General features: G+C 41.4%; 1 protein-coding gene across 2 annotated transcripts; it reads right to left on the bottom strand.

Annotated features, from left to right (window-relative positions):
* Positions 1-15,058: 15,058 nt before the first annotated feature.
* On the bottom strand, positions 15,059-110,204 carry usp10 (ubiquitin specific peptidase 10). Of its 2 annotated transcripts, none has more exons than XM_067998118.1 (14): positions 110,117-110,204; positions 84,945-85,013; positions 82,315-82,360; positions 80,493-81,602; positions 69,095-69,186; positions 66,507-66,616; positions 66,167-66,222; positions 65,804-65,907; positions 62,338-62,437; positions 59,826-60,003; positions 51,463-51,628; positions 46,232-46,376; positions 33,011-33,076; positions 15,059-16,970 (listed from the first exon to the last, which is right to left on the bottom strand). In XM_067998118.1, the coding sequence occupies exons 1-14, from the start codon at positions 110,135-110,137 to the stop codon at positions 16,783-16,785; spliced, it is 2,451 nt and encodes an 816-aa protein (XP_067854219.1). In that variant the 5' UTR covers positions 110,138-110,204; the 3' UTR covers positions 15,059-16,782. The 2 variants fall into 2 exon arrangements, with proteins under 2 accessions (XP_067854219.1, XP_067854218.1); XM_067998117.1 differs by lacking the exon at positions 110,117-110,204 and adding an exon at positions 109,545-109,625.
* Positions 110,205-123,020: the final 12,816 nt, after the last annotated feature.

Genomic DNA, 123,020 nt, shown 5'->3' with positions numbered 1-123,020 from the left:
CGGCAATGCCACTGGTCGGACGCCAAGGCAAACACTTTTATCCCGATTAATCTGAACGTGCGTTTTTTGGGGAGAAAAGTCAGGCAGAATTCCTTCCCTTCCATAATAAACGTTGGATATTGCAGGACCATCGCCAAAGTTAAACACGTCAAAGTTAATTATTCAAAAAAAAACTAACAATGCCTTTCCACAACTAATCAGATGTCTTATTCTAACATCATTCTGATCCAAACATGCAGTTTCAGTGCAGAAATCCATTCGCATTACACAGTATGCCTCATTCGCTTATAACTATTGTCCCAATTATTAGTGTTTCCGGGCTCAATACACTGAAAATTGTCGGCCACTTTCATACATCGACTTGTCGTTACATTTCGTCATTAATATCTTAAGGGATTTCAAATGCATAATTGTTTTTTCCCAATGCAGGGGCTAACATGTTTTATAGGAAATGCATCATCGGCATGAAGGGACTAGAGAAAGGTCATTGAACTGATCGAATTAGATGATGACACTGCTTGTGTAGAGGTAATTTACAGCAATCCTTATCCCAACATAATATTTGGCAGACTGGTGTCAGTTTATCACTATACTTTATAACAGCAAACGGTTGGCTAACGAAAAATACCGCTGCTCGATTGCACTTAAAATGTGTAATTACTCTTCTATTGTTCTTTCAAACTTTCTATCGATAACATATAAAAAGAACCATTTTATAAATCTTCCCGTCACTCTCCATTTAATCATACGTGCAGTGATGAATAAAGCGTAAAATATGATGTTTTATGCAAACATAAGTCAAAATTCTGAAATAACCCGCTGTCCTCGGTACATTTTGGCTGAACATTAATCGCCGGATATTTGAAGAACGTTTTATGCTTGGATAAAGATTATGTTTGGATTAAGAATTCCGTACAATAGGACTGACCAGTAGTTTGGTTCGCTGGGAGGTTATGTTTCGATCTGAATTTTGCTTGGATGGGTTTATTTGGAGTCAATAAATGGTTTTAATTAAATCTCTCTGCAAGCTTCTAGTGCAACTGCCCTCTAGCGGTGGTATAAAAAGCAAAATACTGAACTAAAACAGAAAGTACTCAACAAGTCGAGCAGCATCTGCGGAAAAAGAAACAGAGCTAACGTTTCAGGTCGCTGACCTCTGGTCAGAACTGGAAGAAGTTAACGATTTAACAGTTTTTAAGCAAGTACAGAGCCAGGAAAAGGTGTTGGGGAGGGGAGGAAAGAATAAAAGGGAAGGTCTGTGATAGGGTAGAGGGCAGGAGTGATTAAATGACAAAAGGGATGATGGTGCAAGGCAAGGAGGGTGGTAATGGGACAAGTAAAGAAACAAAAGATGGGTCTAGAGGAGCTGTAAATGACAACAGCAGAGCCACCTGCTGTCTGAAAAAAATGGGAACGGTGGTTCTGATCTGAAGTTATTGAAATCAATGTTGAGTCTGGAAGATTGTAAAGTGCCTAATCAAAAGATGAGGTGCTGTTCATCGCACTTCCATTGAGCTTCATTAGAACAATGTAGGAGGCCAAGGACAGAGAGGTCAGAGTGGAAGTGGGATGGAGAATTAAAATGACAAGCGACCGGCAGGTCAGGGTCACGCTGGCAGACTGAAGAGAGGTGTTCAGCAAAGTGATCACCCAATAAGCGTTTGGTCTCCCCAATGTAGAGGAGACCGTATCGTGAGCAACAAATACAGTATACTAAATTGAAAGAACTACAAGTAAACCGCTGTTTCACCTGGAAGAAATGTTTGGGGCCCTGGACAATGGGAAGGGAGGAGGTGAAAGGGCAGGTGTTGCATCTCCTGCGCTCGCACGGGAAGCTGCAGTGGGAAGGAGAGCAGGTGTTGGGGGTGATGGAAGAGTGGACCAGGGTGTTGCAGAGGGAGCGGTCCCTTCGGAATGCTGAAAGGGGCAGGGAGGGGAGGATGTGTTTGGTGGTGGCATTGCGCTGTTGGTGGCAGAAATGGTGGAGGATGATATGTTGAATGTGGAGGCTGGTGGGGGGAGAGGTGAGAACAAGGTGGACCCTATCTTGGTTCTGGGTGGGAGGGGGAAAGGGTGAGGGCAGAAGTGCGGGAAATGGACACGGTCAAAGGCCCTATCAACTACAGTGGAAGGGAATCCTCGGTCGTCGGCCTCCTAAATTGTTCCAATGAAGCTCAGGAAAGCTCGAGGAACCTCATCTTTCGACTGGGCACTTTATAACCTTCTGGACTCAATTGATTTCAATGACTTCAGATCATAACCACTGCTCCCCTTTTTTTTCGGACTGCAGGTGTTGGTAAAGGTTCTGCTGTTGCCATTTACAGATTCTCCAAACCTATCTTTTGTTTCTTTACTTGTCCCATTACCACCCCCTTTTGCTCCTGCCCTCCACCCTAACACAGACGTTCCCTTTTGTTCTTTCCTCCAGCCCACAACCCCCCCAACCCCACTTTAATCTTTAACTTCACCCAGTTCTGACGAAAGGTCATCAACCTGAAATGTTAACTCTGTTTCTTTCTCCACAGATGCTGCCTGGCTTGCTGAGTATTTCCAGCACAGACTAATTGCATGTCTACTGTAACCTTAGCTCCACTATAAAGAAAGACTTGCATTTATATAGCGCTTTTCACGACTTCAGGAAGTCCCAAAGCGCTTTACCGCCAATTAATTACTTTTTGAAGTCTAGTCACTGTTGTAATGTAGGAAACACAGCAGCCAATTTGCGCACAGCAAGGTCCCACAAACAGTAATGTGATGACCAGATAACTTGTGTTAGTGATGTTGGTTGAGGGATGAATATTGCCAGAACTCTGAGAAGAACTCCCCTGCTCTTCTTCAAAATAATACCATGGGATCTTTTATGTCCACCTGAGAGAGCAGACGGGGCCTCGGTTTAAACATCTCATCCGAAAGACGGCACCTCCAACAGTGCAGCACTCCCTCAGTAGTGCACAGGGGTGTCAATCTAGATTTTGTGCTCAAGTCGCTGGAGTTGGAATTAAACCCATAACCTTCTGACTCAGACGATTTTGCTACCAACTGAGCCACAGCTGAAACTATAAGGTCAGGTCAGTGAAGTACTCTTCAAATACGATATTTATAGCCAACTTAAACAATATTTTTTTTAAATCAAAGCTTTTCTGGTTGTTGACCAACATTTTCTTACAAACTCAAGAGAGACCAGTAAATAATTCACATTGAGGATTCATGTTAAAGGACTGATTTTCTCTCCCAAATACAAAATAACTTCTATTAGAATGAGGGGGAAATGGTATACAGATTGTTGCCACAAGATTTGACTGTGCCTTATTTTGTAATGCAAGAAGAAAATAAACTTTTATATACATATATATATATATATATTACATAAAATAATATTTTTCTTATTCCCCATTAGGTTGAGTTATTGGGAAACAGTGGGGGAGTGGGACTAATTGGGTAGCTCTTTCAAAGAGCCGGCGCAGGCACAATGGGCCAAATGGCTTCCTTCTGTGCGAAAATATTCTATGATTCTATGATTTGAATGAATCTCTGGGCAATTTGTTTCTCTGTCCTACTGTCACTGATTGTCCCCTGTTCTCCCTCACTATAGGTATATGCCCAATGATACATTCATTATGGGGCCATTCATTTAAATCTGTACTTTAACTAGGTTTTTCCCATTATTTACCTTTCATTAGGTTGCAATAATACATCTAGTAAAAGCTATAAATTATTCACATAAATTATGCCCATAAATAGGGCTGTTTCTCATTTCACACAGGCCACATTCGATCAGTTCATGCTAATACATATTAATTAAAATTCCTTTTTTATTAACTACTTCCAGTTTGGTATCATTTATCACTTAATTCCTCAGATCTAAATTTACAAAACAAAGCTAGTAAAACAATTGGGATTAATCTTGAGACATTTGGCAGAGTTGAGAAATCCCACAATTTATAAATCTACCTATGTGGATACCATGACTGAATCAGGTAGTCTTAGTACATAGATCTTTAAAAAGGTCCTTGTTTTTAATAAGTTTTTAAAATGTTTGACATTTATCTTTAGAATGGGCCTGTTTTATAAATCACTTAGTTATATTAAGATTTAGCCATCAAAAAGAATTATGAATATTACACATTTTTCTACTGGATTTTGATTATATCAAAATTAAAATACAGAAACAGGCCAGTCCACCCAGCCATTCTGTGTTAGTGAATATCCTCCACATGAGCAGTACTCTTAATATCATGTTCCCATATCCCTTTACCTTCATCCATCTGTCTAACCTATTCTTCACTGTTGACATGGTCTCTGTGTCAATTATGAACTCCAGTAGTGCATTCCACAGCATCACAACCCTCGCTGTAGTAGTTTCTCCCGTTCCCTGTCCTAAATCTTTTACATTTAAGCTTATATCTACATCCTGTTATTCTAGACTTCTCAATCACTGGAATAGTCTGTTTTCTATCCACTCTGTCCCATCCCTCCTTATTTTAAACATCTCTATCAAATCACCCCATAATCTCCTCTGTTCTAATAAACACTGTTTTTGGAAGAGCCATTCATAGATTTACTGCAAAGCCCAGAATCAAGACAGTGGTAAATTCAAACTATGTAGCATACAACCCAATGTCCTGCACTGATCAAAGATCAGCAGCGGCACACTTCAGCCACAAGACCTGACTGTTCATTAATGCTATGACTGGAAGATTTTACTGGAACCCATGGGGAGAAAATAAAAAATAAATCTCAAACTATTCAACAACGTACAACTTCCAAACAATGCAGAGCACATGAACACCTGTAATTACTGTAATGTCACACCACATAGACATAAATTTAGGGAGTCTGACGATTTCACAAATACATCAAGTTCCATCACAAATCTTTAGATTCATCTTCAACCACACCTTCAGTTACCTCTCCTAACTCCTGTTCAGTGTCCATTCCCATCCCACCATTTTGTGAATTGCTTTGGAATGTTTTACTACACTGAAGGTGCAGTATAAGTGCAAATTGTTGATGAAATATTCTGCGCTGCCATGAGTTGAAAAGATAACAGGAAGTGCAGCTGAGATTCTGTGCTCAGCACCTTCAGTAAAGTAGTGTACTGCGAATTGGAGGGAGAAAAATGAATTTGACAACATTGAAAGTTTATGATTCATTATGTGTAAAATAATTAGCATGTAAACAAAAGAGGAAATTAGTGTTAAATGGAACAATCATATAGCAGATCAGGAAAAAGATTAAGAGATTATTGTGGATAAATCTACAAAACCAATGCTTGGCTAATGAAAAGATAAATAAGCTACCGGTTTGCATTAGCAGAGGGATAGAAGACAAATCAAACAAGATTATATTGTAGATAGCAAGCAGTTTGAATGAGCCTTGTCTCAGCATTAGCATTCCCGCCTGAGTTGGAAGGTTATAGGTTCAAGCCCCACTCCAGACAGTCATGGCGAGTGGAAACAAGTGTTCCGGACTCTGAATACTGGGTTGGCATCCAGCAGGGTACTCACATCCAATGGGAGTAGAGTGGCGACCCTTCCCTCCCACTCCTCCATTGTATATAGCTAGCTCCCCCAGTTGTGAATCAGGCTAGCAACCCATCCACATAAAAAGGGTCTTTTTTATGGAACCAAAGAGGTACAGAGAAAAACAAACAAAGTAGCCCCACCTATTAAGACCATGAGTTATCAGGAAAAATTAAAGAAGTTGTATTTGCTTTCTTTATTAAGAAACTTTGAGGTGTCCTAATTAAGAGATAATGAAGAGAATTGACAAAGTTGATCCAGGCAAATTGTTCATTATGGCAAGACTTCAAATATAAGGACATAAGTTGAAAATGAAGAAGTTAGGAGTAAGAATGGACGATAGGTGGAGACTTTTTGCACAAAGGGCAATAGTGTTGTGGAATAAATTACCAGGGAAGGCCATTGAAGCAAACCGTATAAATGAATTCAATATGGAAATAGATTTGTTTCTGAAGAGGGATGTGACAGAGGGATGTCGTGAGAAGGCGAGTAAGTAGGGTTGAGATCAATCCAGGGATGGGGCTTGTTGGACAGAAATGGCTTTTTCTATTACTTGAAGTGCCTGTTTTTATGAGCTGCTAAGTGTACATGACCTCACTTGTTCGCTAAGTGCTGATGTCCACCATCTGGAACTAGTTTTTCTTGTTTACAAAAGTAGAAACTATTAGCACAAACACATCCTTCCAGTACTGATGCACATACCTCTAATCGGTTGCATGCTTCCTTTGTAGTCAACTGTTGAGAACAAAAAATTTAGAATACTCTATTGAGCAATTTTGTTTAATTCTTTTCCTATGTTCATTTGGCCAGACTTGTAACCAATAGCAAGTCAGGAATCAAAATATCTGCATTCCAGCAAAAGACCAGCACAAATGGTTAGCCTAGTTTTGACTTCCTCATCCTGTGTTGCCGGCCTTCAGGGTCAAATGAAAGAACATAAGAAATAGGAGCAGGACTAGAAGTAGGACATATGGCCCCTCGAGCTTGCTCCGCCATTCAAAAAGATCATGGCTGATCTTCGACTCAACTCCACTTTCCCGCCCGATCCCCATATCCCTTGGTTCCCTTGAGAGTCCAAAAATCTATTGATCTCAGTCTTGAATATACTCAACGACTGAACATCCACAGTCCTCAGGAATAGAGAATTCCAAATATTCATAATCCTCTGAGTGAAGAAATTCCTCATCTCAGTCCTAAATGTATCCTGAGACTATGTCCCTTAGTTCTAGACTCTCCAGCCAGGAGAAGTAGCCTCTCAGCATCTACCATGTCAAGCCCTCTAAGAATCTTATATGTTTCAATGAGATCACCTCTCATTCATCTAAACTCCAGAGAGTATAGGCCCATTCTACTCAATCTCTCCTCATAGGACAACCCTTTCATCCCAGGAATCAATCTAGTGGACCTTCATTGCACCGCCTATAAGGCAAGTATATCCCTCCTTAGGTAAGGAGACCAAAACTGCACACAGTACTCTGGGTGTGGTCTCGCCAAAGCCCTGTACAATTGCAGCAAAACTTCCTTACTCTTGTACTCCAATCCCCTTGCAATAACATACCAAGAATAAGATTTAACCTGCTGCTGTGACATCAAAGCCTGAATGTACAGGATGCATCTAGCAATAGGGAAAGCCCATTTATGCAGCAGATTGGAGCCTCTACTGTTTTTTTTTCACAGAATCATACAGCACAGGAGGCCATTTGGTCCCTCGTGCCTGTATCGGCTCTCTGAAAGAGCTACCAATTAGTCCCACAGCCCGACAAATGTTTCCTTTTTAAATATATATCCAATTCCCTTCTGAAAGTTACGAGTGAATCTACTCCCACCACCCTTTCAGGCAATGCATTCCAGATTATAACTTGCTGAATAAAAAAAATTATCATCTCCCCCCTGGCTTTTTTGCCAATTATCTTAAATGTGTCCTCTGGTTACCGACCCTCCTGCCAGTGGAAAGTTTCTCCCTACCTACACCATCAAAACCCCTCATAGTTTTGCATACCTATTAAATCGCCCCATAACCTTCTCTGTTCTAAGAAGAACAATCCCAGCTTCTCTAATCTCTCCATATAACTGAATTTCCTTATCCCTGGTACCATTCTGGTAAATCTCTTCTGCACCCTCAAAGGCCTTGACATCCTTTCTAAAGTGTAGTGCCCAGAATTGAACCCAATACTCTAGCTAAGGTCAAAACAGTGATTTATAAAGGGTTAGCATAACTTTCTTGCTTTTGTACTTTTTGCCTCTAATTATAAAGCCTAGGATCCTGTATGCTTTTTTTTTTAAACAGCCTTATCAACTTGCCTTGTCACCTACAAAGGTTTGTGTATGTGAACCCCCAGGTCTCTCTGCTCCTGCACCCCCTTTAACAATTTTGCCATTTAGTTTATATTGCCTCTCCTCATTTTTCCTTCCAAAATGCATCACTTCACACTTCTTTGCTTTAAATGTCATCAGCCATGTGTCTGTCCATTTCATCAGTTTGTCTATGTCCTCCTGAAGTCTGCTACTATCCTCCTCACTATTTACTACATTTCCAAACTTTGTATCATCCACAAACTTTAAAATTATGCCCCCTATACCCAAGTCCAGGCCATTAATATATCAAAATGAGCAGCGGTCCTAATACCAACCCCTGGGGGGGGGGGGGGGGGGGCACCACTGTTTATTTCCCTCCAGTCTGAAAAATAACAGTTCACTGCTGCTCTCTGTGTCTCAGCCAAATTCATATCCCCGCTGACATTGCCCCTTTAATCGCATAGGCTTCATGGGATTTTTTTTAAGGTGTAAAGTACAGAGATCAACAATGCAACTCTTTGTATCTCAAGGGAAAATTAAAGCCAAATGATACATGGGTTATCCGCCCAAAAGACTCTCCAGAGATATATGGCTTATTAAGCACATTGGCTAATGATTCTTGGTAAGCAAACTACCCAAAATTGGCATAGCGTCAACTTAACTCAATCCCTTACTTGTAGATTCAATCCAATACACTACGTAGTTTCAATTTTGCTGTCTGTTCAATCAGCCAAAGACACTATAGATACAGAGACTAGGACGAGAGATGGCGCGGGAGGTTATCTTGTACAGATTTGCCTGGTTGAGAATTTCAAACTTCACACCTAATCTTGAGAAGTAGGAAAGCTGTTTGGTGAACATACTGAAGTCACTTTATATAGCAACAATAAAATAAAGAGCCCTACACTTAGCATAATGGCAGAGCCCAGTCCAGAATAAGACAAAAGGTACATGTAAAATGATAATGCACTCATTATATGGGAGTGTTATTCAAGTAGTCAGTGTTCAGATATGACAGAAAAGAGGTGGTATGCAAAAGCCCAATGCAAAGTTTCTCTCAGCAGTGCCAGCAGCTCCAATGTTGTAATTTATTTTGGGATGGGGGGGGGGGGGGGGGAGTGAAAGAGAACTGCATCAATCAATCCACAACCACCTTGAAGTTGTTAGTGAGATATACAGAGAAACTGTGAGAAGGCATCACACCTACACTTCATAAAATCTAATCCCTAAACTCAGAGGAGAGAAATTAAATCAGCTGGGATTTGAACTGATTTCTCAGCAACTGTATGTCAGAACTGCATTTCAATTCAATTGATTTGTGATCCTATTGAAAATACTGGCCCTCATTTACCTTCTGCATACCATGATAAAAGTTCAATGTTTATGTACAAGTTGCATTTATATAGCACCTTTAATGTAGAAAAATGTCCCACAGTGCTTCATGGAGGTGGAAAAAAACTGAAATAATGCACTTTAGGGAAGGAAACCTGCCGTCCTTACCCGGTCTGGCCTATATGTGACACCAGACCCACAGCAATGTGGTTGATTCGTAATCACCCTCTGAAATGGCCTAGCAAGCCACTCAGTTGTACAATCTCACTACAGAAAGTCACAATAAGAATAAAACCGGACGGACCACTAGGTTCCGGACATGACAAAGGCAAACCAAGCCCAGTAGACCCTGCAAAGTCCTCCTCACTGACATCTGGGGACTTGTGCCAAAATTGGGAGAGCTGTCCCACAGACTAGTCAAGCAACAGCCTGACATAGCCATACTCTCAGAATCATACCTTTCAGCCAACAGCTCAGACTCTTCCATCATCCCTGGGTATGTCCTGTACCACCGGCAGGACAGACCAACCAGAGGTGGCGGTACAGAGCTATACAGGCAGGAGGGAGTGGCCCTGGGAGTCCTCAACAATGACGTCGGACCCCATGAAATCTCATGGTATCAGGTCAAACATGGACATGGAAACCTCCTGCTGATTACCACTTACCGCCCTCCCTCAGCTGATGAATCAGTCCTCCTCGCTGTTGAGCACCACTTGGAGGAAGCACTGAGGGTAGTAAGGGCACAGAATGTACTCTGGGTGGGGGACTTCAATGTCCATCACCAAGAGTGGCTCGGTAGCACCACTACTGACCCAGCTGGCCGAGTGCTGAAGGACATAGCTGCCAGACTGGGCCTGCGGCAAGTGGTGAGTGAACCAACACGAGGGAAAAACCAACTTGACCTCGTCCTCACCAATCTGTCGCAGATGCATCTGTCCATGACACTATTGGTAGGAGTGACCACCGCACAGTTCTGGTGGAGACGAAATCTCGTCTTCACACTGAGGACACTGTCCAACGTGTTGTGTGGCACTACCACCGTGCTAAATGCGAGAGGTTCAGAACAGATCCAGCAGCTCAAAACTGGACATCCATGATGAGCTGTGGGCCATCAGCAGCAGAATTGTATTCCAGCACAATCTGTAACTTCATGGCCTGGCATATTCCTCACTCTACCATTACCAACAAGCCAGGGGATCAACCCTGGTTCAATGAGTGGAAGAGCATGCCAGGAGCAGCACCAGACATACCTAAAAATGAGGTGCCAACCTGGTGAAGCTACAACACAGGACTACATGCATGCTAAACAGTGGAAGCAATGTGTTATAGACAGAGCTAAGTGATTCCACAACCAACAGATCAGATCAAAGCTCTGCAGTCCTGCCACATCCAGTCGTGAACGGTGGTGGACAACTAAACTAATGGGAGGAGGAGGCTCTGCAAACATCCCCATTCTCAATGATGGCAGAGCCCAGCTGGTGAGTGCAAAAGACAAGGCTGAAGCGTTTGCAACCATCTTCGGCCAGAAGTGCCGAGTGGATGATCCATCTCGGCCTCCTCCTGATATCCCCACCATCACAGAAGCCAGTCTTCAGCCAATTGGATTCACTCCATGTGATATCAAGAAACGGCTGAGTGCACGGCTGGATACACCAAAGGCTATGGGCCCCGACAACATCCCAGCTATAGTGCTGAAAACCTGTGCTCCAGAACCAGCCGTGCCTCTAGCCAAGCTGATCCAGTACAGCCTCAACACTGGCATCTACCCGACAATGTGGAAAATTGCCCAGGTATGTCCTGTCCACAAAAAGCAGGACAAATCCAATCCAGCCAATTACTGCCCCATCAGTCCACTCTCAATCATCAGCAAAGTGATGGAAAGTGTTGTCGACAGTGCTATCAAGCGGCACTTACTCAGCAATAACCTGCTCACCAATGCTCAGTTTGGATTCCGCCAGGACCACTCGGCTCCAAACCTCATCACAGCCTTGGTCCAAACATGGACAAAAGAGCTGAATTCCAGAGGTGAGGTGAGAGTGACTGTCCTTGACATCAAGGCAGCATTTGACCCAGTATGTCACCAAGGAGCTCTAGTAAAATTGAAGTCAATGTGAATCCAGGGGAAATCTCTCCAGTGGGTGGAGTCATACCTAGTACAAAGGAAGATGATAGTGGTTGTTGGAGCCAATCATCTCAGCCCCAGGACATTACTGCAGGAGTTCCTCAGGGCAGTGTCTTAGGCCCGACCATCTTCAGCTGCTTCATCAATGACCTTCCCTCCATCATAAGGTGAGAAATGGGGATGTTCGCTGATGATTGCACAGTGTTCCGTTTCATTCGCAACCCCTCAAATAACAAAGCAGCCCGTGCCCGCATACAAGACCTGAACAACATCCAGGCTTGGGCTGATAAGTGACAAGTAACATTCACGTCAGACAAGTGCCAGGCAATGACCACCTCCCCTTGACATTTAACGGCATTACCATCAATATCCTGGGGGTCACCATTAACCAAAAACTTAACTAGACCAGTCACATAAGGGCAGATCAGAAGTTGGGTATTCTGCAGCGAGTGACTCACCTCCTGACTCCCCAAAGCCTGTCCACCATCTACAAGGCACAAGTCAGGAGTGTGATGGAATACTCTCCACTTGCCTGGATGAGTGCAGCTCCAACACTCAAGAAGCTCACACCATCCAGAACAAAGCAGCCAGCTTGATTGGCACCCCATCCACCCCCTTAAACCAAGCGGCACTTACTCAGCAATAACCCGCTCACCAATGCTCAGTTTGGGTTCCGCCAGGACCACTCCGCTCCAGACTTCATCACAGCCTTGGTCCAAACCGGGACAAAAGAGCTGAATTCCAGAGGTGAGGTGAGAGTGACTGCCCTTGATATCAAGGCAGCATTTGACTGGCGCACCATGGCTGCAGTGTGTACCATCTACAGGTTGCAATGCAGCACCTCCCAAATCCACGACCTCTGCCACCTAGGACAGGGGCAGCAGGCACATGGGAACAACACCACCTGCACGTTCCCCTCCAAGTCAAGCACCTTTCCAACTTAGAAATATATCGCCGTTCCTTCATCGTTGCTGGGTCAAAATCCTGGAACTCCCTACCTAACAGCACTGTGGGAGAACCTTCACCACAAGGACTGCAGCGGTTCAAGGCGGCGGCTCATCACCGCCTTCTCAAGGGCAATTAGGGATGGGCAATAAATGCTGGCCTTGCCAGTGACGTCCATATCCCATGAACGAAAAAAAAACACTGAACCAAAGGAGGAGATATTAGAGTGACCATAAACTTGGTCAAAGAGGTACGTTTTGAGGGTCTTCAAGGAGGAGAGGGAAGAGGCAGGTGGGTTTAGGGTGGCTGAAACCATTACTGTCAATGGTGTGGCAAAGCACAAGGAACCAGAGTCAGAGGAATGGAGAGGGGGTTTGCAAGGCTGGAAGAAGGTAGAGAGATTGGGTGCAATAAGGCCATTAAAGGATTTAAACACAAGGATGATTGTGAAATTTGAGGCATTGGGGGACTAGCAGTCAATATAGATTACTAAGGATGTGCGAGCAGTACTTGGTGTAGAATAGGATACGGACAGAGTTTTGGTTGAGCTGAAATTTACGGAGGGTGGAAGATTGAAAGCCTGTCAGAAAAGCATTGGAATAGTCGAGTCTGGAAGTGACAAATATGGATGAGGGTTTCAGCACCAGATAGGCTGAGGGAGGTGGAAACCGGTGATGTTACAGAGGTGGAAGTAGGCAGTCTATGTGAGGCAGAGGGTATGGGGTTGGAAGTTTGGCTTGGGGCAAATGTTGCTGCCAAGGGGTAGTATATGGATGAGGAAGAGGAGGGGCCCAAGGATTGATCCTTGGCGTACTCCCAATGTGATGGTGCTAGGGCAGAAATAAAAACTACTGGTAGAGATCCTCTGGCTACAATCGGTCAGGATGAGCGGAACCAAGCACGGGCAGTACCACTCAGCTGAGCAGAGAGGCACTGGAGAAACTAAGTGTGGTTGACGGTATCAAAGGGTCCATAGAGGTCAAGAGGGATAATGCATCACTGTCAGTCATGTCTTCGGTTAGTGCCTCTTTGGTGTTATGGGAGGGGCAAAAACCTGATTAGGGAAATTCAACGGGGAGCTCTGGGAAAGATAGGCATGAATCTGGGAGGCAATATGTTCAAGGACTTTGGAAAGGAAATGGAGGTTGCAGATGGAGCAATAGTTTGCAAAGATAAAGGGGGTTGAGGGTGCTTCACTTACCAAGGGGCACAATTTGAGGCTTTGGTGGGGAAGAGGAAGTATCTGGCTGATACCAGTTTTTCATCCAGAGATAAAAAGCCAAGTTACCACGCTGTTCCACACTTCAGCAGTGCTCAACTAATTACTTCCTTTTTTCTGGCAAGTAATACCATAAGGATGTAATTCAAAATGAGAAGTAGGAAGAACAGCTTTAAATATCTTGCCTGCAACTACTAAAAAATACACAATTTATGCTTAGGGATTCCAGCATTCACTATTTTCACTAACTACATGTTTTATCAGTATTTTCAGTTGTCTGACCTTTTGAAAAAGGAAAATACTTAAAAATTGGGACTTATACAATAAATGTCTTTACAGTGATTGCATCACACTGCACAACAACTGGGAACCAGGGGGATTTACTAACCAGTACAGGAGCAGGAGAAAAAACTTGCAATAATTTAAAGATGGGGATAACTAAGAAACTGAAATATTCCCAACTGTAACACTGACTGATACTTAGGATCTCATACTTTGAGTATTTCGGGGGAGTTTTATTAACGTTACTGAAGTAGATACAGATTCCATATTATTCTGCCCAGTGAAGTTTTATTCGGCTTTTTTGGTTAAGACCGAAAAATGAGAAACCAGCGATAAATTCTAATCTGCTTCATCTTCTGGCATATCTTTAAACTCAAGACTAAATGAAAACCATGAGGGAACTAGACATAATTACAAAAGTAGACTACTGGAAAAACACGTGCACTTCTATAACCAGTTTAATTCAGAGTAACTTGTTGCTTGCTCGGAGGACTGGCTCCTGGGCTGTACAGCCAAACCAAATATTGTACCGAGAACTGAAGGCCAATTATGTCAGTTTTATGAATGAAGTTCATATAGTGCCACCAAATAATTACACCATGCACAAACTGGCAGCTGGCTATGAGACAGTGTGTTTAACTTCACTTCAATCTGCCAAACTAAAGCAAGCAAAGCATAAAAATAAACAAGTTTTTTTTCAAGTGACCCATCTGTTGCATGTCACTGGGCTGCTAAAATTATTTAAGTAAACCATCACTGTGATGTAGTTGGTTTTGTGGTAGAGAGCTGGGCTCTAATTGGAGATTTCAAGCTTTATCGGCTGTCTCCCCAAGTGGGAAAGTTTCACAAATTCCTTGCCTGTGTCAATAGGTAAAGTGGGTCTGGTACCATAGTGCTCCATTTTGAGCAAGGTGATAAAAACCAGTTCCAATTCATAACTGATCTATTTTCTTTTAGTAATTGGTCAGCAGCCTGACCATTCTGCCCACGTCAGAAACTGAAGTTGGCAATAGTAGCAAGTTAATGGGGAAAGGAGAGAAGAGTGTCGATGGCATCCACATTTTAAACTTATCTTGGGACGGATCAACAATTTTAATACTAGTCAATCTTCAGGTTTGATATTAACCACACACTTTAACCAAGAGATGGTTAAAAAAAGTTGTAACTGAATTTATTGTAACATTTGCAGGATTAAATGTTCAAATAGCAAGCAACAGAAACTGTGCAAATATGTAACTATTTTTGCCATTATTCTGATAAATAAGCACATTACATAAATGAGGACTCAAGCGTAGAATATCGGGACAAACTCCTTGGTAAAATAGATTACACATTGCGATGTTCCATAGTAATAGACTTTTATTCAAGGTAGTTTCTTCTGCAAGACAACAAATTAACTCATAAGATCAAGTTCACAGAATCTAAAAGCAAATCATTTGGTTACCACGTATGTATAGTTCTTAAAAAGCTCTGTAAATATCTCACATTAAAATGTCAGCCATGTTTGGTCATTTAAGAAAGGATTTCAAGGTACTGGGGAAAGTTTTTATTAGGGAATGCACAAGTTAGAGAATCCAATGTCTCAAATACATAAAAAGGTTGGGAAAATAAATCTTTGAATATATGAACTAAACAGATCTTTAAGCAAAAATTGCAGATACTTGTCTATCAATCCCTGGCAACCAAATATGAAAAGAGGTTTTAAAAACAGACCAATCCCCAGCACCAGCTACCCTCCAACCCAACAGAAAACCTGTATCCTCAAAACCAATAACTAAAAGTATTTGCCATAGCCTAATGGCTCACAAGTGAAATTGCTTACGGCAGTAAAATGAGTCCAGTCCATTAAAAATGCAGCTGCACTTTATTTCAAACTGTTAGCTCATGGAAAGTATGGCAATAATGAGGACTTTTTTTGATGCGACGATTAGTAGCTTATTGGACAGGTGGTAACATTTCATTGACCCAAACAAGCAACCAATTCCACTGTCATGTGAATAAGTTGGTGAGATCTATATAATGGTTGTGTGGCAATCAATAGTGGAATGAGTTGCCAGTTAACTGCAAATTTGTAAGAATGTTACAATAAGCAAAAAAAAACGCATTTCTTAAGTATAGGAACATTTCACAGGGAAGTGTTTCTTTTTGTTACAGCCCTGCAGAAGTTGTACAAATAAAAACCAAAAGGTGGCGTGTCTGAATGAGTAACTATCTTGGAATTCTAGAACTACAGAGGGTTTTAAAGTTTACCACTTTCTGGCATCAATACAGGACAAGTTGAAACGGACTGTTCTCAAATCAATGTTTCTTGCACTATTGTGATTGTGCATCCAATTCAGGCCCCAAACAGTTATTTAAAGAGCTTGTGATGAATTTATTAACTGATGGGTGACACTCAATTTTCTATAAATATCACTAAATTGTGTACAGTTCCATTTCAACAATTAAAGAGCAAAACCACAGAAAGTAAACAAAGCCAGACTGAACTGTTAATGGAATTATATCAATCATCTTTTTTTTTATCAAGTTTCAATTGTGTACACAGAAGCATAATTGCAATCAGAAGTCTTAGTAACTGCAGTAAGGTTACAATCACCCATCTACGCAGACTCAACATTTCAACCTCAAATGTGGATTTGCATGTTATTTTGTAACGTGCAGTTTTAAGCTTTTTCATTAAGCATTTTTTTTTAAAACTGTCAGCATCCTACTGCTACTCAACACCCAGTAATCACACACGCAAGTTTTTCTCATCAAAACACCAAAGCATTCAGCACAATGGAACACTTTTCCCTCCCCCAAAAACATGGGCTCAAGTGTTACCTATTATCAAAAGCGAAAACATTAGCGACTGATTTGTATGAAGTTAAATGTTATGAAAGATGTCACATAGACATAAATCTACAAGATTTGCTGCTGGTGCACATCTCCAGGTTTTTCCCATTTAAACTATAATCTGAAGTTACCGACAGTGGATTTGGAAAGTTGCAATGAGGGAGGGAAGGGTTTATCTGACAGTTGGTGCTCTGGGAAGCAAGATGCTGGCGCAACACAGCAGTGACAGTTCACAGCAAATCAACTCGGCGATAGTACAGGAGGTAGGCTGTACGTTCAGCAGAGGGCTTCACAACCTGGTACTGATTTATCACTTTCACTGCCTGGTCATCAATGCGCAGCCAGCCGTTAAGACCAATGTGGAAGACATCTGTAGTGTAATGTCCGCCAGTTGCACTGTTTCCATGGTGATAGACAACTGAAAGAGAAAGAAAAACACTGGAGCACTGAAAACAAATACGACAAATTTTTAAATAACATTCTGCAACCAATAACAGTCAATATTCTTTGGTGACATTTTCCAACTTTTACAAATACATACATGATTTATATATTTTAATGTAAATTGGTTTAGCATTCTTGAATCTTGATCTTTTGCAATGATAAGATCACAAAGATAAGTAAAGACAAGGGAGGCCATTCAGCCCATCTAGCTAGTGCTTCCATAAAAGCACCTGTGGTCCACTTGCAATTTTTGATCATTTTGTTTCATTAACGTCAAAGTAATTTACAGGTTTGCCATATGTAACGCTTTTCACAAACATCTAGTAGCAGATTCAGGAACTTGCGTTTACAATTCCACATTATGGGGTATTTATCATCAGGTATTTCATAGCAATACAGTGACAAAGAAACTGCACTTATGGCACTTGTGTGGTCAAAATAATGTGTTATCTTTGACCAAGCAACTTGCCTCATTGCAAGCTTAGCTGATTCTCTTCAATTACACTATTTACAATCAGTGTCTCACTCCCTCTCAACCTTGTCTCTGGATATGTAAATTACACAAGACTGCCCTAAAGTTTTCTTTCCTGCCTCCTCCAAACCCAGAAAAAGCACACAAAGAGATAGCCTGCAGTTTGCAAACCCTAGAAGGGAAGGCGATCTAAATTTACCATCTAAAGTTGCCCTGGCCGAAGTAGAATGCTTCACTGTTATTGGGCCAAGGAATTCTGATGAGACTTTAAGTAAAGACCATATTAGCTAGTACAACAGCCCAGGTACTGATAACCTTTGCAATTATCTAAACATAATATACAGTAACAATCTTGAATGACTACATGTATTCAGATTCTATTCATCTCTGCAGCTGAACTGCCCAAGCATGCAAACATTTCATTCGGTTTGCAGTCTACCAGAAAAAAAAACTTGCCTAGTGAGAAATATATGAATAAAATAACATTTCCATGATGGAACAGTGTTAGTTGTACCTCAGACAGTCCAAATACTTTATTTAGACTAGAATCATAGATTGTACAAGTAGTAATGGGAAAAATAAATTTAAATTAAGTATATTGTTAAAGCTAAAAAAAGGAGAAAATCTCTACCAATTTCTAGTCAGACATCTTAGGATTTTGGATCAGAAGGTCTTATAGAAGGTAAAATTGAGCAAACTATTTGAAAGTAAATTCTGTTTAGAATTAAAGTCACATGATCACCACAGTTTTTGACACAAGCCAAATTATTCTTTGTGGTTTCTAACCAAACAGTCGAACAGATGCAAGATAAGCTGTGCAAATCATATGGACTCTAAGCTCTCACAGCAGGCTATGTCGACTTTGGGCCTGACCTACTTTTGTCACCATATACCATATTATAACCTTCTGTTAGCTTTCCAAGCCCTAAACATACTTTACTCAAGTAAAAACAAACTGCATTTTAAAACTGGTGTAAACAGGTTAATTATGTGATAATAATTAATAAAACTACATTAAAGTTTATAAAGAATGATCATTTACTGTACAATGTTATTTGTTTACCAGCATCTCAGATTTTTGCATGATGAGTTGCATACACTTTACATGCATGTGCTCAGTTGGCTTAAAGCCAATTGCAATCACGGTACGCCAGTGGTGAAGGGGGCTGGATGTTAATAGTTTTGTACCCAATGCGCACACCCCCCCACAACAAAGATAGGCATCCACTTCACGTTATTCATTTTAGAAAGCAGAAATGCCAAGGACATGACTTATACATACATCACTGATATTTCCATCTTGAAAGAGCAGCGTCCTCAGTATACTGGTTTGTGACTAGGATTACAATGTTATTACACTCTGGCTAAAAATGTTTCTTGTTCTTTACATCTTTTTGTAATTTTGAAGCACATCGGATATCAATTAAACAGCTATAATACTGTACAAGGGGCTGCCTTAAAGTTTTTTTTCTCTCCCAGCAGGCGTTTGGTTACTATGCACTTAAAAAAAAACTTTGTGAACATCTGTTACACAGAAACATCCGAACTGAGAGGGTTCAAAGTTAATCAAATGCTCAGACATCCTCTGAAAGAATTATTTTTCGGGAACAGGAGGACTAACACAGGTATTTTTTTAAATGGAAACTGCAGTTTTAGTATGGATTTAGTAATACAAATCAATGAAAAACTTCAGGATTGAATTTTTATATCTCTTGGTCTGATGACATTTGCACCTAGAAAGTTACCTGAAAGTCCACTGAGCTTAAAGAAAAGGACAAACATGCATTTGTATAGCACCTTACTACATCTTCAGGACGTCCCAAAACGCTTCACATACAGTGAATTACTTTTTATGAAGGGAAGTCATGTAGGCAAACGTGGTAGCCAAATCATGTATGGCAATGTTCCATAAAAAGCGAATGTGATGAATGATCTATTAAACTGTTTTTGTTCTGTGTCTACAATGTGAACTAAAAGCAAAATGTGCAAGGGTTTTTTTAAAAAGTAATTACCTCACAATTTAAACTAACTGAGAAATAATAAGATATCTCAATGTCTGTACATTTGCTTGGGGTTGACCTTGACTGGCAGTCAAGCTTTGCCTAAGTTACACTAAGTTGCACTGCCAGTCTGCCTACATGTTTCCTTTTTAAGTTGGTATAAACAATTAAACTTTTCACAGAATTTAACAGCAGCCAATGTGCTGATATTACCCATGTCCAAACCACTGTGCAGACAGTATATTTGTGACAGATTACCAGGTTTAAAGTCAGACATGCAAACACTTCAAAATTATGTACTAACTTTCCCACAAAGTTTGATTAAGTATTTTTTTATATAAATGCAAGATTTTAAATAATTTGAAGACCTGCCATAAACAGTTACCCACATTTCTAATACCACTTCTATATTAAACTGAAAACAGTTTCAACTAGGAAGAGGAGGCTGGGCACAGAAAAAGGTAAAGAAACTAATAATCATCATTTGGCAGATATATTTAAAACAAAAACTTTTGAGGGTTAAGAGGAAAGAGTAGTTTAATAAAATGACTATGGAGTGTGATCAAATTTCAACAAGTTGCAGTGGCAGCTGTAGCATGGTTACACATTGGCTTGCTTATGTCAGCATTTTACTTTCATGAACACCAACGACTAAAAATGTTATCCAGCGAATGAAATCACTGCAAAGACCAAACAGACCACTGACTCACCCCAGAAGCCAACACTCCCATTTACAAAGGCATGGCAATTCCATAGCAACCAGTGGCTAAGATGACGCACAAGGGAGATAGAAAGTACTGTACTAAAGCAGAGTACTGTTTCTTCTGTGGTTTGGAGAGTTTACAGGACACTTTATCCCTCCTTATAGAACTGCAAAAACATTCCACCAACCCTCAAAATGACATTCAATCATTTGAAAAAAGATGAAAATGCCAATATCGACAACACTTATCTTTTGTGCAAGGAAAAGCCAATAATTAGAAACAAATAGATTTTTAAATAAAATGTACATCAGCATTACTGATAAATTATACAAGTGGAAGTTGCACTTTTACTTAAATATATTCAACCAAATGTGCATTTTAATGTTAAACGGGTGAGGTCTTGTTTGCAGATTCCATTGAGCCACAACATGAATAGACTACTTTGAAAATACTAAAATCACAATGAACTGTGAATCCTTTCTCCCAATAGTAATGCTAGAGCTAAAAATGTTATGAGACACAGTAACCTTTATTCACTACCTAAATTCTAAATGCTTAATTTAACAATCCAATTCAAATTTCATGGAGCAGTCATCTTACAAAGTAATACTGGGACAGACAAACAAGGTAAAGTGCCTGGATTGATCCCTGATCTATGCTCAGTTAGCTGATTTAAGCCCAAGCAAGGGTGCTAATGTTGGCCTCATCGCCTCTGGACAAAGAGTAGAGCAAAATGACCCCATTCTGGGTCACTATCCAGTCACTCCTGCTCAAATGGTATATGTATGCTTGATGGGCAGTGCAGAATCAGGCATGGTTGTAATGTCTGCCATGATCAAACAGCTTTCTGGCACTCGTTGTCTGGACTCTCACATACAGAATGTTGACATGGGCAACTTGGAGGGTTGCTAGTACTTAGGAAACTACCCTAGCAAAACTCACCAGCTATAGGACAAAGCAGGCAAAGGGGCATCTGGTAAGTGGGAGGCTTTCAAAAGTGTGTTAACCAGGGATCAGGGTAAGCACATTCCTTATAAAGTGAAGGGCAAGGCTGGTAGAAGTAGGGAACCTTGGATGACTCGGGAGATTGAGGCCCTAGTCAAAAAGAAGAAGGAGGCATATGACATGCATAGGCAGCTGGGATCAAGTGGATCCCTTGAAGAGTATAGAGATTGCCGGAGTAGAGTTAAGAGAGAAATCAGGAGGGCAAAAAGGGGACATGAGATTGTTTTGGCAGATAAGGCAAAGGAGAATCCAAAGAACTTCTACAAATACATAAAGGGCAAAAGAGTAACTAGGGAGAGAGTAGGGCCTCTTAAGGATCAACAAGGTCATCTATGTGCGGAACCACAAGAGATGGGTGAGATCCTGAATGAATATTTCACATCGGTATTTACGGTTGAGAAAGGCATGGATGTTAGGGAACTTGGGGAAATAAATAGTGATGTCTTGAGGAGTGTACATATTACAGAGAGGGAGGTGCTGGAAGTCTTAACGCGCATCAAGGTAGATAAATCTCCGGGACCTGATGAAATGTATCCCAGGACGTTATGGGAGGTTAGGGAGGAAATTGCGGGTCCCCTAGCAGAGATATTTGAATCATCCACCGCTACAGGTGAGGTGCCTGAAGATTGGAGGGTAGCAAATGTTGTGCCTTTGTTTAAGAAGGGCGGCAGGGAAAAGCCTGGGAACTACTGACCGGTGAGCCTGACATCTGTAGTGGGTAAGTTGTTAGAGGGTATTCTGAGAGACAGGATCTACAGGCATTTGGAGAGGCAGGGACTGATTAGGAACAGTCAGCATGGTTTTGTGAGAGGAAAATCATGTCTCACGAATTTGATTGAGTTTTTTGAAGGGGTAACCAAGAAGATAGATGAGGGCTGTGCAGTGGATGTGGTCTACATGGACTTCAGCAAAGCCTTTGACAAGGTACCGCATGGTAGGTTGTTACATAAGGTTAAATCTCACGGAATCCAAGGTGAGGTAGCCAATTGGATACAAAATTGGATTGACGACAGAAGACAGAGGGTGGTTGTAGAGGGTTGTTTTTCAAACTGGAGGCCTGTGACCAGCGGTGTGCCTCAGGGATCGGTGCTGGGTCCGCTGTTATTTGTTATTTATATTAATGATTTGGATGAGAATTTAGGAGGCATGGTTAGTAAGTTTGCAGATGACACCAAGATTGGTGGCATTGTCGACAGTGAAGAAGGTTATCTAGGATTGCAACGGGATCTTGATAAATTGGGCCAGTGGGCCGATGAATGGCAGTTGGAGTTTAATTTAGATAAATGTGAGGTGATGCATTTTGGTAGATCGAATCGGGCCAGGACCTACTCCGTTAATGGTAGGGCGTTGGCGAGAGTTATAGAACAAAGATCTAGGAGTACAGGTTCATAGCTCCTTGAAAGTGGAGTCACAGGTGGATAGGGTGGTGAAGAAGGCATTCAGCATGCTTGGTTTCATTGGTCAGAACATTGAATACAGGAGTTAGGATGTCTTGTTGAAGTTGTACAAAACATTAGTGAGGCCACACTTGGAATACTGTGTACAGTTCTGGTCACTCTATTATAGAAAGGATATTATTAAACTAGAAAGAGTGCAGAAAAGATTTACTAGGATGCTACCGAGACTTGATGGTTTGACTTATAGGGAGAGGTTAGATAGACTGGGACTTTTTTCCCTGGAGAGCAGGAGGTTAAGGGGTGATCTTATAGAAGTCTATAAAATAATGAGGGGCATTGATAAGGTAGATAGTCAAAATCTTTTCCCAAAGGTAGGGGAGTCTATAACAAGGGGGCATAGATTTAAGGTGAGAGGGGAGAGATACAAAAGGGTCCAGAGGGGCAATTTTTTCACTCAAAGGGTGGTGAGTGTCTGGAACGAGCTGCCAGAGGCAGTAGTAGAGGCGGGTACAATTTTGTCTTTTAAAAAGCATTTGGACAGTTACATGGGTAAGATGGGTATAGAGGGATATGGGCCAAGTGCAGGCAATTGGAACTAGCTTAGTGGTATAAACTGGGCGACATGGACATGTTGGGCCGAAGGGCCTGTTTCCATGTTGTAACTTCTATGATTCTAAGATAATTAAATTAATTACATGTGAACAGTCTCCAGAAGCATTGGAGATTTAATATTGTTACTGTGTAAAATTAGGTTGGGTTTTAATTTGTTTTACAGTATGATAAAGTTACATGATAGGCAAGAGCACCCAGGTCTAGAGGCTGTTTTTAAAATGTAATTTTTTTTTGATGTCAGATTTTTTTTTATTATTCGTTCATGGGATGTGGGCATCACTGGCAAGGCCAGCATTTATTGCCCATCCCTAATTGCCCTCGAGGTGGTGGTGATGAGCCACCTTCTTGAACAACTGAGTGGCTTGCCAGGCCATTTCAGAGGACAGTTAAGAATCAACCACATTGCTGTGGGTCTGGAGTCACATATAGGCCAGACCGGGTAAGGACGGCAGGCCTCCTTCCCTAAAATTAGTGAACCAGGTGGGTTTTTACGACAGTCTGGTAGTTTCATGGCCACCATTACTGATACTAGTTTTTTTTATGCCAGATTTTATTTAATTAATTGAATTTAAATTCCCCCAGCTGCCATGGCGGGATTTGAACTCATGACTCATGAACTTATTACTTTACTTACCATTTTACTGTAAGTAAAGTAATAAGAAAGGGAAGATCTGCAGGTTTTATAGCAGATAGTGTTTTTTTTTAGTGAACCTAGGTCCCTAGTATAGTTAACATTTTCTAATTTCAACGTAATTTAAAAGGGGTAACTAAGCTAAGGCAAGTCATGGCAGCAGACCTCGCACCCGAGATATGCTCCTCCTGCAAGATGTGGGAAGTCATGGACACTACCAGTGTCCCTGCCGACCATGTGTGCGGGAAGTGTGTCCACCTGCAGCTACTGACCGATCGTATCTCGGAGCTGGAGCTGCGGGTGGACTCACTGTGGAGCATCCGCGATGCAGAGAAACTCGTGGATAGCACGTTTAGCGAGTTGGTCACACCGCAGGTAAAGGGTATACAGGCAGGAAGTGAATGGGTGACCACCAGGAAGAGTAAGAGATGCAGGCAGGTAGTGCAGGGGTCCCCTGTGGCCATCCCCCTCTCAAACAGATATGCCACTTTGGATGCTGTTGGGGGGGATGACTTATCAGGGGAAGGCAGCAGCAGCCAACTTCCTGGCACCACGGGTAGCTCTGCTGCACAGGCTGGGAGGAAAAAGAGTGGCAGAGCTATAGTGATAGGGGACTCAATTGTAAGGGGAATAGACAGGCGTTTCTGCGGCCGCAACCGAGACTCCAGGATGGTGTGTTGCCTCCCTGGTGCAAGGATCAAGGATGTCTCGGAGCGGCTACAGAACATTTTGGAGGGGGAGGGCGAACAGCCAGCTGTCGTGGTGCACATAGGCACCAACGATATAGGTAAAAAAGGGGATGAGGTCCTAAAAGCAGAATATAGGGAGTTAGGAGGTAAATTAAAAAATAGGACCTCAAAGGTAGTAATCTCAGGATTGCTGCCAGTGCCACGTGCTAGTCAGAGTAGAAATAGGAGGATATTTCAAATGAATACGTGGCTAGAGGAATGGTGCAAGGGGGAGGGATTCAAATTCCTGGGACACTGGAAACGGTTCTGGGGGAGGTGGGACCAGTACAAACCGGATGGTCTGCACCTGGGCAGGGCCGGGACCGCTGTCCTAGGAGGAGTGTTTGCTAGTGCTGTTGGGGAGGGTTTAAACTAAAGTGGCAGGGGGTTGGGAACCTGAGCAGGGAGAGAGAGGAAAGCGTAACAGGAAGGGACAGAAGGTATGGAGTAATAGGTAAAGTGTTAAAAAAGGAAAAAGCAGGAACTAAGCGTCACAAAACAGATTTGAAAGTTCTTTATCTGAATGCACGTAGCATTCGTAATAAAATGGACGAGTTAACGGCACAAATAACTATGTATGGGTATGATCTTGTGGCCATTACAGAAACATGGCTGCAGGGTGACAACGACTGGGAATTAAATATGCCAGGGTATTTAACAATCAGGAAGGACAGGCAGGAAGGAAGGGGAGGTGGGGTGGCTATGTTAATAAAGGAAGGAATCACTGTAATACAGAGAAATGATATTGGGACAAAGCATCAAGATAATGAAACAGTTTGGGTGGAGATAAGGAATAATAAGGGAAAAAAAACATTAGTGGGCGTAGTATATAGGCCTCCTAATAGTTGCAACTCTGCTGGAAGAAGTATTAATCAGGAGATAGTCGGGGCATGTAATAAGGGAACAGCCATAATTATGGGGGATTTTAATTATCATATTAACTGGACAAATCAAATTGGGCAGAGCAGCCTTGAGGACGAGTTCATTGAGTGCATCAGGGATGGATTTCTTGAGCAGTATGTAACTGATCCTACAAGGGGGCAGGCAACCTTGGACCTGGTCCTGTGGAATGAGTCAGGATTAATTAATAATGTCCTAGTTAAGGATCCCCTTGGAACGAGCGACCACAACATGGTTGAATTCCATATCCAATTAGAGGGTGAGAAGGTTGATTCTCAAACAAGCGTACTGAGCTTGAATAAAGGAGACTATGATGGTATGAGAGCGGAATTGATTAAAGTGGACTGGGAAAATAGATTAAAGGGTAAGACGGTACATGAGCAGTGGTGTTCATTTAGGGAGTTATTTTACAACTTTCAAAATAAATATATTCCACTGAGGAAAAAAGGGTGTAAAAGAAATGACAGCCATCCGTGGCTAAGTAAAGAAATCAAGGATAGTATCCGACTAAAAACAAGGACATATAAGGTAGCCAAACTTAGTGGGAGGATAGAAGATTGGGAATTCTTCAAAAGACAGCAAAAAGTAACTAAAGGATTGATTAAGAAAGGGAAGTTAGATTATGAAAAGAAATTAGCAAAAAATATAAAAACAGATAGCAAGAGTTTCTATAGTTATATAAAAAGAAAAAGGGTGGCTAAGGCAAACATAGGTCCCTTAGAGGATGAGACCGGGAAATTAATGGTGGGAAACATGGAGATGGCAAAAATGCTGAACAAATATTTTGTTTCAGTCTTTACAGTAGAGGACACTAAGAATATCCCAACACTGGACAAACAGGGGACTCTCGGGGGGGAGGAGCTAAATACGATTAAAATCACTCAGGAGATGGTACTCAGTAAAATAATGGGACTCAAGGCGGATAAATCCCCTGGACCTGATGGCTTCCATCCTAGGGTCTTGAGGGAAGTGGCAGTAGGGATTGTGGATGCTTTGGTGATAGTTTTCCAAAATTCCCTGGACTCAGGAGAGGTCCCGGCAGATTGGAAAACTGCTAATGTAACACCGTTATTTAAAAAGGGTAGTAGGCAGAAGGCTGGAAATTATAGGCCAGTTAGCTTAACATCTGTGGTGGGTAAAATTTTGGAGTCTATTATTAAGGAGACAGTAACGGAACATTTAGATAAGCATAATTTAATAGGACAAAGTCAGCATGGCTTTATGAAGGGGAAGTCATGTCTGACAAATTTGCTTGAGTTCTTCGAGGATATAACGTATAGGGTGGATAAAGGGGAACCAGTGGACGTAGTGTATTTAGACTTCCAGAAGGCATTCGACAAGGTGCCACATAAAAGATTATTACTTAAGATAAAAAATCACGGGATTGGGGGTAATATTCTGGCATGGGTGGAGGATTGGTTATCGAACAGGAAGCAGAGAGTTGGGATAAATGGTTCATTTTCGGACTGGCAACCAGTAACCAGTGGTGTTCCGCAGGGGTCGGTGCTGGGTCCCCAACTCTTTACAATCTATATTAACGATTTGGAGGAGGGGACCGAGTGCAACATATCAAAATTTGCAGATGATACAAAGATGGGAGGGAAAGTAGAGAGTGAGGAGGACATAAAAAACCTGCAAGGGGATATAGACAGGCTGGGTGAGTGGGCGGAGATTTGGCAGATGCAATATAATATTGGAAAATGTGAGGTTATGCACTTTGGCAGGAAAAATCAGAGAGCAAGTTATTTTCTTAATGGCGAGAGACTGGAAAGTACTGCAGTACAAAGGGATCTGGGGGTCCTAGTGCAAGAAAATCAAAAAGTTGGTATGCAGGTGCAGCAGGTGATCAAGAAAGCCAACGGAATGTTGGCTTTTATTGCTAGGGGGATAGAATATAAAAACAAGGAGGTATTGCTGCAGTTATATAAGGTATTGGTGAGACCGCACCTGGAATACTGCATACAGTTTTGGTCTCCATACTTAAGAAAAGACATACTTGCTCTCGAGGCAGTACAAAGAAGGTTCACTCGGTTAATCCCGGGGATGAGGGGGCGGACATATGAGGAGAGGTTGAGTAGATTGGGACTCTACTCATTGGAGTTCAGAAGAATGAGAGGCGATCTTATTGAAACATATAAGATTGTGAAGGGTCTTGATCGGGTGGATGCAGTAAGGATGTTCCCAAAGATGGGTGAAGCTAGAACTAGGGGGCATAATCTTAGAATAAGGGGCTGCTCTTTCAAAACTGAGATGAGGAGAAACTTCTTCACTCAGAGGGTGGTAGGTCTGTGGAATTTGCTGCCCCAGGAAGCTGTGGAAGCTACATCATTAGATAAATTTAAAACAGAAATAGACAGTTTCCTAGAAGTAAAGGGAATTAGGGGTTATGGGGAGCGGGCAGGAAATTGGACATGAAGCTGAGTTCGGATCGGTCAATGCCCTGTGGGTGGCGGAGAGGGCCCAGGGGCTATGTGGCCGGGTCCTGCTCCGACTTCTTGTGTTCTTTAGATTTGTGGTTGGGATCAGATCAGCCATGATCTTATTGAATGGCGGAGCAGGCTCGAGGGGCCGATTGGCCTACTCCTGCTCCAATTTCTTATGTTCTTATGTTCTTATTAGTCCAGGCCTCTGGATTACTAGTCCAGTAACATAACCACTATGCTACCGTACCCTCATCAAATCATACTTAACTTCATGTAATTTTATACAATATAGTCCATTTGTTTAAAGCAATAAAAAGTTATTCATATCAAAATAAATTAACCTTCGAGTGTGCGCCCAGTTTTTTTTGTGAACTTAGTGTGGTAGAGTTAAGCATTAAGAATGGTGCTTCCAATATTTTTTAAGTTACATAAATCTTTGCATAAGAACACTTGGAAATTATATGTGGATACCAACATCTGTTTCATTGGTTGCCCAGAATAAAAAAGCCCACCTTTTAATCTTACAATCTAAATGAATAAAATGCTCCAAATAGCTCAGTTGGAATCAATTAGCCAGAAGGTGAGGGATCTACAGAGCCAAGGCTCCATCTAGAACAGAAAGAAAACTTCAAAAATGGAAGCAATGCTGACCAAACATTTTGCAGGCTCCACACCGTCATAATTAGATTTCAAGTTCCTGGTCACCACTGACTATTTTACACGTGTAAAGACTTGTTATCAGCTCTGCTTATGGCTTTTCATTTAATCTGTAATAGGTTCCACATGTACAGTGACGACATTCAGCTCTACCTTACCACCACCTCTCTCGACTCCTCCACTGTCTCCAATTTGTCACATTGTTTGTCTGACATCCAGTACTGGATGGAGCAGAAACTTCCTCCAACTAAATATTGGGAAGACTGAAGCCACTGTCTTCGGTCCCCGCCACTTCCATTCTCTACCCACCCACTCCATCCCTCTCCCTGGCCACTATCTGAGACTGAACCAGACCATTTGCAACCGTGACATCCTATCTGACCAAGATGAGTTTCCAACCACATCACCAAGACCACCTAATTCCACCTCTGTACATCGCCTGTCGTCATCAATGCCTCAGCTCATATGCTACTGAAACCCTCATCCATGCCTTTGTTATCTCTAGACCTGACTTCTAAAGCTCTCCTGGCCGGCCTCCCATCTTCCACCCTCCATAAACTTGAGCTCATCCAAAACTCTGCTGCCCATTTCCTAACTCGCACCAAGTCCCATTTACTCTTCATCCTGCCCGCTGACCTACAATGGCCCCCGGTCCAGCAACGCCTTGATGTTAAAATTCTCATCCTTGTGTTCAAATCCCTCCATGGCCTCGCCCCACCCTATCTCTATGACCTCCTCCAGCCCAACAACCCTTATGCGGCTCGGTGTCAAATTTTGTTTGATAATGCTCCTATCAAGCATCCTGGGACGTTTCACTACGTTAAAGGCACTATATAAATGCAATTTGTTGTGTGTTAACATATGTCAGGCTCAATAATATATTTTTTTCAAAAATCATCTAGCACATGGCTTTGAACATCCAATTGCATCCCAACTAACAATGTACTCCTTGTTATCTTAATTTAGTATAAAGTTTTCATTCCTCTAGTGAATTTTGTTTTTCTGTGCACCATATAAACTGGGGTGCCTAGACCATAGGGGTCCACAAGGGAATTCCAGGGGATCTCAGATGTCAGTTCTATATTTTTCTGTATTTGTTAGGTTTACTAGCTCATTAGTGTACATTGACTAGAAATGTATTTTTGACCAATTGGCATTGTCTTTCAGAAATGAGGACAGGAGATCCCAGGAGTGTGTCTATTATTGAAGAACGGTCCCAGAGTGTCAATGTTTCCACATGGCCCAGTCACACAGAAAAGTTTGAAGTCCTTTGCTGTATGAAGCCAAATGGTACAGAGGGGAAAAACTTGCTTGAATTCATGACAATACAAGTTCTAAATTATGTTTGCTTACAAAATTGTGCAAAATCCTGGAGACATGTCTCTCTGGTGCTTGATCATATTATATTAGTACTTCCTCCTCCTGCAGGAGATAATGAAACATTACAGCACATTAAGCTCCCAGCATTCAGACTCTTGCCGTTTTTAACGGTAAATACCATCTGCGTGTCATCTTGTCTCTTGGTAAACAGATCTTCTCCTGACTACGGATGAAGGAGCCATGACCACCTGTTGCTTATTTAGCCTCAGGTGAAACTCAAAGTCCATTGTAGAAACAATCTGGGAATAAGTTAATAAAACTTCATCCTGTTCATCAAAAGCCTGACCATTATAATGATCATTCCTTACAAGTTCACAATGTAATTAAAAGTTTATACACTACCATATGTTGCAGATTTAGAAATCTCATCAAAAATATACTTCTGCACAACAAGCGCCCTTCTGTAATGCAATGTTTACAACTGTAAAACTTTACAAATTGTTTCTGATAATAGAGGAAATTGTTAAGAACCCCAGTACACTAAATTGCTCAGGTTGTGAAAACTCAATGATCACTTAAATCTAAGGTAAGAATAACAAATCCAATAGTTTAAATATGTTTAAAAGTCATGTTATATGAGAAAAAACAGAAAAGGAAAAAAAGATATGAGCTAGAGCTGTTTATTTTTCTTAAATTCAATACAGTAGGGTTATTATAATGAAATCTTCATTTGAGTAGATACAATGACATTCATTTCAGCATCCGCGCAGCAGCCAAAATGAAGCAGTGTCAATGCTAGAAAGATTCCAAAGTAAGAACTAAAGGAAATATTCAGCAATGGGACAAAATCACAAAGGATAAGAAGCTACAAATGCTTCATACTAGTAACTAATTTGGCAACATATTTTACATGCAAAAGTTTGCACTTTAGAATTAATTACATCCAAACTAGATGCCAGAGCGTACGATTTTCCAAGGGTTCTTGTGACGAGGAAAGTCTTCATTTTCACACTAGTTATTGGTATTAACGTCTGGTCAACTTAAACTATCATTGGTATTTTGAGAACATTCCTCAAATATATACCTGCTACTACACCTATTACAAGGTGTCAACTTTTATTGGTTGTTTTAATATAATGCCAGCATTTTAACAATTCAATACTCATTCAAATCCGAATGGTATGTCAGCCATTTCCTGAGCTCATTATAACCAGAGTACCTTCCAGATTCAGCTGTTTGCAATTAGCTTTGTATGTCAGTACAAGATCCATACAGAATATGAGAAGCTTCAAAAACATCTTGCACATTAATCATTTATCCCAAATAAATATTAATGTTAAATTGACACTGGTCAAACAGACTTAAGAAATGGAACCCAACAGATGGAATAAATGAAGGCTTAATCCCTTTAAACTTTGATATGTACACAGAATCTTTTTGGAATGGTCTAATTTTCTAAGATATACAAATCTCTTCCTCCACCATAAACATTTTTCTTTGAATGCACAAAAACATATTCCTCTTACCTACTCAGCCATACTACTATAGTTCTGTATTAAACTATATCTAAAACAGTCTTTTAAAAAAAATTGACAACTGACAGCTAAAACGTGGATCACAAGGAGACTAAATGATACTCAGTGTGGAAACATTGCTTTCACGTACAAGCCCTGTTTAAAACTATCTAGACTAATGGGGTGCAGATGGCCTCTGAGAACTGTTAAGTGAATTAAGTTTCAACACAGGATCCAGTAGGGGTGAGTCAAATCACAAATCTCTATCATATAATCTTCAAAGGAGCTTGATTAGGGAATTGGAAACACCACATTAGTTCAGCTAGGAGAGTATTTCAGAGCTTATGGTTAGGAAGCTTCTCATCAAACTCATGCTATACATCAGTTGAATGTCCTTGATACTGATACAAGTTACAAAAAAAATGGAAAAATTCAAATTCCTAGTATAGACATCCTTCGCTTCGGTGAGAAAAAAGTAGCCATGAAACAGGACCTTAGCTTTTACTTTGACTCAAAGGCAGTCAATATTCTGGTTTAGGAATTAAACATGCACAAGACATTATTACAATTCCTATAAACTGCCTATCCCTTTGGAGAATACTCAGAAATTCTTTTTCTGGAAAGCTAATATAAACAGTTATAATTGTAAAGACTGAACCAACTGAACATACACAAAAGCAGGATAGAATATAGCAGCAACACAAGATAGAAGTCAGCTGTTCAATGTGAAAACTATAAAAGCGTAAACTTAACCATATCAATTCTCCCTGCAAATGTACTCTCAACTTCTTGGAAACAAAAATACAAATGGGTGCAGCTGTGATGATTTGAATCTTCTATTGTAGAACCAGCTGACAATCAAGAAACACTATAATTTTGGCACCTGACAACATTTTCAGCATGAGTCCCTAAATGAAGACTGCTGGTACAGGAATAAAACATCAACATTCAGTTTCTTTAAAACCATGCGAGCAGACAGAAATCTGCACGATAGGCGACAAAGTTAACATTAAACATCAAGTATTCATTGCCCCCGGAACTAACCCAGATTTCTATGTAGCTGTTCATTACATGTACGTTGTAGGGTTGTACTTATTTTTAAAAAAACTTTACAGTATGTTGAGCTCCAGTCTGCTAGTCCAGGCTTACACTATGGTGCTTAGGATCTTCTCAACAGGGCTCCTATGAAAACGGGTTTCCCATCACAAAATAAGTATTACCATTTAAGATTTATCAAATAAACATCCTTAATTCTTATCACAAAAAGTAGTCTGAACCCGGTTTTTCCCGAGGGGAGGAGGAGAAGGGGAAAAGTCCGTCATACTTACTATCTGTGTACATTGCATTCTCAAATCTTCTTCCAGAATTATAAATTAGAACTAAATGTACTCTAGAGGAATCATCAGGCCATTGAAATGCACATGCTCCTTTGGAAAAACTCAAAGCCATTATAACTTTGATCTAAACAGTAACAGCAACATTTCCCACTTGCATGCAGTTAATTTGACACCAAGACAACAAGCAACATTGCAAATTCTGCACTAATTTAACTCCCAAAAGATTAAAGATTTTTTTAATATTGTAGTTCCTTCTGTATTGATTGTTACAAATATAAACATCAAGCAATTAGCATTTTTAATAATTTACATACCTGCAAAGAGCCTATAGGTTCTTTGGACTTTGAAAATCTTACTCTTCACACCAGGAGAAAGAAGATCTAAAAGAAAAGTATTAATTTTAGTAAAATGGTAACTCATTAGACTGGCCAGGTTTGTCATAGCCAAGTTTTAACACTTTCAAAGTACAAGGACAATGGGGGGAAAGATTCAGCTGAATACACATTAAAACCCAATGTATGCACAGTTTTCAGTCTTGAAAGCTCTCAGTATCCTGCATTAAGGTAATGCTGTGAAGTCAAAATAACCATTTGGCACCATCCCCTTCCCAAAGAAGTGTCAACAATAATTATGTGTTTTACCTCAATGAGGACTCTTTTAGCAATTTGCTGTGGGCCAAAACTAAAAACTTCTCATTACTCTCGAAGTAAAAAAATGAAAATGAGAAAAACTCAAAATGTATAAGCATAAAAGTAGACATGATGTGGAGATGTATAAGCACAAAAGTAGACATGATGTGGAGCTCCTGAACATTTACCTGACGAAGGAGGAAGCCTCCGAAAGCTTGTAGATTTCAAATAAAAATTGTTGGACTATAACTTGGTGTTGTAAAATTGTTTACATAAAAGTAGAGACATTTGAAAACAGCTAGAACCAGGGCCACAAGTCTCCTTTAGTTTACAAGGACAGATTACAAAAGCATATTCAATGCACAATGGTAAAGTTTTATAAATGTGAACTTGTGTGTCGCACGTTTGATTTGAAATCAGACCTGCCGTAGAAAATTAAAACGGAAGCTGAAGGGCTCCTTTAGAAGAGCCCAGGAGACATATCCGAGTGAAGCTGACATGTTTTGCCAAAAGGAAGCAAGGGATCCTCACATAGCCTATCCACTAGCTAGGATAGAGTTTCCTTTCAAGTATTTTATACACATGCATACAAAATGGCTATAGAACGCAATGTCCCTCGCCTAACACGACTGCTTCACATCTGCTTTGTGCAAATGACTGTCCCTTGGGTTGTATCGCGAAGCCTTTCAGACAACGTTTCAATGGTATGTTTGTTTCCAACCTAACAGTGAGATGTAGATTTCTTTAATATATCTAAATCTCACTCCCCTCGCACCCCAACTACCACTCTAGCTATCATCTTTAAAATAGGATTCCACAGCAATATATTGGAGGTATATATGTAGGTCCCTCACAGTCAGAAACAGGAGAATTTATAATGGGGAACAAGGAAATGGCAGAACATTTAAACAAATACTTCGGTTCTGTTTTCATGGAAGAGGACACAAATAACGTCCCAGAAATGCCAGGGAACCAAGGGTCCAGTGAGAAGGAGGAATTAAAGAAAATTAGTATTATTAAAAAAAGTGCTGGAGAAATTAATGGGGCTGAAAGCCGTTAAATCCCCAGGGGCTGATAATCTGCATCCCATAGTACTAAAAGAAGCAGCCATGGAAATAATGGATGCATTGGTTGTCATCTTCCAAAATTCTATACATTATGGAACAGTTCCTGCAGATTGGAGGGTGGCAAATGTAACCCCACTATTTAAAAAAGGGAGAGAAAACAGGGAACTACAGCCCAACATCAGTAGTAGGGAAAATGATAGTCTATTATAAAGGATGTGAAAACAAGACACAGAAAATATCAACGAGATTAGATAAAGTCAACATGAATTTATGAAAGGGAAATAGTGTTTGACAAACATACTGAAGTTTTTTTTTGAGGATGTAACTGGTAGAAGATCAGGGAGAACCAGTGGATGTGGTGTATTTGGACTTTCAGAAGGCCTTTGATAAAGTCCCACATAAGAGGTTAGTGTGCAAAATTAAAGCACATGGGATTAGGGGCAATATACTGGCACGGATTGAAAATTGAAGACAGGAAACAGAGAGTAGGAATAAATGGGTCTTTTTTCAGGGTGGCAGGCAGTGACTAGTGGGGTACCGCAGGGATCAGTTCTTGGGCCCCAGCTATTCACAATATATATCAATGATCTGGATGAAGGAACCAAATATACTATTTCCAAGTTTGCGGACGACACAAAACTAGGTGGGATTGTGAGTTGCGAGGAGGATGCAAAGAGGCTTTAAGGCAATTTAGACAAGTTGAGTGAGTGGGCAAATAGAAACATAGAAAATAGGAGCAAGAGTAGGCCATTATGCCTGCTCTGCCATTCAAAATGATCATGGCTGATCGTCTAACTCAGTACCCTGTTCCCGCTTTTTCCCCATATCCCTTGATCCCTTTAGCATTAAGAAATATATCGATCTCCTTCTTTAATACATCTAATGACTTGGCCTCCACTGCCTTCTGTGGTAGAGAATTCCACAGGTTCACCACCGAGTGAAGAAGTTTCTCCTCATCTCGGTTCTAAATGGCGTACCCCGTATCCTGAGACTGTGACCCCTGGTTCTGGAATCCCCAGCCATCGGGAACATCCTCCCTGCAGCTAGTCTGTCTAGTCTTGTTAGAATTTTATATGTTTCGATGAGATTGTTGACCGGAGGTCACCGGTTACGGTTATTGGCTTAGTACAAAAGAGGAGAAGAGTCAATTCTCTCTTAACTCTCAATTCGCTTTATTCACGTCGTTAGAACATATACATATAGCTTATACGTCTGGTTAGATATAGACATGCAGTTTGCACCAGGTTATACAGTTTTATACCCAAACTAGGATCTAAACGCACACCCACTAGATTTCTCTGACACTCCCTGAGTGGTCACAGAATATAAAGGCTAATACCCGAAAAGGAGAGCTGACGCTGGCCAGGCGTTCCGTTCTCTCTCTCTCTCTCTCTCTTTCGACGTCGTCTCTACGTCCCTGACGTAGGTTCTTCCACTTCCGCGATGGTTGGTCTCCGGAGTCTTCGCTCTGGCTCCACGCCTGAGATTCTTCATTCTTATTCCGAATCTTATCTCTTCAAGCTGTGCTGTCTCTCTCTCCCGTTGGTTTAGGCTTGCTCGCCGAGTCCGTGTCTTCTCCTCATTGGCTCTGTCCCAAGGACTGAGGTAGCATTACCTCATTACTCCTTTTCGAAATAAGGACTTGTGTCTGATCACATCTCATAGAGTCATAGAGTTATACAGCACGGATAGAGGCCCTTCGGCCCATCGTGTCCGCGCCGGCCATCAAGCCCTGTCTAATCTAATCCCATATTCCAGCATTTGGTCCGTAGCTTTGTATGCTATGGCATTTCAAGTGCTCATCCAAATGCTTCTTGAATGTTGTGAGGGTTTCTGCCTCCACAACCCTTTCAGGCAGTGAGTTCCAGACTCCAACCACCCTCTGGGTGAAAAAGTTCTTTCTCAAATCCCCTCTAAACCTCCCGCCTTTTACCTTGAATCTATGCCCCCTTGTTATAGAACCCTCAACGAAGGGAAAAAGCTCCTTAGTATCCATCCTATCTGTGCCCCTCATAATTTTGTACACCTCAATCATGTCCCCACTCAGCCTCCTCTGCTCCAAGGAAAACAAACCCAATCTTCCCAGTCTCTCTTCATAGCTGAAGCGCTCCAGCCCTGGTAACATCCTGGTGAATCTCCTCTGCACCCTCTCCAAAGCGATCACATCCTTCCTGTAGTGTGGCGACCAGAACTGCACACAGTACTCCAGCTGTGGCCTAACCAGTGTTTTATACAGCTCCATCATAACCTCCTTGCTCTTATATTCTATGCCTCGGCTAATAAAGGCAAGTATCCCATATGCCTTCTTTACCACCTTATCTACCTGTTCCGCCGCCTTCAGGGATCTGTGAACTTGCACACCAAGATCCCTCTGACCCTCTGTCTTGCCTAGGGTCCTCCCATTCATTGTGTATTCCCTTGCCTTGTTAGTCCCTCCAAAGTGCATCACCTCGCACTTTTCCGGGTTAAATTCCATTTGCCACTGTTCCGCCCATCTGACCATCCCATCTATATCGTCCTGCAGACTGAGGCTATCCTCCTCGCTATTTACCACCCTACCAATTTTTGTATCATCAGCGAACTTACTGATCATACCTTTTACATTCATATCCAAGTCATTAATGTAGACCACAAACAGCAAGGGACCCAGCACCGATCCCTGTGGTACCCCACTGGCCACAGGCTTCCAGTCACAAAAACAACCTTCGACCATCACCCTCTGCCTTCTGCCACTAAGCCAGTTTTGTATCCAAAGTGCCAAGGCACCCTGGATTCCATGGGCTCGTACCTTCTTGACCAGTCTCCTGTGCGGGACTTTATCGAAGGCCTTACTGAAATCCATGTATACCACATCCACTGCGTTATCCTCATCCACACGCCTAGTCACCCCCTCAAAAAATTCAATCAAATTAGTCAGACATGATCTTCCCTTGACAAAGCCATGTTGACTATCCCTGATTAATCCTTGCTTCTCCAATGGAGACTAATTTTGTCCTTCAGAATTTTTTCCAATAATTTTCCTACCACTGATGTTAGGCTCATTGGCCTGTAGTTCCCCGGTTTTTCCCTACTCCCCTTCTTGAATAATGGTACTACATTAGCGGTTCTCCAGTCCTCTGGCACATCCCCTGTGGCCAGAGAGGTTCTGAATATATGTGTTAGAGCCCCCGCAATCTCCTCCTTTGCCTCACACAGTAGCCTGGGATACATTTCGTCCAGGCCTGGGGATTTATCCATTTTTAGGCCTGCTAAAACCGCCAATACCTCCTCCCGCTCGATGTTAATATGTTCGAGTATATCACAGTCCCCCTGCCGTATTTCTATGTCGACATCGTCCTTCTCCATAGTGAAAACAGATGCAAAAAATTCATTTAGAACCCCTCCTACATCTGCCGGCTCCACACACAGATTGCCATTTTTGTCCCTAATGGGCCCTATTTTTTCCCTAGTTATCCTCTTACCCTTAATATACTTATAAAACATCTCAGGATTTTCCTTTATTTTGCTCGCGAGTGTTATTTCATGGCCCCTCCTTGATCTCCTAATTTCTTTTTTAAGTATCCCCCTGCACTTTTTGTACTCCTCTAGGGCTTCCTCCGTCTTTAGCCTTTTGTATCTGCCAAAAGCCCTCCTTTTTTTCCTAATCCATTCTCGTATATCCCGTGACATCCAAGGTTCCCTGGAGTTCTTGGAACCACCCTTGACCTTTACGGGAACATGTTGCCATTGTATGGTCTCAATCTCCCTTCTGAAAGACTCCCATTGCTCCGATGCGGATTTTCCTACAAGCTTACGTCAGTCTGAGAATACCTACGAGGTGCCCCTCTAATGAAATGCATATGTAGTAACCTTTCAGTAGTTCAATAAGATGCCTCCATAGCAAGATGGCAGTGTGGTAAACCAGGGGTTAATATAAGTGGCCCATTTTGCTAGCTAGAATTAGAACAATGAGCTTTTCAATGAGCTTTTCTTTGATCATTCGTTTATGTTATTAATTTTCTGTATGAAAATGTATGCTTTATGATTAATCAAGTAAAGAGATATGATAGAGCTGAATTCTGGGGTAAGGAGGTGTAGGGAGTGTTGTTTTGCAGCTACCTAATGAATGGATCCTTATTTCGGACAAGGTCGAAAAACATCCCAGGCCAGAGATAAGCAAGACTCCCTTTCCTTTGACCTACGCACGAACAGGTATCACCTGTGAGTGGTCGGTCATTATGTCAGTTAGTATGGCTTGCCCAGACTCAGCTTATGATTGGTTTTAACCCCTTGCTAATCATGTCCCTCCCCACTCTGAAAATGTATAACTGTGTGAACTCTGACTATGTAATTTGCCTGTTCTATGAGATTGACCAGACTCTGTCAAGAGTTGAAATCAATTCTATAGATAAGGTCAGCTGCAGCTAATAAAATTGTGTTAAACTTTCAAGTGTATTCGTTTTCAGTTTTTGCTGAACCAGACTAAGAGTAAAGAAATCCGGTATCGTCAAGTCCTGCCATCCCAGGAATCAGTCTGGTAAACCTTCGCTGCACTCCCTCCATGGCAAGGACATCCTTCCTCAGATAAGGAGACCAAAACGGCACACAATACTCCAGATGTGGTCTCACCAAGGCCCTGTATAACTGCAGTAAGACATCCCTGCTCCTGTACTCAAATCCTCTTGCAATGAAGGCCAACATACTATTCGCCTTCCTAACTGCTTGCTGCACCTGAATGCTCGCTTTCAGCAACTGGTGTACAAGGACATTCAGGTCTCATTGCACCTCCCCTTTTCCCAATTTATCACCATTCAGATAATAATCTGCCTTTCTGTTTTTACAACCAAAGTGGATAACCTCACATTTATCCATGTTATACTACATCTGCCATGTTCTTGCCCACTCACCCAACTTGTCTAAATCACATTGGAGCCTCTTTGCATCCTCCTCACAGCTCACATTCCACCCCAGCTTTGTGTCGTCTGCAAACTTGAAAATGTTACATTTAGTTCCCTCATCCAAATCATTGATATATATTGTGAATAGCTGGGGCCCAAGGACTGATCCCTGCGGTACCCCACTGGTCACTGCCTGCCACCCGGAAAAAGACCCGTTTATTCCTACTCTCTGTTTCCTGTCTGTCAACCAATTCTCAATCCATGCCAATATATTCCCCCCAATCCCACGTGCTTTAACTTTGCACACTAACCTCTTGTATGGGACCTTATCAAAAGCCTTCTGAAAATCCAAGTACACCACATCCACTGGTTCTCCCCTTTCTATTCTACTAGTTACACCCTCAAAAAACTCCAGTAGATTTGTTAAGTATGATTTCCCTTTCATAAACCCATGCTGACTTTGTCCAATCCTGTTAATGCCTACCAAGTGTTCTGTTATCACATCTTTGATAATAGACTCTAGCATTTTCCCCACTACTCATGTTAGGCTAACTGGTCTGTAATTCCCTGTTTTTTCTCTCTCTCCTTTTTTAAAATAGTGGGGTTACATTTGCCACCCTCCAATCTGTAGGAACTGTTTCAGAGTCTATAGAATTTTGGAAGATAATCACCAATGCATCCACTATTTCCAGGGCAACTTCCTTTAGTACTCTGGGATGTAGATTATCAGGCCCTGGGGATTTGTCAGCCTTTAGCCCCATTAATTTCCCTAGCACTATTTTTTTTTCTACTAATACTGGTTTCCTTCAGTTCCTCCCTCTCACTGGACCCTTGGTTCCCTAACATTTCTGGGAGGTTATTTGTGTCCTCCTTTGTGAAGACAGATCCAAAGTATGTGTTTAATTGTTCTGCCATTTCTTTGTTCCCCATTATAATTTCCCCCATTTCTGACTGTAAGGGACCTACATTTGTCTTCACTAATCTTTTTCTCTTGACATATTTATAGAAGCTTTTACAGTCAGTTTTTATGTTCCCTGCTAGTTCACTCTCATGCTCTATTTTTCCCCTCTTAATCAATCTCTTTGTCCTCCTTTGCTGAATTCTAAACTGTTCCCAATCCTCGGGCTTGCCGCTTTTTCTGGTAATTTTATATGTCTCCTCTTTGGATCTAATACTATCCCTAATTTCTTTTGTAAGCCACGGTGAGCCACCTTTCCTGTTTTATTTTTGTGCCAGACAGGAATGAAGAATTGTTATAATTCCTGCACACGTTCTTTAAATATTAGCCATTGCCTATGCACTGTCATCTATTTTAGTAAAGTTCCCCAATCTATCATAGCCAACTCTCACCTCATACTTTCTAAATTTCCTTTATTTAGATTCAGGACCCTAGTTTTGGATGCAACTACTTCACTCTCCATCTTAATGAGGAATTCTATCATGTTATGGTCGCTCTTCCCTAAGGGACCCCGCACAACAAGATTGTTGCACAATACCCACAATAGTTGGTTCCTCAACGTATTGATCTAGAAAACCATCACATACGCACTCCAGGAATTCCTCCCCCAAATACATGGCAGATTCCACTTCGGAAGGAAAAACAGAAAGGCAGAGTATTATTTAAATGGTGATAGATTGGGAAATGTTGATGTACAAAGGGACCTGGGTGTCCTTGTACACCAGTCACTGAAAGCAAACATGCAGGTGCAGCAAGCAGTTCAGAAGGCAAATGGTACGTTGGCCTTCATTGCAAGAGGATTTGAGTACAGGAGCAAGGATGACCTACTGCAGTTATACAGGGTCTTGGTGAGACCACACCTGGAGTATTGTGTGCAATTTTCATCTCCTTACCCAAGAAAGGATGTACTTGCCATAGAGGGAGTGCAGCAAAGGTTCACCAGACTGATTCCTGGGATGGCAGGACTGTCGTATGAGGAGAGATTGGGTCGACTAGGTCTGTATTCACTAGAGTTTAGAAGAATGAGAGAGGATCTCATTGAAACGTATAAAATTTTGACAGGGCTAGACAGACTGGATGGAGGATATTTCCCCAGGCTGGGCGGTCCAGAACAAGGGGTCACAGTCTCTGGATACGGGGTAGGACATTTAGGACTGAGATGAGGAGAAATTTCTTCATTCAGAGGGTGGTGAACCTGTGGAATTCTCTACCACGGAAGGCTGTGGAGGGCAAGTCACTGAATATATTTAAGAAGGAGATAGATAGATTTCTAGACACAAAAGGCATCAAGGGGTATGGGGAGAGAGCAGGAATATGGTATTGAGATAGAGGATCAACCATGATGATACTGAATGACGCAGCAGGCTCGAAGGGCCGAATGGCTCCTATTTCCATGTTATTATGGAGCATTCAGTGGGGGAGAAGGAAGGAGAAAGAGTCCTACGTCTGTTCAGTGAAAAAGAGAGACTGCAGATTTTTCAATCAAATAGATAGCCCAACACAAAGCTCCTAATTAATTTGGTCTCAGAAAAGCTGATCAGGAAATTGGTTCGGAAAATACTTTCTAATCCAGTGAGTGTGTCAAAATTCTTAGTAGCTGTAATGCAATTTTCATATTCAATACTAATATCAAATATCAATTTTCACCTGACAAATGTTCATCTCCTGAACATTTAGTACTACCAGACGGCAGGAAAATCTAAACCTGAATATGCTTAAATGAGATATCAATTCAAATGTAACCATTTCACAGCAAAAAGGGGATAGTGTTAGAGCCCCTATTTTGTATTAAACTTTATACCTTAAATCTTGACAAATATGGTGTGGCTTTTAAATTATGCAAACATTTGCATGCCTCCATTTTCTTATGTTAAGGAGCAGATTTGTTTTTAAAAAAAACAAATTCATCTTGCAAAAGAGGAAATCTAATATACATACAATTTGATAGTTCCATGGAAAATCAAAATTTTCTTATAATTTTTCACCCCATCAGACTATCAAAGAATCTAATAATCGCTTACAACAGACTCCACACTTGTTTCAGTCTCAGTCCTATCTTACAGACCATTTTGAATCGTTGCAAGATGTACCAAGGAGCATATTGTTCTCCAAACTTCACAAATGAAAACAGCAAGAGAAGCTACCCAATGGGCTGGGCAAGTTCCTCCGCTAAGGCAGGTTACCCAAAGCATCTGGTTGTACGAAAAGAGATGTCAAAAATAATCTCTTCAAACACACTACCAATAATAACCTGATTAAATTTGAATTATCCAATAATGTGAATTAAGCAATCTAAATGACAGTGCAAAGTGGAAATGTAGAGCTGAATAATTTGAATTAAGTAACTTTAAAAAGACTGCATCATAAATCTGCAAAATTGTCTAATTGCTGTGTGCAAATGCCATATCCTTCCTTAGATAATGAGTAGAGCATCCATTTATTTGTTTTTAAAAATAAACACCACTATCCTCCTGTATAAAAAGGCCACTACATGAGTGGGGTGACAACACAATTGTGACTTAGTTGTATTATCCAGTCGTGCTCAGTTGCTATTTAAATCTGATACCAAATGGGTCCACAGCCATGGTAAATTCAATTTACACTGTACGACATTTTGGGCTTCTGGTTGGTCAGGACTGAGTCTTGTTGGCTCCAACAGAAAACTCTGATCCTTGCTCCCCAAAATGCTGCAGTGTATTAACCCAAATCAGTTTATTTTACGTTAAAAGTAAAGAATAAATGCTCTATTTAGTATTTTGAAATTAACTATAGAAGATAGTAGCCTAAAATCCTGATATGATAAAATTTTATCTATTGTAACTTACCACATTGATAATACCAGAACAAAAATTTGAGCAATTACAGAAAACCCATAAAAGTACTTTTATATCAGAACAAACTATTCTTGCATTCCATCACCCTGGGAGTTAAAACTTACTCATCTAATATTTTACGCTACAAGCAATTTTGCTTACTCTGATTAATACAAGCTTGCTCAGTAGATCATTAATGATAGATTCACAAGCCAGAACGACTGGATCTAGAATTTGCCTACCTTATTCAATTGAGAAGGATTGATCAAATACTTCAGATACTTCCTGATCTATATTTCTTTTATTCATTCATGGGATGTGGGCATCACTGGCAAAGCCAGCATTTACTGCCCATCCCGAATTGCCCTTGCAAAGATGCCGGTGAGCTGCGTTCTTGAACAGCTGCAGTCCGTGTGCTGAAGGTACTCCCACAGTGCTGTTAGGTAGGGATTTCCAGGATTTTGATCCTGATCACAGTATCAGCTGTGGCTCAGTGGTAGCAATCTCACCAGTCAGAAAGTTGTGGGTTCAAGTCCCACTCTAGAGATTCAAGCACAAAATCACGGCTGACACTTCAGTGCAGTACTGAGGGAATGCTGCACTGTTGGAGGTGCCGTCTCTCGGATGAGATGTTAAACTGAGGCCCCATTAGCCCCCTCAGCTAGGAGTAAAAGATCCCACGGCACTTTTCGAAGAAGTGCAGGGGAATTCTCCCGGTATCCTGGCCAACATTTATCCCTCAACTAACTCCTAAAACAGTTGATCTGGTAATTTATTTTACAGCTGTTTGTGGGAGCTGGCTGCGCACAAATTGGCTGCCATGTCTCCTATATTACAAAAGTGACTACACTTCAAAAGTACTTCAATTGGCTGTAAAGCAATCAAGGTTGTGGAAGGCACTACAAAAATGCCAGTCTGTCTTCCTTTATATTTCTACCCCACTTACCCTTAAAAGAGTTGGTTGATCTACAATCTGCTATCCTTTTTACATAGTAAAATAAAAATAAAAATCTACTTTTCTGCTCCTAACTTACCTCTAACATTCATTTTAGTTTATTTCAACTGACTGCCAGTACTTACCAACACTTGTTTGTATCTTAAAATATTTCCACTTGATAGTTAGTTTATCTTTCACCTAATTTCCCCACTGAAGTGAATGGCGCTATATAAATGCGGGTTCTTTCACTGTGGTCGGTCATGCCACTTTTCATCCCCTCCTAAGAGGGATATAGTTCCTTTCCTATCCCTTTGGCCGGGGTGTAAAAGAAAGAAATCAGCCACAGATCCCATTTCTGATATCCAGTGACTCCGGCTGACTGCCAGATGAGGATTGGATCTTAGCATGATGCCCCCTGCATGAAATAGCTGCCGCCACTCAGTGTCAAGGTTCACATATGAATAATATGCACTTACTTCAATGAGGCTCAATAAGCAATCGTCACAAATGGTACCACACCCAGAAAGGCCTTCAAGAGGAGGAGGATAAATACAGAAAATTGGCCTCAAAGTTTACTTTCTCAACTTTATAAGATACCACTGGACAAAATATTTTTCATCTACCTTATACTGCCCTGAATTAAGAGATCCTTCAAGAGCCCATTTCCAATATTTTCCCAGCTTTTCAGATAATTTAAAAAAAGTTTTAGTCTAATTTCTTCAAGGAATCTATAAGGATCAGCTTGCTCTTGCAGCAGGACATTTGTTTTCAGCAGCATTACTTAACCGTACTCTGCTTCACTGTTTACAGAAGAGAATATGGGGATGAGGTACAGATATGGCGGAGGGGAAAATGCAGTAGATGCGATGTAAATGAACTTTCAGAAAGCGTTTGTCAAGATATCATGTAGGAAACTACTGGAGAAGGTTAAGGGGTATGGAGTTAAGGGGAAATTAGCAAACTGGATTAAAAACTCATCAGAAAGGAGGAAAGACATTAAGAGGTAAGGGCAGTTTCTTGGTGGTTGGAAGTGGGTAGCGGTGTCCCATAGGGATCTGTTCTGAGACGGCTTCTGTTCATTAATGCTTTGGATATAGGGCTAGAGGGAGTGGTGTCCAAACTGCAGATGATACTAAAATAGGAGACACAGCAAATAATTCTCAGGACCAAAAGAATTTGCATGGGGATATTAAAAAGATGATGGAATGGTTAATAAAGTGACAGAAGGAATCCAATGTCAGTAAATGTGTGGTGGTGTATTATGGTAAAAAAAAATTAAACTAACATTGAATGGGGGGAAAGCTAAGTGAGGTGGAACAGCAAAGGGTTTTGGTGGTTCAGGTTCACAAGACATTAAAAGCAACACCTCAAGTAGATAAGGCAATAAAGAAAGCTAATGGAATATGGGGATTTATAGCAAGAGGCATGGAATATAGAAGTTGAGATGTAATGGTTAATCGACATAAACCCTTAGTAAGACCACAGTTATGAGTACCGTGTGCAGTTGTGGGCACCACACTATAGGAAGGATGTTGAGGCAATAGAGAGGGCACAGCGCAGATTCACTAGGATGCTGTCTGGTTGAGAAAATACAAGCACAAAAACTAGAAAAATGGGAGCTGTTTTCATTAGATCAGATTACAGGTAATTTGATAATGGTGTTTAAAATTATGATAGGGTGAGCGGATGATGAATGTGCAGAATGGAATACCAAGTGAGGTAGATTGTGTGGAAAAATTTACAGGAGAATTGGAGAGAGATACAAGTGAGTGGGGCGATTGAAAGGCATTGATTTTTTGGTTTGACCCAGATGGAATGCATATTCTTTTCTGGTTCTGTATTTTCCCATGCTTATTTTGGTTCACTACATGTAGTATTCAAATAAATGCAATTAAGTTTAAGGAGTGTACACTGAACTGAACTCTGCCAGAGGTATGTGCCAAATAGAAATCAAGCACTTCAACCAAGAGAAAGAAAAAATAAATTAGATAGGGGTCACCTCAGGCCACAATCACATACCACTGGCTCAGAGTAGCATTGACAGAGCCGTAGATCTATTTGCCCTCTCTCCCACAAAATTGTGTGGCTTTGGGGAATCAAGACAGGAAAAAGGCAGAGGTCAGGGGATCCTGCTGTGTATGTTAAATGGGTCCATTGACATCATATTTCAGTGTGCAAAGAAAAAGGCAAGACTAAAAAGGTACGACTTTCAGCGGCAATCAATTCACCACCATTATGGACAATTTATGCTTACCTTTACTTATTTCAAGGTCAATGGGATAATCAATATTCTTGATCAGTTTCTGGCATCCTCCAGTCTTTTCATAAACAAAGCGTTTAAGATGCAAGACAAGAACGGGAGGCAATTCTTCTAAGGTAACACGACGACAAATCTCAACCTGAAACAGCAAATGGAAATTAGTTTCAAGGTTTGCAGTAGTTGAGAATATTTAATGGCTTCATAAGTAAATTAGGGATCGTTGTGACTTATTAAAAAAAAATCCACATAAAGTATTAAATTAAACACTACTTTTTATTAGGAAACTGAATCAATTTATTTTCCTTACTATGGAGTTTATTGAATTTTTTTGAAATCTAGACAACCTATAAAATTTGCGATTCTGCAAAAATTGCCAACATATTTTTACTTAATTAGTCCAAAACATTGAAAGTAGTTAGTGTGTAGAGGACGATTTGCCACAAATTGTGCACAGTTCCAAGTCATTTACATCTTCACTCATCTACTCACTGCTCAGTGCTTTTCCAATTACACCTGGATAACTGAGGGAGATGCAGCACTTTTCCCAAAGGAACAAAAATGAGAACCTGAAGGCAAATCAAGCAAGGCTGCTCTTACGCACTTCCCAGCATTCAGTTTCAAATGGCATTGTTAGAAACCTGACACCAGAATGGCACCCTTTGGGAAAGGATAGTGTTGCAATTTTACACGTCTGGACTGCTGGCGTAAAGCTTTGGCTGCTGGCAGTGCAAATTGAAAACTCAGTTGCAAACAGCCCGGGATTTTCTGAGCATTCATTTCAACGGTCAGAAAATCATGGTCAATATAGGCCCAAATTCCAAGGTTCCTTGCATGGACTAATTGCCTCTATTGTGTGCAGCATTGGGGGATGGGTGGGGGGAAAGACAGCCATTAAACCAGGATAGAGAAGAAAATTACAAGAATGGAACCCAGCTTCCACTGAAAATTATACTTGGTCTTGACTTATACTATGCAACACTGCGGGAGATCAACTAGTAATTTATTAAAACTTTTATGTCGGCATGCACTTCCTGTCTACACGACCTTGTCACAATTTTGTGTCAACTTTTCGCCATTTTAAATTCTTTCGTCCACATTTATAACTGTAATTGGCTACGTAAACACGACGTGCTGTAATTACACCCCACCACCAGTGGTGGAATTGTAGTTCCTCAGCTTGTACCAGTGAAACTCAAGCTTCAACCAACTTGACGTCTCTGCTTCCCAAATTATCATAAATGTTGCTCTTTAACAATAAATAATATAAAATCAAAGTATGAATGTAAGATGCAGAATTGGAAACTCAAGTCCACAGATCTCTAAGCTCATCTCTGAGGGAGGAATATTTTGTCCAAATCTGAAGACAAACTTTCATCATTCTTTAAGCAGAACTACTACCAGAAAAAGTTAAAACTGCAGTATTCAAATAGGAAGTAGCTAATAATTTTTCAAAAGGCTCTTCCATGATTGCAAGCTAAATTATAATTTTGAATTTTCAAAGATACTTAAAAAGATAAATGAGTTTTTAGCAAGCCAAACTTTGGCTGAAAACACCAGATGCCTCGCACATGATCCAGCAAAACCTGTGTTCAAAACATTATATTTTTTTATTCGTTCATGGGATGTGGGCGTCGCTGGCAAGGCCAGCATTAATCACCCATCCCTAATTGCCCTTGAGAAGGTGGTGATGACCCACCTTCCTGAACCGCTGCAGTCCATGTGGTGATGGTTCTCCCACAGAGTTCCAGGATTTTGACCCAGCGACGATGAAGGAACAGCGATATATTTCCAAGTCGGGATGGTGTGTGACTAGGAGGGGAACATGCAGGTGGTGGTGTTGCCATGTACCTGCTGCTCTTGTCCTTCCAGATGGTTGAGGTCGCGGGTTTGGGAGGTGCTGACGAAGAAGCCTTGGCGAGTTGCTGCAGTGCATTCTGTGGATGGTACACACTACAGCCACTGTGCACCGGTGGTGAATGAAGTGAATGTTTAGGGTGGTGAATGGGGTGCCAATCAAGTGGGCTGCTTTGTCCTGGATGGTGTCGAGCTTCTTGAGTGTTGTTGGAGCTGCACTCATCCAGCTAAGTGGAGAGTGTTCCATCACACTCCTGGCTTGTGCCTTGTAGATGGTGGAAAGGCTTTGAGGTGTCAGAAGGTGAGTCACTCGCTGCAGAATACCCAGCCTCTGACCTGCTCTCGTAGCCACAGTATTTATGTGGCTGGTCCAGTTAAGCTTCTGGTCAATGGTGACCCCCAGGATGTTGATGGTGGGGGATCTGGCGATGGTAATGCCGTTGAATGTCAAGGGGAGGTGGTTAGACTCTCTCTTGTTGGAGATGGTCATTGCCTGGCACTTGTCTGGCGAGAATGTTACTTGCCACTTATCAGCCCAAACCTGGATGTTGTCCAGGTCTTGCTGCATGTGGGAACGGACTGCTTCATTATTTGAGGGATTACGAATGGAACCGAACACTGTACAATCATCAGCAAACATCCCCATTTCTGACCTTATGATGGAGGGAAGGTCATTGATGAAGCAGCTGAAGATGGTTGGGCCTAGGACACTGCCCTGAGGAACTCCTGCAGCAATGTCCTGGGGCTGAGATGATTGGCCTCCAACAACCACTACCATCTTCCTTTGTGCTAGGTATGACTCCAGCCACTGGATAGTTTTCCCCCTAATTCCCATTGACTTCAATTTTACTAGAGCTCCTTGGTGCCACACTCGGTCAAATGCTGCCTTGATGTCAAGGGCAGTCACTCTCACCTCACCTCTGGAATTCAGCTCTTTTGTCCATGTTTGGACCAAGGCTGTAATGAGGTCTGGAGTCGAGTGGTCCTGGCGGAACCCAAACTGAGCATTGGTGAGCAGGTTATTGGTGAGTTAGTGCCGCTTGATGACACTGTCGACGACACCTTCCATCACTTTGCTGATGATTGAGAGTAGACTGATTGGGCGGTAATTGGCCGGATTGGATTTGTCCTGCTTTTTGTGGACAAGACATACCTGGGCAATTTTCCACATTGTCGTGTAGATGCCAGTGTTGCAGCTGTACTGGAACAGTTTAGCTGGAGGTGCGGTTAGTTCTGGAGCAGAAGTCTTCAGCACTACAGCTGGGATGCTGTCGGGGCCCATAGCCTTTGCTGTGTCCAGCCGTGCACTCAGCCGTTTCTTGATATCACGTGGAGTGAATCCAATTGGCTGAAGACTGGCTTCTGTGATGGTGAGGATATCGGGGGGAGGCCGAGATGGATCATCCACTCGGCACTTCTGGCTGAAGATGGTTGCAAACGCTTCAGCCTTGTCTTTTGCACTCACGTGCTGAACTCCACCATCATTGAGGATGGGGATGTTTGCAGAGCCTCCTCCTCCCGTTAGTTGTTTAATTGTCCACCACCATTCACGACTGGATGTGGCAGAACTGCAGAGCTTTGATCTGATCTGTTGACTGTGGAATCACTTAGCTCTGTCTATAGCATATTGCTTCCGCTGTTTAGCATGCATGTAGTCCTGAGTTGTAGCTTCACCAGGTTGGCACCTCATTTTTAGGTACGCCTGGTGCTGCTCCTGGCATTGCTCTTCCACACTCCTCATTGAACCAGGGTTGATCCCCTGGCTTGTTGGTAATGGTAGAGTGAGGAATATGCTGGGTCATGAGGTTACAGATTGTGCTGGAATACAATTCTGCTGCTGCTGATGGCCCACAGCGCCTCACGGATGCCCATTTTTGAGCTGCTGGATCTGTTCTGAATCTATCCCATTTAGCACGGTGATAGTGCCACTCAACACGTTGGATGGTGTCCTCAGTGCGAAGACGGGACTTCATCTCCACGAGGACTGTGCGGTGGTCACTCCTACCAATACTGTCATGGACAGATGCATCTGCAACAGGTAGATTGGTGAAGACGAGGTCAAGTAAATTTTTCCCTCGTGTTGTTTCACTCATCACCTGCCGCAAGCCCAGTCTGGCAGCTATGCCCTTCAGGGCTCGGCCAGCTCGGTCAGTTGTGGTGCTACCGAGCCACTCTTGGTGATGGACATTGAAGTCCCCCACCCAGAGTACATTCTGTGCCCTTGCTACCCTCAGCGCTTCCTCCAAGTGGTGCTCAACATGGAGGAGGACTGATTCGTCAGCTGAGGGAGGACGGTAGGTGGTAATCAGCAGGAGGTTTCCTTGCCCATGTTTGACCTGATGCCATGAGGTTTCATGGGGTCCGGAATCAATGTTGAGGACTCCAAGGGCCACCCCCTCCTGACTGTATATCACTGAACCGCCACCTCTGGTGGGTCTGTCCTGCCGGTGGGAAAGGACATACCCAGGGATGGTGATGGAAGAGTCTGGGACGTTGGCTGAAAGGTATGATTCTGAGAGTATGGCTATGTCAGGCTGTTGCTTGACTAGTCTGTGGGACAGCACTCCCAATTTTGGCACAAGTCCCCAGGTGTTCGTGAGGAGGACTTTGCAGGGTCGACTGGGCTTGGTTTGCCTTTGTCGTGTCCAGTGCCTAGTGGTCGGATGCCGGGTTGTCTGTCCGGTTTTATTCTTATTTTGACTTTTTTTAGCGAGATTTTACAACTCAGTGGCTTGCTAGGCCATTTCAGAGGGCAATTAAGAATCAACCACATTGCTGTGGGTCTGGAGTCACATATAGGCTGGACCGGATAAGGACGGCAGGTTTCCTTCCCTAAAAGGACATTCGTGAACCAGATGGGTTTTTACAACTGATACTAGTTTTTTTTAATTCCAGATTTTATTTTAATTAATTGAATTTAAATTCCCCAGCTGCTGTGGTGGGATTTGAACTCATGACTCCAGATTATTAGTCCAGGCCTCTGGATTACTAGTCCAGTAACATAACCACTATGCTCCTGTACCCAGGCTACATCTGTGGCAACATAAACCCAAATATCATGGCTTCATATTAAATTGGCCAAAACTGTAGGAGTATGTACTCGTTGAGCATTTTTAAATGCCATCAATTTGTTGCCATATGGAGCACAGAAAGCACGCACACTTTTGTTCATTAATTATGAATGTGAAACAAATGCTTGTATTCTAATTCTTACAGACTGGTGTTAAAATGTAAAATGTTTGTCTAAAATACTCCTAGTAACAGAACACATAAGTAGAACTCATTAAAAACATGCCGTTTGAAATTTAAGTAGATTTGACTTGAGTGATTCCGATCTATATTTGGAATCAAATTTAATTAGAAGCACGTACCTCCTGCTTGGTTTTAGTGGTGTATCCCTGAACAGACTCCCTGGCCACCAAGCTTTCCAGAGCATCCTGCACTGTACGAATCTTTTCAGATTGTATATCAAGCTGCAGTGAGAAGAATAGCTGGAGGGTCGCAGATTCCTTGGAACTTTGCTGGTAAACCACAGACCTGTAGGAAATGTAAAAAGTGAGCAGATTTTGAAAGCTTTAGATATTAGTGTAATGTACATAAGCATTTGGGATAATGCGAAATCTCCATTTATTTGATAGAGGAAAAGGGAATACATAATTTGTGGAACCATGTTCCAAACATCCTGGTTGATTGTGATCTACACAAAATATTTTTTTTAAACTGCCACCTAACCTAACAATCTCTTCTGTGGGATACATTTGATGCACCACATAGAATCATAGAGCACAGAAGTGTCTGTGCCAGCCCTTTGAAGAGCTATTCAATTAGTCCCACTCCCCTGTTTCCCCTGAGCCCTGTAAATTTCTCGATCTGACCATATACGGGCATGTGGGTTCACTGGTGGGTCCCAGAGCTCAAAAACAGAATATGCAGTTCACTACCCATATAGCCTATCCAACTCCTCTTAAAATGACTGATGTTAATGCCTCCCTGGGCAGTCTACTCGAAACATTCACCACTGTGTGTGAGAAATACTTCAATCTTAGAAGAACATAAGAAATAGGAGCAGGAGTAGGCCATATGGCCCCTCGAGCCCACTCCGCCATTCAATAAGATCATGGCTAATCTTTGGCCTCAACTCCACTTTCCCGCCCGATCCCCATATCCCTTGATTTCCCTACTTAATCTCTCCTCATAGCACAACCCTCTCATCCCAGGAATCAATCTAGTGAACCTTTGTCACACCGCCTCCAAAGCAAGTATATCCTTCCTTAGATAAGGAGACCAAAACTGTACACAGTACTCCAGGTGTGGTCTCGCCTAGCCCTGTACAATTGTTGCAAGACTTCCTTACTCTTGTACTCCAACCCTCTTGCAATAAAGGCCAACATGCCATTTGCCTTCCTAATGGCTTGCTGTACCTGCATGTTAACTTACTGTGTCTCTTGCATGAGGACACCCAGATCTCTCTGAACACCAACATTTAATAGTTTCTCACCATTTAAAAAATATTTGGCTTTTCTATTCTTCCTACCAAAGTGACTATCTCACATCTTCCCACATTATACTCCATCTGCCACCTTCTTGACAACTCACTTAACCTGTCTCTATCCCTTTGCAGACTCTATGTCTTCCTCACAGCTTATTTTCCCACTTAGCTTTGTATCTTCGGCAAATGTGGATAAATTACTCGGTCCCTTTATCGAAGTCATTAATATAGATTGTAAATAGCTGAGGCCCCAGTCATGATCCTTGCGGTACCCCACTTGTTACAGCTTGCCAACCTGAAAATGACCCGTTTATCCCTAATCTGCTTTCTGTCTGTTAACCAATCCTCTATCCATGTTAATATATTACCCCCAACCCCACGAGCCCTTCCTTATCTTGCGTAGCAACTTTTTGTGTGGCACCTTATCGAATGCCTTCTGGAAATCCAACTATACTACATCCACTGGTTCCCCTTTATCTACCCTGTTAGTTCTTTGAGGATATAACTCTTAATAAATTTGTTAAACATGATTTCCCTTTCATAAAATCATGCTGACTCTGTCTAATCATATTATGATTTTCTAAGTGCCCTGTTACTACTTCCTTAATAATGGATTCCATCTTTTCCCAATGACTGATGTCAGGCTAACTGGCCTGTAGTTCCCTGTTTTCTCTCTCCCTCTTGAATAGCAGGGTTACAATTGCTACCTTCCAATCCGCCGGGACTGTTCTCGAATCTAGGGAATTTTGGAAGATCACAACCAATGCATCCACCATCTCTGCAGCCACCTCTTTTAGAGCCCGAGGATGTAGGCCATTAGGTCCAGAGGATTTGTCAGCTTTTAGTCCCATTAGTCTGTCTAGTACTTTTTCTCTTATATTAATTGTTTTAAGTTCCTCACTCTCATTTGCCCCTTGGTTCCCCACTATTTTGGTATTTTTTTGTGTCTTCTATTGTGAAGACAGATACAAAATATTTGTTTCACGTCACTGCCATTTCCTTATTCCCCATTATAATTTCTCCTGTCTCAGCTTCAAAGGGACCAATGTTTACTTTTACTACTCTTCCTTTTTACATACTTGTAGAAGCTCTTACAATCTATTTTCATATTTCTTGCTAGTTTACTCTCATATTCTATTTTCTCCCTTTTTATCAGTCTCTTACACCTTCCTTCTAGGGTTCGTCTCAAGGGAGGCTAAAAAAATGCTTTACACAGAGGATGGTTAGGATTTAGAATTTGTTGAAGCACAGTCAATGAATTATTTTATAATGTCATTCGATACTTTCTGTAAAAACAGGAATATTAAAATGTATGGGGAGTGAAGAGAGCACAATTAGATTTAGTGGCTAAATTGAAGAAAAACTCCAGCACTGACTTGATGGCAAAATGGTTCAATGGGAAGAAAGTTTTCTCAGTGTCCTGGCTTATATTGGACATATACTTGAAAAGGAAAAATTCACAGGGCTATGGGAAAAGAGCAGGGGAGTGGGACTAATTGGATAGCTCATTCAAAGAGTCGGCACAGGCACAATGGGCTGAATGACCGCCTTCTGTGCTGTATGATTATGATTCCTTTCCCAACCAATGTCACCAAAAAATTAATAAATGGCCACTTATTGTTTGTGACATTTTACGGTGTACAAAATGGCCGTTGACACATTTGAAATTAATGCATTCTGTGCAAAGTGCTCTGAAATGTTTGAGATGTAACGAGATGTTGCATAAATACAAGTAATTCTTTTTTCATTTGTTAGTTTATTTTATTTAAACAGACTGACATTTGTATATTAGAAATCTTACATCAACATGCAATTCCTCTCTGCAAAACTTGATTTCCCGTTGTCATACTTTTTGTGTTCGCTTCCTCTCATTATAAATTCTTATGTACACATTTATTATGGGTTTGCCTATGTAAACTCAACTCTGGAAACTTTTTCATTTGTCATTTTCCCCTCAGCATTTGAAATTTCTAACATCCAAAATAAGGGTTCAGACATTTTTAAAACATGTTTAAATGCCAGAGGACTGGGGGATTGCAAATGTCACATCCCTGTTCAAAAAAGGGGAGAGGGATAAACCCGGCAATTACAGGCCAGTCAGCCTAAGTCGGTGATGGGGAAACTTTTAGTGATAATAATCCTGGACAAAATTAATTGGCACCTGGAAAAGTATGGGCTAGTAAATGGAAGTCAGCATGGATTTGTTAAAGGAAAATCGAGTTTGACTAACTTGATTGAGTTCTTTGATGAAGTAACAGAGAGGGTTGATGAGGGTAGTCCGGTTGACGATGTGTAGATGGACTCTCAAAACACATTTGATAAAGTACCACATACTAGACTTGTTAGCAAGATTAAAGCCCATGGAATTAAAGTAACAGTGCCAGCATGGATACAAAATTGGCTAAGGGAACAGAAAGCAGAGAGTAGTGGTGAATGGTTGTTTTTCAGACTGGAGGGAAGTATACAGTAGTGTTCCCCGGGGGTCAATGTTAGCACCACTGCACTTTTTGATATATATTAGTGACCTGAACTTGGGTATAGAGGGTATCATATCAAAGTTTGCAGATGACATGAAACTCCAAAATGAAGTAAACAATGTGGAGGATAGTAACAGACTCCAGGAGGACATAGACAGACTGGTGAAATGGGCAGGCACATGGCAGATAAAATTCAACGCAAAGTGTAAAGTGATACATTTAGGTAGGAAGAATGAGGAGGGGCAATATAAACTAAATGGTACAATTTTACAGGAAGTGCAGGAACAGAGAGGACTGTGGGGGGGGGGGGGGGGGTGCACATACACAAATCTTTGAAGGTGGCAGGACAAGTTGAGAAGGCTGTTAAAAAAGCATATGGGATCCTGGGCTTTATTGATAGAGGCAGAGAGTACAACAGCAAAGAAATTATGCTAAACTTTTATAAAACACTGGTTAGGCCTCGGCCGGAGTAGCGTGTTCAATTCTGGGAACCACACTTTAGGAAGGATGTCAAGGCCTTAGAGAGGGTGCAGAAAAGATTTACTAGAATGATACCAGGAATGAGGGACTTCAGTTATGTGCAGAGATTGGAGAAGCTGGGGTTGTTCTCCTTAGAACAGGAAGGCTAAGGGGAGTGATAGGGGTGCTCAAAATCATGAACGGTTTTGATAGAGTAAATAAGGAGAAACTGTTTCCAGTGACAGAAAGGTCAGTAACCAGAGGACACAGATTTAAGCTGATCGGCACCGAGTTGTAGTGATCTGAAATGCACTGCCTGAAAGGGTGGTGGTGGAAGCAGATTCAATAGTAACTTTTAGAAGGGATTTAGATAAATACTTGAAAGGAAAAAATTTACACGGCTATGGAGAAAGAGCAGGGGAATGGGACTAATTGGATAGCTCTTTCAAAGAGCCAGCACAGGCACCGTGGGCCGAATGGCCTCCTCCAACACTGTACCGACTGATAGTTCGCAATAACACGATTACATTTATTCACTGAATTGTCTTTTAATGCCTTCATTGAAGTCTTTACTTGAAGGCCGTAGCCTCTCCCAAAAGCCTGGGCTTCGACTTCGTGTTTTCGCCCAGAGTTTTGACTCTGAGCTGAAATGGATTGTGCAGTCAGAACATTTATGGTGCAATCAGAAAATTTATGGTGCACTTCACATCCCAGGATGCATCAATACCAGTCAGCAGTACTGATGGAATATTCCACAAGTTCTAATTAAAGTTTTTAAAAATTATCCGATAAAAACCTGGGCGGAGGTCGGGGGGCGCGCACGGCCGAGAAGGGGGGGTTGGATTGCGTGGCCACGGGGGGTCGGATCGAAGGAAAGCGAGAGGGCAGAGAAGGAGATGGCAGTTACGAGGCAGAGAAACAGAGACAGACGTACAGGAACTCATCACAAACGGCAAATTCGTTAGATATATCTATCTCTTTAAAAAGTGATAAATCAGCGCTGCCAGACAAGGGATTGCCCCCCCTCCCCCAATCAATGCTATCAGTCCCATGCCATGCCCTGCCCTCCCCTTAATGCTGACAGACATCAAGGATTCCTCAGTAGGCCAAACCTCACATTCAACCCCAAGTTGTGCCAAGCTTCAGGTTCACCTTCAATAGTTCTGCCAAATCTTGGTTTCCTCTCCACAGTGATGCCAGATCGCAGGGTTCCCCATGCTGCCAAACTCCAGCAGCCCCGCTGCTGTACTGTCATATTCCAGGTCCCTCACTCCAGTCCTGCCAAATCCCAGGACCATTCTCCAGTGCAATGAGGTCTGCCAAGTGCAGTCATTCCTGCACGCCAGCACTGCTAACTAATAGATATCTAGCTCCAATTATGTTCTTGTAAATCATCTTGCTTTGTATCCTCAGCTTTAAAAATGGTAAGTGATAAAAAAAAGCCACTCACTTACAGTTTTCACAGAATAATGGACAGAATTGTGAAATTCAATCCCCAATGTAGCATTAAAATTCTCCAACTCCATTTCAAAAACTGAATTTGACTTATTCTGCCACTGTAAATCAGTGGCCCTGATGTTATCACCTACATGGCACAAACGTCCCTATTGTTAGAAATCAGCAAATCCTGACTCACCACAGACGCCACAGGAGATCTATTAGCAATATATGGAATCATAGAAAATTTACGGCACAGAAAGCGGCCATTCAGCCAATCGTGTCCGCGCCGGCTGAAAAACAAGGCATCCAGCCTAATCCCACTTACCCGCATTTGGTCCGTAGCCCTGCAGGTCAGGGCTCTTCTGGTGCACATCCAGGTATTTTTTTGAATGAGTTGAGGGTTTCTGCCTCTACCACCCTCTCAAGCAGTGAGTTCCAGACCCCCACCACCCTCTGGGTTAAAACATTTCTCCTCATTGCTCTAATCCTTCTACAAATCACTTCAAATCTATGCCCCCTGGTTATTGAGCCCTCCGCTAAGGGAAATAGGTCCTTCCTATCCACTCTATCTAGGCCCCTCATAATTTTGTACACCTCAATCAAATCACCCCTCAAGCCTCCTCTGTTCCAAGGAAAACCCCAGCCTATCCAATCTGTCATCATAGCTAAAATTCTCCAGTCCTGGTAACAGCCCCATAAATCTTCTCTGCACGCTCTCTAGTGCAATTACATCCTTCCTGTAATGTGGTGTCCAGAATTGTACACAGTACCAAAGCTGTGGCCTAACTAATGTTTTATACAGTTCCAGCATAACACCCCTGCTTTTATAGTCTATGCCTCGGCTAATAAAGGAAAGCATTCCATATACCTTCTTAACCACCTTATCTATCTGTCCTGCTATCTTCAGGGATCTGTGGACATGCACTCCAAGGTCCCTCACTTCCTCTACACCTCTCAGTATCCTCCCATTTATTGTGTATTCCCTTGCCTTGTTTGCTCTCCCCAAATGCTTCTCTGGATTGAACTCCATTTGCCACTTTTCTGTCCATCTGACCAGTCCATTGATATCTTCCTGCAGTCTACAGCTTTCCTCCTCACTATCAACCACACGGCCTATCTTTGTGTTATCCGCAAATTTCTTAATCATGCCCCCTACGTTTAAGTCCAAATCGCTAATGTATACCACAAAAAGCAAAGGACCTAGAACCGAGCCCAGCGGCACCCCATTGGAAACAGCCTTCCAGTCATAAAAGCATCCATCAACCATTACCCTTTGCTTTCTGCCACTGAGCCAATTTTGGATCCAATTTGCCACATTCCCTTGGATCCCATGGGCCTTTACTTTTTTGACCAATCTGCCATGTGGGACCTTGTCAAAAGCCTTGCTAAAATCCATGTGAACTACATCAATTGCACTACCCTCATCAATCCTCCTTATCACCTCCTTGAAAAATTCAATCAAGTTAGTCAGACACGACCTCCCCCTTAACAAATCCGTGCTGACTGTCCTTGATCGGTCCAGTAGATGCTGGTATAAGATAATATTAATAATCTTATACCAGCATCCACTTCCTATCAACTTTTTCCATTATAAATTCCTATGTCCAGATTTACAATGGAAATATATGGACAGAATGTATAACTTTTATATTGGGACTGAACTACACCAGCACTCCCTGGTCCAATTATCTTCTGCCCTCTAACTGCAGGATTACACTTGGCCTTGACTCCCATATACAAAAATAAAATTATACTCATCTACTGACTGTGAGCAATACCATGAGAAATTTACTGGGCATAGACTATGTAACTGAATAAAGTTGAAACCAAATTTAAAAGCAAACAGTGCTTGAGAATATCAATTTAAAATAGTGAGATGGGGGGTTTGGAGAAATTTATTTACAGACAAGTTGTTGGAACATGGAATGCTTTGTCATAGACAGTGGTTGAGGCAGAGACAATTGCATCTTTTGAGGAAAAGTTGGACAAATATTTGAATTAGAGGATGATATAAGGCTATGGGGGAGAGCAGGGCAGTTTAATTTTCCAGCACAGACCTGATGGGCCAAATGGCCTCCTTCTCTACTGTAAACATCTACGGTTCCAAAAGGTATATTTCTTCAGCATCTTTTCAGCTAAAGGGCTACATTCTGGGTTTTATTCAGGTTGTTTTCTTCAAATGATCCCCTTTTTAAATAATTCCCAATGGCGAAGATAGAAATTTTAATAAGTAAAGTCTCTTTATTTACAATCGTTTTTGAAAGAACTTGGGCTATCTTTTCTATCAGCTTCAACTTAAACCAACAAAAGGAATGGTCGCTATGAATGGCTCTACATCATGTAGATCCCTGCAAAATCTGGTCATTCAGCTTTTCTGTTTATATACTGGAGCATTTTAAATACATGGTCATTTTTCATAGCGTTATTTCTGGAACCACAGTGCTGACCAATGTACTGCCTTCCTCTTTATTTTGGCAAACACCTAATCGAAGAAAAATAAACTCCTAACTTTACATACTAGCTCTTTTATTCAAAAGCTGGCATTGCCATACTAGATCAGCTTAGTTCCCGCCATTTCATATGGTGACAAGAAGCAGTAAGTCAGCCCCATCTACAAGTTAAATATTATTGATTTAAAATAACACTTTTCAAATTCTCCAAGTAAACCAAATCAAGTGTCAGATAACAAAAAAAACCCACAACGTTACTAATGCTTAATCAAGTGTTTGAATACTATAGAGTTACTGTGAATGCAGAAGTCATACAAAAACATTAAAATGTTCCATAAATGCAGTAAGAGGGGTTTCCATAACACAATCACTTACATAGGTTATTCAATACTGAAAAATACACAGGGATCATTAACTACCTTATGTGCCCACCAAATACATCAGTGATGGGGGTTCGAATGAAGTCAGCTTGGCGAGTAACAGACGTTTTATTGCGGGGGCCTACTTGCTCCCATTCATCCTCACTACCTTCACCTTGCTCCTCCAGATCATCTTCAGCTCCTTGTTGCAATTCAGGTCCATTCGAAACAGCATTTCCTGTAACAAACATAACACACAATTACTTCAAGATACGCCTTACCAGCTTTCCATTTATTACAATCTATAGTGAAATACATTTTATGACAGCATGCCCAGAACTCCCTGGGAACAAACAGCAAAACTTCTCACCATGGTCATAAAGACATTCACGTGCATACTTGCTTTCTCTCAGTATTCACTTGTAAAGTACAGACTATTTAGCTACACTAAGTCAACAAATTTTTTATCAATCTTTAATAAAAGTTAGCTACTCAGAGATGTGCAGAAATATCTTCTGTAATGCATTGGCACTATCCTTGCCTTTGCTTCCACATAAAGAAGGACCCAGAGAGAAGAAAAAATTTGACAAGCCACTAAGTTTAAGCATTTGGTTGAATGCTTAGTCATAACTTGCACTGAATACAAATTTTTAAGTCTTTTGCCCAGTGATTTCATGACAGAACTTTAATCTGCAGCCATGTGTACAATTTGCTTGTAGTCACAAACTTGTTTTCTACCTCAGTCTCAGTCAAGTATTGATTCAAGATTTTAAAAAGCTATACAACAGACCAATGGCAATGACCTTTTTGCCCTATGCCTCTTCAGTGCTCTTTATGAAATGTTTCAGCACTTAATGGAAAAGTCCTACAACAAGAATTACTATCCTGATGAATTCTAAAATCTGATCAGCTATCTAGGGGTAAGTTCTGGTAATTACAACCACCGCAGCTCCCTTTTGACTAAATTGGAAGATCTGTTGCCTGGGTCCGAAGGATTTGCCTTCAAAACCCACTCCTAGAGTTAAGCCCATAATCTAGGTTAACACTTCAGTACAGCACGAATGAAATGCTGCATTGTCAGAAGCAAAGTCTTTTGGCTGAGATGTTAGACGAGGCACTGCCTGCCTATCTGGGTGCATATAAAAGATTTGAAGACACTTTCTGAAAAGTCCTAACTAACAGGAGCACAGTGAAACCTGTAAATTAAGGACATCTTAGGGACTGGAATCAGCTGTCCTTTCTTTGCAGGTGTCCTTATTTTCAAAATGGTCATTGTATGTACTGTAAAAATCTTCCCAACAATCTTCAGGAACCAGCTGAGATTATGATCAGCACCTGATCAGCAGCAACAATGCTAAGAATCCCCCTCCCACACACCAGCTTTCAGCTGCTCACCTACCAGTTATGCAGTCTAAATGCCTGTTTCATTTCAAACTGTTTTCACTTGGAGCAGAGTGTAACTTCAGTAATGAACAGCATTTCTCAGTTCTACTTACGAGCATTAGGGCAGTCACAGGACAAAAAAGGGGGGAAATGTGATGACAGGTAGTACCAGTACACTGAAGCTTCCAAAGGCAAGTCTTAGAACAGATTGAGAATATTTGGAAGGGAAAACACAACAGATCAAATTATCTCTAAGAGTGAAACTGCAGTTTTCTGGTTGAGAGTGAGTCTGCAGAAAGACAGACCGATAGCTGGAACTCATACGCCTGTCCGTCATTCTATAGAGCAGCAGAGACAGAGACCCCCAGGACGGCCATCCAGCTTCACTCCCCAAAGCCAAAGTTCCTCAAAGAAGCAGATCCACCATTCAGGAGCCGAGGGAAAGACGGTGGCAGGGTCAGGGGGAGAGGAGCTGCCAGCAGCCACTGAAAGAATGTATGGACGCGGCGCTGGGGCAGGAAAGGATGGCCCTCTCATTATTCACATGCGCTTTCCTTGATTTGGGAGGCTGGTGAGGTCTGTGCATGCAAGTCAGCACGAGGTGGCAGCGGGTTTTGTGAAAAACAGTTTTTGTCAAATGGGAAGTTCTGATGAAGCTCTCTACAGCAGATGTCAGTTTTAAGTCGATACATACTGATGCAGATTAAAAAAAACCTCGAACATCCTCATTTGGCAAGTCACTGATACAAACGTAGAGGATTAGTTTGACTGATTCTATATGATACAAAGCATACAAATATTGCACTTCACAAATCAAATATTTCATTAAGTAACTATATTTAATTTTGGAATCATCTCCACTTTTATAGGTTGCCCTACATCTCTCGTTAGTCTCAACACTATTCTAGGATCTAGAGGACTAGCATTACCACAAATATTGTACACCATGCCTTAAAATGGGATCACTTAGGATTAAGCTTGCAACTGAAAAGAAAATTACAGAGGTTTTAACTAACCTTTGTTGTAACATGCACTAAATATATAGTAATCAGATTATAAAATACTTACACATTTAGGGGTTTTCTGCTTGATAGTGTAATACTGTAAACAACTAATCATATTTTAGCAAACACTATACTTGAAAAATTCTGGCGGGGGTGGGAGTGAGAGAAAACTAAAGGTCACTTACTTTCTTCCTGAGGTGTGATCAGTTTCTTCAGCGTCAACATTTCCTCATGAAGACCATTTAGACTGAAGCCCAGATATTCTTCTGCATCCTCTTGCCGGCCCTGAACAAGAAAATGTGACCCATTAATTAAAATATATGCATAAAACCAGCTGAAGAAGAAACCAGTGATAGAAAGTTTCAGCAGGAAAAAAACACTTGCCTGTATATAGAATCTTATACCGTCTTTCAGGACACCCCAAAGTTTTTCACATCCAATGAATTATTTTGTTTTCTGAAGTAGTCACATGTGGATAAATGCAGCAGCCAATTTGCACACAGTAAGGTCCCACAAACAGTAAGTGAGATGAAAGACCGGTTGAGTTTGTTTTTGTGCGCTGTTGGTTGAGCAAGGAATGTTGGCAGAACCCTAGAACTCCCTGCTCTTCAAGTTTGTGGCATAGGATCTTTAGCATACACACGCACCACTGGAACACGGATGGAGCCTCAATTTAACCTCTCATCACTTCTCATGCAGCACCCTCTCACTATGACAATGAACTGTTATCTTCAATTAAGTCCTCGAGTCCTGAACGACTTTCTAACTCAGAGGTAAGAGTACCAATTACCAATTGAGGTAATACATTTTTTTTAAAGCCAGACTTTAGTGACAGAATATAATGATGAGCATAAAGGAAAATTTAACTGGGTTTTCAGGTCATCTGCCATGTGCATAAAAGCAATAATAGGTAGTAACAGTTTCACCAAGGAAAAGTCTTTGAAACCTATTTGCTTTGGTGTCAACTTGTTAAAGTAGCAAAATTGAGGAACAGGCCTGACCTGAATACAATCAACCATCTCCCTCCCAAACAGAAAAAGACATGATCCCCAGAGTGTGGTGCAATGCATGTTGCAGTTAGTACAGCCACTTCTGAAACTGCCTTCTTGATTATGACCTGTCCAGCACAGCTACGATTATAACAGTTGGAGAACATATGCAGAGGATGCAACTACATCTCCTTTTCTAACAGAAAGTCACTATTTCACTAACAAAGATTATCCGTTTTGGTTTTCAGTTAAAACAGACTATACTACCCAAGCAGAGAATATGTTTTGTGTGAGGGGCACTCTTGTTACGGGACATCTTAAAAGTGTCTTCTTTGGGGGATGGATGGGTTTACTTGAGCTCGGATCAAAGTACCGTCAAAACGTTTGTATAAAAAAAAGTTCCAAATTGAAACCCCTATATAAAAAGTGTCAGGCTTGGCTCAGAGGCAGTACTCTCGCTCCTGAGTCAGAAGGTCAAGCCCCTCGCCAGAGACTTGAGCACATAATCTAGGCTGACATTTGGCAGAGTGCTGCATTGTCAGGGATGCCGTCTTTCAGATGAGATGTTAAACTGAGACCCCATCTGACCCTTCAGGTGGACGTAAAAGATCCCATGGCACTAATCAAAAAGGAGCAGGGGAATTCTCCCCATGTCCTAGCCAACATTTATTCCTCAATCAACATCACTAAAACAGATCAGAGCATTTATCTTGTTGCTGTTTGTGGAACCTTGTGTGCAAATTTGATGCTGCGTTTCCCTATATTACAACAGTGGCTACACTTCAGAAGTATTTAACTGGCTGTGAAGCATTTTGGAACATCCCAAGGACATGAAAGGTGCCATATAAATGCAAGTTCTTTCTTTCTATACGGCTTGCAATGCAGGAGTCATGAAGGATCTGAAGTAATAACAACTGGCGTAGATACCAAATCCATTCCACCATGTTGTAAATGAATTTTGTGGAAAGAGAATGAGAACAAGTAATGACAAATGGGAAATTCCCACTAAAGTATGAAAGGTATTCTTTCTGATGAGTTGTGTTCCTTACGCAGAATGATTAGGTCTGAAGATACAATTTTGGCTCCTGACACTATGCAACGAACTGCTGAAATTATAGCTAGTCTTGCATCAGAAACTGGAGCCTGAAATATCTATAAAAGGGATAAATAAGATAAAAATGCCTTGGTGGTGCATTAAAAGAAACTAGCCAGAAGGATGCTCACGTCAACTTTGCTGCTAGATTTAAAGGAGATAATACAAAGGTAAATTTATCCTGTTGAACCTACATCAAGAGTTTATAGGAAATCAACTACAAGTCATCAAATAGAAGAGGCTTGATGGCCAACACTAGTTAGCTACCACAAGCCCAGCTAGAGTCACAATGGAGGAAGCCATTTTTTTTATTTGCAAAACTCTATCGAGAAATGTTCTGACCACAGACATCAAGCTGGAAAGTTGTTGGGTGGGTTTAACATAAATAAGCCTGCACTCCATAGAAAGGTATCTCGTAAGTGATGTGCAGGATTGATCTGCTGTCCAATCACAAATTTAATCCATTTGCACACCAGGTTTTTACCGTTTTTCTTCAGATTTTCTCTTCCATGTAATCTGTTCAATCATTGACAGCAGACTACTTATGGCAAAGGAAGTGAAATGAAAAACTCCCATTTAACATTTCTGTAAAAGCTACAAATGCGATTGTAATTTTAGGCAAAGTATTTGTGGATGGACTAAGATTCCACAAGACATTTGCTTCTTGCAATGCAAGGGAATTAAGAAGTCAATTGCACATGGTAGCACAGTGATGTATAATGTTGGAGTTCCAACAACTGCATTGTGAAGACGATACAGGATGTCCACGATTCCCAGTGGGGTTGGGGGGGCGGGGGGGTAGGGGAGGGGAAGAATCGCCAATCTTAACTATGACAATATGGGTGGAGTCACTAAACAATTTCTCTAGAAAGGGGGAAGCTTAGAGGGCCATCACTCTCATTCATCTAACAGCTGACTATGTACCAGCAATACCAGAGTGATTGGGAGCAGGTCTCCAGCACTCCTCAATCAGGAAAAGCGATTGATATGTAGAGACTTGGGGTGGGAAAAATTAAAAATTCAGTTGCAGACAGAGACAGTCGAAAACAACTAATGATTATTAAAAAATACCTTTCATCAAAGGAAGAGCATGGCTCGGTGACAACTCTCCTCTGTGAGGAAGGGCACGGCCTCTCTTCAGCACCTCCCACTTTGGTACGAGAGAGATCGGAACAACTCAGAGGTGTGGGGGGAGGAGAGAGAAGAGGAGAAGTCACGGGCATAAACTCACATCCCAATCCATGGCACCATGCACTGCGCCACCAATAACTTTTCCATTTTAAATTCCACTTTGACATACTGGTTTACATACAGGATTTTACCATTATGAATTATAAAAATGATAAAGCCAATCTGGATTGTTAATGAGCACAAGGGCCTTACATCATTCAATTTAACTTTTGTTTAAACAGTTTCACTGCAGCATTGCAAATTCAAACTGCAACAGAACAATAGCAGTGGTACTAAAAGGACTTGATAACAGTCAATACTACTGAAACTCCAAAACACCATTTGGGATTAAGCAAAAAATTACAATATATTCAAGTGCAAACAATACCCTAAACTTACCTTTTCAGATAAACTTGACTTGATAACCGTCAGCAGTCTATAAATGTAGGTTGGTTCGAAGGGAATTCCAGTGCGAATATCTTTAACAGTTTTATCACCAGTACCTTACAATAATTATGAAAGATTGTGATCACAAGAAATTCTAGTAAAAATGCAGAAAAAATAAAGCATTTACACAGCAACATATATCACTTTTAACCATGTTTAAGATTTTTTGCTTTCCATTTTGAAACATGAATATAAATTAAAAATGACTCAAACTACATGGCATTTTACTGAAATGTTTAATAGAGTTCAGTGACATTTATTAGCTCACAGCCACACAGACACACCAGTTAATGTGTTATTTCAGAAATTACATACCTGGTTTTGTCTTGGAGGGTATTGGCATTGTACTGAACTCATTCATCAGTCGAACACTATTTAAGCAACAAAAACAAAACAATTTGCAGTTTAGATAATATTTTAATCAAAGCTGTTATGGTGTTTAAGTCTTCTAATAAAATGACAACCATAATCTTGGCTAAAAATTCTTAAAAAGCAATTGTACCAGACATACTACAATTTGATCATTCACAAATTCTATGTCTGTCTGTCAAGTATTACTTTTAAGTTTATATAAGTGACCAGACCTGATCACATCAACTACTCAAGCATTTTTCAAAACATTTCAAGTATACGTATAAATATATATAATACATACAAGCTGTCAATCATTGGTGTAGAACTGCGAGGTCTCTGTGTCTCATTATATATCGGAATAGACTTCATCAGGTGGTACATGGGTGGGCATGCAACCAAAGCTTGCAGAGTCTAAGTCACATTAGTTAAGGGGATAACTAGTTGAGTTTCATGGGTCTACAACACACAGTGCTTACTTAAAGCTAAGCATGTCAAAAGTTGGAAGGTGGAGGCAATAGAAACATTTTTTCCTAATGTACAGCAAGCTGCATCAAAATATTTATTTTTAAAATTTCTGATGGATTTTGAAGACCATATAAAATAAGGATCATGTCTGTTAGTGTGACTGGTTTGTCTATTTTATTCACTGTATTTTATGCTTAATTTTGGTTACCATTAAATGCATTAATGTCCTTATAAGCAATTTTAAGATAGTGTGTTCCACACGTTCTATCAATTTTGTACCGTATGATTAAAATCCTGACATTTGAAGAAAGCATTAAAACAATTTGCAGTAAAACGTAATTTAATTCTTTAGAATGTACCTTGACATTGGTACTTCCCAGCAATCAACTGCTTATCACAATCTGATTAACTTCATAGAAGGCACCAGCTGGCACTTTCTGTAGCTGTCCTTACTGGTTTAAAAAGGTACAGAAAAAAAAGAATGTTCTGAAGATTGCCACAGTTGGTATTTTAAAAATAGGCTATGTTGGATTAGGATGGGTGGGGAAAGGAACAGAGAAAGTTACACTGATGCAATTTATAATCCAAAATGTACAGTCATCTCATTAAAAAGGGCTTCTACATCTCTTCCCAACTCGCCTTCACAGAAATTATTTCAATGCAATTTGGAAACTTATCCAACTTGATTAAACCTGTGTGAAAATTCATAGGCTAACATCAAAAATGATTGATGTAGAAAACAGTCAAATAAATTTGATTGGGGGAGGCTGTGGAGAGGGTGGTATACCCTTTGTTTCATTAAATAAACAGAACTACAATTAAGTGTTTCAAATTTTTGAAATGTAAAAATTTTGCTAACAAACACATTAGAAAAGGGACACTACCAGGCCATAAATGCTAATGTTATGCATTTTATTCAGCTGAAGTGCATTCAAAGTTGCAGTCTAATTCAAGGATTCAGATGATTTTTCTAAACCATTTGAGCTCCATGTCTGACATCATTTAATGAGATTAAAAGATGATAATGATTCCAAGTTTTGTCAGTTCAAATATTATTTTACAGTGATAGGTGATTGCATTCTTTTGAGAAGGATCAAATAATTATTACATCTTTTTCAGTTATAATTACTTATTAATGGTGTACTTCAATTTTATTGAATTCCAAACGTAATTTCTGGTGTTATACATCAATCTGCTTGTTTTAAATAACTTGCAAGTTCCGTATTTTGCTTGTGAAGATAATTTTCAAAATAAGTAATTGCTTATTGCTATAAACTGAAGGAATACTCAACAACTTGCATTTATATCGCACCTTTAATGTAGTATAACATCCCAAGGCACTTCACAGGAGCGTTATCAAACAAAATTTGACACCGAGCCACATAAGAAGATATTAAGACAGGTGAGGTAGGTTTTAAGGAGCTTCTTAAAGGAGGGGAGAGAAGTAGAGAGGCAGAGAGGTTTAGGGAGGCAACTCCAGGGATTAGGGCCTAGGTCGCTAAAGGCACAGCCGCCAATGGTGGAGCGATTAAAATCAGGGATGCGCAAAAGGCCAGAATTGGAGGAGGGCAGAGATCTTGGAGGGTTGTAGGGCTGGAAGAGGTGACAGAGATAGGGAGGGGCGAGGCCATGAAACGATTTGAAAACAAGATTGAGAATTTGAAAATCGAGGTGTTCCCAGACCATGAGCCAATGTAGGTCAGCAAGCACAGGGGTGATGGGTGAACATAAATTGGTGCGAGTTAGGATACTGCATAAGGTCTTATAACAGTCTTAACCCTGAAGTATTCATTTGAAAATTATCTTTCGCTCAACATTATGTTTTCCTCATGTCTCTGTGAAATGCCTTAGGACACTTCTCCATTTTAAAAGGAGTTATATAAATGCAAACTGTTGTTGTCGACAACAACGTAAGCTTTGCAGATAGTTTGGGGAAACTTACCATGCCCACCTGCATAACTGGTTGGGTGCAAGAGGCACATGAGAATCTTAATGGAGATCAGCTTAAAAAAAGTTTGAGAATTCTTGCTTAGAATTGTTTCCAGATATTTCCAGCACTGCTTTTTGCTAATTCCAATACCTTAGCTGATGCTGATAGGGTTAGATGAAGTAGGGTGGGAGGAGGCTCGTGTGAAGCATAAACACCAGCATGGACCTATTGGGTCAAATGGCCTGTTTCTGTGCTGTACATTAGCAGTGGCACATGAATACATTACTTATTACAAATTTACTTTATCACCTACCAGCACATTGAGAACTATAAAATTCTCGAGAACGGCTATAAAATACATGCTCAAATACTCCATGTCATAGCAAAATATAACAGTTTTGTTTTGACACCAGAGCTTTCATTTCCAGTCTTTTAGCTGTACAAATGGATTGTTGGATGTTAGATACCATGTTATTTTCAGATTTTAAGGATACAGCATTGATGTAGCACCAATTGCCTTTGTTGATCAGACCTCGGGGTTGCAAAGACACTGGTTTATGTACCAGTTTCACAGTTTCCAGCAGTTCTGTAGATATGGGGAGAAAAAAAAAGTTACATTATAAGATTCATCTCTTGAACTTGGATCTACCCATTGAAATCAATTTCCATGTGGTCCTTGAAATGTCCTGTGTACAAATCTTAATGTAATATATCAATAAATTGAAACAGAATATTTTGCTCAACAGTTAACTACGAGATGGCATACTAATTAAGATTATGTCTGCATACTCCCCTACCCTATAACCTATACGTACCTCGCTGCACAAAACTATTTTCTTCCTGTTTGGCCTCTGCATCATTATCTAATTCAGGCAGCTAGTAAATATGACAACAGCACAACAAATATACTGACTGTCTCAGTTTACCCAGGCAGCGCAGGTATTAGGAACTCCCTATTCTTGGGACATCCTAGGCACAAATCTGTACCTCAACACCCTGTGGCATAGCAGGAAGGGACAGAGCATGCAAACTTAAGAGTGCGTCAGCAGATAAGGCTAGAGGTTGCAAAAATAGTAAAAAGACAGCACTAAAAGCTTTGTATCTGAATGCACGTAGCACTCGTAACAAAATGGATGAATTGACAGCTCAAATAGAAATAAATACGTACCATCTGATTGCCATCTTGCAGCCATGTCTCTGTAATGGCTAAGGCTGGAACCTGAATATTCAAGGGTACTTAACATTTCGGAAGGACAGGAAGCTAGGAAAAGGTGGTGAGGTAGCTCTGTTAATTAAGGATGGCATGAGTATAATAGAGAAATGACCTTAGTTCTAAAGACCAAGATGTAGAATCAGTTTGGGTAGAGATAAGAAATAGTAAAGGCAAGAAGTCACTTGTGGGAGTAGTTTATAGGCCCCCAACAGTATAACTACACTGGAGGACAGGGTACACAGGAAGAAATAATGGGGGCTTGTGAGAAAGGAACAGTGATAACCATGGGTGATTTTAATCTACATATAGATTGGAAGAATCTGATTGGCAAAGGTAGCCTGGAAGATGAGTTCATAGTGTGCTTTCAGGACAGTTTCTTAGAGCAGCACATTCTAGAGCCAGAGAGCAGGCTATTCTAGATCTGGTAATGTGTAATGAGACATGATTAATTAATGACTTCGTTGAAAAGGAGCCTCTAGTGATCAGAATAGTGAGCGGTGATCACAATATGATTGAATTTCGATTTCAGTTTGAGGGAGAGAAGAGTAAGTTTAAGACTAGTGTTTTAAACTTAAATAAGAGCAATTATGAGGGCATGAAGACAGAGCTGGCTAAAGTGAACTGGGAAATTAGGTTAAGGGATAGGTCAATAGAGATGCAGCTGCAGACATTTAATGAGATATTTCCTAACACTCAGCAAAGATACATTCCAGTGAGAAAGAAAGACTCTAGGGGAAGGACGTACCATCCGTGGCTAACTAAGGAAGTTAAAGATAGTATCAAATTGAAAGAAAAAGCATACAATTCCATGAAGATTAGTGGCAGGTCAGAAGATTGGACACAACATAAAAAACAAAGAATGACAAAGAATAAGGAGGGGGAAATTAGAGTATGAGAGAAAGCTAACTAGAAATATAAAAACAGATAGTAAGAGTTTCTACAGGTATTTAAAAAGGAAAAGAGTTAGTAAAGTGAGCGTTGGTCCTCTAGAGTGAGAGTCTGGGGAATTAATAATGGAGAATAAAGAAACGGCGGATGAATTGAACAGATATTTTGCATCCATCTTCATTGTAGAGGATACAAATAACATGCCAGAAATAATTGTAAATCAAGAGGTGAAAGGGAGGGAGGAACTTAAAACATTTACAATCACGAGGGAAAGGGTTCTGAAAAAAATATTAGAATTAAAAGCTGACAAGTCCCCAGGTCCTGATGGACTTCATCTTAAAAGAAGTGGCTGCAGAGATAGTAGATGCATTGGTATTAATTTTCCAAAATTCCCTAGATTCTGGAAGGGTCCCATAAGATTGGAAAATAGCGAATGTAACTCCTCTATTCAAGAAAGGAAGGAGACAGAAAGCAGGAAACTACAGGCCAATTAGCTTAACATCTGCCATAGGGAAAATGCTAGAATCTATTAAGGAGGTTATAGCAGGGCACTTAGAAAATCTCATTGCAATCAGGCAGAGTCAACACAGCTTCGTGAAAGGGAAATCGTTTTTGACTAATTTATTGAAGTTCTTTGAGGAAGTAACAAGCAACGTGGATAAATGGGATCCTATGGATGTGGAGTACTTGGGTTTCCAGAAGGCTTTTGACAAGGTGCCACATCAAAGGCTACTACACAAAATAAGAGCTCATGATGTAGGAGGTAACATATTAGCATGGCAAAGGATTGGTTAGCTAACAAGAAACAGAGCGTAGGCATAAATGGGTCATTTTCAGGTTGGCAAGATGTAACGAGTGGAGTGCCACAGGGATCAGTGCTTGGGCCTCAACCATTTACAATCTGTATCAATGACTTGGATGAAGGGACTGAATGTATGGTTGCTAAATTTGCTGATGACACAAAGATAGGTAGGAAAGTAAGTTGTGAAGAGGACATAAGGGGCTCTATTTTAGCACCCGCTACCGGGTGCGCTCCTGGCAGGGGGGGGCTCCGAAAATCGGAGAATCCCGGCACGGTACCGGAGCCCGCCCTGAACCCGCGCACTTCCGGGTTCCCCGCTGACGCGCCAGCGTGCGCGCGCAGCTCCCGCTGGTGGGAATCCCGCAGGCAATTAAAGCCAGCGGGATGCCACTTGACAGTATTTATTTAGGTATTTCAGGTCATTAACTGACCTGATTACGGGATTATGTGGGATTTTGGAACAAAGTGGGACTATTTCCCACACTGGGGGAAACACTCCCAGGTCAAATGGACGTGTTGCAGCTGTCAGCCTGTGGCAGCTGCAAAGGTCCATTTGACAGGTGGGTGGGGGTGGGCGGGGAGACCCTCACCCATTGCAGGAGGCCACTCTGTCACCACCCTCCTCCTGACAGTCAAAGTCACCCACCTGCACACTTACCCCGGGGTCCGGAGACATGTACCTACCTTGCGGACCCCCTCAGATGTACATCTTGCGGATGGGGGCCGCCGTAGCTGCAGTCATGACCTCCTCTGAGGGCGAACAGCATCACCAGCCTCGCCGTCCACCTCTGACACGTGGAGCTCCACAACAGAGTGCTGTGACACATCCACCTGCACAGCAGGAGGGAGGGCTACCGCAGAGAGAGATGCGTCGCAGAGGGCACTACCCTCACCACAGGGTCCACAGACCGAGGCTCAGCCTCCTGGACCTCTCTGAGCAGCAGTGCACACGGAGGCTCAGAGTCACTCGACATGTAGTCGTGGACATCTGCAGCCTCCTTCATGCCAAGCTGCTCCTGGCTGGCCCGAGCACCATCTTCTTACTTGTCGCTGTCAAAGTCACCACTGCCCTCAACAACTTCTCCTCCGCATCCTTCCAGGGTGCAACCAGGCACATCGCCGATGTCTCCCAGTCGTCTGCGCAGAAGAGCCCTGCAAATACACCTACACCCACTCTGCAGTGACGCAATGGGTGGCATCAGTTGTGGGTCCTCATAGTGATCCTCAGGAGCGGGCATTATTGCACAAACCAGACAGGATTCGCGAAGACATGGCAGTAGTGGTGCCAATATAATATGTAATGTGAGTTGGTCAGAAATTCAATATAAGTAACACCCATGACAAACCCTCAGACACCCTTGTGCATCCCCTTCATGCTCACGACACGTTTGCCTTACGCTGCCTACTGCACATATGTGATGCATGCCCTGTGGCAGGTTGAGTGAGGCTGGCCGTGAAAGAGATGCACGAGAGGGTGAGTATGAGAGAGAGCCATGAGATTGTATGCGGATTGGGTTGAGTGGTAGTGGCGGGATGAGTACTGGCGAGGTAAGTTGGTGCAGGTAAGATGAGGATGAGGTTTGAGTGGGTATGAGGGGTGATGTGACAGAGTTGTGTTGGCAGTGCTGAAGGAGATGTGGAGTGGGGGCAGTGATGTGGCAGACGGAGTGTAGGGGAAAGAGTAAGTGTACTCACTTTGGCTGACCAACTTAGGTCATTGGAGTGCCTCCTGCACTGTATGCAGGTGGGCGATATGTTGGTTGCGCTGGTGACCTCCTCTGCCACCTCGAGCCAGGCCTTCCTGGTGGCAGAGGCAGGCCGCTTCCTCCCACACGCCGGGAGGAGGATCTCTGTCCTCCCCCTCCTCCTCACCCCATGTATTGATACCTGGAGTGAGGCATCATAAAACTGGGAGCAGCTCCTGCTGATTACCACCTACCATCCTCCCTCAGCTGATGAATCAGTCCTCCTCCATGTTGAACACCACTTGGAGGAAGCACTGAGGGTAGCAAGGGCACAAAATGTACTCTGGGTGGGGGACTTCAATGTCCATCACCAAGAGTGGCTTGGTAGCACCACTACTGACCGAGCTGGCCGAGTCCTGAAGGACATAGCTGCTAGACTGGGCCTGCGGCAGGTGGTGAGCGAACCAACACGAGGGAAAAACTTACTTGACCTCGTCCTCACCAATCTACCTGTCGCAAAGGCATCTGTCCATGACAGTATTGGTAGGAATGACCACCGCACAGTCCTCGTGGAGATGAAGTCCCGTCTTCACACTGAGGACACCATCCAACGTTTTGTGTGGCACTATCACCGTGCTAAATGGGATAGATTCAGAACAGATCTAGCAGCTCAAAACTGGGCATCCATGAGGCGCTGTGGGCCATCAGCAGCAGCAGAATTGTAACCAGCACAATCTGTAACCTCATGGCCCGGCATGTTCCTCACTCTACCATTACCAACAAGCCAGGGAATCAACCCTGGTTCAATGAGGAGTGTAGAAGAGCATGCCAGGAGCAGCACCAGGCGTACCTAAAAATGAGGTGCCAACCTGGTGAAGCTACAACTCAGGACTACATGCATGCTAAACAGCGGAAGCAAAATGCTATAGACAGAGCTTAGCGATTCCACAACCAACGAATCAGATCAAAGCTCTGCAGTCCTGCCACATCCAGTCGTGAATGGTGGTGGACAATTAAACAACTAACGGGAGGAGGAGGCTCTGCAAACATCCCCATTCTCAATGATGGCGGAGTCCAGCACGTGAGTGCAAAAGACAAGGCTGAAGCGTTTGCAACCATCTTCAGCCAGAAGTGCCGAGTGGATGATCCATCTCAGCCTCCTCCCGATATCCCCACCATCACGGAAGCCAGTCTTCGGCCAATTCGATTCACTCCACGTGATATCAAGAAACGGCTGAGTGCACTGGATACAGCAAAGGCTATGGGCCCCGACAACATCCCAGCTGTAGTGCTGAAGACTTGTGCTCCAGAACTAGCTGCGCCTCGAGCCAAGCTGTTCCAGTACAGCTACAACACTGGCATCTACCCGACAATGTGGAAAATTGCCCAGTATGTCCTGTCCACAAAAAGCAGGACAAATCCAATCCGGCCAATTACCGCCCCATCAGTCTACTCTCAATCATCAGCAAAGTGATGGAAGGTGTCGTCGACAGTGCTATCAAGCGGCACTTACTCACCAATAACCTGCTCACCGATGCTCAGTTTGGGTTCCGCCAGGACCACTCGGCTCCAGACCTCATTACAGCCTTGGTCCAAACATGGACAAAAGAGCTGAATTCCAGAGGTGAGGTGAGAGTGACTGCCCTTGACATCAAGGCAGCATTTGACCGAGTGTGGCACCAAGGAGCCCTAGTAAAATTGAAGTCAATGGGAATCAGGGGGAAAACTCTCCAGTGGCTGGAGTCATACCTAGCACAAAGGAAGATGGTAGTGGTTGTTGGAGGCCAATCATCTCAGCCCCAGGGCATTGCTGCAGGAGTTCCTCAGGGTAGTATCCTAGGCCCAACCATCTTCAGCTGCTTCATCAATGACCTTCCCTCCATCATAAGGTCAGGAATGGGGATGTTCGCTGATGACTGCACAGTGTTCAGTTCCATTCACAACCCCTCAGATAATGAAGCAGTCCGAGCCTGCATGCAGCAAGACCTGGACAACATCCAGGCTTGGGCTCATAAGTGGCAAGTAACATTCGCGCCAGATAAGTGCCAGGCAATGACCACCTCCCCTTGACATTCAACGGCATTACCTTCGCCGAATCCCCCACCATCAACATCCTGGGGGTCACCATTGACCAGAAACTTAACTGGACCAGCCACATAAATACTGTGGCTACGAGAGCAGGTCAGAGGCTGGGTATTCTGCGGCGAGTGACTCACCTCCTGACTCCCCAAAGCCTTTCCACCATCTACAAGGCACAAGTCAGGAGTGTGATGGAATACTCTCCACTTGCCTGGATGAGTGCAGCTCCAACAACACTCAAGAAGCTCGACACCATCCAAGATAAAGCAGCCCGCTTGATTGGCACCCCATCCACCACCCTAAACATTCACTTCCTTCACCACCGGCGCACTGTGGCTGCAGTGTGCACCATCCACAGGATGCACTGCAGCAACTCGCCAAGGCTTCTTCGACAGCACCTCCCAAACCCGCGACCTCTACCACCTAGAAGGACAAGAGCTGCAGGCGCATGGGAACACCACCACCTGCACGTTCCCCTCCAAGTCACACACCATCCCGACTTGGAAATATATCGCCGTTCCTTCATTGTCGCTGGGTCAAAATCCTGGAACTCCCTTCCTAACAGCACTGTGGGAGAACCTTCAACACACGGACTGCAGCGGTTCAAGAAGGCGGCTCACCACCACCTTCTCGAGGGCAATTAGGGATGGGCAATAAATGCCGGCCTTGCCAGCGACGCCCACATCCCGTGAACGAATTTTTTAAAAAGCGCCTTCCCCCTGGGCTGCTCCATGCTGTAATTTTTGCTATTTGTTGCAGCATCTGTCAGTGGAGGACTGCCCCTTTAAATAGAGCGCCTCCAGCTGACAGATCGTACTGCGCATGCGCAGACCGCCCGACGCGCAGATCAGCAGTGGAGAACCCGGAGGAGCAGGTAAGTGGATCCAATTAGTGGATTAGATGCTACAATTGCGCGGGAAACTCACTAATTTCACCAGGCGCGTTACCCACGCGCCCGATAGCCCCCCCGCCGAGAACCCGCAGCCCTGCTAACATCGGGCCCAAGGAGTCTGCAAAGGGATATAGATAGGTAAGTGAGTGGGCAAAAATTTGGCAGATGGAATATAATGTGGGAAAATGTGAACTTGTATATTTTGGCAGGAGTAATAGAAAAGCAGTATATTACTTAAATTACTTCAACATATAACCTAAGTTAATGATGAGAAACAGTCTGGATGACTTGGAAATCGGGTTCAACATCACTGGAATATAAATAACCTAAGGTATGCTAATGAAATAGAACTGGTTACAGATTGAAAAAAATGAGAAGATTTGATTTGATTGAAAATAAAGGCCAATGACAAGAAATAGTAATCAAAAAGGAAGACAGCCTCCACCTTGGACTGAATATCGATAAACAGCAAACAGCTAAAAATTTTAGTTTGGACAGTCTAATGAAATTAGATGCCCAAAGCAAAGTTAAATGGATTATAGCAAGGGGGAAGACAAGAGAGCAGGAAGTAACAGGATGCAAAATAACAGTAGAGGAATAAAAAAAAAATCTGTTACCAGTTGGTGGAGGTAGGGAAACAGAATCTCAAACAAAATCACAACTGGCATTAAATGCTATGCAGGGACTAATCCTTGGTTTCTAGCACCATCTTGTGGCAACAGTAAAATAGGGCCGTTGAAACTTCAAACACAGTTAATTTAAAGAAAATTACAATAAAATGTAAAGGCTGAACTTGACAGGTACTTCAAAATATATACACACACCTACCTGCTTCCCTCTCAACAAATATATGGGTACTGAATTTAAAAATTGACAAGAGCGGATATTGGTTCAGAGATTTTTTTAAGCTATTAGCTGACAACTAATGTAGGTAAAGTTACACTGGGAAGAGCAAAATATGTCCAATATGTGCAAATGGGTCAATTGAGCAGGAGCTAAATAAGGCTCTCAGGGAATAGGCTTATATAGGAGCTATTACTTCTGAACTGAAAGCGATTAGCTCTAATGTCACCTTATGAAACACCATAATACAGCTATAACTCTGCTTTAATTGTAAAAAAATATATATATTTTTGCTTTGAAATAAACTGAATACAGCTGTAAACACGCACATAAATTACTGATATAATGTTCTCAATATATCTTTGCATCAATAATTACAGTTATTACAGATTTTAGCATTAAGCTTTAAAAAAAAGTTTCCCTGGTGAGCCATATGGAGTTGCACGGTCCCATCTTAGAACCCCAGTCTCTACTTCTTGGCTGACTTGGAAATGACACTTCATTGTCCAGACACAAACATAAATTGTCACTTGTGGAAAGTAGCAGAGGGCATCCAGTGTCCACAGAACTATAACCTAGCACAAGTCACTGCTTTTGTAACAGGGAGAAATTTGAAAAAAAGTGTTAAAAATGGAAATGTCCCCAAATGATCTGTAAAATGCAAATCTTCTGTGACTCTCCTCCTCCTCTGCCGCCCCCCCACCCCCAACCCTCTATCAAGTGAAGGCATAAACATATTTTTCATTTCAAGAAATCAAGAGGCTATCATGGGCTACTGCCCTGTGGTTCCAGTCTTTACAACCAAGTGTCAACAACTACTTGTTCTGTAAGTTTGCCATATTTGGGTAGCCCCATGTCTAGACAATCAGATGAGCCCAACTTGTGACAGAGTCCATTCCTGATGCCTCATCTTGGTCCCATTGAGAGCATCCACTGCTATATTCTACACCATAGCAAGGTAGTGAACAGACGTTTGCTGGTTTCCAAAAGCACTAATTCATAACATGAATGATGTTCAAGCAAAGTAGGTTCAACTTTATTTCATCCTGCTCAGTTATACACATGACTGTTACCATGTTATCTGTACAGACCCTCATTATGTTATCTTGTAAACAATTTTACAACACCAAGTTATAGTCCAACAATTTTTATTTGAAATCTACAAGCTTTCGGAGGCTTCCTCCTTCCTCAGGTAAATGTTCAGGAGCTCCTCGAAGCCTACGCATTTATACATATAGAACAATACATGGTGTTTACAGACTGCCCCTGCAAACATGCCCCTGCCCCTGTAAACACCATGTATTGTTCTATATGTATAAATGCGTAGGCTTCGAGGAGCTCCTGAACATTTACCTGAGGAAGGAGGAAGCCTCCGAAAGCTTGTAGATTTCAAATAAAAATCGTTGGACTATAACTTGGTGTTGTAAAATTGTTTACAATTGTCAACCCCAGTCCATCACCGGCATCTCCACATTATGTTATCTTGAACAGTGCAGTCAGCCAGCTGCCTTCAAGCCCTAGAATGTTTCAATGCCAAGAGCTGGAACCACACTCCCCACCCCTTAATGAGCAACCCACCCAGGGAGACATTATGCAATCTGATTAAGATTAGGCTATAGCCACAATATTACATGGCTGGCCTTGAAATTGTTTAGTGTGTAGCTTCTCCTTAGGACAGACAGGGAAAAGGGTGAAAGACACAATGAGGGAATTGCCTTAAAGACAATGACGGTGCCTCTCTGCTTACCCCAAGCAATAGTACTAGCAGTGGGATACCAGAGTAAGAGGCTGGCTGGCTGTCTGTCAGGTGGAAAGCAGCTGGGAAGCGGATGCCAGATAAGACGGGGTGGGGCAGGGTGTCCGAGGCGGCGAGGGACGGGGGAGGCCCGTGACGGGGCGGCGGTCCGGGACGGCAATCCAGTCCGTGACGGCCCGGTTGATTACGTGACAGACCGCAGCAGGTGAGCTTGTTGGGCCTGGAGGCAAACACTCCTGCTCCTCTGGACCACAAGCAGTGCAATAAAGGCACTTAGCTTTTGATGCGGTCCTTCTTACCACCTCTCATGTGGCGTGAATCAGAAGGCCCAGGAATCTCGGCCCCCCAGAAGTTAAAAATAAAAAAGCCTCCTTATAAGATTTTACTGACCAACCAGCCTACTCAGAGTGGGTTAGTTGCCCATTAAAACTGGAAGTGGGCACGTTGGAGGAGAGTTGCGGTCTGGTTTTACATTTTTACCTTCCCACCCACCCCCAACCCACTAGTCCTTGGAGGTTAAAATTACCCCCATAGTATCTGTGCCAAAATCCACTTAGCCAATACATTTTAATTCTGTGCTAAAATATTGGTATGATACTCTTAATTCATTACTTCAAGTTGATGTCGTTATAACCATGAGCAATGGGTGCTTTTCACTTTGCCAATGTATGTAGAATTAATAATTTACACGCTCATCATTACACTTCACTAAAAACCTACTGACAATATTGTTAGTGTAATTTAGAATCTTCAAGGCAGAAGAAAATGAAGGACGTCTAGGTGCACAATACTTGTAGATTGAGATGGTCGATACTTCATCAGTGAGAACTAGGAGCCAAGGACCAGATGCTTGTGAAGCTGTGTGTACATGAGCACAAAAAAGGCTGGCAAAATTGACCACTTCTCTGATCCACCCTTTCAATGATTGCTAACTTAACGATTTCCACAAAGCAGAACTGTGCTCAATAGACATTGCTCATGATTGAACAAAATGACCACTCTACAATTTTTTTTCGAGCTCAGATTTAGAATACAAAAGAGAACATAATCTCAAGCTGAAGGGCTTTCTTATAGAAACCTGCTGCATATTTCAAACAGCACAAAATCATAAACTGAGGCACATTGGATATACCAGTCGTGATCATTGGTAAGGAAACAAATATTCAGCAAAAATAGCTAGTATTTTTATTAATACAAAGTTATCAAAGCTCATCCCTGCAGGTCCAAATGAATGCAGTACTAACAATCCTGTTCCTTTTTAAAATTTTTATGTAAGGACAGGGATGTTTGTGCTGATAAATTAAACAGGTTGCTTAGCATAACCAGATGTACAGTGAAGTATCCTTTCCATTCCGTACAACTCGCCTCAACTCCAGGTATCAAGACATGAGTCTGATTTTCCGTCAGGTTGCCAATCTCAGTCATACACAAACACCAATGGGAATCCAGACACTTCCCCTTTTCTAAGTCCAAAGGCTGCTGTCTTATACATTCTAGCAGCTGGTTGTAGAGCAGCACATGCAAGTCAAAAAGTAGCTACTTATACATGCATGGCTTAACAGTCACTTCAAAAAAAGTGATACTGGAATGTTGGTTTTAAAGAGCCTCAGATTTCTTTACTGGCAGTTATTGAGGACTACCCTATTCACAGATGGAGATATTTAATTCGGTACCATACAAGCTATACAACAACAAAAAGTCCCTTTATTCAGGATATATTAAAAAAAATATTACCTGCTATCTTTTGGGCTGCAGAATCCTCAGACACCGGAACAGGCGCATCCACTCTGACTTCCGGCTGCTTTTCGGGGAATTGAACAGTAGCATTGGTTGGTGTGAACTTTGCCTCAACATAGGCCACAGGTCCTGTCGAAGAGGGCTTTGAATTGTGGAAGAGACTAGCCCATGATTTGGCAGGCAAAGGAGCAGAAGCTGTAGAGGGAGCTAAGGCAGTCTGCTCTGGCTCAGCTGCATATACATCCTCTGGTTTATCCTGCTCACATTCTGTGCTATCAGTATGCAATCCTTCCCCATCAGCAGAAGTACTAGGAAGTGTTACCGCACTATCACCAGAGGATTCCAGTGTTTGTCCATTGTCATTTTTAACATCCACAGTAATATCTGTGCCTGCACATGACTGTGCAATAGCTGTCCTTACTGGGCTACTCCTCCCAGTCTCTGAGAGATCAGGCTGTTCAGTGGAATTAACCTCAGCAGTAGCCTCGTTATTATTAGCCTCAGTGCTAGCCTCGAGCTCAAATCCAGGCTGCTCAGCAGTCCTGGCCTCATCTAGTGCACTAGAGACTGTTTCATTACAGAAGGCTCCACTAATGAAGTCCGCATCATTCTCAGGGCTTTCACAAGTCCTCTGATTAGCCTTTGAAGAAATAGCTCCATGAGATTCAGGAATCTCCTTCTGGCTAAGTAATTCAACCTCTTCTGTGCTTATATCATTCAGCCCTGGGTTTAACACATGCCCATTAACAAGGCCCAAAGTTTCAGAGGGACCACCAGCATCATTCACACCTTCCTGATAGTTATAATAACCAGGCGGCCTTTTCTTCTTGTTCCTCCTTTCCCTCGGGCCTTGTCCTCGGTAGACGAGATCATCATTCCCCTGGCAATTGCCACTGTCCAGAGAAATATTACCCTCTCCAAATTGGCAGTCAATGGAGCTATAGGCAGTTTCTTCTGACAAGTTGTCTAAGGATTTCTGTGTAGGCTGGTATCCCAGTATAAATTCTGGTGCCTGTGGATTCAGCGTACTGGAGACTTTGTAAACACTGCCCTGCAATCCAGGTGGTTCTGACTCATTTTCTTCAATGTCTGAATCATTTCCGTCTCCTATTTAAACAAAAAAAAAAATGTAGCCATAAAGATCCTGCCCTAAAAACTACTACACACTAGATTTTAAACTACCCTGCCTCTCGCTCCAAAAATACTCGTATTAATACAATGTACTAGCAACAAAGGTTTTTAAACTTTATGGTTAAAACAATGATGTTTTATGAATTTTATGAACAATTATGAAGTTCAGGAATATTTTCTGTACAATGGTTTGAACATTTTTGCATTTGGGATTTAAGCTGAAATCACACCACTTGATCTACCAGAGGTCAATTTTGATGACATATTCATCAAGGACCCAGATGTAATACATTTTTTAAAAATCTTTTTCATTATAAAATCTTATAAACATTTTTATCAGATCTCAATACAAGAAATCAGCCAATATAAGTGCTTGCACAGAATTTCTAGAAACTGCAGATGAAAAAGCTTATTTAAGCCAATAATCTGTTAAATGCGTTCCCATTGCTAGGGACTAAAAGTGGAATTAGTTTGCACTAAAATAAATCAAACATTCATTCAATGATCAAGAATGCTAACAAAAGGGGTAAATGGAAACTTGTTTTTGTACATTTTAATTCTATATTCATTTGAGATGTGATTTTTGAAAGTACATTGAGCTTTATCCTAGTCCCTGGATCCTTCCTAGATCAGCAAAATTATCATGCTAAGTGGAATATTAGCAAATATACTGAAATCAAACACTTACCTGCTGATTGACTGACATGCAAGACTTTATCATTATAAGGGGGAAGCTGGAGGAACAAAAAACAGAAGTTTAGCATCATATTTTGAACAGAATTATAAAGAACCACTATTATATTTCACCATTTATTTTTGTTGCAAGCAATATGATTTAATGGCACAAAGAAAACCTGGTCCAGTCCAGCAAACTTTAAGCTAATGAAATTGACAGCAAGATTAAATTATAACTTGGTCTACTTTGTTTATCAAAATTCCTGTATACCAATTACTTTAGACCAATTCAATCCTGGAGGATGAGAATTACAGAAAAGTCATATTCCTACCATCACACTGCTACATTTTACTGATCAATAGTGTCTAAACATCCTGGACCTAAGACACCAACAGGATGCTAGTAGATTATGTAACCATTTCAGTAGTCTCTAATGGAAGATAGCTTGTAACAAAACAATTTTCTACCTATTTCCACTGGTGAAATGGAAGTAAAACCGATCTTTTTGCAGTTTAGATAGTTTATGATACTCACTCACCAAGCTACACTTCAAAGAGGAATATTTAGATCAACCGCCATGTGCAATTGCAACATAAGTGATTCAGAGATTACATTACTTTACATGGCTACACTGCCACAAGTAATTTTATCACGTACACAGGTTCCATCCTATAAATAACTACAAGAAAGCTAACTACATTTAAAAAAACACTAACTTCATTTCAAAGGGAATGTGTGAAGCAAATTAACGTATTTATAATTTACATTCACACAGCATCAAAATGCCTCAGATCTTCACACAAGTTACTTTTTAAATGCAGTGACTTACATAGGCAAAAAATAAGGAAGTCTTATGCTGTTGTCTTTATATTGCTCCTTCAGTAATGATACTGCACCAACATTTTTAGCAGAGTATAAAGTTGTCGGTGTTGAAAAAAGCAGAAGCTACTCCAAGAGATGGACATACTTTTCAATCCCACCTCCTTAATAAAAAAAAACTTTACGATTCTTGGGGCATAGCGATTAAAAATATTCATCAACTCTTCTAAATGAGAAGCTGACTTGAGTTAGAGGCTACTGAGTGCCATTCTATGTGAGCATGTAAATGGACACGTCTCAAGTTCTACCATGACCCATCCCAAAGTGGTGATACAAACAGGCACTAACAATAGCAACGCAGCTGAAATACAGCAGCTACAGTACGAAGACTGTATCACAGATCCATCACTAGGCACATTTAAGCTTTTTCAAGCCTGTCACACAGCATATAACCAGATATGCTTTGTGCTTCAGGCACCAGAAACTCAGCTCACCACTTTATACTGACGACTGCCCTCCTACCATCTAAATTTCTTTCTCCCATTACAGGTTACCTAACTATCAAGAGTTAAACCTCTCTATAACTTAGTGATTGCTGAGGGTATAGGTAATTTCTTACATAGAATGAACAGCACAGAAATAGGCCATTTGGCCCAAAAGATCCATGAGGTGTTTATGCTCCACACACTCCTCTCTCCCTAGTTCATCTAACCCTATCAGCATATCCTTCTGTTCCTTTCTCCCTCAAGTGTTATCTGGCTTCCATTGCTAGGTAATTCCATTAATAGGAAATAGACTCCTATCCCATGAAGGTGGCAGGTGAGAAAAAGAGCATTTAAAGTGAGTGGGAAATATAGAATTAAAACTATAAACAAGTTTATTCAGAGTAGCTGAGCCTGCAAACCACATGTCTCCCAGAATCGACCCCCGGTCTTTGATAAATTAAAACTCAGCCAGGAGGGCACAATAGGCCTCGGGGGCCCTGGATTTTTTTGGGGGAAAAACAAGGAAGGGAAATTCCCACTCCGGATAACTATCCAGTGACTCCTGCTGGAAATGTACATTTATGGATGATGGGTGAGAACAAGACTGGGCTCAACTGTCAAAAATGGCAGAGATAAAAGAATAAAATGACATCTCTAGGTTGATACCAAGCTTATGGCAGACACAACTAAGAGCCTCTACACAAGAAACGTTAAGCATCTTTAGAGTTGTTGGGCCGTGGTCTAACTCAGCCTCTTTGCTAATAGATAGAAATTCTTCCTTCTAAATTATGAGAATGGGGGTAGGATTGAAGTATTTCCCTGTACCTTTTCCCCTTTAATTTAACAAAATTACCTCTATTAAAACCAGCTATTGTCTCAGTGGCTTGGAGAAGAAATCTAGCCAACAATAAATCTAAAGAAACTAAAAAAGGGGGGAAAGCCAACACTATACACATTTAAATTTTGATTAATGGTATGTCTACATTGATATCATGTTCATATGACTCAGGATCCAGAGGTCAGTCCAAACTTCATGTCCAGTTTCAACCAAAAACACATTGAGTGGTCAGAAATGGTAAATAGTTTAAAAAGTACAAAATCCTGTCCAAAAGAAAAATCCTCAACCAGTCCATCTATACACAGCACTAACCTCTGAACTTTTAACAGCAACTAGTGCCATTATTTGGTCAAAAATTTAGAAAAAAATGTCCATCTGTTAAGTTATATATCTAGCAATTGATCAAGACTAAGTAGTCAAAATGATCAACTGAAAATTAGTGCTGTATGATAAATGAACAAATAAAAATTCCAGGTTTTGCTCATAACGAGTGCACTTACCTCAACAGAGCTGCGTGATGTTACAAAGAATTGATTGAATTCATCAGGGCTGAATTCCCCAAAGATGTACTGAAAGAAAAGGAAAAAATTGGACACCATTAACCTAGATTGATTGAGAGCATAATTTTAGTCATGGGTTTTAGAACATATGTAAATTATTTATTTACAACTGTTATCTTCCCACAATTATTTAGAACACTAGTCCACACTGCCCATTAAATCCTTGTATGTATTCTTTAATACACATACGACGTGATAAAGCAAGAGTTTCTCAAGAGTGTGCAAAGCAATAAGCTTCTCTGTACCCACTAAATGCTGACAACTTGATCAGTGAGGAAATATTTTCAGGAACAATTTAGATAAAATTAGTATAATAACCTTTGTTTAAGACTGAATAATTAAACCAGTTTAAAATCAGTTAGTGACTACAATGTCATCATGAGATCGTGTGGAAGAGGTGTGTTGGAGAGCAAGCACAAATGCCACATAGTTATGATTAAACTTTTATCATAGGTCTCATTTTACTTCAGATTTTGGGAGACCAACAACTTGCATTTATATAGCGCCTTTAATGCAATAAAACGTCCCAAAGCGCTTCACAGGAGGATTCTGACACGAGCCACATAAAGAGATATTAGGACAGGTGACCAAAAGCTTGGTCAAAGAGGTAGATTTTGAGGAGCCAGTCAGAGAGGTATAGGGAGGGAATTCCAGAACATTGGGCCTAGACAGCTGAAAGCATGGCTGTCAATAGTGGGCAATGGAAATCAACGAAGTTGCAGAGGCCAGAGGAGCGCAGAGATCTAGGGCTAGAGGAGTTAGAGGTAGGGAGGGGCAAAACAATGGAGGGATTTGAACACAAGGATGAGAATTTTAAACCAAAATCAGCTTCCATAAGACTCCTCCCACCATTTACACTACTAGTTCCAGCTCCCTTATCCTAGCAGTAGGCACGTAGATCCAATTTTTCAAATAAGTCTATGATTCTGCGACTGGGATAAGAAAGCCAGAATTAATAGTTCAGACACCAGTCTTCTGAAATCCCAATTACATCAAAGCCAATATAAAAGCACCTTAGGACAATTTGGTCATTATGACTCAAATAGTTAGGCATCATTGAAAAACACACATAAGAAGTTCAATTATGATTGTATGCAATTAGGTCACATCCACAACTCTGCCCCGAACCCATCAATTGTATTTCTGCACAGTTCATCTGTTTTCTGGGTCCCAAAGTCTCACACTGGGGAAATTCATAACTTTATTAGAGCCAAACCACAGTAAAATAATGGTAAAACCATAAAAAAATGAAAAAGAACAAAAGGAACTTGCATTTATATAGAATCTTTCATGCCCTCAGAATGTCCCAAAGCGCTTCACACCCAATGAAGTACTTTTAAAGTGTAGTTGCTGTAAGTAACAGATTGAAAGGGGGGGGGGGGGTGGTGCAGGAAGGAGAGAGAGAAAAAAAAATCAGCCTGGGTTCCTGTTCCTCATCACTAACCAGCACCTCCTGCTGGAAGTTTGTACATATGGACCCATAACACAGCAAGGAGTCAACATCTTCAGGAGGGGAAGGGAGAAACTCTGCAAGAAAAAATAAAACCTTGAGATGACATCCAAAGATTTTAAAATTAAGGGGGTCAACAAAATGTTTGCCCGGGCTTAAATTTCAAAAACTAGGAAACATAATTTAAGAATTAGAAAATTAGGAATAGTGAGAACTCATACCATACCATGCAAGGCCACTGAAGCAAATAGTATAAATATATTTAATCAACTAGATATGTTACAGGACAAAGATGTTGCTGGTTGGTGAGAAGAAAGGAGATCAATAAAAACTGAGCCAAAACAACCTTTCCTTGTTGTTACAATTTCTTCTAGAGGTGAATCCCCACAACCATTTTCACTTAAAAGGGTAATACTGCTTCCTCCAATGGTTCACAAAGTTTATCCAGCTAGCAGCTGAACAATACAGATTGGAAGTTTGCAGATTGGATGAGTTGTGACTGCCTCAGCCTCTCTGGGTTAGCAAAGAGGATGGCGTGAAGAGAAATCAGCCACTGAACTATCCAGTAAGCATGCGTGGCAGTTAGCTGAGGAAAGAATCAGGCTTAGCTGCGATTTTCCCTACAGTCAAATAGTTTGCCAAAACTCCATTGAGATTCACGATTGACTGTCGTCCAGCAATCTGTACCTGTGAAGTCATAACTCAGTCAATGCTTTTTTAAAGGAGTCGGGGGAGAAAGAATCAAATTGGAGAAGAAGAAAATGTTTTATTTTTTTTAAAACTCAGGATGCTATGCCCAACACCCACCTCTAGAGGCTCCAAGTGAGCTATGCAAATACAAGAGCAGACTCCAGGGCAAAATTGGGCCCAACACCTTTCTTTCCCTTAGCCTCTGATGTTTCAAAGCAATATTTAGTGTTCAGACCTACAATGAATGGAATTTTCAAACTATTTGCCAAACAACCTATAAAATCCTCTCAGTTGAACGCATTGCTGCAACTTTATTTAATCTCAGATTTGCAAAAGTAGAATTTTCTATTAAAAAAATGATATGCGAAATCTACGCCAATTTTTAATTTGGTAACAACTGAAACTGTGTGAATAGGAAAGCAGCTCATTATACATATTTTCCCCCAGACTTACCAAAATATGTGCTGCAATTTTTTCAATTTTAGACTTCATCTTTGAAAATTCGATGATCACAGAATTACAAAAACATTGTACACCTCAATTATAAAAACTGTAAAATATTTCCATCATGTAAGCATCACCACTTACAGTTTAAACTAAAGTTTACATAATTGTATGCTGCACCATGTTATTGTTTTTAAAATCACAGATGTATATTTTTCCAAATATAATAAGCCCACACAGCCACATAATTTTAGCTGATTATTCATGTGGTGCAAGCAGTTTTTGTCCTATACGTAACGGAAAAATTTCTGTATCATAATTTTTTTATACATGACTGTGGATACACAGGATCTGCTTTTAAATATGCTTCTGAAATAACAAGAGTTAAGATGGAAATAGCTTAGTAAACTATTGGCAACTGACAGGATCTTTCTTCTTCAGATTAGACATGATGGAGAAACTTTGTTTTAAAGTTATCAGATAATGTACAGTCAATGCATTAATAGATATGCAAAGCATGGCCAGGCTGCGAACAACTACTCAAGGAGTTCCACACACCAGATGTGCCATGGTGTTGTTTAAATCTCATTAATTAAGAGCTTTTTATTCAGAGGCCTATTGATCTTAAATATATACTGCAATGTTTCCTCAATATCAAATTCAGTTTCAGTTGTGTCAAAAGGGCCTGTTCAAGTCTATACAAAGGGCTAGAATTTCACCTCGCTCGTACAAATATTACACTGTGAAGTGTATGAAATATTAAACTTCCCAAGTGCTGCTAATTAAAACACCATGTAAAAAATACATTCTAAAGATACTTTAAACTCTTGAGGAATGACTATTTCTAAATATTTGTATTCTTTGTGCTCCTGCTTCTGTATAATTATCTAACTTGTAAAATAAATCGATCAATTTTGCCCTGAACAGAAGAGCCAGATAGTGGTATTTACTGTCTTTTGGACTCAACAGGAGAATAAGGTGAGCAGTCCGGGTGATTTCAAAGTCAACAGGAAAAGTTGGTAGGTACCCCTAATGATCACTGTATATAATGCCGTAATAAAAGGGTAATTCTTCGTCCTGTGACAAGCTAACCCATTCATGGCACACAGACAGGTGCAGTTCTTGTTCTTTTCTCCTTTATCCAGTTTCCACTCCCCACCCACCCCACCATATACAGCTGGCAATGCGAAGTATCATTGGTCTTAACTACTGGGGATACTGATGTACTCAATATTATGCAATATAACGGAGTCTATAATCAGCCAAATAAAATGGTTGCTGAATTTTTAAACCTCCCATCCCAAAAAAAACAGGAATGATCAATAATGTGCTACTGATGATGAAATTACATCACCATTGTGGATTTGGCACCAGTTTCAGTGCAATAGCACCATAACCGATCTCAACCACAAAATTCACACACTGGAAATACTTACTGGATCCTTCTTTAGAGAAATATCACAATTAAATACACCTAGATGAATCAAGTATGTTACACTCCAGTAGTGTTAACTTTCACTGCCAATTTCACATTTCCATTCCATCCCACTGGAAAAACAAGGGCAACTTTATACAACTTTGTCTAGATACAAAAGTTACTTAGGGATTCAGCTAATTCTATAAAAGGATAATACTCAAAATTGGATATTTTAATCCATAAACCTAAATTACTGTATTCCAATGAACTTCAAAAAGACCTTAGGTTATAAATATTTCAACAGCTTATCTTATGGGAAACAATTATTCATTTTGTATCCATCTACACTGGAACTGCTATTTATGAAATAGTGACATTTTATAATAGTACAATGTATACATTTAGGTCAAGGTGCTTTGGAAGAATTTTAAGGCAAAAGTTCATGCAAAAAGCTGATGCAGCAAATGTTTAATAAACCACAAGTCACAATGATCAGCTATAAATTTCATTGGGGCTGTTGGAGCATGCAGTATGATGTGGGAATTCTAACTTGCACATGCTACCCCATTCCATTTTCTCAGGTTTTCTATACTAACCAAGAAAATCAAATACGAAATACACACGACCTTGTTGCAGTTACCTCCAACTGCTGCCCCACCCATTATGTCACTGAATACGCTAAAAAGTTCAAGCAAACATCAAAACAGATAATTGACTATAGGTGTCACACCAGTCAGTACATGAATTATTTTTTATTGCTGGAAATACTTTCAATGAACAAGGGCAGGGCAGAGGCAGAGGCAGATTACTCTAACATTTCTGACCCCTCCGAGCTACTTCACTATCTACATGGTTTGTCAGAAGTGTGGTAGAAAACTCACCACTTGCCTGGATGAGTGCAACCACAGCAACACTGTCAAGTAGCTTGACATCATCCAGCACAGAGCAGTTAACTTGATCAGCACCCCTGCCACTGGACTTAGTACATACTGCAGGTAGATACTATCGCCAGCAAATCACCAAGCAAAGATAGAATCAATTTTCTGAGACATGGGAAGCCAGTGGAAATATCAAGGACAGAGATGATGGTGGCATGAGCCAAAGACATTCTGGATGTATTGAAGTTTTTGAATTGTAGAAGCAAATAAGTCAACGAGGAGAACACCGGAGACGTCCAGAAACCAGGTGATAATAGCATGAATTGGGTTTCAACAGTGAAGAGGAAGAGGAAGGAGGGGAGGCAGGTAATGTTGCAGGGGTGAAAGGAAGCAATCTTGGTGATAGAATAGATGTGGGAATGAAGCAGTGTGAAGATGTAGGAATGTGCATCATCAGCATACATGCAGAAGCTGGTCCCATGCTTGCAGATAACATACGATGCAGTATTGATTGAAGGATTTTGAACGGAATGGTGGAAAGGTGCAAGCAAAACATGGTCCAGGACTTTAGAAAGTGAAAATCGGGAAATGGAGTTGCAGTGCAGGTGAAATTTGAAGGGAAGTGGCTGTATATGGGAGCAGAAATTCTTAGTTTTGAGTAAGGCTCATAAGTCAGTCACCCATTTTCAGTATTTGCTAAGGTCAAAAGAGGAGAGAAGAGTCAGCAAAAGTGAACGGAAACTCAATTGTGGAGAAACGAGAGCGCCTGGAGGCAAATGACAGAGCAGCCCAGCATCCGACCCTGTGTTTAGTGACTGATTAAGTAGATATTATGCTGCAGGAGGTGTGTACCAGAAGGGCTGGCCTCTTTGGGACTTCAGGATATCCCACCACCACCACCGCGCCCCCCACCCCCACACCATAGGGCAGTGCTGCAGCACTTCTTCAATAAGCCCAAGGCGAGAAAGGTAAATCTGAAGTCACTTTCACATTCACTGGCTGTACTACGTCTGTGCTTGAGTTTGAGTGCAGGTCAAGATCTCAGCACGCAGCACAAATTTGTCATTGCCTCTGTGACGAATCGCAGCAGAGCTCAGATTAGAATCATACTTTACAGCCCATTGAGTCTTGTAAAAGAGGGGCAAAATGGGCGGAACAAGACGAGGTGCTCGAAAGAGGAGAAAGTATCAGAGGTGTAGGAGGGGAGACCACAGTGTGGTTTGATGGTAAGTGCCACATTGTTTCCAGTGGGTAAACAGTGGAAGGTATAAGCAGGCAGAGAGGCTTCAAAGGGAAAGGTGTTATCACCCATGAGCCAAATTTCTGTCAAAGCCATGATATCACCACGATCATGCACACTAAGGTCACAGATGGCAAGGGCCTCGTTAGCGAGTGAGCCAACATTCTAGTGGGAATTGCAGCAGGGGTGGTGACGGTAGGTCCACTGGCAGAGTCCAAGGGGGTAGTGCTGGGGAGGGTGAGCTGGACAAGAAGGTTGCCGAGATTAGTCCCCCTCTGGACGCGATGCACAGGAAGGTTAGTGAGAGAGGTGGATTGGGGAGTGGGCAGTTGGGGTTGCTGCTCATAAGGAGTCAGTAGCAGGTACCTCAATGGGCATGTCAGAGAATGCCGGGGGGGGGGGGGGGGGGGGGAAAGAGAGAGAGGACAGGCAGTAGCTGTGTCTTATCCAATGGGAATTCAAATCTGGTATGGTGGCAGGAGTAATGATGGGTTGGAATGGGGGGGAATGAAAGGTGGCATAACTGCATGAGAGGAAGGGAGAGAGATCAGAGGGAAGGTCCCAAGAGAAAAATAGATAGAAGTAACAAGCTCAGAGTCCAGAGTGGCAGCCAAAATGCACGAGAACAGACACAGGGAATTCAGTTTACATAGGCATAAGAATAAGAGACACATCTATCGAATTACCCAATACATTTGTACTGTTTGAGAAGAACCTGCCCAAAGTAGGTAATATTCCCATTAAGAGTTGAAATATTACATGAGTTTTTTAAAAATAAACATTAACTTGCAAACCTGCAATAATCACTACAACATACCAACAAGTATGTAATTACATATTTGCTTTGCAGATGGGGGCAAATCAGTAAGTAGATGAAACAACTCTAGTACTGCTGGAAGCTGAGTGCACCCCAAAAGGAATAGTTTTAGCCCATGCCTTAAATGGCAACATAGGAAGAATAGAAAAACTGATTTTTTTCTAAATGCTAAGAAACTATTAAATGTTGATGTTCAGAGAGACTTGGGTGGCCTCGTACAAGAAACACAAAAAGTTAGCATGCAGGTACAGCAAGCAACTAGGAAAGCAAATGGAATATAGGCCTTTATTGCAAGGGGGTTGGAGCACAAAAGTAAGGAAGTCTTACTACAATTGTACAGGGCTTTGGTGAGACCTCATCTGGAATACTGTGTACAGTTTTGGTCTCCTTACCGAAGGAAGGATATACTTGCCTTAGAGGCGGTGCAGTGAAGGTTCACTAGATTAATTACTGGGATAAGAGGGTTGTCCTTTTGAGGCGAGGTTGAGTAGAATGGGCCTATACTCTCTGGAGTTTAGAAGAATGAGAGGTGATCCAATTGAAACATATAAGATTATAAGGGAGCTTGACAGGGTAGATGCTGAGAGGTTGTTTCCCATTGCTGGAGAGTCCTAGAACTAGGGGGCATAGTCACAGGATAACAGGTCAGCCATTTAAGACTGAGATGAGGAGGAATTTCTTCACTCAGAGGGTTGTGAATCTTTGGAATTCCCAACCCCAAAGGGCTGTGGATGCTGAGTCATTGAATATATTCAAGGCTGATTATAGACAGATTTCTGGACTCTAGGGGAATCAAAGGGATATGGGGATCAGGCAGGAAAGTGGGACTGAGGTCAAGATCAGCCATGATCAGATTGAATGGCGGAACAGGCTCAAGGTGCCATGTGGCATACTCTTGCTCCTATTTCTTATATTCTAACACATACACAAAGCAGACTGAAAAGCAATATGGCTGAAGCAGTCATGCATGAGGGGGAGGGGAAGAAAATGCCAAGTTAACTCTGTGTTCATGCACCATGTAGTGGCCAATTAGAGGTACAACAGTAGGTCAATTGTTATATTTCAGGGAAAAACTCAAGGGAAGTAAACAATATATTAATATGTATTCATCTGCATAGCAATAGTAATTTATTGTATATATTTCAGCTAATTGGCATTTTTGATTTAGTTTTTAAGTCCTCTCACTTGAACTTTCAGCATATTGAAAGGTTTTTTTGCCAGTGTCTCTCCATTTTTGGAGTTCACGACTCATACTGTTCATTCATGGGATTTATAAATATGCTACATTTTTCAGTGGATCCTTAAACACCTTTCATGAGAGAAACATCAAAGTTACCAAAAATATATTCCTTAGCATCCATCTTCACTGTATGAGGATATCTTGGTTAATGGCTGCCCATCAACTGAATTAGAAATGTTGAAGCTTAATCACTGGCAAAAAAAACTTTGCAATTTGCTAAACATTTGAGCGAAAGGATTTAAAATTAAATCAAAAAATGCCTAGATGCTGGAATATGTGCAGTACCTTTTATTGCAATTACACGGCTGTAGCTTTGACTTGCAGCCCTTCCACATTTAGTGACAGAAAATCAATAATGCAAAGAAATCATTCAAAAATCCTGCATTCACAATACTTATTTTGCAACGTACATTCAACAAAAGCAAACATATGAAAATATTTTTAATGCAGCTGTTTACTGGCTTCACAACCAAACAGAAAAAAATTGACAACCTAAAAGCCAATTCACTACTTTGCACACTTGCATTTGCAGGAATACGCATAACATTTTCAAATTACAAAGGAGGAAAAATTTCAACATGATTTATGATTAGTTAGTACCTTTATAACTAAAGACAAATTTTTATTTCATCTTAATCTCAATAGAACAATGTTGAATAAAGACATGGACTAAAGAAAGAGCTGTGCTGGCTTGCAGAATATGTAGATGGTGCAATACATAGGGATTGTCCATAAAAGTATGCATACCGAAAATATTTTGTCAACCCCACCTTTGTTGGTGGCATTGTACATTTTCCCAAACTCACTCGTTCCTCGGTCCCCTACCCCCTACATACACTTTAAGCCCTTCAATTAATTGACGTTAAATCTAAAGTTGTTGTATTTGGTAAGACATTGGAAAGAGATCAAGAGATAAACGCCAACTGGGTTAGTGTGCACATACTTCGGCGAGGACAGGAGGAACATCATGTTGATGTTAATTTAATTTTCAAAAATAAACACCAATTGAATTTTGACGTCAATTATCTCACCTATTGAGGGTTAGAAAAGGACACAGCAAATTATTGCTTACACCTAAGAAAGAACAAGAGCATGTGAGCAGGGAACGAGAGACGGAGGGAGAGGCAGAGTCCGAACGAGAGACGGAGGGAGAGGCAGAGTCCGAACGAGAGACGGAGGGAGAGGCAGAGTCCGAACGAGAGACGGAGGGAGAGGCAGAGTCCGAACGAGAGACGGAGGGAGAGGCAGAGTCCGAACGAGAGACGGAGGGAGAGGCAGAGTCCGAACGAGAGACGGAGGGAGAGGCAGAGTCCGAACGAGAGACGGAGGGAGAGGCAGAGTCCGAACGAGAGACGGAGGGAGAGGCAGAGTCCGAACGAGAGACGGAGGGAGAGGCAGAGTCCGAACGAGAGACGGAGGGAGAGGCAGAGTCCGAACGAGAGACGGAGGGAGAGGCAGAGTCCGAACGAGAGACGGAGGGAGAGGCAGAGTCCGAACGAGAGACGGAGGGAGAGGCAGAGTCCGAACGAGAGACGGAGGGAGAGGCAGAGTCCGAACGAGAGACGGAGGGAGAGGCAGAGTCCGAACGAGAGACGGAGGGAGAGGCAGAGTCCGAACGAGAGACGGAGGGAGAGGCAGAGTCCGAACGAGAGACGGAGGGAGAGGCAGAGTCCGAACGAGAGACGGAGGGAGAGGCAGAGTCCGAACGAGAGACGGAGGGAGAGGCAGAGTCCGAACGAGAGACGGAGGGAGAGGCAGAGTCCGAACGAGAGACGGAGGGAGAGGCAGAGTCCGAACGAGAGACGGAGGGAGAGGCAGAGTCCGAACGAGAGACGGAGGGAGAGGCAGAGTCCGAACGAGAGACGGAGGGAGAGGCAGAGTCCGAACGAGAGACGGAGGGAGAGGCAGAGTCCGAACGAGAGACGGAGGGAGAGGCAGAGTCCGAACGAGAGACGGAGGGAGAGGCAGAGTCCGAACGAGAGACGGAGGGAGAGGCAGAGTCCGAACGAGAGACGGAGGGAGAGGCAGAGTCCGAACGAGAGACGGAGGGAGAGGCAGAGTCCGAACGAGAGACAGAGGGAGAGGCAGAGTCCGAACGAGAGAGAGACACACAGAGGGAAAGAGAGTCAGAGAAAGTGGCTTCCTTCGTTTAATGTCACTTCAACAGGTGAGATGATGGTCAATGCTAATCTGCGAAACATATTCTAATTTGTAGCATTTATGAGACAAAAGAAAAAGACAGAAAAGCAGTTTCTTATTATTTGTTTCTTTTAAGTAGAATTTTAAATGTAAACATCATCTGAGGGAAATAGAAAAGGAAATGAGAAAAACGAAAGCAAAATACTGCAGATGTTGAAAATCTGAAATAAAAACAGGAAATGCTGGAAATACTCAGCAAGTCAGCCAGCATCTGTGGAGAAAGAAAGTTAACGTTTCAGGTTGATGAGTTTTCATCAGGAAATGAAGAAAACCTGGTTTGAGGATGAAGGGGCCTCTTTCACCATCTATCCTAGGGAGAGTGGATGCAGCATCACGGGTGAGATGAATGACAGCGGAGCAACGGGGGAGGGGAGTATAGTGTGCTTGTGTGTGTAACAGAAAGGGGAAGAGATACAGCAGTGATGTGTGGTAGAAATAGAATGGGTAGAAGGAAGGTGTGCAGTTTTGGTCTCCTTCTCTGAGGAAGAATGTCCTTGCCATGGCGGGAGTGCAACGAAGGTTTACCAGACTGATTCCTGGGATGGCAGGACTGACGTATGAGGAGAGATTGGGTCGACTAGGCTTATATTCACTAGAGTTTAGAAGAATGAGAGGTGATCTCATCGAAACATATAAAATTCTAACAGGACTAGACAGACTAGATGCAGGGAGGATGTTCCCGATGGCTGGGGAGTCCAGAACCAGGGGTTACAGTCTCTGGATACGGGGTATGCCATTTAGAACCGATGATGTGGAGATGCCGGTGATGGACTGGGGTTAACAATTGTAAACAATTTTACAACACCAAGTTATAGTCCAACGATTTTATTTTTAATCCCACAAGCTTTCGGGGGCTTTCCCCTTCCTCAGGCGGTGTGGAAATGACAATTTCGAATCCTTCGCATTTTAAGATCACATAACAAAGCCTGGTGATTACTGCCCGTTGCCAAGGCAATCACAGTGAGCAAACAGAAAGGTGTCATCTAAAAGGCCACTGAATATACAACCCCCCCAAAAAAAAGAGACACACAGAACGAAGACAGTCAATGACCCGTTATATTAAAAACAGATAACATTTGTTCGCTGGTGGGGTTACGTGTAGTGTGACATGAACCCAAGATCCCGGTGGGTGGTGTCCGTGATACCACCATCACACGAGAGGACACCACCCACCAGGTGCACGGTTCATACTCCTGTGACTCGGCCAACGTTGTCTACCTCATACGTTGCAGGAAAGGATGCCCCAGAGCATGGTACATTGGCGAAACCATGCAGACGCTGCGACAACGGATGAACGGACACCGCGCAACAATCGCCAAACAGGAGGGTTCTCTCCCTGTCGGGGAACACTTCAGCAGTCATGGACATTCAGCCACCGACCTTCGGGTAAACATACTCCAAGGCGGCCTTCGAGACACACGACAACGCAAAATCGTCGAGCAGAAATTAATAGCCAAGTTCCGCACCCATGAGGACGGCCTCAACCGGGATCTTGGGTTCATGTCACACTACACGTAACCCCACCAGCGAACAAATGTTATCTGTTTTTAATATAACGGGTCATTGACTGTCTTCGTTCTGTGTGTCTCTTTTTTTTGGGGGGGTTGTATATTCAGTGGCCTTTTAGATGACACCTTTCTGTTTGCTCACTGTGATTGCCTTGGCAACGGGCAGTAATCACCAGGCTTTGTTATGTGATCTTAAAATGCGAAGGATTCGAAATTGTCATTTCCACACCGCCTGAGGAAGGGGAAAGCCCCCGAAAGCTTGTGGGATTAAAAATAAAATCGTTGGACTATAACTTGGTGTTGTAAAATTGTTTACAATTTAGAACCGAGACAAGGAGAAATTTCTTCACTCAGAGGGTAGTGGAGGCCAAGTCATTAGATGTATTCAAGGAGAGAGATATATTTCTTAATGCTAAAGGGATCAAGGCATATAGGGAAAAAGCGGGAACAGGGTACTGAGTTAGACGATCAGCCATTATCATTTTGAATAGCGCAGCAGGCCCAAAGGGCCAAATGGCCTACTCTTGCTCCTATTTTTTATGTTTCTATGTGAAGGGGGAAGGAGGTGGGAGGGGAGAGCAAGTAGCTGTGTAAGAGGATGGAAGGGGCCACTAAAAACCACATTTTCCCTGCAACCCACATTCCAAATACAACCAGTTGGTGGCTTCTTTCCCTACTGCATCCACCCACTTGCGGTTGAAATAAAGACAGACAGAAAACAGAAGAGGACAAAGAAAGAACATGCATTTATATAGCACCCTTCACATCCTCAGAATGGCCCAGAACACATCGCAGCCAATGGGCTATTTTTTGAAGAATAGTCGCTGTTATTACGTGGGAAAACACGGCAGCCAATTTGCACCCAGCAGGGTTCCACAAACAGCCAGTGAGATAAATGACCAGTTAATCTCTTTTGGTGGTGTCGGTTGAGAGATAGATAGAATTCCACTGCTCTTCAAATAGTGCTATGGTATCCTTTACATCCACCTGAACAAGCAGACAGGGTCCTGGTTTAACATCTCATCCATAAGGCAGCATCACTGATACTGAAGTGTCAGCCTAGATTATGTGCTTGAACCCACAACTTTGATTCAGAGGCGAGAATGTGCCACTGAATCAAGCTGGCAATCGATGAAAGAGAGTTCAGGGGAGAGAAGGCCAAGTCTGGATTTACTAAACCTCCCTGACATCACTAGAATAATTAAGACAGTAAAGCTTTATCAAATTACTCTGACAGGGATTTTATAGTGCAAGTAAAACATTAGTTGTAATTTGTGGTCAACTTAAATACAGGACAAATCAAGAGCAGAATTTAAAAAAACAATGAAATGAACTTCCTTATTGTGGTTTATTTGGTTAACGAAGCAGGAGCTGTTTTAATAAAAAATTCATTTTTAATGTACAAATTCATAAAGAGTTGTGACATTAAACAGTTAGACAATTTGGATTTTTCTATACAATGCAAATTCTGCAAGACCCAGGAAGCTGATGGGTTCCCATGCATATTATTGTAACAGGACACACTGAGGAACACTAAATGACAGAAGTTCAGTTGATATTCTACTTTTCCACCAAAATTATCTCTATAAAACCATCTCCGAATTAGGGATGGCCAAAGATATTCTTCTTTGAAGAAAAAAAAGCTTTGTAAAAATTTCAGGAAAATCTGCAAAATGTTTTTGCTAAATTTGTTACGTATTTTGAGAACACTAGTCCCAGTGCCTCAGTGGTTAAATATGCCAGTCATAGAGCCGTATAGATCTGGAAGGTCACAGGTTTCTATCTGTTGTCCACACTGAATTAGCTCCCTCAGCCAAGATGTGGTAATCTTCCTATGCTTTAATTTGGGATGGGGAAGAGGAACACAATAGTCAAGCTTGCTGTTTCTAATCACTCATTAGCCCTCCTTCTCCCAAAATGATGTATGCGGCAGCATCAGGTAAGGAAAGACTAAACTCTGCCACGACGACACCCATTAATACCAAAAATTTCATCAACATTCATGACCCAGGTTCATAACAAGAGTGGCTCCTTGGATACAGTATTAAATGGCTGCCACCTCCTGTAGACCTGTACCTAGGATAAGTACTAATGCAGGAAAGGAAGAAAAGGTCAGCCAAAAGAATTGGAAACAAGAAAAAAAAGGGATATTGCAGCATCTTTTTCAGGTTGCATCACAATGAGCCACTTCCTTCTGGCTCACAGTTAACCCGATCACATCAATTTGAATTGTCATTCATATACAGGCTTAAGGACAAGAGGTTTCAACTAATAGATTAGCTCTAACGAAACAGAGAGCTGGAAACATTGGAGATAATTAAGAGTAGTGGAATTCTTTTTTCACTACTTAATTTTTGGAAATGGGCCGTATAGCCATTTTGAGTGTTATGGCAAACATTTCATTGAGATTACTGGTGTGCGTGTTATCATTACATTTCAATGTGGCTATGGACATTTTAAAAATGCATGCATAGTTCAAAATTCCAATTCTATACACTAAAAGGCATGAAAACTGCCTGTGGAAAACAAACACAAAATAATCAATTAAAAAATTTCAACGTAGGAAAACATCCCAAGGCACTTCACAGGAGCATAATCAGACAAAAATCGACACTGAGCCAAAGAAGGAGATATTTGGGTGGGAGACTAAAAGCTTTGTCAAAGAGTTTTTAAGGCGTGGCAAAGGAGAGACAAAGAGGTTTGGGGAGGGAATGCCAGAATTCAGGGTCTGGACTGCCGAAGGTACGGCCGCTAATGGTAGGACGAAGAAAGTGGGGGTTGAGTAAGAGGCCAGAGTTGAAGGAACGCAGAGTTCTTGGATGGTTGTTGGGCTGGAGGAGGTTATAGATAGAGAGGGATAAGGCCACGGAGGGATTTGAACACCTGGGTGTGATTTAAAAGCGAGGTGTTAATGTACCAGGGGCCAACCTAGGTCAGCGAGCACTGGGTGATGGGTGAGCAGGACTTGATGCTGGTTAGGATAAGAGCAGCAGAGTATTAGATGAGTTTGTTTATGGACGGTGGAAGGTGGGAAGCTGGCCAGGAGAGCACTGGAATAGTCTCGAGATAACAAAAACATGGATGAAGATTTCAGCAGCAGCTGGGCTGAGGCAGGGGTGAAGACGGACGACGTTACAGAGGTGAAAGTAGGCAGTCTTAGTGATGGAGAGGATATGGGATCGAAAACTCAACTCGGGGTCAAATAGGACGGCGAGGTTGAGCACAGTCTGGTTCAGCCTGAGACAGTGGCCAGGGAGGGGGATGGAATCGGTGGTTAGGGAACGGAGTTTGTGGCAGGGCCCGAAAACAAAGCCCTGGATGATTTCCTCCTTCCACCCACCCCACATTCTTGAACTCTAGCCCAGGAGTTCCCAGACCAATTGCACCATGCCACCTTGGATGAGATCAGCTAACATGGCACAGACTAAGCATCAAACTCAGGTCTTCCTGGACAACGTGGCTCAATTTCACACTAGTGAGTGCCATTAGAAGGAGCTCACATTTTTCTACTGTCCAGATGATAACTAAAGAGATCAGAAAAAAATACTATGCATACATTACTGCTTGTTAATTTCCACAAATATGGAAAAAAACTGTACAACCAACATTCATGCTCATAAATAACGGCCTGGGAGTAGGTCACTCATCTGCCCTCCCAGCTGCATCTATACCTAGACAAATATAAATTCAAATTCATAACAATCCTAAAACATGGATTCAGACACAAAGCATTATCCTGTTGAATGAGATCTATTCAGCTTGGAATACATTTTACAGCATTTACATGCAAATTTCCTGGATAACAAGTCTGATCGAAACACACCAAGCTTGCTTTATCACAACAATCAACTCATTAAGACATACCAAACACCATTTTAAAACTGATGCATCTTCATTGCGCACTCAGTGCGCACTTTGGGAAATCGCTAAATGCAAACCAGTTCTTCAAAATTGCACAATATACATGTGCATCCCATTAAACTGTTGGTAATATTCCCAATTCTAACAGATTATGGACAAAATTGCAGCACTTTCATTCCACATTAACCAAATGTAACAGATCACACTAGAATGGCTGTTGTAAACTGCTTACATATTAATTAACTATGAGGTTACATTGATGTAAGAAATGGTGAATTAGCTACTGCAAATTAACACACTGATCCTCAATCGTCTTCTGCAAAATGGGATCTTAACAACATGTACAGTGTTATACGGACTCATTCTTGACTGGATCAACAACTTGTAAGACTCCATAAGGTCTTTAGCCATTGTACTCTGCTAATCTGGTCTGCATGTCCCAAATGCATGGAAACAATCAGCAGGCCACAAAAAAGAACTACTACAAACAGGAAAACAGAAACTACTACAAAAAGGAATCTATGTACTTAAACACATGCTTAAATTGTGATTATTCACTTAAGTCCAGCTGCCCAGCTTCCACTTACATTGGACAACATCAGGTAATGGAGAATATATACATCGTATCCAAATAGCCTTATGCAGAACACTATAGTGGCTCAACTGCTGCCACGGCTAAGATCAACTAACCCAGTACACATCAGAAACTGAACATGGGACCTTCTGATCTATGGCTTAGTGTTCAAAACGGTGGCATGGCCCATCATACTACACACACTTCCCTATAACTGGCCATTTGTTAAATTGCAGTATGTGAAACCTGGCAGTGCACAAATTAGCGCCCATGTTTGCCTATATAATAGTGGCTGCATGTGGAACGCAATCCATTGGTTGCAAAGCACTTTGAGACGTGCCGAAATAGTGGTAAGGTACAACATAAATGCAAGTTCTTTCATTCTTATCTCCCTTTGCCGCAAAACACAGTTACTCCTCTATTGTAAAATACATTAATAGCTTCTAAATGTCCCCTAACCCCGAAGGAAAAATTTGTTACAGCTCTAATTTTTGATTTTCCCTTTAAAAATGGAAATTTAAAAACTTACATTACTTTATCAGCTTCACAAAAGATGGAAAGCTTTCATCTTTGTTCTAAGTATTAAATTACCATGATGTGCATTCCGTGTAGCTCGACATTAATACATCGATCCAATTAAAATACATTCACAGTAGTTTGCGTTCAAACATTTAAAGGGGAACATCAGTGATTTTATCAAAATGTCTCGTTGAATTTACACCATTACCCATAATGGTGATTTTAAAATTTTAAAAAGGTAAGCAGGGTCTCTTTGGGGTCAAAGTAGCTCTAAGATGACATGCTTCGCATTAGAAGTTTGGAACTAAGTCAATCCACTATGGCAGGTCCAACAGTCTGATAACTCAGCCAGAGTAGGTGCATAGTTCTCCAGGGAACTGTTGTTAATTAACAAATCAGGCTGTCTTATTAATGTAACCTAGAGGGTGGGCCTGTTAGTGTGGACAGGATTCTTCCCACTCAATTCCAGATAACTCTGCAAGCCAAGTCCTAAAATGGTTAATATTCTCTAACTGGGAAGCAGCAGAAAGCTTACTAGTTCTGTATTGGTAGAATGCATGGTTTAGCTGGTTAAATTCAAGCAGTGCCCCTGGGTATGTCTAAGCTTTGGCTTGGCCATTCTGCATGTAAGCTCTCTGGACTTTGGTAAGTGGGGTATGTCTCTATGGCAAGAAAGTATGCACTCTACCAGTGTGCATTTCTCAGTAGCATGGTTTGAAGGTTCTTAAATTGAAACTAACGATATTCTATTGCTGCTTGCTCCCACTAGACAGATCTTCACCATTCAGGTAGATCCATCCAGTAACAAAAAAAGGTCTCCCCAGCTGCCATGCTTAGCAAATTTGACAATTTTACTTTGATATTGGATGTGTGAGATCCGCATATCAGGAGCCTGCTGCACTAGTGCAACATTAAAACTGCTTCAGACATAGTGATGGATTTCCACAAGTCAGGCACCTGGCAGACCAAAAAGACAATTAAAGTTTAAAAAAATAGGGTCAGACTTTTTTCAATTAAATTACTATCAGAGACCATGTGAATGAATAGCCTGCTATATTGTATGCATTTGGGAAAGACATTATGCCTGATCTTTGATGAACTAGGGGAAAATGAGACATTAATTACTCACAAAATGGTCACTTTCACCAAGGCGTAGATGGTTCCATGTGAGGCAGAAAAGTTCAATTTTTTGTTTACACTGGACGCCAGAGACTTGTAAAAACCTTTAATAGCAAAGCTTTTCATAGGTAAAATAAAGTTACAATTTGTCCACCTTTTTACAGTTGTACATTTACTTTACCCTTTCAACATCAGTTTTTTCAGTTACACAACTATCAGTTACTGCACAGCACATTATTTTCTTGTTGCAATTGCACAAAATTGCAGGTTTACTTTAAGTCAACATGCAATTTTTAGAAAACTAGTCAACAATTTCAAAAGGTTTGTGTTAGCACAGACTAAGGAGCAGTCTGAAGTACTGCTTGTGTGCATGTGATGGTTAAAAAGTTACATGCCCGGTTAATTCCATCTTCTAGTGTGTATTTTGTTATTTTAAAATCCAAATAGCTACATAAAGCTAGGACTTGTTGGTACAGTTGGTCAATTAACACCATTCTTTTATCTCTGGGACCCAAGTTAAAATGCAACCCAGACGGACAGGATTAAAGTCTTACGGCTGTAACTGAAGTCATTTCAAACCAGTTACAAACAGGGACAAATCCAAAACACAAAATTGCCCATTATTCAGCACTAAGCCGACTATCTTATTCCGGCCATAAAGGGCAGTTGATATAGAAAATGCTGCAGTCAGATTGCAGATAGGAGAGAGAGATTTATATTAAATCTAACCTAATCTGAAAGTGTCTGATGCAAACACTAAGAATAGAATCCCTCACCTTAATGAGCATGAAATTTAAAGTCTTCAAGTCTATGTTTTTAAGCATTCTCTAAGTGTAAACTTAAAATGTATTTCAATTGGTAACATTAACAATACAGATGAACTATGAGCTTTGAATATGTACTTATATTACAAAGTTCTGATCTGATTGTTATATTTAACTTTCAACAACTGGCAGTTAAACTATTTGATATTTTTAATATCTCCTTCAGATGTGGGCGACCTTGGCAAGGCCACATTTATTGCACATCCCTAGTTGTCATGGAAAGGTGGGCCACCTTTACCTTGTTTTTACAACTCAGTGGCTTGCCACGCCATTTCAGTGGGCATTAGGAGTCAACTACATAGTGTGGGACTGAAGTCACATGCAAGCCAGTCTGGGTAGGGACGATTTTTGACAATTCAGCAGCATTCATGGTAATTTTTTTCTAGCGCCAGGCACAAATAACCAGATTTATTGAATTCAATTTCACAACTTGCCATGATGGAATTCAAATTCATGACCTCTGCACTGCTTGTCCAGTACCATAACCACTACACTACCATACTCCAACTGGTCCAAGGCCAGCTACCATGCCGCACATTGAGCCTACTGTCTGTTGTAGTCTCATGGGCAGCCTATGATGGTAGGGTGGGAATATGGGACCTGCTCACATCAAAAATGGGTGATAGGAAAGTTTATCCACTAGAAGCTATTTTAAATTGTCAGTTTCTGGAAAGGAATCCTTAGCTCAGACAATGGTGAACATGCTGACCATTACTTTAATAATATATTCGTCTAACTCGGAAACTCATTTCCCAAAATGAGCACTGCAGTATCGGGTGATGTCATGCCATCTTATATTGATTGAAGATTTCTCTATAGGATGCCCCTCCCATGGGTTAGGGAGTTTATCCAAAAGTAGTTGAGCCATACAGGCTAAGAAAACTTGGTTTCAATCCCCAATTTCGGCCAATTTAGCCGATAGAAAGACCCGCATTTATATAGCACCTTATCGTGTCTCTCAAACGTATTCCATAGAATTAATTACTTTGAAGTGCAGTGAACTATGTAGGCAAACTCAAGCTATTTTGTGCACAGCAAGATCTCAAACAGCAATGAGATCGATGGCTGGTTAATTTGTTTTGGAAAGTGTTGATTCAGGGAACAGCCTTGGCCAGGACACCAGGAAAACTCACTGATCTTTTTCAACTGAGATGCCGTTCGCCCGAACAAACAGATAGGACCTCAGTTTAACGTCTCATCAGGAGAGTTGGAATCATAGAAGGAGTAGAAAATTTATACGAAAAATATCCTGATCAAACTTAGAATCTTAACATAGGAGGCCATTCTGCCCATTGTGCCTGTGCCAGCTCTTTGAAAGAGCCATCCAATTAGTACCGCTCTCCCACTCTTTCCCCATAGCACTGCAAATCTTTCTTTTTCAAGTATATATCCAATACCCTTTTGTAAGTTTCTTTTGCGGGAACTATGGCCATTGCTACTCAAAGCCAAATAAAAGGATGGCATTTCTTAAAAGAGCACATTTTTTTGAAACAAAGTAATGTTACAATTATGAATTTTAGTATACATGCACTACAATTTTCATTGTACATAATGCTTGTGAACATGAATTATCTGTGAAAAGTAACATACACCACTGTATTGTACCGACGTGCTAATACGGGCATCGTACATTTGTGACGAAAACAGCATTTAATTTCTTTGCAATTAATCTGGGGAAATGGTTTGCAAAATGGATACAGGATGGGAAGGGCCAGGCTTTGATGAGATTATTACTGATCCTCCCCCAAGCAGCCAGAATATTTATCTGGGCTCCCATGCAACCTCAACCACTGAAAGTGGCTATATTTTGTGTGAACTGGAAAACGAAAAAAAGTTTTGAGTTTATGGAGAGTAAAACATGATTAAAGGGAGCAGAAAACATCACAAGAGAAACACACCACAATGCTGTTTACTTACAACAGCAGCATATTAGCACGGACATTCACCAATGCTCCCTCACTCACACCCACCAAGTTAACAATTGTCCAAAGTTCCAGTTCTCTGCAAAACATGCCTCACTTAATTCACATTCAACTTACTGGCTCGATAGCTGGCCTGGGAGTGAGGTATTAACAAAAGGCTACACATAGTTAAGACTGACCAGAATTAATTCATGTCAATTCCAGCTGCTATGGTGCAGCCAACAATGCAATTTAGTATATATTTGGTAACAGGTTTAGACTATTATCAATGTAACAAGTTAGCAGTACAACTGACTCCACCTCAAAAAGCTGTTTGCATTCTAAATTCCACACTGCAATGCAAATGGGGCAAACTCAAAGTACCAACAGCTTTAACACATTATATAAATACAAGATATATAGTCCGGTTCATAGACTCTGAAAAGGCCAGGTAGACAAACATTTCAAAAACCTTATCTTCACCTGTAATGTTCTGGAATTAGCAACTTAATCACTATTTGGCAATATATAGTTATTTCCCCCCTAGCGTTGCTCGCAGCAAGTCAGGATATGTTGTTTGGAAATAGAAGTATCAACAAATTGTGACAGGAAGTATTACATTGCCCATAACTAGTTGATGAGTATGAATAATCTTTAAATAGAAGATGGAGAGAATTGGGAGACTTCAGAAACTTGCTCACAGAACTACCTCCTGGCGAGAACCTGCAACTACATTGTGACAGTTGACATTACAAAATTGAATATGAAATGCTGACACAGCAATTTACAATGGTAAATACTGACACTGAAGCATGACCAAAAATCATGACAAACAGCAGCAAGATTTGTGGGCAGACTGTGTGAGCTCTACCCGAGATTTTTAATAAACTATAGTTTATATAATGAGCACTTTACAGGTTTTACAAGTCCAAAAATTAGCATAAATGAATGGAACTATAATGCTTTTCTCTCCCTAATTTCAATTCTTCTTGCTTCTCCAAAAACTGAAATTTCCTATGTTAGCGTTGAATTGTATTTCCATCACAGCTCAGGTGAGTTAGTACGAACTATTTTACCCTTTGAATTATTTTGTAGTATATTATGTACAAGTCAATCCTTTCCAAAGCTATAAATATTGTCATATGTTTACCATATATACAATTTCCCTCATCTCTACCCACTATTTACAAAAAGCTGAAGCACATGCCAATTCTTCAAATGCAGATCCAGCATCATTTTAGCTTTCAGTACAGGATTGTGCTCAGTTGGAGCCTGAACCCTGTACTTTGGTTCTTTAAAAAATGTATAATGTAGTAAAGGCAATCAAATTGTCATCTTGTAAAGGTTAATTGAGGCATGAAGATTTCTCCTTTAACTTCAGTAAAAACAAAACATCATAAAAAATGTGAAACATAAGATTGATTGGAGTAGTCTGTTACTTTACAAAAGCCTTGAAATCAAGCATGTTTACCTAGAGCTGACTGGAGTGCTTTTTTAGAACTTAGCTCTTCTTTCAGTGGAGCAAAACAAAATTCAGCACATTTTTGCCAAACACTGAATGGTTGGAACCCTTTCAAATTTCTACTAGAGATTACTGCTGTTAAAAATGCTACTAATCCAAAGGCCTTTGAGTAGCTAAAAGACAACCTATACACCAGCATTTTCATTACTATTGCGACAAAAAATGATCTAACACTTAGCTTAGTATTGGCTTCTTTAATTAATACACAGAGGTTTAAAAAAAAAGTTTTACTCAGAAATCATTTCCCAACTTAACTTAATACAATTGTTACAGATATTAGACAGTTTGTCAGTGCCTAGAGTCAGAGGGAGAGGCAAGCCACTCAATTCAAATACAAACATCTTGGGGGACTTGTTCAAATATGTGTTTGATGGCATTCTTTTGAATTTAACAGTTATTTAAATTTGCTTAGTCCTGGTCACTTTTCTTAAAAAAAGGTATTTTTATTAATATGGACTCTTATTTAAAAAAGTGAGTTGGTCTGAGATAGTCAGGCCAGATAGCTTCCACAAATGGTGAACAAAAAACTACGTAGATTAGTATTCCTTTCACAATTCAGCATGGCAGTTACAAACCACTTATTTTTAAAACTACTGAAAAATATGTTGGGTAACTGCTGCTCACTTGTTTTATTTTAAAGGGCAATTAATGCCAGTCAAAATCTAGCATGGTGTTACCTGCTGCTGGCTAAAATATATAGGACACTAGAAACAGTAGTGTCAATCTAGAAACCTTTTTTTAAAATCAATAATCAATTTTGCTGATTAAAAAGCCATCATGTTTAAATTAAAGCCCAAGACCAATTCTAGGTTTCCCATGATGTATTTCAACAAGCAGCAATATTTTTCAACATTGATTTAAGACAAATATGCTTTTCAGTATGGGAAAACACTCCCTAACGCATTTTAAGCACTATATAAATGCAATGAATTGTTATAACTTAGAGTTGATTTTGTGGAGTTGGTGTCAATTTCAATTTAGCATTTTAGTTTCTGCATCAAAACATAGAACTGGGGAAAACAAACTCAGTAAAAATTGAAAAACTATTTCAATACAGTAATGACTGAAAAATCATTTTCGTGACTGTAGAAAATCAGTGACACCATATTATGGATGAATGACAAAAAGCTGTTTACTTTGGGAGATTTTCTTAATAGGTGCTACATGACATGTCAAAACTTCGACTGCTGAATTGCCAAGCATAAGTTTTCTTAAAACCAACTGACATTGATAAGTGTTGTGAACTAGTAGTGATGGTTCCTGTGCAAATAATTTTCCATCATCTCATTTTACCCCTTTACAGCTGAAAATTCATATTGGTTGCATTTTAGCAACTGATTTACAGTAAAGTATTTAAAAAGCTATATATTCAAGTTAGAGTAAAAATTAAATTACTCTCAGCCAGAAAATTTACATAAAGCTGGTGTAAACACCCGAACCCCAATCCACTGACTGCCCAGTTCTCAACCATCCTCTCTCTACCACAAGCCCTAATCCCCAATATAAGTAATTTTCTGTGTACAAAACCTTAGTGCATACATGGACTTGTAATGTCCACATGATATATGAAGTGAAATAGCAGAAGCAGTAAGCATATCCCCCACAGAATAAGTTCAGTTCAGAACATCCCTACACAAAATTGAGTATCTCTATGAAGCTAAAGAAACTACCGTTCATTTGACTAAAACTTAATTTCAATTAAATGAAATGAATTAAAAGTACATTAAAATAAGGCCAGTTTAAAAAGTTATCAAGAAACATACCTTATCACTGAGTTAGTGTTTTTCCTAAATAGGTTAAGCAATCCATCCAGAATTAAGTTGATAATTTTGAATATGTTCAACACAGAAAGTTTCTTTTAATTCACATTTACACTAGTGGATTGACAGTCATGAATATCAGGTTTCAGTTTTTTTAAAATTGAAATTTGTAGGTTTTGGTGGTTCTGATGATTACTCATTAAGGTAGAACAATTTACATGTTAAACATTTTAATGCATTTTGCCAGATCTTTTTTGTCTACACTAATTTGATTTCTTTTTTGGAAAAAAAGATATATTGAACTAATTAGTTCTACCTCAACACTATATGGTATTGCCAAACATCCTCGATGTTAAATGAGTATGCCAAAATCAGGATGAGACAAAATACTGTTTGCATTGTATAATAAATGCGTCCAAAAATTAATGTACGATGCATGTACTATAGTACTGAGACATACTTTCGCTCACACCACGTGCAAAACAAGCTCTTTCCTCCTCCCCCCCCAAAATATCGGAATCCATTTTGACCATTCTCCACTAACATTAAAGATAAATGTCCAGAGGCACAAACACACATGGATCCCGATGATTTTCCATTCCTGTGCAGTGATAAAACCGTGCATCTTCTCTGCTGTCGTAGTGCATGTCCGTATTCTTTCCAGTTAAATTCCATGTGACACTCGGTTAATCTACAGCACACTCAGTACATGCTGGAATGAATCATCATGCGCCCCTCCCCCACCCCTTATCTCTTTTAATGTTTTCTTGTTAAACCGAACATTTTGGAACGCAGCCGAAATAAAAAAAAAGGCCTCTAACAGGGCCGCGGCGTATATCAAATAAAATAAGTGAAATGTAACGATCCAGGATGGGCGTGTGTATTTATATACAGATATATATATATATATATTCGGATACGCAAGAACCTCAGCACCGCGTCGGCCCTGGGCTGAAACTCTGCCGACTGAAGGGACTCAGGCTGAAGAAAATACCCCGGGGCCTAAACGTGAACCTCATGTATTTTTTTTTTAAACTCATCCTGAGGAGAAATAGTCTCTCCTTTTTCCCGACTGCGGAGTTGTTCTTTTTTTCCACTTGGGTTTACGGTTTGCTAAGGCGCTGCGCTGCCATGCCTCGCTCTCCTTACCTTTATATTGTTACTAGCCATTTTGCTGCTTTTGAATGAGATAACTCATGCTTCCCCGTTTGCCGCCATGTTGTCTCGTACGCGAAACCCGATGCGCCTGCGCGCTGCGCGCACAGCAGCAACCCCCCCCTCTCCCTCTCCTTCCCCCGCGCGCTCCCGTTGGTTAGTGGCCTGGGCGCCTTTTTGCTTTCTGATTGGTTAATCCACGAATTGCGCGGTTCTACCAATGGCCCGTAAGAATCAAACATTGCGGTCACTGATTGGTCAAATAGCGCGCGTCTGGAGAAATTCTGCACGGGGATTGGTCGCCTCCCGGCGTGGGTCATCTGTACGCCTTTCCCATTGGTCGTCTTGCAAAACTTCTTTCAACCTGGTTGGATGGGGGAAGGTGGGGAAGAGATACGCTTCATATTTTTAAATAACAACTGAAGTACTTCATTGGGCTTCTGCAAATTTGCTTTTGCGTTTGGTTATAGACATAACACAAAAAAAAAATCCAAATTGATAGTAAATTACTCATAGGTTATTTCAGTCTCCAGCAATTAAATATTAATCTCCTGGGGACTGCTGCAAACAACCCAGAAGAAAAATCATTGGGACACTAAAAAAAATGGTGTTTTTTCATTTTTTTTTGCACACTTTTGTTTATTAGTTATATATGGAGATAGTGGGGGGAGGGGGAGGCTATTTGACTGGGGGTGGGGGTGCGGTTGGAGACAGGAGGTTATTAGATGAAACCACTAGGAATACACCCAACCAGAGTTAGCAACCCTAATCAAGTCTCATTCATTTGCTGTGAAACTCATTAATTTTAGTTTAAAAATGTAACCTGTTCTGATATGTTTCGCTCTGCAACTCTATATTTCAGAGTTTGTGACCATTCTGACTGTTTTGCATCATAATTCCCATTGCTCACATTACCTTGCTGCCCCGGCTACACCAGCAAAGGGTAAGAATTCTTCCCTGAATCAACACCAAAACAGATTACAATCTATTCTGCTTAATTCAAATTATTGGATAATTCAAATTTTTAACTTAAAAAAAAAACCACTGAAAATTACTGGAAGTAGACCGTCTCTGGTCATTCAATCATTCGATGTCTGCGGGACCACGCTGTGTGCAAATTCACTGCCATGTTCCTCGATAACAACAGTGAATTAGGATTGTCAACTCTTCTGAATTGGCCAGGACTCTCCCAGAATGGAAGATGAATCTCCCCGGCACTGCTGCTGGCGACCCAAGAGATCTCTGATCCACGCTCCCACCAGGACTCATCGATCCATACTTTCAAAGATGGGGCAGCCCTTTAAATTTCTTGCCGGAGCAGCGGACCTACCCCCCCAACTCCACAATGTCACCGCCCGCCGAAACAGAAAAAAACGTCTTCCACTCCTTGACGTCACCATCCGCCGCTGCTTAGTGATGTCACTGCCTGACACCTCCCACAGCCCATCTGCTAGCTTCGGTGTCACTCCTGCGCGTGGAATATCAGTTAACGACTGTTTCGCCACTCCCCCACATGGGCTCGCCTCGTGCCCACTTGGCTTGAAGAATATTGGGAGGGGATTAACGAGGTCATTTCCAGCGGATGGGGTGACTTCCGGAAACTGGGCCGGGTTGGGCTGGAAGAGGGTGAATGGGGATTGGGGTTAGTGAGGGAGAGACAATGACCGAGATTGGTGGATTGGGACTTGGGCGAGGCGAGCAGGGGAGAGGGCAAAAGGGGGCTGGAGACTAGGGAATTGGGGCTCGCGGGGGAAGAGGGAGAGGATACCGGAGACTGGGGGTCAGGGGGTTGGGGCGCAGGCGGAGGTGAGAGAGGGAGATCGGGGAATGGGGGTGGGGCGCAGCGCAGCATTTCCCGTATCTGCTCTGTGTAACTCCTCTATCTCCTCCCCACCTGGTTCTTTGCCTTGCCCTCCTGTATCTTCCTCAGGTGCTCATTATCCATGTGTGAGCCAGGTTACCTTGTAAGACATAACAGCTGACCCTGACCCTGCCCTCGCCCGACATCCACTGATAGTGAGCCCTGCTGGAAACTGGATAGTGATCAGGAATAGGAACCCTGACTGATCTTCCCTCTCCGTCTCCCTATCCTAAGATCAGTGGCTAGTGATCAGGAATAGGAACCCTGGCTGATCTTCCCTCTCCCTCTCCCTATCCTAAGATCAGTGGCTAGTGATCAGGAGTAGGAAGCCTGGCTGATTTTCCCCCTCTCAATCCCAGAGTCAGTGGATAGTGACCAGGAGCAGGATCCCTAGCCACTGTTCCTTTTCTCTATCCTACAGTCAGCGGGTACTGATCAGGAGCAGGAAACCTTGCTGATGTTCTGTTCCTCTATCCCATGACAGTGGATAGAGATCAGGGTTAGGGTCAGGTGGTCAACCTTCCAGGATTGTTTGGGAGTCTCCAGGAATGGAAAATTAATCTCCTGGGCACTACTGCTATCAACCTGGAGGAAATGTAGAGTTTGTACTTTGCATTCGCAGTTTACACCTGTGGTTTGGGCCTGTGTACTTTCTTCACCTACTCACGGGTGGCCTCCTGGTTCTCGGAATTACTCGCACAACAGCGGCTGGCACAAAAAATGCAGGCAAAAATGCTCAACTACAAGGAGGCTCAACCTTTATAAGGTAAATGCAATAACATCTACAAACTGTGGGCAAGCATCACGTGAACAGATGTCAGTCATGTGATGAGACGTCACCTGATCCAACCAGAGTTGGCAACCCTACAGTGACTACTGCACTTCAGAAGTAATCCTTGTGTTGTTAAGTATTTTAGTATGTCAAGAGGGTGCGAAAGGCACTAAAGAAATGCAAGTTCTTTCTTGCTTTCTAACTCACAAATACTACAAGCATGAGTACAATCTAGGCCTAAATCATGAAATAGTTTTTTTTCTGGTAAATCATTGCTTCCAGTTCATCATCACATTTATACAACATATGCACTGCAAAGTTATTAACCTCCTTCTTAAAAAGCCAGTCTTCAACTCCTCTGTCTGCTTGAACTACAACCCTGATCTCCAACTTTCCCTTTCTCTCCAAAGTCCTCAAATGTGTGAATGCCATCTAACTCCGTGATCATCACTTCCACCATTCCCTGTTCAAGTCCCTCCAGTTTGTTTTCCATCCCACCCACAGTGCAAAGACCACCCTCATCAAGGTCACCATCAACAGCCTATGTGACTGCAACAGCGGTGTCCTATTCCTTCTCATCCTCTTCACGGGCATCACTACAATTGACCATTCGATACTCTGCCACCATCTCTCCTTTAGTCCAATCTTGCAGCAGTATCCTTTCCTGGTTTTCTTCCTACCAGTCCCAATTGAGTCAGTTCATCTCCTTCAATATCTTCTCCTGCTTTGCCCACGTGATTACTTCCAACAAGCCACAGGACTCCATCCTTAGCCCCTTCATATTTCTTGTTTACGATGCCAACATCATCTGCTAATGTGGAGTCAGCTTCCATCTGAATACCAATGACACCTAACACTATGCCATCATTGCTGCTCCCACTTCTTTTTGTCATCCAACAGGCTGTGGGATAGATGAGCCAGAACTTCCTTCAGCTCAACATTGGCAAAACCAAAACCATCCTTTACGCTTCCAACAGAAACTTCACACCTGTAGTGCTGATTCAATCTCCTTCCCCAGCTACGTGCAGCCTTGACAGCATACTTCCACCTCTGCCCCTACTTGATTGCTGCTAAAACCCTCATCGACACCTTAATCACCTGAAGGTTTGATTTCTTCAATGCACTCCCTGCTGACCTTCCCACCTCCATCCTACACAAACTTTAATTCATCCCAGATCTACCACATTGTCAGTTGAATGAACAGGTTCGAGTAGGGAGCAGACGAAACACCCGGAATGCACAAATGTCACTGTGCAAGCAAACTGGGCACTAAAACTCCCAGAATACATTTAAGGCCTACCCCCTTTCGAGTTTAATAAATATCACCACAGAAAGCAAGTTCAGCTGAAGGAGATGGAGAATCTCTCTCTACTGTATGCAATTTCATAATGTATCATTATTTACATAAGAATTGGTTACATACCTGCAGTCAGTGAATTAAGTGCTAATTATTTGTTGTTGAGTGAAAAATCCAGAAACTGCGTGAGGTTTTTTTGTATAATAAATTGATAACTTTATGTTTTATGCTGTTACCATTAGACTTTTGTCCAAAAAAAACTGTGGGGCTCTTAGCTCAGGTAAATAATATTTTCTACAGCAAAATCTGGATGTGTTTATGATTGAAGCTAATATTAATTACTGTCTGCAAGCCTCACCCCATTCCACCCACTTCCAAAAAATGCAATAATTGCTGACCTAATTTTGAGATCTCAATTTGGACCTATCTTTAATTCACCCTCTTCTCAAATTCTTCCAGAGCTTGCATGCTGCAAAGTCAATGGTATCAGAAGCAGCAATCTTACTACTGCTGATGGGGAGATTCTTTCATGCAGCTTTTAAAAATTGTAGAACCTGGCACGAATCCAATTCTTCTCTTTACCTCTAAACTTAGCAGAGAGCAACGTGTTTTAGCAATCACAGAAGAAACCCCACGGTTACAAGATAAAAGCATTTGAAATACTTGGGAAAACTTTACTTTCACACCAACAGCATGAGACAGACTAGCAGTGGATGTACATAATGGAATTAATAATCCACAGATTGGACGACTATAGGATAGGAGAAGAAAGTCTTGTAGATGAAATATTAGGATGCTTCCTTAAAAAGAGTAGGTACCTTATTAACTAGACCTATTACTCATGGTATGTAAGACAGCAAATCAATATTTATAATAGCTGAAATAACACCATAAGGGAGGGGTGAATGGTTGGAGTGACCCCAGGAGAGCTGGTGTTAACTGGAACTAGCAAAATTATCACAATACTAAAATGGCCTATCTGGTGCATAAATAATTTATCAGAATACATTAAGCTAAGGCTTTGCAAAACAGGCTACAGGTGATGATAATTTTAATTTAGGACCACATGACAAAAGATAATCATAAAATGGCTTAATTTACTCAGTGCTATTACGAAGTAAGAAGTTACATTTAAGTTTAATTTTATCTTTCCAATCTCTATCAAAGCATTGTTTTAATTAATATATTCTTCCATGTACTAGTTAGTCCCTTCTTGAAGTATAAATTCCAATGTTCATATGTAGAAAAGTGAAATGCTGGCTCAAAGCTCTGGAGATGGTGCCCTGTTACGAAACATTGAGTGTGCCTGTATATACCTTTCCCTTAAAGTTATATTGTTGAAATTCCTGATGACCTTCACATTGTATTTATGCAACTTTAAAAGAAAAACAATTCCTCTTCCAGGGATAGTGTGTGTACAATTCAAGGAAGACATTTTAAGCCACGCCAGGGGCTATTTTTACTTTTGTCATTTCATCATAAACTGACAAAGAACCACACGTTCCCCTTTCAGATACAGAAGCAGTAAAAACGTTATTTTTTCAACTATATTTATTTTCACCAAAACATATTTAGAATGACAAAGGTACACGCACACGACAGGATGCAGTAATTTTAGCATTAGATATCTTACATATATAAGACCATAAGAGATAGGAGCAGGAGTAGGCCATTCGGCCCCTCAAGCCTGCTCTGCCATTTAATGAGGTCATGGCTGATGTGATTTTTACCTCAACTCCACTTTCCTGCCTTTTCCCCATATCCTTTGACTCTCTTGCTGATCAAAAATTTGTCTAACTCAGCCTTGAATGTATTCAATGACTCAGCCTCCACAGCTTTTTGGGGTAAAGAATTCCAAAGATTCACAACCCTCTGGGAGAAGAAATTCCTCCTCATTTCTGACTTAAATGGGTGACCCCTTATTCTGAGTCTATGCCCCCCTAGTTTTAGATTCCTCCATGAGGGGTAACATCCTCTCAGCATCTACACTATCGAGTCCCCTCAGAATCTTGTATGTTTCAATAAGATCTCCTCTCATTCTTCTGAACTCCAATGAGTATAGACCCAACCTGTTCAATCTTTCCTCATAAGACAACCCTTCCATACCCAGAATCAACCTAGTGAACCTTTTCTGAACTGTCTCCAATGCAAGTATGTCCTTCCTTAAATAAGGGCACCAGAACTGTACGCAGTACTCCAGGTGTGGTCTCACCAGCACTCTGTACAGTTGTAGCATGACTTCCCTGCTTTTATACTCCATCCCCCTAGAAATAAAGGCCAATATTCCATTTGCCTTCCGGATTACCTGCTGCACATGTATGTTGACTTTTTGTGTTTCATATACGAGGACACCCAGATCCCTCTGTACCGCAGCATTTTGTAGTATTTCTCCATTCAAATAATATTTTGCTTTTTGATTTTTCCTCCCAAAGTGGATGACTTCACATTTTCCCACATTATATTCCATCTGCCAAATTTTTGCCCATTCGCTTAACCTGTCAATATCCCTTTGCAGACACTTTGTGTCCTCATCGCAACTTGCTTTTCCACCTATCTTTGTATCGTCAGAAAATTTGGCCACAAGACACTCTGTTCCTTCATCCAAGTCATTGATATATATTGTAAATAGTTGAGGCCCCAGCACTGAGCCCTGCGGCACCCCACTAGTTACAGATCGTTTGCACAAGCATATTGGGTATATACACTGGTAACACATTAGTATCAAGCATGCCTTTTCAATTATTTACTGTTATTTTTAAAGGTTATGCAATTCAGCAAGTAGAAAAATACAGGAAAGAACTTGCATTTATATAGGACCTTTTATATCTTCAGGACATGCCAAAGCACTCCACACCCAATTAAATCCTTATGAAGTGATGACACTGTGGTCACGTAGGCAAACATGGCAGCCAATGTGAACATAGCAAGGTTTCACAAACAGCAATTTTTAATCTAAGGATTGATATGCCTGAGCCATCTGATCATATAAATTTACGGCAGAGAAGGCAGCCATTAGGCCCATCATGTCTACACCGGCCGAAAAAGAGCTATCCAGCCTAATCCCACTTTCTAGTTCGAGTACCTGCTCTAAAGTTTTTAAGGCTACTATAAGAATGTGGCATCGGTTAAAAAGGATATAGGCTTTATCCCTTCAAATGGTAAAAGCAGACAGCCTTGGTGCACTAGCCCAATAAATGATTTAGTATAAAATAGACCTTCCCTCTTTTCCCAAGATGCAAGTAGTTTTTTTGGCTACCTACCCACACTAGGGAAATTTACTCAAACTCTACCTGAAGCTTGAGAAAAATCATGATAAAGTGAACTTGCATGAATGCTAAAGCTAAAATCACTCAACTGCAATTCAAAAAGTTATGGGGAGAGGTCAAAGGTTACACAGGGTTGTGGAGGGGAGGAAGTGGAGCCCCTTAATAAATTTCACTTCAACCACTGCTCTCTACAGGTCATCACCTATAAGGCTGCAGGGGCAATTTGGGGTGAAAAGGCTTGTAACTACATTTCACGTGGTGAGTAGTTTGTGGCATAGGATTGAAGAACAAAGTTAGTTAGTTGGTAGTTCGTTTGGAAGTACTTAATATGAAAGCCAATTTAGAGAATCATATACATTTTCTTTAATCACATTAATTAATCTTTTTCCTCTAATTTTCTCCTTGTTCTTCCAGTTCTAATTTCGTAAAAGGATCAAATCAAGAATGAAACTTTGCATGTTCTACAGTTGTTTTTAAAACATATGGCAGGGGAAGAGAATCAGGATTGTATAATAAAGGGCAATTTGTTGAGATACTGAATGGAAAATGGAAATAAATGCAAACATCTCCCAAACATGTTTTCCTATCCAGCATGACATCTAGCTAGAGTGTCAAAGCAAGAGATTGGCTATGGGTAGTTGCAGGCAGCGATCCTGCTAATTTCTCTGGTACAAAACATGAACGCTAATCAGAAGTAGTGATCCTAGATCTATGGTTTTTGTCTTGGGCACAATTAATCCACTTTACATAATGAAATTCTCAAGGTAAATAAAGATCATCTCCAAAGAGACTTTTGACTCTGACCTATAGAGATGAGATTAAAAATATTGAGACTGCATCAATCCATAAGAGATCACTAAATGCTGCTGAAGCCATCATCCTGGCCAACCTCCTATTCTCCACCCTCCATAAATTTCAGCTTATCCTAAACTCTGCTGCCCATATCCTAATTTGCATCATGCCCCGCTCACCCATCACCCCTGTACTCACTGACCTATATTAGCTCCCAGTCCCCAACACCTCCAGTTTAAAAATTCTCATTCTCTTATTCAAATCCTTTCATGGCCTCGTCCCTATCTCTGCAATCCTATAACTCTGGCCTTTTCTGCATCCCCCACTCCACCATTGGCAACTGTACCTACAGTCATCTAGGCCCTAAATCTCTGTTTCTCCACCTCCCCTTTCTCCTAAAAACCTACATCTTCGACCAAATTTTTACTCACCTGTTCTAATATCTTCAGCTGTGTCAATTCTTGTCTGAACATGCTTCTGTGAAGTGTGTGTTGTCCCTCCTCCCTCTCCTTTGTTGTGTTCCTGTTTAAATGCTGCTCATCTGCAATTTCTTCTGGTTCTAATGAAATGCGAACTGACCTGCTCTTTCCATAGGTACTGACTGACTGACCAGCTGAGTGTCTCCAGCAATCTCTGTTTTTGTTTCAGATTTCTAGCATCTGCAGTTTTTTATTAAAGCGTCATATACTAGTTAGAAAATTATTAGAAACTGGAAAAACAGCTGGCCACACTCAACAGGCCTAAGGCAATAAACAGCTTGAGATAAAATTTCATAATACTTGAGTGTTACGTTAAATCTTCTTTGTAAACTCAAGCATTCTAATGGCTGCATTATTGTTATATATTAAAATGGAAAGCCTGACAAGCCTCTTCTTTTTACTTGGTCTTGGCATTTGATTGGTATACATTTAAATTGTAGGAGTTTTTCCTATTCATATTTTTTTTTAAAAAAAGATACCTTGTTCTAACTGCCCACATTGCCGTAATTAATGAAAATAACTTCCTTCCAGCAAGAAAACAAGTAACATGCTTTTCATTTTAGCATTTCTTCAAAGTTAAATAATTTATGGCTTGTTATGGTTTCAAAGTGTATACTGATTGGATCTTAATATCTTCCTTTGTATTCTGTAATTTAATTAAAAACAAATATATTCAACTTTCATAACCTCTCTTGCTGGACTACCCTGTATTTAGGAATGCTTGTGGTTATATGCTAGTTTTCCAATGTTCTTCTAATCTTTGGCATTAAGTGCAAGTGCCCTGATAATTTCTCTGACAAAAAAATGCAAAAGTTCAAAACTAAGGAAGATCTGTAGGAAACTAGTGAAAATCTGTGAAGTTGTTCAAATTGTTTCACTTCTATTGGTGCATTTTGGCAGGAAGAATAAGGAGGCCACATACTCCTTGGAAAACAAGAGTCTAAATGGGGTAGAGGAGCAAAGGGATCTAGGTGTACAGATACACAAATCACATAGTAGCGACACATGGTAATAAGGCCATTAAAAGAAAGCAAAAAGCACTGGGGTTCATTTCTAGAGGAATAGAATTAAAAAAGGGGAGTTATGTTAAAGCTGTATAGAACCTTGGTTAAACCACACTTGCAGTACTGTGCACAGTTCTGGTCTCCATATTATAAAGAAGGATATAGAGTCACAGGAGAAAGTGCAAAAAAAATTTACAAGGATGATACCAGAACTGAGAGGTTATCTCTATCAGGAAAGATTGAACAGGTTGGGGTTCTTTAGAAAAGAGGCCAAGGGGTGACCTGATAGAGGTCTTTAAGATTATGAAAGGATTTGATAGATGTAGAGAAGATGTTCCCACCTGTGGGGGAGTTCAATTTTAGGGGCCATAAATATAAAATAGTTATCAATAAATCCAACAGGGAATTCAGGAGAAACTTCTTTAACCAGAGAGTAGTTAGAATGTTGAACTCGCTACCGCAAAAAGTAGTTGAGGCGAATAGCACAGATGCATTTAAGAGGAAGCTAGATAAACACATGAGGGAGAAAGGAATATAAGGTTATGCTGATAGGGTTAGATGAAGAGAGGTGGGAGGAGGCTCACGTGGAGCATAAACACCAGCATGGTGCAGTTGGGTCGAATGGCCTGTTTCTGTGCTGTACATTCTATGCAATTCTATGTAAGTTAACAATGGCATTATCATGAGTAAAATCCTCATATGTACATTTTGAACCATTTTTCTGACAAAGATAGGCAGTGCAGTATACTATATTAGTTCTAAAATCTTAATATTTTATTTTAAAATGTTAAACAATTAATAAGTCTAAAAAGGCAATGATGCTTTCAACTCCAATTGTTGAAAGGTAATCAGCATTGATTAAGTAAAAGTTGCTGTACAATAACATGATTTCATTTCTGTTCCTGAGCAAAACAAATCCTAATTTCATGGCCTGCAGATGACCATTTTAAAAAGAGATACATTTGGAGAAGCTGGCTATCTCTGATTTTTGTACAATGCAATCACTATCATATTACTACAAAACAAACATCTTTTCAAAATACCACAAAGTGTAAGGAATAAAAAAGGAGCCTGGGGTCTCCAGTAAATGTGGATATGCCAGAATAAGTCAGCATGCACCATGCATGGCAGAGTACATGGTAGAAAGGGCAGTATAACATTGCTGAGTTGGATAACTAGCTTTAAAAACACAATTATGACTAATGTCACTAAAATCTGCTAACATTTTTTTAAACACACCTATACTTCTCTCCCATACTGAAAACTTGCGGCATTTCCTGCTCCTGGAGTAAACCATAACAAAATGGATGAGGGTAAACTGCCTACTCCCAAATTAGTTAAAATTCCTGCCATAAGCAAAGTGCTGCAAGTCTAATATCAGGAAAAAAACGTTCATTTTTTTTTAATGTCAAGGAAAGCTTCACTGAAGTGAAATAGAAAGAAACATGTGCAAAATTCCATGGGGTGCAATAAATGAAAAGGGAGCTATTAACTTGCTGAGATTTAGCCTTATTGTGAAAGGAAGAGCAAGATTTCCAACCATCAGCAAAACACTATCAAAAGAAATGACAGAGTAATGGGAGGGAAGAGAGGGCTAGAAAAATTAGTGTTGATTTGGTCATAATTCCCAACACTTTCATTCCTAACTTGGTTCAGCCCAACTCCTGCTGAGTCAGAGATCCTGTATGCAATTATCATTGAGATTGGGATTTCATTCAGAAAGAACTTGCATCTATACAGCACCTATCACCAATGAAGTACTTTCTGAAGTGTAGTTATCTGGTCATTAACTCATTGCTGTTTGTGGGCTCTTGCTGTGCGTAAATTGGCTGCTGCATTTCCTACATTACAACAGTGACTACATTTCAAAAGTACTTCATTGGCTGTAAAGCGCTTTGGGACGTCCTGAGAGCGTGAAAGGCGCTATATAAAAGGCAAATTCTCTTTCTTACACACACCCGGAAATGTCAGTAAAATTGCTACATTTTATCAAGAGCAAAAATATATCCTTTTGAAAGATAAGATGTATTGTAAAAAGTAAAATAATTCAGAATCTTAGCAAAATACTGACAGTAAAGAATCTGCCCTTCTAAAATGCAAATTATTTTTGTTGTGAATTAGAGCAGGGCAACAGGTTTGACCACTTTTTCCCGTTTTCATACAGTGTGTGAAAGATTAGTGAGAAGCAGACCAGTTGTTACGGAGACAAATACAAAGTAATGACATAATCCCCTTTGCTAGGATTTTCAGTTACCAGATGTGCTGTGCCATCAATCTGCCACGTGCAACTGTTTCTAGCAAATTCCAAATTCAGCATTTTTAAACCAGCACAAGTTATTTTCTACATTGCTAGTAACTAAGCCCCTTTTGCTGTAATGTTCCTATTCTTATAGTTACATTCTGGTTAGCAGCTACACAAAAACACAAAGGGCTCGATTTTCACACCCGGCGGGGGGGCTGCGAAAATCGGGGATTCCCGGGGCGGGTCTGGAGCCCGGCTCCAACCCGCCCACTTCTGGGTTCCCTAGTGACGCGCTGACATTGCGCACGCAGCCCCCGCATGTGGGACTCCCGCCTGCAATTAAAGCTGGCGGGGTGCCACTTAAAGTACGTAAACAGGTACTTCAGGTTGTTTACAGACCTGATATTTTAGGAGGGGTGGGATTTTGAAATTAACTGAGACTGTTTCCCGTACTGGGGGAAACACTCCCAGTTTAAATGGACGTGTTGCAGCCATCAGCCTGTGGCAGCTGCAAAGGTCCATTTGACAGTGGGGGGGGGGGGGCGGAGGGAAGACCCTCACTCATTGCAGGAGGCCACTCGGTCACTTTGGACAAAGTTTGGCCTCCACCACCCTCCTCCTAACAATAAAATTCACGAACTTGCACACTTACTCCGGTGTCCAGACACATTTACCTACCTTGCGGACCCCCTCAGATGTACATCTTCCGGACGGGGGCCGCCGTAGCTGCAATCATGACCTCCTCGGAGGGCAAACAGCATCACCAGCCATGCCGTCCACCTTTGACGCGTGGAGCTCAACACAGTGCTGTGACACATCCACCTGCACAGCAGGAGGGAGGGCAACCGCAGAGAGAGATGCGTCGCAGAGGGCACTACCCTCACCACAGGGTCTACAGACCGAGGCTCAGCTTCCTTGACCTCTCTGAGCAGCAGTACACACGGAGGCTCAGAGTCAGAGTCACTAGACATGTAGTCGTGGACATCTGCAGCCTCCTTCATGCCGAGCTGCTCCCGGCTGGCCCGAGCACCATCTTCTTACCAGTCGCTGTCAAAGTCATCACTGCCCTCAACAACTTCTCCTCCGCATCCTTCGAGGGTGCCACCAGGGATATCGCCAATGTCTCTCAGTCGTCTGCACAAAAGAGCCCTGCAAATACACTTACACCCATTCTGCAGTGACACA

This window comes from Heptranchias perlo, chromosome 16 (genome assembly GCF_035084215.1).
Source record: "Heptranchias perlo isolate sHepPer1 chromosome 16, sHepPer1.hap1, whole genome shotgun sequence".
Taxonomy (NCBI): Eukaryota; Metazoa; Chordata; class Chondrichthyes; order Hexanchiformes; family Hexanchidae; genus Heptranchias; species Heptranchias perlo.
This window is presented reverse-complemented; position numbering and strand designations above follow the sequence as displayed.

Excerpts from the sequence above, each read along its gene's own strand:
- usp10 (XM_067998117.1), bottom strand. The coding sequence starts at position 109,592 with ATGCACGGTTTTATCACTGCACAGGAATGGAAAATCATCGGGATCCAT. Across the intron at positions 82,361-84,944 it reads CATCACGCAGCTCTGTTGAG|CTTCCCCCTTATAATGATAA; the intron begins GTAAGTGCACTC and ends TTGTTCCTCCAG. Across the intron at positions 66,223-66,506 it reads ACACCAATGATTGACAGCTT|TGTTCGACTGATGAATGAGT; the intron begins GTATGTATTATA and ends TTGCTTAAATAG.